The sequence below is a fragment of the Eumetopias jubatus genome, unplaced genomic scaffold, assembly GCF_037043125.1.
Source record: "Eumetopias jubatus isolate StellerSeaLion01/CBP00866 unplaced genomic scaffold, mEumJub1_p1.0 scaffold_7, whole genome shotgun sequence".
Classification (NCBI taxonomy): domain Eukaryota; kingdom Metazoa; phylum Chordata; class Mammalia; order Carnivora; family Otariidae; genus Eumetopias; species Eumetopias jubatus.
The window spans coordinates 47,405,626-47,549,804 of NW_028274813.1; the positions used below are offsets into that span (position 1 = coordinate 47,405,626).

The following is a 144,179-nucleotide window of genomic DNA, read 5'->3' on the forward strand; positions in this document are numbered from 1 at the left end:
TTAAACCACTCTACCACCTTATTTTAGAAGGGTTGTACTTTATTTGAGAGTGTCTAAAGCTCTCCAGCAGAAAGTCATTTTAAAATATAGAAAAACCAGAAAAGTGCATCAAAGAGTTACTTCATGCAAACAAAGCCCCAGAAGAACCATCTTTCACACCTTCGCATTTGTTGTTCATTTAAAGCTAATTAGCACCAAGACCTCGATCTTGTGGCTTTCATCTAGCCATTTGCTGGGATCGATGTCCAACATCAACACTGTCAGCCTTTGCTTGTTTTTCATGCCTCTGCTCCCCTAACCATCTCCTGATTGAGTCCCACTTACACCCACACCTAATAACAAAGAAAAAAAGGAGAAAGGATGGGAAGGAAGACGCGGTGGTATACCGATCCAATCGTGCTCAACTCAGCTCGAGTTTCATGATCACCTGTAAGCTTGCTTGCTTGCTTGGTCTCTCTCTTTCTTTCTTTCTTTTTTTGAGAGAGACAGTGCATGAGCAGGGAGGTGGGGGAGGGGACAGAGGGAGAGCAAGAGAGAGAATCTCGAGCTGATTCCACGCTGAGAACAGAGCCCCACATGGGGCTCCATCTCATGACCCTGAGATCCTGACCTGAGCCAAAACCAGGAGTCGGATGCTTCACCGACTGAGCCACCCAGGCGCCCTCCACCTGTACGCCTTCTAAAACCACACGTGCTTGGAACCCACCAGAGATTTAATAATGCAGAGCCTCCAACAGTCAGGTGCAGGTGTGTGTGCATTGCTAAAGCTCGCATAGATGACTGTGATGTGCAGTCAGGTTTGAGCACTACCAAATGAGGCACTTTATGTTATATCATTTCATCTTCAAACAGCCATAGAAAGTAGGTATTTTGAGCTTCATTTTATAGACAATGAAGCCAAGTCTCAGAGAAGCTAAAAACTTGTCCAAGGTCACACAGTTATGAAGGGGCAGAATGAAGTTTCAAATTCAAGCCACTCTAAGCTATACTCTATTGGCAAGTAGAGGCCTCCTCAAGTCCTAAAGCACCCTGGCAGGGGCAGGCCATGCTGATGCCCCTGGGGGAGCCCAGATGTCAGTCATTCTCAGAAATCCAGAAATGCCCCTTGGAGTCAGTGTGTCAAGGACTACCCACTGGGCCCCCACTGGGCCTGGCAATCGGCTCACCATCCCTGGGCCCTCGTACTTGGTTTTACCCTCAGTCCCCATCCCTAAGCCCTGCCTTCCAGTCCATCTCTGAATAAAGTTATGAGGTGGTCCACCTTGCGGTAGGCAGACCTTTCAGTAAAACCACATGTTTCTTTAGCTGTGTCAGCATCCCTGCCCTGGATTCCCCATCTCCTTGCTGTACCTTCTCAATGAGATTCTGATCCTTCATCTTGTAGAACCAGCTACCCCAACTCCGAGCCTGAGGCTACACATATTATGCACTTGTTTACTCATTCATTCACAAAGTATTTCTTTTTTGTTTGTTTGTTTCAAGTTTTTATTTAAATTCCAGTGAGTTGACATATAGTATAATATTAGTTTCAGGAGTAGAATTTAGCGATTCATCACTTACATGTAACACCCAGTGCTCATCACAAGAAGTGTCCTCCTTAATATCCATCATCCATCTAGCTCATCCCCCCTCCTACCTCCCCTCCATCAACCCTCAGTTTGTTTCCTATGGTTAAGAGTCTCTTATGGCTTACCTCCCTCTCTTTTTTTTTTTTCTCTTCCCCTATGTTCATCTGTTTTGTTTCTTACATTCCACATATGAGTGAAATCATATGGTATTTGCCTTTCTCTGACTGACATATTTTGCTTAGCATAATATAGCTCCATCCATGTTGTTGCAGAAGACAAGATTTCATTTTTTTGGATGGTTGAGTAATATTCCTGTGTGTGTGTGTGTGATATATATCACAACTTCATCTTTATCCATTCATCAGCTGATGGACATTTGGGTTTTTTCCATAATTTGGCTATTGTTGATAATGCTGCTATAAACACTGAGGTGCGGGCGCCTGGGTGGCTCAGTTGGTTGAGCGACTGCCTTTGGCTCGGGTCATGATCCTGGAGTCCTGGGATCGAGTCCCACATCGGGCTCCCTGCTCTGTGGGAAGCCTGCTTCTCCCTCGGCTTGTGTTCCCTCTCTTGCTGTCTCTCTCTCTCTGTCAAATAAATAAATAAAATCTAAAAAAAAAAAAAATTAAAAAAAAAACACTGAGGTGCATGTGCCCCTTCGAATCAGTATTTCTTTTTTTTTTCTTTATTAAAGGTGACTAATCTTTAATATTCTAGCCAAGATTGTCAAGAGTGACCAACTTGGCAGATGGTGACTACATTTATTGTGGTGAGCACTGGGTAATGTACAGAATTGTCAAATCACTGTATTATACACCTGAGACTAATATAACATTGTATGTCAACTGATCTTCAATTAAAAAAAAGCAAATAACAACAACAAAAAAATCTATGTCAAACGAAGTAAACAATTTGGAAAACAGACCATTTTATATCTCTAAGTGTCTTCTTAAACCTTCTATAATGATTGAGAATGATGCATATATAATATCTAAACCAACGTAAAGAATTAAAGCCAGCAGGACTGAGAGTCACTTGAGTACCCACCAAGAACTAAAAACAAGCAAGCTCAACAATCATAGTACCCTCATGAAACTTATGGCAGAGACAATGACCAAGTCAACTCACACTCATGCTTCCGTTCTTGTATCTAGTCATGTGTTGTAATGGCCATTTACTCCTGCAAGTATTCAACAAATATTTATTCACAAGTCCATACACGGTAATTGCTTTGAAGAAAAATAGGAGGATTCAACCTGGGAGATTTACCTGTGAGAGGCTGCTTCAGAAGGCTTTGCTGCAGTGGACTCCTCATCAGATGGGAAGGAGCCAGCTATGGGAACCATGACAAGAAGGGCACCAGAGGAAGAGGGGGCAAGATGGACACATTTGCAGGGCAGGAAGGAGCTCCAAGGGGCAGCAGCAAGATGGTTGGCAGGCACATGGCTGGGGTCAACGTGTAGCTTTCTGAAGGAAGAAAAAGTGAAATATACACATTTTATGAACAGATACTCAATGTAGACTAACTGACTCACACAAAACCATGAATACTAAAATGGGGCAACAGGAAAGAAAAACAGCAAGGCAGGGGGAAGGCAGAAACAAAGCCCTGGACCGTTTCAGACTCTTCATGCAAAAAGCAGACACTTAAACAGCACTTTCTAAATTGTGTTCTGCAAGTTATTTCATTCATCTTTTCAACAAATGTCTAATATGTGCCTATGTGGTGACATATGCTGTTCTAGACTCTGGGGATCCAGTGGCAAATAAGAACCCCCCACGCCCTTCTCTCTCATCACCGAACACATTCTGATTGCCTGGTTGGGATTTGTCCTTCCTTGTCTTGCCAGATGCCTCCCTGGGGGTCTTTAAATACAGAATGGGAAGCAGAGATAGAAGAGCTAGAGAGGCACTGACGAAGCTAGAAGAGGTTGCTCCCCTCCTCCTGCCCCTCAAGGATTTTTAAGAAAGAAATAATGCTGCAGTGTGTGAGGAAAACGAACAGGAGAGAAAAGCAAGTTTTAAGAATAGGAAGAAATAACATAGTTAACGCATACTGAGCTCTTACTATATGCCTGGCAATATTCCAAATAGTTACACGGATCATCTCATTTAAACCTCACGATGACACTCTGAGGTAGAAACTATAATGCCATCCATTTTACAGATGAGAAAACCGAGACACAAAGAAGCTGAGTAACTTGTCCAGGGTTACACGGCTGGTATGTGGCCAGGCTGGGATTTGGTTCCTGTTGGGGAGGCTCCAGAGCTCATGCTCTTTATCATTCCATTATACTGCATCTTGACACAAACGGCTCTTGACTATCAGAGCCCTTTATGGCATTCATATAAGGTAAATTTGAAAACTGCTATTCTGACTTTCTTCTTCTCTTTCAAACTTTCCACTAGACAATAGAACACAGACTCAAAAAAACTGCACTAAGTGTACATATAGCTTAATGAATTGGTATAAGGTGAACACCTTAGCAACCATCATCCCCAAGTCAAGAAACAGAACTTTGCCAGTTACCCCTAGAGCCCCTCAATGTGTCCTATGTGGGTCGATGCAGCTTCCTCTTCACGAATGTACCCACTACCCTGAACTTCAATAGGAATCCTATCTTTGTGTTACTTTGCAGCTTCATCGCGTAAGCATGCATCCCTAGATACTAGAGTCTAGCATTACCCATTTGTAAATCTGACATGTCTTTTAAGTCTCTTCTATTTGATAGATTCCTTCCTCCACCCCTTTCTTTTGCCTACAACTTCTCTGGAAATTTGACCCGTGGACCTCCTACCTTCAGGACTTTGCTGACTGCACATGCATGGGGTAGTTCCCCATGTCCCTCTGTCCTGCAGATGGGCAGTTGGATCCAGAGGATTGTTCAGTCCTGCGTTTGATCTTTTGCAAGATTTTGGTGTTGATTTGTTCTCTCCTCAAGAGTCATGTGATGTCTGCGTGTCTCTCTTTTGGGGGTGGGAGCAGCTATTGATGTTCTATTAAATCAGAGGGCATTGCAGAATGGTAATACTCTACTTCTAGCATTTCTTTTCTACTCATTAATCCATCTGTTGGAATACTTTTATAAATATATCCTTTCCCTCAACTACTATTTGGCTACTCGGTGAAATCATTCACCTAGGAAAAGCAGAATAAATGATTTTTTCTCTTCATCTACCAGTTTTCACAAAAATAACTGGTTTCCTATCATACTCTAAAGGAGATCAGGTTTTAAAACTATCATTATGAAGTCATGGATTTATAGTTATTTGATGAATTTGGGGAGGTCGGGTGGCTCAGTTCAGTTAAGTATCTGACTCAGTTTTGGCTCAGGTCATGATCTCAGGCTCATGAGATTGAGCCCCACATAGGGCTCCATGCTCAGCGGGAGTTTGCTTGGATATTCTCTCCATCTGCCCCTTCCCCTCCTCATGTGCATTCTCTCTCTCTTTCTCTCTAAAATAAATAAGTAAATCTTTTTTTTTTTTTTTTTGAGGGGCATTTCTTTTACTCAAGATTCAATTAAGCCTCCCTGACTGGCATGGAGCCTGATGACTGGGAGTTGGAGCTTTTCTTTTCTTTTCTTTTTTTATTATTATGTTATGTTAGTCACCATACATTACATTGTTTTTGATGTAGTGTTCCATGATTCATTGTTTGTGCATACCACCCAGTGTTCCATGCAGAACGTTCCCCCCTTAATACCCATCACCAGGCTAACCCATCCCCCCAACCCCCTCCCCTCTAGAACCCTCAGTTTGTTTTTCAGAGTCCATCGTCTCTCATGGTTCGTCTCCCCCTCTGATTTACTCCCCTTCATTCTTCCCCTCCTGCTATCTTCTTCCTTTTTTCTTTTTTAACATATAATGTATTATTTGTTTCAGAGGTACAGGTAGGTCTGTGATTCAACAGTCTTACACAATTCACAGCGCTCACCATAGCACATACCCTCCCTAATGTCTATCACCCAGGCACCCCATCCCTCCCACGCCCCACCACTCCAGCAACCCTCAGTTTGTTTCCAGAGATTAAGAATTCCTCATATCAGTGAGGTCATATGATACATGTCTTTCTCTGATTGACTTATTTCACTCAGCATAATACCCTCCAGTTCCATCCACATTGTTGCAAATGGCAAGATTTCATTCCTTTTGATGGCTGCATAATATTCCATTGTATATATATACCACTTCTTTATCCATTCATCTGTTGATGGATATCTTGGCTCTTTCCACAGTTTGGCTATTGTGGATATTGCTGCTATAAACATTGGGGTCCATGTACCCCTTCGGATCCCTACATTTATATATTTGGGGTAAATACCCAGTAGTGCAATTGCTGGGTCATATGGTAGCTCTACTTTTTGATGAACTTCCATACTGTTTTCCAGAGTAGCTGCACCAGCTCGCATTCCCACCAACAGCAGAGGAGGGTTACCCTTTCTCCGCATCCTCACCAACATCTATCGTTTCCTGACTTGTAAATTTTAGCCATTCTGACTGGTGTGAGGTGATATCTCATTGAGGTTTTGATTTGGATTTCCCTGATGCCTAGCGATGCTGAGCACTTTTTCATGTGTGTGTTGGCCATTTGGATGTCTTCTTTGGAAAAATGTCTGTTCATGTCTTCTGCCCATTTCTTGATTGGATCATTTGTTCTTTGGGTGTTGAGTTTGATAAGTTCTTTATAGATTTTGGATACTAGCCCTTTATCTGATATGTCATTTGCAAATATATTCTCTCATTCCTTCGGTTGTCTTTTGGTTTTGTAGACTGTTTCTTTTGCTGTGCAAAAGCTTTTTATCTTGATGAGGTCCCAATAGTTCATTTTTGCCCTTGCTTTCTTTGCCTTTGGCGATATTTGTGGGAAGAAGTTGCTGCGGCTGAGGTCGAAGAGGTTGCTGCCTGTGTTCTCCTTCAAGATTTTGATGGACTCCTGTCTCACATTGAGGTCTTTCAACCATTTTGAGTCTATTTTTGTGTGTGGTGTAAGGAAATGGTCCAGTTTCATTCTTCTGCATGTGGCTGTCCAAGTTTCCCAACACCATTTGTTGAAGAGACTGTCTTTTTTCCACTGGACATTCTTTCCTGCTTTGTCAAAGATTAGTTGACCATACAGTTGAGGGTCCATTTCTGGGCTCTCTATTCTGTTCCACTGATCTATGTGTCTGTTTTTGTGCAAGTATGATACTGTCTTGATGATGACAGCTTTGTAATAGAGCTGGAAGTCCGAAATTGTGATGCCACCAGCTTTGCTTTTCTTTTTCAACATTCCTCCGGCTATTCGTGGTCTTTTCTGGTTCCATACACATTTTACGATTATTTGTTCCATTTCTTTGAAAAAAGTGGGTGGTATTTTGATAGGGATTGCATTGAATGTGTAGATTGCTCTAGGTAGCATTGACATCTTCACAATATGTGTTCTTTCAATCCATGAGCATGGAACATTTTTCCATTTCTTTGTGTCTTCTTCAATTTCTTTCATGAGTATTTTACAGTTTTCTGAGTAGATTCTTTGCCTCTTTGGTTAGATTTATTCCTAGGTATCTTATGGTTCTGGGTGCAATTGTACATGGGATAGACTCCTTAATTTCTCTTTCTTCTATCTTGTTGTTGGTGTATAGGAATGCCACTGATTTCTGTGCACTGATTTTATATCCTGCCACTTTACTGAATTCCTGTATGAGTTCTAGCAGTTTTGGGGTGGAGACTTTTGGGTTTTCCACATACAGTATCATATCATCTGCAAAGAGTGAGAGTTTGACTTCTTTGTGATCTGGATTCCTTTAATTTCTTTTTGTTGTCTGATTGCTGTGGCTAGGACTTCTAATACTATGTTGAATAGCAGTGGTGACACTGGACATCCCTGCCATGTTCCTGACCTTAGGGGGAGAGCTCTCAGTTTTTCCCCATTGAGAATGATATTTGATGTGGGTTTTTCATAGATGGCTTTTATGATATTGAGGTATGTACCCTCTATCCCTATACTCTGAAGAGTTGTGATCCAGAAAGGATGCTGTACTTTGTCAAATGCTTTTTCTGCATCTATTGAGAGGATCGTATGATTCTTGTTCTTTCTTTTATTAATGTATTGTATCAGATTGATTGATTTGCGGATGTTGAACCAACCTTGCAGCCCAGGGATAAATCCCACTTGGTCATGGTGAATAATCCTTTTAATGTACTGTTGGATCCTATTGGCTAGTATTTTGGTGAGAATTTTTGCATCCATGTTCATCAAGGATATTGATAACTCTCCTTTTTCATGGAGTCTTTGTCTGGTTTTGGGATCAAGGTAATGGTGGCCTCATAAAACGAGTTTGGAAGGTTTCCTTCCATTTCTATTTTTTGGAACAGTTTCAGGAGAATAGGTATTAATTCTTCTTTAAATGTTGAGTAGAATTCCCCTGGGAAGCCATCTGGCCCTGGGCTCTTGTTTGTTGGGAGATTTTTGATGACTGCTTCAATTTCCTTAGTGGTTATAGGTCTATGCAGGTTTTCTGTTTCTTCCTGGTTCAGTTTTGGTAGTTGATACATCTCTAGGAATGCATCCATTTCTTCCAGATTATCTAATTTGCTGGCATATAGTTGCTCATAATATGTTCTTATAATTGTTTGTATTTCTTTGGTGTTGGTTGTGATCTCTCCTCTTTCATTCATGGTTTTATTTATTTGGGTCATTTCTCTTTTCTTTTTGATAAGTCTGGCCAGGGGTTTATCAATATTGTTAATTCTTTCAAAGAACCAGCTCCTAGTTTTGTTGATCTGTTCTACTGTTCTTTTGGTTTCTATTTCATTGATTTCTGCTCTGATCTTTATTATTTATCTTCTCCTGCTGGGTTTAAGCTTTATTTGCTGTTCTTTCTCCAGCTCCTTTAGGTGTAGGGTTAGGTTGTGTATTTGAGACCTTTTTTTTTTCTTGAGAAAGGCTTGTATTGCTATATACTTTCCTCTTAGGACTGCCTTTGCTGCATCCCAAAGATTTTAAACAGTTATGTTTTCATTTTCATTTGTTTCCATGAATTTTTTAAATTCTTCTTTAATTTCCTGGTTGACCCACTCATTCTTTAGTAGGATGCTCTATAGCCTCCATGTACTTGAGTCCTTTCTGACTTTCCTCTTGTGACTGAGTTCTAGTTTCAAAGCATTGTGGTCTGAAAATATGCAGGGAATGATCCTAATCTTTTGGTACCGGTTGAGACCTGATTTGTGACCTAGGTTGTGATCTATTCTGGAGAATGTTCCATGGGCACTAGAGAAGAATGTGTATTCTGTTGCTTTGGGATGGAATGTTCTGAATATGTCTGTGAAGTCCATTTGGTCCAGTGTGTCATTTAAAGTCTTTATTTCCTTGTTGATCTTTTGCTTAGATGATCTGTCCATTTCAGTCAGGGGGGTGTTAAAAGTCCCCCACTATTATTGTATTGTTGTCAATGTGTTTCTTTGCTTTTGTTATTAATTGGCTTATATAAGTGGCTGCTCCCATGTTAGGGGCATAGATATTTAAACTTGTTAGATCTTGTTGGATAGACCCTTTAAGTGGGATATAGTGTCCTTCCTCATCTCTTATTACAGTCTTTGGTTTAAAATCTAATTTGTCTGATATAAGGATTGCCACCCCAGCTTTCTTTTTGGTATCCATTAGCATGGTAAATGGTTTTCCACCCCCTCACTTTCAATCTGGAGGTGTCTTTGCATCTAAAATGAGTCTCTTGCAGACAGCGTATCGATGGGTCTTGTTTTTTTATCCAATCTGATTGCCTGTGTCTTTTGATTGGGGCATTTAGCCCATTTATGTTCAGAGTAACTATTGAAAGATATGAATTTAGTGCCACTGTATTGCCTGTAAGGTGACTGTTACTGTATATTGTCTATGTTCCTTTCTGGTCTATGTTACTTTTAGGCTGTCTCTTTGCTTAGAGGACCCCTTTCAATATTTCATGTTTGCAAATTCCTTTAGTTTTTGTTTGTCCTGGAAGCTTTTTATCTCTCCTTCTATTTTCAATGACAGCCTAGCTGGATATAGTATTCTTGGCTGCATATTTTTCTCATTTAGTGCTCTGAATATATCATGCTAGTCCTTTCTGGCCTGCCAGGTCTCTGTGGATAGGTCTGTTGCCAATCTAATGTTTCTACCATTGTAGGTTACAGATCTCTTCTCCCGAGCTGCTTTCAGAATTTCCTCTTTGTCTCTGAGACTCATAAGTTTTACTATTAGATGTCGGGGTGTTGACCTATTTTTATTAATCTTGAGAGGGGTTCTCTGTGCCTCCTGGATTTTGATGCCTGTTTCCTTCCCCATATTAGGGAAGTTCTCTGCTATAATTTGCTCCAATATACCTTCTGCCCCTCTCTCTCTTTCTTCTTCTTCTGGGATCCCAATTATTCTAACGTTGTTTCATCTTATGGTATCGCTTATCTCTCGAATTCTGCCCTCGTGATCCAGTAGTTGTTTATCTCTCTTTTTCTCAGCTTATTTTCCATCATTTGGTCTTCTATATCACTGATTCTCTCTTCTGCCTCATTTATCCTAGCAGTTAGAGCCTCCATTTTTGATTGCACCTCATTAATAGCCTTCTTGATTTCGACTTGGTTACATTTTAGTTCTTTTATTTCTCCAGAAAGGCTTTCTCTAATAATTTCCATGCTTTTTTCAAGCCCAGCTAGTATCTTTAAAATCATCATTCTGAACTCTAGTTCCAACATCTTACTAATGTCTGTATTGATTAGGTCCCTGGCAGTCGGTACAGCCTCTTGTTTTTTTTTTGTTGAGGTGATTTTTTTCTGTCTTGTCATTTTGTCCAGAGGAGAATAGATGAATGAGAGAACAAATTGCTAACAGGGTAACAACATCCCCAGAAAACATACACTAAACAAATCAGAAAAGATCTGAAACTGGGGGAAAAGAAAGGGAAAGAAAGAAAAAAAAAAGATAGATAAAAACAAACAAACAAAACAAAAAAAACAGAATATGATCAGATATGATCAGGCTGGTGCATAGATCAGTGCCACACACTAGATTTTGGGTGTATTTGTCTGTTAGAAGAAAGTGCCTCCCAAAATTTTAAAGAAAGAAAAACATATATGTACAAAAATAAGGGTTAATATGATGAAGGGATGGAATATGACTGTAAAGATGAAAATTATAAAAGATTTTATAAAAGGAATTGATGAGATAAGAAGTTGGTTGAAAACAGAAACAAGAGGATTAAAAAAAAAGGGGGGGAGAGAATGTGATCAGGCAGGAGACTAGAACAAAGCCATACACTAGTGATTTAGAGTATAGTTTGATCTGTTAGAAGAAACTGTATCCCAGAATTTTAAAGAGAGAACAACTTATATATTTATACCAAAAATAAGGGTAACTACTATGAAGGGATAGAATATAACTCTAAAAATGAAAAATAAAAAAGATTTTTTAAAAAAGGGATAAGATGTTGGCTGAAAAAGGGAAAAAGAAAAATTTAAAAAAAAGACAGTTAAAAAAATTAACTTTGAAAGACTAAAGAATCATGGGAAAAAAGCTATGAATTCTATGTGCAGTATTCCCCTAGCGCTGGAGTTCTGCCGCTCTCATTGATTGGTAAACTTGGTCTTGGCTGGCTGTTCTCGCCGATCTTCTGGGGGAGGGGCCTGTTGCCGTGGTTCCCAAATGTCTTTGCCGGAGGCGGAATTGCCCCGCCCTTGCCAGTTAGGGCTAAGTAATCTCCTCGGGTTTGCTCTCGGGAGCTTTTGTTCCCTGCAAGCTCTCAGTAGCGCTTTGGAGGATGAGAGTGAAAATGGCAGCCTCCCAATCTCTGCCCCAGAGGAGCCGAGAACTTGGGGCCCCCACTCCTCAGTGAGCCTCCAGAGAAAAGCAGTCAGTCACTCCCATCTCCCTGGTCTCCGGCCACACTCTGTGCTCACCCAGCCTGTGACTGAGCATTTCTATCTCTAGCACCTGACCCCGTGTGGAGTCTCCAAACCCAGCAGATCCTTGTAGTGCGCTACCGCGCCACTCCTCCCCGGGGGGAGGAAGGGGAGTCTCCCTGGATCTGCCGCTTGTTGGGTTCCTGCTGGAAGAGCAGTGGCCCGACTGTGCCACAGATCACAGTTTATGGCAACCCCGAGCTGAGAGCCCACGCCTTGGCTCCGTCTCTGCAGCTGGCTTCCCCACTCCGATACATGGGAGCTCTGCCGCACTCAGGCACCCCTGGTCTTCCTGTGACCCTGAGGGTCCTGAGACCACACTGTCCCACGAGGGTTCCACCCCCCGCTTAGCCACTGGAGCGACGTCCCTCAGCGGAGCCAAGTTCTAAAAATTCCAATTTTGTGCTCTGCTGCTCTATCACTCGCCCATAGGGGCTGATGGAGTCCCCCTCCCCAACATCTATCCTCCCGAATATCGCCTCGGATTCACTTCTCCGCACGTCCTACCTTCCAGAAGTGGTCGCTTTTCTGTTCAGAGAGTTGTTGCTATTCTTTTCTTTGATCTCCTGTTGAGTTCGTAGGTGTTCAGAATGGTTTGATCCCTATCCAGCTGAATTCCTGGAACCAGACGAAATCCAGGTCTCCTACTCCTCTGCCATCTTGCTCCTCCCCCAAAATAAAAAAAAAATCTTTAAAAATAAATAACTAAATAAATAGTTATTTGATGGGTTCCAAATAATTAAAATTATTATCCTTTTTAAAGCTCAAATTTTCCCCTCCTTGGCCACCAGAAGCCTCTTCAAGTTGGCTCTGGAGTGTTTTTGACATAATCCTGGTGGTCTTTGATAGCCTCCTCACCCTTTAGTATGATAAGATGTTCCAGACACATGTCCTTCATTTCCCACCCTAAATCTGGAATTAGCTATTTCTCTAGATTCCTTTAGGGGGAAATGACATTTCAAGACTACAGTCTGGGCAATAGAGATGCACGTTTACTAGATGATCATTGTTTCCAGGCCTTTTCAGTGAGCAGATCTAGGAAATATGTGTGTGTGCACACACATACACATGCACATACTTTTTGTATGTCTGTTAGACTCAATAAAAAGGGTGCTTTGGTAATATTCTACATTTTGTCCCTCATTTTCCTTGCCTACACTCCCCATGGCATAGCCCACTGAGAGTTTAGTGGTATGAAGCCCATCTCAGTATTTTGGAGGCTCTGGGGACAAAGAAAGCAATTGTTTTTCAACTCGAGTTTAGGGATCCAGCTCCACTTCAATGTTTTTTTCTCTTTCATATATTCGTTCAGAAAAATCTCTGCTCATCCATACCATTTTATGAAATGTATTTACATTTTCCAAATGTCAAAATTTCATCAAATAGTCCTTTTGGGGGACTGTTTCAAAGGCAAGCTGTTGCAGAAAAGAAGAAATATTATCCTGGAGGCCAGCTCACCTGCACTTTGCTCTAGCTCTGTGAGCTTGCTAGTTGCAAGTCAAACTAAAGAATGAGCTGCACAGATTGCTAACAACACATCTTCTTACAAAGGAAATTAACAAAAATATGGCCCTGAATCCAAATTTGGCTTAAGCACTAGGCTATAGAAGGACAAGTACAAGCAACTTTTGAGAGGCACTAGATTAAGAAAGGATTTAATCTATAATGAAAAGCATAAAAATAGGATGGCATATGCAAAAGAGTGAAGGGCAAATATTCAGTTTCTGCCATACTCCCCAAAGGGAAAAAGGAAAATATCTGCTTTAATACTTGTGTGATCACAAAGACAGGTCTAATGTTTCAGGTAGTGCATGGCATAACACGTGTGAAAGTCCTTTCCATGTTGCAATACACTCTGTAAGTGAACAAACTATATTATTAATTAAATATTATTTAATTAAATTCAAAGATTCTTTCAAAATTATCTTGACCAAGTCTATGTGTCTCTACATGCTGTTTTAAAATGAAAGGTAAAGGAACATCAGAGCATCATCAGGCTGCCTGCCTCTGAGTGCCTGCAGGGAGGCCAATAATATGACTCCGTGATCATCATTATCTTCATAAAAAGAAAGATCTAGAGGTTGAAACAGGGCCAACCTCCCAGGCTTCACAATGACAAAAAGCACCAAGTCAAAAATCTTCCTGTGGTCACAAGTCCACACATGCCTTTCATTGTTTACCAAAACTCAGGCCACAGGGCATTCAGATAGAGGTGCCATGTCTCCGGAAAAGTTCCAGAAAGTCCGCTGCCCTGAGGTGGGGTGCTGGGGGCCTGAGCACAGTGAAGGGAAGACATGTGTGTTGTTTCGGGGAAACTGAAAATGAATGAGAGTTTTTGAGAGGCAAACCAAGTGAAGGAATGTAGATCTTCCATGGGCCTCTAATTATGCAGGTTTATGTGTGGGAATCCCAGCCACACTAGAGGTAAATGAGAATTATCCTCTCAAAGAGATGATTCTTCTTGAGAGGGAACAGAATGATGAAGTACCTGCAAAATAGGTGGGGGATGCTGTAATTATGCTTATGGATTAAGTTGGAATAATATCTTTAAAGATGCTTCAAAAATTATCTTCTCTAGATCTGTATTTCTCTCATCCGTGGACCCATATGGTCTCTTTTCCAATTCACGTAGATCTACGCTTCAAGTCGGGCTAACCACTCCCACCCTTCGCGCCACACAATGAGTGTTCACTGAATTTGTTCTTGCGCTATTGAGAAAGAACTGGCAAATGTGCCACCCCAAAATAGGAAGTGTAATTATTCCAGTTATACAATTTATTTAGTTTTCCTCTGCTGTGAGAGGAATAACAAATAAGATGTCAAACTGAAATCTCTGACTCGTAAAACAGAGCCCCTTCCTTTCCCAAAAGGAATGTCATGATTGGATACGAGCACATAAACAAATGCCTAAATTTTAACATACAAATTTCAGAGATAGGTTGCCTCAACCCAACTACAGCCTTCTCTTAATCTTTCAATCTCTCTCTTCCTCCCTCCCTGTCACCCACCTTCTCTTCAATTCAATTCAATTCAGTGTTCCAGGAACATTCAAATCCCTTCTCTAGAAAAGAGCATGAATGTACTATCAGGGATGTCACCATGGGCATGCAGGGCTCCCGTGTCCGAGCTCCAGTATGATAGGACCCTTGAATCCCCAGAGAATGGGAGTCTTCCTATCACTTTAGAAGAGCTGTAGCCCTCTGAGAAAGCACCAGTGTAGATGCTTTGGGGCCTCAGAATTCTGTGTCTTTTCAGCCTGGGATCAGAACCCAAATCCAGCCTTTCCTCAGGTCTCCACATGCGTCCCTGGCACCCCAACTTCTGGCTCCCTGCCCCTCTGTCCCGCTTCCAACTTGGCCATCCTTCCCTCAGGGCCCATGTCAGTGGCCGTCAGGAGGGACTGCCTATTTCTGACTCTAGGGCCCTATCCTTGCATCTCAGAGCTCCCAGTCCATCCGCTCTTCCCTGCCTAATCCTGCCTCCTGCCTGTGAGAGCCCTGTCTGCTCAGCTCTAGCGGGATTCAACCCTTGCAATTCTAACAGGAATTAATGCCCTGGATTGAAGCAGCCACCCCTGGTTTTGAAGGGTACTATGTTTAAAGGTACGTCACAGTTATAATGCCATGAGTTCCAGGCATGATGGACTTCTGCTATGTAAGAGGGCATAAGGACACACAGAGAACAAGTATGCCTTGGCACAAAGGAAGGAATATGTTAAGTGGGCAATCGAAGTCTGCTCCAGAGAGACAAGTGTGGAAAAGGCTCTTTTGGCTTTAGGAAGATTTTTCAGTGTATTATAGCAAGAGAAGGCTGTCTGTCCTCTCAAAGTTAAGAGAGAATTTAACCAGAACTTTGAGAACTTGTAATAAGTTCATTGACGTGATATTTAAATGAAATCTGCAAAGTTGGACTTTGGTTAAAGAACAAGGTATGTGATATATCATCTTACGAACATGTCAGAAAAGAGGAGTCCATGTACTTCTTTGTATGGACAGAAAACCTCAACTCCAGAGCCCTTGGTCTTTCAGAACAGGTCAGGCCAAGAAGCTGAGAAGGAAGTGAACAAGCTCTCTGAAGGAGAAGCTACAGCCCTCAGCATGCCCAGCCTTCAGGGATGTTCACTGAGGGTCGCTGGAAAAGGGACAGGACACAGAAACGCAGCAAAACAGGGGTCATTTGTGGAAGGGCAGTGTAGGAAGAAAAGGGAATCATGACAAATATTGGACACTAGAATCGACCTCAGAAAAGAGAATCAGCCAGGCAAGTTTAAGACTGAACAGCTCTACTTTCCAGTGGGAAGGAGAGAGCCATCTGCTCTGTAATAATGTCCTTGAAGGCAGGCTTAGGGGGTCACTCTGCTGTTGAGTTTGTGGATGGAAGCAGAAGGGGAGAATCTCAAGGCCATCAGTGGGGCACCAGGAATGGCTCCCAAAAAGTGCAGTCGAACAATCTCAAGGATTATTTGCTAGGTACAATGCCCTTATGTGCACTTCAGTTTCCTCATCTGCAAAATGGGACTAATAACAGCACTTCCCTCAGTTAAGGTTGTTGGTGCACATAGTAGGCACTCAGTAAACATGAGCATCCTAACTGTAACACTTATGTCACCACCATTCAGAGCTAGACCATCGACACATAATATTGTATTTACAGAAATGACACTGTGCATTTGGTGTCTTATAGGTCTTCTCTTCCAGCATAGGATCTAGTGGAAAGCAATAGCAGAAATACACAAAATTATATAAAATGACACTACACTAGAACAGGCTCATCTCTATGTGACTTGAATAGTGCAAGTACAAGAAAATGCTGTTTGAGAATTAAAAACTGATTAACCTTGTATCATATTAGAACTCAGACATGTTTACTGTTAAAATTCTGAAGATATTCTTAAATTACACAAAGTTAGGAGCATACCACATATAATTTTAGCTGGAGAGAAAAATGCCAAAGGGATTCACATTCATAAGGGAGCCTATTTTGTTACTCAAAAGGCAGAGTCAGCTGGGCGTAAGGAGGCAGTCCGAGGGTCACTACCGGGATTTTCAGAAAGGAACGGACAGGCTAAACTCCAGGAAAAGATCAAAGCCAAATTTTGAGACCAAGACAGATTGCCAGAAGTCTTGCTTGCCATTCCAGATTGCTTTTATGAAGCAGCTCATGAGTTTGACCATGAGGCATAGTAAAGGGTCCACCCATGTATTAGTCAGGGTTCTCCAAAGAAACAGAACCAATAGGGTTGGTACATATATAGAGAGAAAGATTTATTTTTAAGAGATGTGCTCCTACAATTATGGAGGCTGGCTAGTCCAAAATCCGCAGGGTAGGCTGGCAGGCTAGAGACCCAGGAAAATGCAAATGTTGCAGAAGTCTCCCTCTTTCTGGGCAGATCAGTCTTTCCTAACTAAGGTCATCAAGTGACTGAATGAGGCCCACCCCCATTCTGGAAAGCAATCTGCTTTAGTCAAAGTCTTTTGACTTAAATGCTAATATCACCTAACAATAACTTCACAAAGACATCTAGAATAATGTTTGACCAAATATGTGGGTATCATGCGCTAGCCAAGTTGACGCATAAAATCCACCATTACAATCCACTCTCTAACAACGAGGAGGCAGCCCTCTGAATCCCAGCACCTAGACTGAGGCTCTGGAAATGATCAAAACCTCTAGAAACAATCTCAGGAATAAAAGCTAAGGAAGCTCCTGTCTCCAAACTCCTGGTAGGGCAGAAATATCTTACAAGCAATGCGGTTTCCTGAACCCTAAGTGTGTATCTCAAAGTACCGGCTCTGGTGTTTCAACCCAAGACAGCAGGCTAAAAAGGCTACAAGAGACTGGCGCAAAGCTCAGCACTGGTGATAGGGAAATATTTTTTATTTATCAAAAACTAATTTCTAAAGAGAATATTGTCCTTTAACATTTAAAACCTCCCATAAAAAAAAATCCCACGAAACTGACCTCATTTAGTTCTACTTGCCACTTCCCAGCCTCGTTAGGTTTGTGTGTGTAAGAAGGCAGACAGGTTGACTCTGGTGTGTGTTCCATCTGCAATGCCCACCAAATAAGACCTTCAATGAGTGGAAATTATCTTGGAAGAATAAGGGTATCGTATATTTACTCTCTACTGATGGAGCACGTAGATAGGCAAAGTATACACCAAAATATCTCACATGTATTCAAATATTGAGTGAACTGAACGATGCAAAATAATTTTTAGTGAATTCTTTCATTGCTCTGTACCTTAATAAACAGGTGATTTACTAATCAAGGGCCTATCTAGGAGTTGCCAAAATATTCCATTTATCTAATAGCTTTTAAGTCACTCTGTGGAAAATCAGGGTTTTATACAAAATATAACACATTAATGCCTCAGACTGTGCAAGCCTTTCATTCTCATTTTGGCAGTAAATGTTCCCAGTGCCTGAGAACAATCAGTTGAACCTTAAGGAAAGCTTGTATAGAATTGTGATCTGGTATCCTGACAGCAAATGTCAGAGCTTCTTTATGAAGATAAAACCTTTTTAATCTTCAGAGTAAGCACTCTCCAAGCCCTACTGTACATTCTTGAAATGTTGAAATGTATTCCTCTTTCTCCATGAAATAAACAGGGTGGGGTAAAGCTGATAGAAGCTGCCTTTGGATCCTGATCCTCTGGATCAGGAATGCAAAAAGCCTACTGCTCCATATCATGCTGTCAAGTCAAAGGCTGCTGAGAGAGAAAGGGAGGACTACCACCCTGGGGTAAAGAACCCAGTTTGCAGGAAGGTGACCACGTTTATGTCCAACAGGACCTCTCTCCCCACGTGAACAGCGAATGACACTGCAGCTAAACCAGGCTTCATCTGTACATAAAAGAATGAACCTGGAATCCAGAGGAAGTAACAGGGTTTTCAGTACCTGCCACGATCCTCAACGCTCTTTACATAGTTTGGACGTCTTGTTTCTCATTTGTGAGTTGTTTTAATGGTTAAAAAGTTTACCCATAAATGTTCAGGGCACCTATGCTTACTCTACATAATAGCTAACTCCTTGGGGAAACTCTCCTAGAGCAGTCATTCACAAACTTTGTTCTAGAAAGCACTGTGTCATCAGAAATCAAAGTCACTTGAGGGAAAGAGGGAGGAAGGATTCTGAGATTAATCTCAGAAAAATATGATTAAACCAAGTTCAGAAGTTCTCTATTATGGGACTTCTTAGAGCCCTTAATATGCTAATATGGGTTGCCATTTGTGTGTTTTGTGTGTGCACTGTGGGGTGATGTATGTATTGTGTGCCTGTTGCATGCACTGTGTGTGTGTGTGTGTGTGTGCGTGTGTGTACGTTGAGTGTGTATTTTATCACAGAACTTAGTTTTTCCAGGTATATGCAGAGTATACACTGGAAAATGCTATTTATTTAATCTTAACTTTTCAAATGTACTTCTTAAGCTTTGTTTTTTGTTTCCTGCACTTAAAAAAATCAGTATGCCTTTAGACTAGATGAAACAGTTTATTATGACACTGCCATTTCTTGTTTATCAGAATTTTTGGTAAACTTGCACAAAATAAACTTCTACTAAATACATACAATTTTCTAAGTCCATAATCCACTTGAAAAGTGAATTCAGCTAAAAACTGAATACATTAGGCCTTGATACTAATAATACAATGAAATGTGGGTTTTTTTAAAATATTCAAAGAGGAAATAAAGTACTAATGAAAGAATAGCAATCATACTTCAAATATTATAAGAACATTTAAATATAAATGCAGAACATCCATACAATATATTTATTCACTTTACCACAACTAATGTTGACATGGCACAATTCCTAAAACTTTAGTCATTCTAAAGCTAATTTCCAAGAATTAAGTGCCTGAAGTAATTTTAATATTGTACCCAATGTCTTTCTCTTCCTTTCTTGGCATGTTTTTCTTTCATTTGAACTTGGGCTTCTTTTCAGCCAATCTCACCCGTCCAAAATTACTTGAGTAAATATGGTGGCATATAAAGGCAAGTCATGATTACCTTGCTTAACTACAGAAAATCATTCAATGTCTACTCCCATCAATCAAATAACTTTGTGGTTCCAAATCTGGTAGTCTAATAAGGTTCAACCACTCTTTTCCAATATTGCAAAAGCTAATGGAAATTGCATTAACTATAACATCAAATATCTTTGCTTTTAGCCAAATTGTATTAATTATAATTATTCTGCTACTATTTCAAGCTGATTAGAAGCTCTGCGTAGCTAATTAATCAGAAATAGATGAGAAAATGAATTGTTACTTAATAAATTCAGTTAAAATGATAGACAAAAATCATCAAAACATGGGGTACATGGAGAAAAGATATGATGAAAATGTTTAGCATTATGGAACTAAAACTATCCTACCTCTGCTGGCAATGAAAAACATTTACCGAGAACTTACTAGTGTCATAAACCATGCTAAGTAACTTACATGCGTTATTTCATTCAATCCTCTACACCCTGAAACAGGGAGTATCTTAATAGTTAAGGTGACAGGCTCAGAGGGGTTAAAATTTGCCAAGGCTGCATAGCTAATAAATAGCAGAGCTAAGATTTAAACCCACTCTCTTATACTACCCTGATAAGGAGACCGTATTAATTCTCTGTTGCTGAGTAACAAATTACTACCAGCTTGGTAGCCTAAAGCCACATACATTTATGATCTCAGTTTCTACAGGTCAGAAGATAGGCTCGGGGTCTCTCAAAGCTTCAATCTAGGTGTCAACCCAGCTGCATTCTTTTCTGGAGTGTGGGGGCATTTCCCCTGCTGACATGGTTTTGAGCAGAATTCAGTTTCTTGCAGATGCAAAACTAGGGTCCTGGTTTTCTTGCTAGCTCTCACCTAGGGGCCACTCTCAGCCTCTAGAGGCTGTCCACAGTTCACTCCCACACGGTGGCTTATTTCTTCAAGGCCAGAAGGACCATCCCTCTCTCTGGGATCTACTACAATGGAGCCTTACATGGCAATAACATAACCACAGGGGTGACTATCCCATTACCTTTACCATATCCTATTTGCTAAAAGCAACTCAGAGGCTCCCCTGGCACTCGAGAGGATTATGCAAGAGTGTGACTCACCAGGCTCATCTTGAAATTGTGCCTACTGCAAGTACCAGTGTTCTCTTCCTAATTGTTTTATTTATTTAAGTGAGAATTATTGTCTTCTGCATAGGGGTCAATACTAATGCGACCATCAAAGCATTCAAGTTGGCCACAGCTCATATAATTGACAACAACAGAACTCAAATGATAGATTCAGGTAGGCAATCTAGATCCTCAAATTCTGTAAGTCTGAGGACTTTTGCGCCTACAGTAAAGCTGCAATTTCACTGTTAAATAATTTGAGATCAATGTTAGATAAATTCCCGGTGAATGAAGAATATTATTTGGCAAACAACACTTACAACTAATCTTCAGTTTATTAGTGTGAACTTTATTTACAGTAAGTGAGGACCATTTAAGCACTGAGTTTTTTGAAACAGTCATTAAATAAACTGACACTAAGCTACCATTTTATTGCTATTGAACTGAACCCCCAGAAAAAGGTTTTCATGATAACCTCCAGAACTGGTAAGGTTATGGTGACCCAATTGCTTACAGGCATGACTATGGGTGAGATTGTCAAGGGGTACATCCCTTCCGTAAAGCACTCTTGTTCTGGCTTTGCTAGTCAAGTTCTCTTCAGGCTTACCAGCAGGATATGTACACAAATTGCTAGCAGATATAAAGGTTGATTACAGAGAACCATGGTTTGGCAAAAGCCCCCATGGTGTGCCAAACCAAGGTTTGGCAAAAGAGGGCATTACCCATCAGCAGCACAGATGACTGCAACATCCAGCCAGCTTCATAAACAATCAGCGCCATATGCCCACTCTTGCTCCAGACAAAATAATAGCTTTAAGCTGAGTGGCCTTTTCTTTGATCATCTTATATTTGTATATTGTTTAAATAGGGGATTTGACTGGGTCATGTAGCACTGCATGGGTTGGAGGAATTTAATGGGTACAATCTCTCCCAACTTGCCAAGGGTGATTGGTTCCCTTACACCAAGCCCATACAGTGTTGCCTTCAGCTTCTGAATCCAGTACGTAGGAACCAGTTAATAGAAAACTCTACTCCCTGAGAGAATATGAACTAATTAGTGACTATACCAATGGCAAAAAGTTGGGAGGCCATTTTCATAAAAGATGGATGTGTCTATGAATGGTCTTCAAAAAGGTATGAATATACCCTTCAGCCCATGTGGTTCAAATGAAATATCAAACATTATAAAAATATTTAATCTCTTTGACTCTTTGAGGGTCTTTGACTCTTAAGAATTTGCCCTAAGGAAAAAAAAATACCAACATGAGAGGAAAAAAACATCTTCATGTTTGAAGACATATTGTTTATAATAGCTCCAAATCAGAAATAACCTAAATGCCCAATAAGAGAGGATAAAGACCCCCCAAATAATCTAATAAAATAAACACTAATCAAATAAGGAAGTAAATCTATTGTATGCTGCTACAGGCTGATTTGTGTTAAAGTCCTCACGCAGAATGTGACCTTATTTGGAAACAAGGTAATTGCACATGGATTAAATTAAATTGAGGTTGTATAGAATAGGGTGAGCCTTAATCTAGTGTGACTGGTCTCCTTTTATGAAATAGGAAAGAGACACAGAGGGAAGACAGCCATATAAAGATTGAGGCAGAGACTGAGTGATGTGTCCACATCTATGGACTAGCAAGAATTGCGGGACGTCACCAGAAGACAATGGCATGGAACAGATTCTCCCTCAGAACCCTCAGAAGGAAGCAACCCTGCCAACACCTTGATTCTAGACTTCTAGCTTCCAGAACTGGGAGAGAATACATTTATGTCATTTCCAACCTCCCAATTTGTGGTACTTTGTTATGGCAGCCCTGGGAAACGAATATACATACTCCACATATGGAGAAAAATAAAAATAAGTAAGAGTGTGGAGAGGGAGTCTTGGGTGGTGAGCTAGCTCTTCATAAAGATTACTCAGGGAGAACCACAGGTAAGATGGTATTTGAACAGAAACTTGAAGCAAGGAGGAACCAGCTATCTGCGGTGGGGAGCCTATCAGATTAGGATACAGCCAGGCAAAGCTCGAAAGGGAGAGCAATCTGGATGCCTGTGTGGCTGGAAGAGAGTGGACATGGGTCGGAGGGGTGGGCATAGAGGCAGTGATGGTGCCTGGGGGCTTTTACTAGCAGTGAGATTGGAATCCTTTTGAGGGTTTTGGACAGAGCAGTGACATTATCTGGTTACTCTGCTGAGCATAAACTGTCACGGGGCCAGAAAGGAATCAGGATGAAGACCCATTCAGTAGCTATTGAAATCATCCAACCAGGAGAGGAAGGTGGTTTGGGCCGAGGTGGTTGCAATGAAGATGAGGTGGAGAGGTGAGTTCTATTAGGTTCTAAACACAGTCGAAAGGCAGAGCTGGTAGGTTTTGCTGAAGGACTGGATGTGTGATATAAAAGAGTCAAAGAGAGGTGCCTGGGGGGCAAAATCCATTAAGAGTCTGACTCCCTGATTTCAGCTTAGGTCGTGATCTCAGGGTTGTCATCTCAGGATCATGAGATCGAGCCCCAAGTTGGGCTCCATGCTCAGCAGGGAGCCTGCTTGAGGATTCTCTCTCTCCTTCTGCCCCTCCTCCCCATTTCACACGTGTACTCTCTCAAGCTCTCTCTCTAAAATAAATAAATAAATCTTAAAAAAAAAAAAAAAAGAGGAGCACCTGGGTGTCTCAGTCGGTTAAGTGGCTGACCTCAGCTCAGGTCATGATCTCAGGGTCCTGGGATCGAGTCCCTCGTCAGGCTCCCTGCTCAACAGGGAGTCTGCTTTTCCCTCTCTCTCTGCCCCTCCCCCCTGCTCATGCTCACACACACTCTCTCTCTCAAATAAATAAATAAAATCTTTTTAAAACATTTTTTTAAAAAGTCAAAGAAAGACTCAGACAATGTTGGAGACCTGCGTAGGTCAAGGATGGAGTTGCCATTTGCTCAGATGGGAACCTGGGGTGCAGGTTAGTTAGGAGTTTAGCTTTAGACCTATTAAGTTTAATACACCCATGAGTCATAGAGATGCCACAGAGATGGCAGATATGCAGCTGTATATGTGAGTAGCACTGAAGACAGAATTGGGGAGTTGGCAGTAGCTGGATAGTATTTGAGGCCATGGTAATTGATGGAATCACTTGGCAAGTGAATAGACCTAGAGAAGACAAGCAGCCTGAGGCCTTAGGACCGAATTCTGGGGCACCTCCCACCGTTGGAAACAGGAGAGGTTCCACAAAAGAGATTTAGAAGAATCTAAGGAAGAGAACTGAGAGAGAGAGAGAGAGAGAGAGAGAGAGAGAGATGTCCCAGCAGTTAAATTAAAAAAAAAAAGTTTCAAGAAGGGAATGGTGAAATATTATGTAGTGGTTAAAAATAATGTATTTTAATCTTAATGTTACAAAAATAGGATGATGTAATGTGAAGTGAAAAAAACTAGGGCTCCAAAGTACACAGAGCAAAGTGTTAATTGTGTTCAAAGAAACCTATGTAGGCATAGAAAAATGGAATGAAAGGAAGTATAGCAATGCAAATGGCTATTTCTAATTTTTACTAGAGGATGACATTTATTTTCTGCCCTTAGAGTAATTTCCAAGTTTTCACTATGAACTTATTTTTTAATAAATGTATATATGAGATTTCTTAAAATCATAATAGCAAAGAATTCTGGATTCAATTTTTCAAAAGTAAAAATATGTAACACTTGAAAAGTCTTTGAAGCAAAACAGTAGAAACTGTTGATATATTATGTGGTTAAGTGTTTTTGGTTGATTTCAGTTTGCTCTCTTCTCCCAAAAAGAAAGCAGGAAAGTATTAAGATTTTTTTCATTTGCATTAGAATCATCTCTCCTCAGAAAGGAGCAGTATAATTAAAATAGCATCTGATTATTTTTAATTCACTTAAATAATCATTTCTACAGATACGTAGAGGCTGTGTTTCCATTTTCAAACGTTAGGGCTTCAGTAAAATAAGTCAGACAGAGAAAGACAAATACTGTATGATCTCACTTCTACATGGAATCTTAAAAAAACCTAACTCCTAGAAACAGAGAACAGATCGGTGGTTACCAATGGTGGGGATTGGAGTGGGTGGACAAAATGGATAAAGGGGGTCAAAAGGTACAAACTTCCAGTTATAAAATAATGAGTCATGAAGATATCATGCACGGCATGGTAACTAATTATTAATACTGTATTGTATTATTTGAAAGTTGCTAAGAGTGTAGATCTTAAAAGTTCTCATCCTCAACAATAAAAAAATTTGTAACTATGTGAGGTGATAGATGTTAACTAAACGCAGTGTAGGGATCATTTTTGCAGTATAGATATGTAGCAAATCATTATGTTGCATACCTTAAACTTCTACAATGTTATATGTTGATTGTATCTCAGTAAAACTGGAAAATAAAATAAAATTTAAAACCAAAAAAAAAAAAAAGCAAAAAGCAAATGTTAGGGTTTCAATGTCACCTTAAACCTTAATAAGTCTGTGTCCTGGTTTTCTCATGTTAAATGAGCTTGATGGACCCTCCACATGCCCCAGCCTGGTTGTGAGACTCTCAGAGTAAATTCAGTCAGCACAGACACTGGTCTCGCCCCTTATCAGCGGGAATACATTCTAAGACCCACCCTGGGGATGCCTGAAGCCACGGGTAGTATTGAACCCTATGGTTTTTCCTGTACATGCACATAACAAAAGTGAATTTATAAATCAGGCAAAGAGATTAACAACAATAACAATAAAGTAGAACAATTACAAGAATATACTATAATAAAAGTTATGTGAATGTGGCCTCTCTCTCTCAAATTATCTTGCGGCACTGGACTCAGCCTTCTTTCTGTGATGAGGTGAGGTGATGAAATGTCTGTGTGGTGAGACGCCGTGAGGTGAGTGACGCCGGCCTGGGGACGTCGCATGGGAGCTACTGCAGGCCTTCGGACAATACGCACTACTTCCATACTGCGGTTGACCGCGGGCAACTGAAATCGAGGAAAGCAAAACCACAGATAAGAGTGGGGGACGACCAGAGGGCTCCTGTAGGGTAGTTGTGAGACTAGAGAGAGAAGAGGGTAACTTCACCGGCCTCCTGTAGGTTCTGGCTCACCACCAGCAGCCCAACGCTCACAGCAATGGGTGACTTAAACCAGTCCGTTTGCTTTCAATGCCCAAAAGTGGCCACACTAGCTCTGCAGATAGTCCCTGAGGGCAGAGCTCCTGCTTGGCAGGGGAAGAAGCTGGTGGTTTCCAGCCAGGACCCAGAAGTGCACGTTTAATTTCTGAAGCTGGTAGTGAGACAGGAGCCATGTTACCCTGTTATTAGCCTGGTGGAGCCAGCATTCGAGCTGAGCTCTGCCCACCCAGAGGCCCTGCCTGGGCATGTGCTGAAAGCCTCTTTGAACTGCATCAAATAACAACATTTTATGTCTCCAAACACCACAAGCAATTGAGGGCAGTTCTGGACTCAGCAGGCTGAACATTTATTTAAGCAGTTTATCACTGATCCTTTTAGCAAAAAGCAGGGCAGGGGAGAAGAGAAGAGGTTGACTAAGAGAAGTGACAGATGCAGTTATAAAGTTCCAAACACACCCTTTTCCTCTGAAGTTAACTCCTCAATAAAACATGCACACAATTCAAGAGCAAACAATACACAGAGCTGGCCTCTACTCTAGGAATTAGGAATAAGGTTGGATTTACGTGCAACACACTAGAAGCAGATGGTTTTTCATCTGAAAGCAGGGTACTAAGCAGAAAGAGATAACCCTTTTCTGTCTCCTAAATACTAGATCCCCTAAAGAGGCATTCTCCCTGCCTGGGAAAGAGATGAGATTCGGCATCTGTCATACAATCAGCCTCTTGCTGATGTGCATGTGTGAGTTCACCATTCCAAGACCCAACTTACTTCCTATTTCTGGAAAACGTGGGCTAATCATAGCCACAGCCAGGGTGGCTGTGAGGACGAAACACTGGACGCCCAGTGCACTTTTTGGCTAACGTTTACTGTGTGCCTCCGTTCTGTCCTCAGGGCCACTGCCCAAGTTCTTTCCAGGACGGCATTACCTGTCAGTCGTTGTCCAAGAAGCATCGGGTTCCCTCCTCCCCACCCCGTGCCCACCTCCCACCCTCCAACTTCAGTGTTGTACCTTCAACCCCAAGAAAGTAATGGCAATCCACTTCCTCATTCATTCTACTTCTCCCTCAGTCGGCTCCTTGCCAGGCCCCTTCCCACTTGCATTTCCCAACACTTGGGAATTCTGAACCAATCTGCAATTCCTCTTCCTAGAATCCTTCCCCAAGAGTTTGGATCACATGTGAAACAAGTTTAGCCATTGTGCAAATGAGTTCAGTGGCCAAGTTCCTAACACAGTCTAATAAAAGCCAAGGGTGGGACGGGGAAAATGAAGTCACGGTGACAGCCCCACGGTGAGTAGGAGGGTTGGAAGGCTGTGTGATCCAGAGGGAAACACACCAGACTAGGAGTCGGAGGACCTCAGGCCCAGGCCTAGACGTGCTGTGGGTCACACACTTCACATCTGTGGGCTTCAGGACCCCCAAAGAGGGGGAGGTGGGGAAGTCAGAACCAAATCAGGCATGGAAAATAGATGGTACAGGTGCCACCATGTACTCACTCCTCCCACACTCATGGCAAATGTCCCTGCTTGATTAGTCCCTTCTTTCCTGAAGAACCCAGATGAGACCCAGCACTCCAGGCAGCCACCATCCCATAATTGGAGTTGGCACAGGAGACAAAATCTCTTTGGTATCCCTGAGCTACAATCTAAAATCTCCCTTAGTATTTGAACATTCTCTGCTTCTGTGACGTGGATTTCCTCAAAGTACAAGTTTGCTGACTGATGAGCATCACCAGAAAATGGGGCATTGGGGCTTCCTAGAAATCAGCCAGACACACCTATGGTCTAATGCCTTTTCACACTGCAGCCCTGGGCAGACTCCAGGATGGTCCTGCCAGCATGCCGCACAGAGGAAAACCAATCCTAACTATAACCCACAGTGGGGTGGAGTTGGCCCCAGTCCATGCCCATGCAATGTGGGATGGCCCTTTAAGGCTCAACACTGACTTTTTGTTAGGATTTCCAAAGAACATATCCCATGAGCCTCAATTCACCATGGATAACCAGACCAATTCAACAGAGTCTGCTGCTCCAAGTCTTTCCTTATTTGCTAGCTTCAGTGTCTGCGTTGGCCTTCTGCCTTGCCTATGAAGCCCTGGCCCAGTCTACTGTAGATTCCACACTCTGTGACCTCGACTCAACTCCATCTCTGGCTCCAGCCATCTTGGACTGACATGGCACCCCTCTCCCCACCAGACCCAGAACTGCCCTGGGTTGCCTCATCTGCCCTGGCACATATCTGAAATGCAGACTCTAAACAGAGTCTCCCCAGATGGAGCTGACTTCTCACCAAGTGACACCCAGCTCTGGGAACCATAGAAACAGTAACAACTCTCCTGGCCCTGCTAGGCCCAAGACATAGTGTTACATTTGCCCCTCAAGAGCCTTCCATAGCTTCAGTAGCTCCATTTTCTTATCTACATTCCTTTACTTGGCTTCTCAGGACCTCTGTGACCAGCCCACATACTTCTCAACACATCCCTTCCTTGAAGCCACCCTGATCTTCCTACTGGGCCATTGGCCCCCAAGCCCTCTTTCCACTCTGGGCCTCCAGGCATCATGTTCCCCTTGCCAGGAACTTCCTGTCTTCCTTTACAGGCCCCAAATCTACCAGTTTCTCACAATCCAGTTTACATCCCATCTCCTCTGTGAGGCTTCCCCAGCTTATGTCAGCCTGTTTTTATCTAACATTTAACTGTTTACACCAGGCAATCTAGTACTAAATTATATATTACTTCACAGGATTCACAAATGTTTCATCAGTGTTGGCCTTAACATCTCAAGCACAGTAAAAGTTTTTTGAGGGCAAGAAGCTGCCATATGACCTGAGTAGGTCTCACTGGTAACATCACAACAAATCAACAAACACAATAAACAATGAACACCCCTTCTATGACAGAATCCTTAGTATACCCTTGCTAACTCCTTGTTCTAACCACTGGATGAGTCTACTGAGATGCATCAATTTCTTGCCCAATTATGCCCAATCCGGACCATAACAGATCCTCCTCGTCCTAAATTAAAGAAAAGGTTAAATTAGGCCAGAGCCCAGGAAAGTATCTGCCTATTGGGCTTCATCAGTGGTTTTCAAACTTTTAAGTATGAGGCGACATCTGGAATAGTTTCTAGAAGAGCAGATTCCCCAGCTGTACTGACACAATCTCTGAATCACGGGGTCTGGGGTGAGACCTGAAATGTGCATTTTATTTTATTTTATTTTTAAAGATTTATTTATTTATCTGAGAGAGTGAGAATGAGAGAGAGCACATGAGAGGGGGTTGGGTCAGAGGGAGAAGCAGGTTCCCTGCTGAGCAGGGAGCCCGATGCGGGACTCGATCCCAGGACTCCGGGATCATGACCTGAGCCGAAGGCAGTCGCTTAACCAACTGAGCCACCCAGGCGCCCTGAAATGGGCATTTTAATAAGTGTCCTAGGTAATTTGGAAGTAGACAGTTCATCACCCGGAGAAAAATTGGGCTATGGGGTGTTTTCCAGAGACAATCTGCAGTGTGTGGGCAAAGGCAGACAAGAGGCCACCACCCCTGAAAAGTCTATCCAGGTGGCCTGTGGCTGAGAATTTCCTCAGCCTTTTCCTTGGTTATAGTCCAGCTGTAGTTACCAAATCTCTGAGACGTTCTGCCAGAAGATCATTTGGCCTCGAAGGATCATTTTTATCTGCAGTGATCTCCCTCCCAAAGGGCCTCTGCCTTTGGCTTGTCCTCATCGGAGGAAGCAAATCAACAGACCAGCACTCTCCCCTAAGCAGCTGCGGTGTGGGACTTCCAGGCCTTTTTAACTCCTGCTCTGAATCAGAATGGAATTATGAATAATTTGTAGGAGGCCTGTTACATCTTGTTTCAGTCTTTCTTCAGCTCATAGTTTTCGTTGTTTGGCCTTCCAAGTACCGATACGTCTGATGACTTTACAGGCTTCAAGTCTGGAGTCCTACATATGCAGCATTACACAGAACCTCACTTCTCAGAGCCGACATCTCAGTAAGCTCTCATATTAATTGCCCAACATGTCAACAGGAAGGAAACAGAGGAGCCTTTGGAACAGGCAGGGCAGAGGCCAGTAGGGTTCCTCAACTCCCCTACATCCTGCCGGCACCTTGGCTGAGTAACTCTACTGTGTGTCCTAACATGTTATATACAGATGCCTGAGGCCAAATAGTTTTCCACAATAACTTCTGAAGCATTATTAACACCCATCCTGTTAATACATGGGGATTTTGCATGGTAAACAACTGTTCACAGAAATAAGTAAAGTTTAAAAACAAAAAACAAACAAACAAAAGACCTCTTGCCCCAAAGCAGATTTAGTTAAACCATCAGGTTCCAAAGAGAAAGAACCTTGTATAAATGATCCTCTAAGCCTAATTTAGAATCACTACTTCAAGAAGGGCTAGAATCAAATGGGAGAAATAGTCTCTTTAGGTTTCCCGAGGCAGTGAATGCCCGCCCTGGAGCCCCCAGGCACAAGAGACAGCCCGGAGCACCGCTGGTGTTTCCTCTGAGACAAGCAGATGGAGTCCAGGATGCTCTGAAGAATAATAAAAGTCACATGTCCCCTTGCTTCCTCCAAAGCTTGATTCCACCCTAGGGTTCACAATAAGCATGCACAATGTTTTAACTGAAAAACTAGTTCTTGCTTTCTTGCAGGTGGTGGTCGGGGTGCGGGGGGTTTTGCAGAGCCAGGGGCAGGGTCACAGGGTGGGAAGAGCATCTGAGAAGACGGAGAGTAAGGACATCCCATTTGATGGGAGAAAGCAAATGTGTACCTACCCATTTTTGCAGCTGGCCCTTTTCGTTGGCCTTCACACTGGGCTCTTGCTGCAGACCCCAAGCCAAGGCACCACATCAATCTGTGTGGCTTGTGTTCGATTCTCTTTCAACTTACCCCAAGCCTTAGGAGAATGACCTACCTGACAAGTGAATTCATTAAACTTCACTAAGCCTCTTTTAAATCACGATTCCCCCTTGGAAATGATAGCCACATTAAAGGCTATTGTTTGGCATTAAAGTTCAAAAATGCATTACCTTTTATCACCATTCAATAGAGGGTCAGACATTGAGTCAATAAACCAAAGAGAAGAGCACCCATGTGGGAAAGGGCAGCCAGGTGGGTGTCTGTAGACTCGTGCCAATTCCTAGGGTACAGACATCAGGACTGGGGAGAGGCAGTAGGGCCAGGGGTGAAGAGCATGGGGTCCAGGGTGAACCAGCCTGGGTGCACACCCTGTCTCTACCACCCCTACCCATCTCACCTTAGGCAGCTGACTTGACTGCCCCGTGCATTAGTTTCCTCCTTTGTGAGGCAGGGATGCTCATAGGAACTACTTTAGGGGATTGCCATGAGTATTAAATGAATTGCTTATGTAAAAATACTCAGTAGATGCATCATAAGTGCTTAACAAATGTTATTATTGACTCGTGAAAGAAAATGGATGTAGGATTTAGTCCTCATGATGGGTAGCTTCTGAAAATGTTAAAGGCGACAGTGGCAGCCTCCTGATGTGGTGAAACAGGCAGCAGTGTGATCGGGCTGGGGCATAGGATTCACCACCCACCATACCCCTGTCCCCCAGTCATGCTCAGACAGTTTAAGGGAAACATCCTAAGGAAACATCTCTTGCTCTCCACCTTGGGCAACACGAGCAGAACCTTTCTCTACTCTTCCTCAGTTTTCATTTCCTGAAAGAATAAGACCTTCATTGAAGGCCATAAGTGTGGAGTTCTTACCTAGCAGAACTAATCTGCTAGGGGAACAATAACAGTTCATGCTAATTAAGTACCTACCTTAAGTTCCTAAGTATGTGTTATATTCATTATCTTATTTTTTCCTCACAACAATTCATTGAAGTGGGTCCTATTATCATCCCCATTTTACAGAGGAAACTGAGGCACAGAATGGTAACTTGCCCAAGGTTAGTGGTTAGCCAGGAGTTGAACTCAGTGTTTCCAAATCTAGCACCTGTGCTACAAAGCTATGTCTCCCCTTAACCTACCCTCTCTCCTTCTGACTCACTGAAGTTTTTCATTTTTTTATGGATGCTTGCTAAGAAAGCCAATGATGATGAAAACTGTTAATGAACATTCATTTTAGCAAAGTTGTATCCAGGGCTTAACCATGTACCATGTTATAAATCATTCTACTAGGGTCAGAGATGAAGTGGGGGGCAGGGGAGACATGCAGCCCATGTCCCTAATGAACATTCAGTCTGATGGAAGGGGGTGTGAGAGAGAAAGGCCACGTGAAATAAAAGTAACAGAATATAAGGGAGGGAGGGGGGCACCTGGGTGGCTCGGTCAGTGAAGCGTCTGACTCTTGACTTTGGCTCAGGTCATGATCTCAGGGTGGTGAGATTGAGCCCCACCATGAGCTCTGTACTAGGCATGGAGCCTGCTTAAGATTCTCTCCCACTCCCTCTGCCCCCCTCTTTCCCTCTCCTTCTCTCTCTAAAAAAAAAAATAATAATACCTTCCGTGTGTGTGTGTGTGTGTGTGTGTGTATGGAAGGGAGAGAGGAAAAGGAAGGATACAGCAGGTATGGAAGGATGGTGGGATAATTTGACCTCACAAGGAAGGTCAGTGTGACTTCTTTGCTTTCATAGCACACTGAGGGAACTGACACTAAGAGACCTTAAAGAGTTAATCCTGGAACACTCAGCAAGCCAGCAGAAGAGGTAAGAGTCTAGCATCTAACTCTGAAGCCCATACCCTCCCCATTGCACCATACATCTCCCTAAGCCCGAGGAAGTGTTGAAGGCCACGTCCTGAAGAGCCATAATGCTGCCCTAAGGAGTTTGGGCTTTACTCTCTAATGGGTGGAAGGACCCACAATGCCCCCTCAGCTTGAAATTTAAAAGCATCATCCAGGAATTTCTGAACAGGAAGCAAATCCCACTGGTTTCCCTCCGGGCATCCATATACCCCCCCCACCCCGGGGGTGGGGGTCCAGTGAGCCAATCAACCATTTCTTTCTTTTATGCAAAGACAGCAGCTGGATTAGCTGCACCTGCAGCTCCTGCTGTATCACGCGTGATAAAAGGATCAAAGCCTGGAATATGACTTCAGACTATAATTTAAGTTAATTAAGATTTTTTTAACCTAAATTACATTTTAACATTTCATAACAGAGCTGTCAAGATTCTATCTATCAAAACTCTATCAAGCAAACAAAAGAGGATAATTATATTTTCAGACACATGCAGTCATCACTCTGCTTAGTTTCTCATAAAGACTCCTGTCTTCCTTCACATTCTCATTTTCAAATGCTCTTCCTCTTCCCCACCCACCCTCAGAGTCTGAGACTATACACTCTTAAACAAGTGGAAAATATACCAAAGGAATGTGTAACTCAGGGAATGAAAAAGCGTTTCTCAGAAGCAGCAACTCTAAATAGAACTGCATCTAAAGGAAATATCTCTTGGTTGGTAGGAGCATCCTGTCTCACTAAATAGACTCTGATTGGGGATGGAGCAAAGGCAGGATATTAAACTCCTCAAATCAAAGAGAACAATGAAGAAATGGCAAGCTTCCTACTAGAAGCCGAATTTGCTTTTATCTTATCCCATTAAGGTAGGGAGTTTGTTCTAAGGTCTTCTTTGAGATACCAAGGGAAGAATACTGTCTATATTGGGTATTGTTGGATACTCCTCATCCACTTCACTCCTCCCCTGAACATTATGAAACGGTCATGCTGTTGGGGCAAAAATGACCTTACTAATAATCTCACTCTCTTCGGGTTGGGATTGATTCAGGACTGGATAGGAACAGTCCTCAGCCAATCAGTGCATGCCATTCCCCCACCCCACCCCGCCTCCAGCCCCAGGAACCAATGGGGACAGGGGCACGTGACCTCAGTGGGTCCAATCGGAGTGAAGCCCACAAACGTCGTTGGATGGTGGAGAGGAGAGAAACGCCCATTTTGGACAAGTGTGGAACAACACCGGTTCTGGAGCTACTACACGCTTTTTGCTACCAATGAAGGAAGCCCGAGGACAACGCCAACACACTAAGGAGGGTGAAGCCTAGAGTGTTGCCAGAGAAACGTAATAGAAATCCTGATGAAACTGTGAATGAAAACTCTCAGCCAGTATGAGGTGGGTTTTCTTTTGTTTGCAACCAAGAGCATCCTAAGTGATCTTACCAATTCAAATAATTTAGTGCTTTGTGTGACCGCAGCCCTTTGTTAATCTAACATAGACCACGATCCTTCTTCCTAGAAAAAGAAAGCCACCTGCACAAAAGCTCAGATAGAATTTAGGGGAGACAGGGGCACAGACTGAGAGTTCCCAGCAGAGTGGTTAGACGTTTAGGCTTTAGGGTAGGACAGACTTCAGTTCAAATTCTGACTTGAGTTCAAATCCTAAACTGCATTACTTGGGGTTGCCTGACGTAACTCTTCTGATTTCATTTTATTCCTCTATAAAATGAGATTAATGATAATGCCTACTTCATAGGGATGTAAAAATTGAATAAAAGTATGGAGGTCTGGCGATTAGCGTGCTGCATAGTCACAGCCCAAACACTCTGGCATCAAGCAAGCAGGGATAGTCCTTCAGGGGCTCCAGAGGGAGAGCCCTTTAGATAAACATCAATGTCAAATGTTCAGGCATGCACAAAAGTGAAGCCATGCCTACTTTAAAAATATGAAGCAGTTGATCAGGGATTGGTCCTAAATTTGGGGAAAAGCTGACCTTTGAGGTAAGATTTGGGGCAATACACAGCTTCCTCATCTAAAAACTACCTCGACAGTGCTCAGGATTATTGTAGGCCCAGTGAGAAAAAAAAAGATTTGATCCTCCTGAGGGAGAATAGGGAAGTTGTTAACTGTTAAGTTTAAAAAAAAAAAAGTAAAAAGGAAATAAGAAAGATCTATGACTTCACATCTCCTATAGACTTTTGGAATCCTAAGAGAACAAAAAGTAGCAATTTCCCACCTTAGTTGGGCAGAAGTGACTCATTGGGGCTGTCCTTTACCAGCTAAACTCCAAAGTTTCTTCTAGAAAGGAGAGACCTTGGGCTCCGAGGCATGGCTACTCTATTCAACACCCCTCTCTGCTGTTCCCCTCATGCCCTGCCCAACTCCATCACCGACATGCCCTACTTCACCCAGAGGGTTTCCCCAACATTCACATTCCAACATAGTCATAAAGCTCTTCAAATAGGTTCCCCTGACTTATGACTTAGAAATATCAGCAGAAATGGGAAATTCAGGGCAGAACCAGGAGGAGCACCATCCTGGGACATTTTAGAGCTGACATGGCCCATCTACTTAATCTTTCACTGTGGTCCTCTATTTCTACTTTCTATTACCTGATTTTTCTTTCTGCATCAAAACTTTCCTTCTTTTTCCACTACATTTTCCTAAGTAGGCCAGTCGCAAATCAGTAGTTTTTGGAGAATGAATGCAAACCCATTGTTGCATTTCCTGCATTTTTCGCAGTTACGTAGACCCTTCAGAGCAAGTCCCGGTGAGATGGCCCAGTGAATGGACCCCTCCCCACCACCAGGGGGGTGGAAAGACTGGACTGGGAGGAGTTATGTCCCATCCCAGGCAATTATCCCCATGAAATCAAGTCCTTCCTATGAATCTTTTCCCTCAAGACACCCTCAGAGCTCTGGGTGGGGAGGTGTGTAAAGTAGGGATCACAAATGAACAAGAAAAAGTTCAAAGCTGTTCTGACTTCCCACATCACAGCCAGTGATGACTCAGCGACAAAGTTCTGCTCCCTCCTAGGAACAACTGAGACCAAGAAGGCAACAGGGAAGAAATGCTGACAGAGACCCACAAAGCCCACTGCAGTTTGGTAAAGCACCAAACCAGCCACTATGCCTTATGGAAAAGGGGAGCCGATGCGACCACAGTTGGCACTGACAATGGCCAAGCCACAGCGCCGCGGAGGACAATCACCACTTTAGGCAAACACCCCCAAGGCTGCTGCAGAGGCAGCAGCTGGCTCACCAAAGAAAATATAAGTCCTGGCTGGCTGACAGGAGTGGGGGTTGGGCCGCCCTCAGCTGCATTCTCGGCTGCACACCAAGAGCTCAATCCAAAAGCAGACATTCCAGGAATTATGGGCAAGCACTTGAAGAAGCAGGATTCAAAGCCTATGAAGGTTTTAGACAAAACCCTTGGAGATTTTTGTAAATTGATGAGCGCCCAATATGGATCTTTTCTTAAAATGCAGGATAAATGGATGGGAGAATGGAAAATATTAATGCATCAAAATATTAATGCACTATAGCTCAGTCCTGGGGTGGGGTGGGACTGTTGCTTTCTTGCCACCACTGCTTTTGGCAACCTTGAAAGGAAAGAAAATAAACAGGTGACAGAGTTTCCACAAGACCCAACTAGCACTAAGGAAAACCCTCTTCCCTTTGGGCCACAGGCCCTGATGACCCAGATTGAGGAGAGGGTGTCACGTCTCGTCTGGGCCAGTGATTAAGAAGCCCAATCACATTCCAGTTTGTGTAGCATGGGTTGTCATGACCATAGATGAGAACATCAAACAAAGACCTTCAGGTTTAGCCTCCTTGAAGAGATGGCCCTTGATCTGTCTCCCAGCCAAACACAGGCTTATGAAGAAGGGGGCTCTGAGAACACTCAACTAACTGAAGGATCCAATGCCCTCTGGTCCCTCATGCCCTTCCTGCAGCAGGTAACCTGACAAGAAGCTGAGGTAGAACATCCCCAGGCCCTGTCTTCCCATCCCTACAGCCATATGCTCCTCCCCATGGCTCAGTCTTCACTCCTGAAGGAGCTGATGTTCCCAGAGCCTGGGCATAGTAGAAAACGTAATAAAGAGATTGTGATGCCAAAAAGTAAAAATCATAAAACAAAATGTATGATAATACTTCTGCAAGGCTGGTTATTTCCACTTTTTAGAGAAGGAATTGAGGGGCACCTGGGTGGCTCAGTGGGTTAAGTTTCTGACTCTTGATCTCAGCTCAGGTCTTGATCTCAGGGTCGTGGAGCCTACTTGGAAAAAAAAAAAAAAACGAAGAAGGAGAAGGAGAATTGAAATAGAGAAACTGCTATGCTGAAGCTCAGAGCAACTAACTTTTCCTCCAGATAGCAAGGATGTGGTAAATAACCAATCCACAAAATATTATTGATATGCTCAGCACTGGGCACTATTCTATCACCAAGGTACTCAAGTTGAAAAATCCCTTTTTCTGACCTAAACCTCCTTTATTTCTCACCCTACAGTTCTCTAATTCCTACTAAAACTGTCCTCACCTCCTCTGGGCCTCCATTCTCTCGATCCTTCTCCTGCGTCTTCATCCATCAGTGTCCTTCCGGCTTCATCTGCCCCCTTCCCAGCCTGGACCTATCAGAAAGGACTTAAGCAGGGTTTTCCCCTGAACCTCAGAACTACTCTCTCGCAAGCTACCTCCTGAGTGGCCAGATTTCCACTCATCAAATCTGGGATACTCTCATTCTTCCTCCTCCCCATTCTATAGCTGCCATGTGACGTGGGACAAAACACCAAAGCACACAGGTTGTATCCCATGTGCCCATTCTCTCTAAATCCTGGCTGGGTCTTCACTCCTTACTGGCAACCTTTTTCATTAACTTTTCCTGTCTCCATTGGTCTCCTCAGACACATGTGACTGCCTTTACTTGAAAGACAAACATTCATTATTATGAGAAGATTAGTAGGTCATTGCTTTACTCAAAATTCCCCTGTATTTCTTACTACAGTTTTGCCTTCTCTCCTATTCCAAAGAAAGAGGTATTCCTCTTCCTTTTTATAAAGTTATGCCTAGGCTCCTCATCTTCCAGCTTCTCACCTTGTCCAGGATACGACTCTATCAATTCTGTCCTCTCTCACTTGGGACTTGTCCTTCTGCTGCTACTATGTCCTCCATTGCAAAAAATACATAACTTTCCTGAAACCATACTTCAGCTATTTCTTGTAGGGGTGCTTAAACCAAGTGGGGACACAGAAGTCCCACAAGAAAAAACAAAAACCCTGCTGATAGAGAGCTCAAAATAAAGTACTAAAATCCACAAAACAAATGAATAAATCACTAAAAGGGAATGCCAGTGGATGTAATATGTGGGGGAATTATCATTCCAAGTTTCTGACACAGACTACAAAATTAGTATATTTAAAATGATTAAGATACTTTTTATAAGAATGGAAATCATAAATAAGAGTATGAAAAAGGATAGATTTTTAAAAAAGATTTTATTCGTTTGTTAGAGAGAGAGAGAGAGTGGGCACAAGCAGGGGAGAGGGGCAGAGGGAGAGGGAGAAGCAGGCTTCCCGCTGAGCAGGGAGCCTGATGTGGGATTCAAGCCCAGGACCCTGGGATCATGACCTGAGCCAAAGGCAGACGCTTAACGACTGAGCCACCCAGGCAACCAAAGGACAGATTTTTTTAAGAGAAATTTTAGGAATGAAAAATACAGTGTTAAAAATGAAAATCTCAAGAGATACGGCAAATTTAATAGTGTTGAAGAGAGCATAAGATAAATGGGAAATAAATCTAAAGAAATCATGCAGAATATACTACAGAGAGGATAAAAAGATAGGAAATGTGAAATCAGTTCAGCGATATGAACACTAGAATGTGAAAGTCCAAAATACATCTCCAGAAAGAGAGAAAAGCCAGAATAAAGGTAAAGCAGGATTTGAAAAGACTATGGTTAAGATTTTTTTTTTCAGAACTGAATGTTTAATTCCTTAGAATGAAAAACTACCCAAATGCTGAAGAGGATAAATAAAAATAAATCTACCAGGAGACACATTGTGGTAAAACTGCAGAACATCAAAATCGGTAGAAAACCTTCTGAGCAGAGAAGAGACAAATTACCTAGAAGAGAATGACAGCCAGGTTGGCAGCCAGCTTCCCACTAGCAACAGCATATTCCGCACGAAAATGAAAAAATATTTTCATACCATTGTGAGAAAATAACTGTCAACCTAGAATCCTACACCTGACCAACCCAAAACTCAAGAAAGAGTGAGCAGAATAAAAACATGTGTGGACAAAGACAAGGAAGCATTTACCACTCAGAGACCCTCACTGAAATACCTGCTAAAACGATAGCTCATGAAGAAAGAAATGCAGTCCAAAGCAAAGGAGAAAATGCCGGATGCAATAATGAGTACCAACGTCAGTATCTAGAGTAATCAATCTAAGTAAATTTGCCTATAAAGAAAACAATAATAATATGAAGAAACAGGAAGTTGGAAACAAGACAAAAGAAAATAGTAGGCACCACGAACATGAAAATGGGAGAAGAGCAGAGTTTGAAAAGTGGGAGCTCCCCACTCTGCTAAGTGAAATAAGCCAGCCACAGAATGACAAATACGTTGTCATTCCACTTCCACGGGGTCCTGAGAGTAGGGAAAATCATCGAGACAGAAAGTAGCAAGCTGGCTGCCGGGGGAGGGGGGGTGGGGGGGTGGCAAGGCTGGGAGAGTTGTTTAATGAATACAGACTTCCAGTTCAACAAGATGTGTCCATCGTGGACACGGATGGTGGTGATGGCAGCACGTTATGAATGTATTTAATACCACTGAACTGTACACTTAAAAATAGTTAGGAGGAAAAAAATAAAATAAGACAAAACCGAGAGGGAGACAAACCATAAGAGACTCTTAATCATAGGAAAAAAACTGAGGGTTGCTGGAGGGGAGGGGGTGGGGATGAGATCACTGGGTGATGGACGTTAAGGAGGGCACGTGATGTAATGAGCACTGGGTGTTATATAAGACTGATGAATCACTGACCTCTACCTCTGAAACCAATAATACATTATATGTTAATTAATTGAATTTAAATAAAATAAAATAAACAAAACAAAGGATCATAGGGAAGAATTAAACAAGATCAAATCAGAAAGGGAGACAAACCATAAGAGACTCTTAATCACAGGAAACAAACTGAGGGTTGCTGGAGAGGAAGAGGTGGAGGGGATGGGGTAACTGGGTGATGACCATTAAGGAGAGCACATGATGTAATGAGCGCTGGGTATTGTATAAGACTGATGACTCACAGTCCTGTACCCTGAAACTAATAATACATTATATGTTAATTAATTGAATTTAAATTAAAAAATGTTAAAAAAAGAATAAAAAATAAAACATTCTATGGAGGAAAAAAATAGTTAAGATGGTAAATTTTACATTATGTGTATCTTACCCCCAATAAAAAAATGGGGGAAAAAAGTGGAAGTCCTTACACTGTTTGGGAAATATTCACTTTATACTTAGGTATTGATGGCAAATATTTAAAGATTACCACCAACAGAAACAAAAAGTATAGCTTCCAAGTTAGAAAAGGGGGAGAGAAAATAAATAAAAAATCAAATGTAAGGACAAAAAGAGCGAAAAGAATAGCAAAGAGAAAGAGTAACACAAAAACAGAAAATTGGATGGAAGAAAAAATTCCAAATACATCAGTAATAAATGGAAAAAACATTAAAACCACTGGTTATAGTCTCAGCCTGGCACTTTTAAAATTCCAACTGTATGATATTTGTAATAGATGAAAAAAAAAACATATATCAGGCGACTAGTAGCTGCAAAAAGCCAATGAAGCCCTATTAGTATCAGGCAAAATAGAATTTAAGGCAAATAGAGTTATTCATAAACAAACTAAATGAAAAGGAATTTGGGGGATGGGGGGAGATAGAATGAGCCTGATTCTGTTGTGCTGAACAATATGGTCTCAAAATATATAAAGCCAAAAGCTACAAAATTCCAGGAATATAAAGAAAAATCATAGGGGGCAATTCCAATATGCCTTCCCAGAAAGTGATAAATCACCCAGACCAAAAATTGATAAGACACAGAAGATTCAAATTATAATTATCAACATTGACCTAAAGGCAATACAGAATCCTGAATCCCCAAAATGCAGCAGAAAGACATACTTTTGAAACAGTGGAACAAAATGTATCCAAATAGTTTGAGTTAACAAAGAAGTCACAGTAGAAATCATTAGCATAACTTGCTAATGTATATATATATAACATATCTTATGTATATTAGCTAATATATATAACAACTTGAATATATATATATATATGATGAGCTAAGTATTCAAGAAGTCAGAAAAAGGAAATATAAAAAAGAAAGATGAATGGATACAATAAAGACAACAGGAAGAAACAATAGAAAGGAATGAAAAATTAAGTGTTTTCTAAAATGGCAAATCAAATAGACTATTTTCTGATAAGACTGGTCTGGAAAAAGACGGCACAAGTTAATCAAGGTTAGAAGTAGAAAGGACAATTATTTCAGGTGTAATAGAAATTGAAGAAATGACCTAAGTGAATGCTATAAATCCAAATTTTGAGAACTAAATTTACAATTTTTAGACAAATTTGTCAATATTGACTCAACAAGAAATAAGAAGTTTAAAAATACCTATGTATTTTTTAAACAGCAAAAAATATATCCATATACATTACCAGGCCAGATGATTTTTATTTTAATTTTATTTATGATTTTTATCACCAAAGTTTCAGTGAACATATATCCTAATCCTATATAAACTATATTGGAAAGTAAAATAAATTTCTCAGTCTCCCTTTAGATACTATCATAATCTTGATACTGAAACTACACAAAGAGCACCTAAGGAATAATAACAATGGGAAGCTAAATAGCAGTTGACATACAGTGAATGTTCACAAAGCACTGGGAACTATTCTAAAAGCTTTACTTGAGGGTTGCCTGGAGGGCTCAGTCAGCTGAACGTGGGACTCTGGATCTTGGCTCAGAGCCCGTTCTCAGGATCTTGAGACTGAGCCCAGCATTGGGCTCTCCACTGCACTCAGTGTGGAGCCTGCTTGTCCCTCTCCCTCCCCCTCTGCCCTTCCACTCACTCATGCTCTCTCTCTCTCTCTCTCTAAAATAAATAAATAAAATCTGTAAAAGCTTTACTTGATTATTTCGTTTAATATCTATGTAGTAGGTGTTACTGTTAACTCCATTTGGAGAAGAGGCAGAACAGAGAGTTTGCCTAACTTGCCTAAGTTAAGGGTCAGGAAGTGATAGAAAAAGAGCTCAAACCTAGCACACTCTCAATGCACAGCCTGCAGTCTTAACCATCATGCTGTATTCCCTCCTGTTTGTATCTGTGTTCCAATAAGCAAATACTAAAGAATGAACACCAAATGAACATAGGTGCAGAAAATAAGTATTAGCAAATCTAGTCAAGCAATTTTTATTATTTTTTTAAGATTTTATTTATTTATTAGAGATAGAGAGAGCACAAGCAGGGAGAGTGGCAGGCAGAGGGGGAAGCAGGCTCCCTGCTGAGCAAGGAGCCCAATGTGGGGCTTGATCCCAGGACCCTGGGATCATGACCTGGGCAGAAGGCAGACGTTTACTGACTGAGCCACCCAGGCATCCCATGCAATTTTTATTCTTTAAACACACTTAATAAAACTGGAAACCCACCCATGATTTTAAGAATAAGAAAACATTTAGAAAACTAGGAATGGGGCGCCTGGGTGGCTCAGTCGGTCAAGCATCTGCCTTTGGTTCAGGTCATGATCTCAGGGTCCTGGGATCAAGCCCAGCATGGGGCTCCCTGCTCAGCCGCGAGTCTACTTCTCCCTCTCATTCTCCCTCTGTGCCACTCCTCCCTTCCTCTTTCTCTCTCTCTCTTTCTCTCAAATAAATAAATAAAATCTTGGAAAAAAAAAGAAAAGAAAATGAGGAATAGAAGGGGAACTTCCTGAATTCGATAAAGGGCATCCATTAAAAGCATATATTTTATGGTGAGACTTTGATTTCCCATTATATTCCTGAAAAGGCACAGACTTCCTCCATCTCTGTTTCTATTCAATATTGTACTGGAAACCATATCAAGTAAAATAGGTCATTAAAACAAATGAAATGCATAAGGATTGGAAAGAAAAAAACTGATTTTCAGACTATATTATTATATACATAGAAAATCCAAGAAAATCTCCAATATTAGAATTAAAAAAGATGCTTCAGAAAGACTCCTAAATAAAAGATGAATAAAAAAAATTGAACTCTTATTCTATTCATAATATCCACAAAAATATATTCACTCAATAAAAGTTTGAGTATCCAGGCACTGAATCATGTACTGGAATAACATGTACAAGACTTTTATTGGAGAACTTAAACTTTCCTGAAAGATATGAAAGAAGACCAAATAAATGGAGAGATATGTCATTGTGACAGGACTTAACCTATAGGGATAACTCTCTCCAAATTAATCGATACCTTCAGTAAAAATGCAGTCAAACCCTAAAATAATTTTGATTGGAATATGACAATATGATTCTAAAATTAATATAAAAAATCACAGGAACAAGAATACCTAAAACAATTTTAAAGAAGAAGAACGAGGCACAAGCATTAGCCCTATAGGATATCAAAATTTATTTCCAAGTTACACAAAGTGAGAGAGCAAGTTCTTGGCACTAAGAGTCACCGAGAGGTGGGGTTGGGGTGACCACCTGGGGACACAGTTTTACAGGCCCTGCAAAACACACCTACCATCAGCTTGATCTTGCCAAATCATAAAGTTGAATTCTCTGCTACCCCCCATGAAGAGCTCCTAGAGAAAACAGAGAACGCATTCATTTCCACGTCTGGACAATGTAAATGGCTTTTTGGCAATAGTCTGTAAAACGGAATATGAAATAGAAGAGTCTTTCAGATTCCCATGCAGAACAGGCAGCCTTATCAGAAGACAAAACAGAATTTGAGACCTGCCCCGGCTGGGCAGGGAGAGACACTCGGGAAATGAAGGCCAATCACAGTGACCTTAAATGGCCTTCGTTAATAAGAGGGAGTGTGCTTCAGAAAACCAAGATGAGCCATTGGCCACAAAGTAATCCTGGGATAAAGGGTAGTGACATTAATTCCACTCTTTGCAAGGCAGAATTGGTCTTTTCATTTTCTCTGCTCTCACCCTCTTCTCTTCAAATATCTGGAAGAGATGACATGGGGATGATCCCTTCCCGGAGGCTGAAAAATAAGTCAGTGAGCCAAATTAGGGCAAGAACTCAGTTTATTTGGGGCATGAATATTAAATGGGATCTATGACAGATGAGCGTTCTTATTTCTTTCTATTAGTAGAGTGATTCATAAACAGCAAAGACAGGGCTATCCCCAAAAACACACAGGGATGCCTTTAGTCCTTTCTCTTGGAAAAGACCAATACTCAGCATTTCTCAATCTCAACCTCTCTCTCTCTGTCTCTCTCTGTCTCTCTCTCTCTGCAACACACATACACACCATATACTCTATACTCTTCATCTAAGGAAACCAAACTGCCCGCTATGAATCCACAGTTCCCACTGATTCCAGCAGGAACTGTGGGCAGGGCTTTGGGAGCCAGAATGTGACCCATGTCCTATTAATCAGTCCTACACCATAGGAATGGAATTTGAAGTTAACAGAAAGAGGCCTGTGCTCTAACCATCTGCTCATTGACTTCAATTCCTTCACATGACAACGAAAGCAGCCAGAGGGCTGGTTGCTTATTAGCAAGACTTCTGCTTCCAGCCCAGACCCCCATCTTTTTGTGCGGCCGCATAAAAAAAGCACACTGGTCAATAGTCCCTCTCCCCAGTGTCTTTACTATATGACTGCTCTTTGATTAGGCTTTTGAGGTCAGAGGACCCCAGCAGCCTCCCCCAGCCCACTTGGAAAAGATAGTTCAGTGTGTGGACATGGACCACTCTACTGACGAACTCAACACCAAACAATGCAGGAAGTTGACCCACAAAGCAGACAGCCTCCTTTCTGATGAATAGTTCTCACTTCCGAAATGTGAAGGCTAATATAGTTAATGCAAGAGCCTGGGAGAGCAAGATAAGGGGAAGGAATGAAAATTATTCACTGAGGTTGTAATGACACAGTCCATCCCATAACCTGACTTGAGTTGCTCCTCTTGAGTAAAGCTGATATCACTCCATCAAGTCCCACATACTGGCTCTGGGTTTCACACAATGAGTGGGCAATACTGGCATTTGATGAGTCATTCATTTCTTCATTCTACATTTTACTGAGTGTTATAAACAAGATACCATGCTAGGCTCTGAACAACCCTGGAGGGAAAAGAAACATAGTTGCAATGCAGTGTGGTCAGTGGCTAGACTAGATGTATTTGGGGTGCTTGGGTAGGGTGCAGACAAAGTGCCCCAGGAGAGTGGCTTTTAAGGGGGGTCTTGAATGATTAGTGTATAGGGTATATTGGTGATGCCTCCCCTGGTTCTTTGGTGTATTTCCCTTTCATCAAAAACACTCCCAGAGCTTTCTGGCATCACCATAAAGATGAATCTTCCATCTGTTTTTGAAGCATTTCATTGTACCAAAATGAAACAATTCCAGTAAAAGATGCTCCGTTTCTCTGAAATGAATAAACTATCCCGAATATTTTTAACTGCTTAAAACATTTTTAACCACAAAAGTAATATGTGTTTTCCATAGATACTCTGGAAAATACAGAGAATGATAGGGGAAAAGTAAAAATTACCAAGAATCCAGGTATTAGAGAAAATACTATCACTGTTTTGGTATTGTTTTATTTTCTCTGAACAGATTTTTGTTTTGTTTTGTTTTGTTTTGTTTTGTTTTGTGTAAAACTGGGATCATATACTGTACACATAATTTTTTAACTCTTTTTTTAAAAACATTCTTTTCTAAGCAATTGCCACATCCTTAAATACTATGTGAAAATAGTACTTTTAATGGCTGGAAAATGTTCTATCATATGGATGGGCCACAATTATTTTAACAATTTCTCCACTGGTGGAAATTTATGTCACATGCATTCTTTTGCTCTCCATGCTGCAATGAACATAAATCTATCTGTGCATCTATATTTCCTCACAACAAATTTCTAAAAGAACAATAACTGGAACAAAGGTCATGCAAATTTTAGGATTCTTGCTATATGCTACTGAATTTCTCCCCAGAAATATAGACATAGTACCTACTACCCAGTGGGTATTTAATAAATATATATTAGGGGCGCCTGGGTGGCTCAGTCAGTTAAGCGTCTGCCTTCAGCTCAGGTCATGATCCCAGGGTCCTGGGATCGAGCCCCACATTGTGCTCCCTGCTCCGCGGGAAGCCTGCTTCTCCCTCTCCAGCTCCCCCTGCTTGTGTGCTCACTCTCCCTCTCTCTGTCAAATAAATAAATAAAATATCTTTTTTCAAAAAATAAATATATATTAATGAATGAATAAATAATTTTTACAATTCTCCATAATATTCTTGCTAGAAACTGCCATACTTGAACCACGGGAAACTACATAACCTTTGTGGAAGTGAAAAAACTATTGGATTAGAGGAACTAATAAACTAATAAAATTGTAATTACCTCTGAAAAGAATAGACCATGAAGTATTTCTAAAGTTGTCATGTATTTATCTGATAGAAAATTGGGTAGCCAAAATAACATTGCAGAAGAATAATTATTGCCATAGGAAAATGTGAACTATGTATCAAAAGTAGTCTCCAAAGTCATAAGTATATGATCGCATTTTTGTGGAATATCTATATGTATGTATACATAATATATATGTATACGATGTTGTATATATCATTAGAAACCAAACACTAAAATATTAACGGTGATTCTGCGTGCTACATTATGGGTCATTTTTTCCGTTTGTGTGTGTGTGTGTTCTAATTCTTGTGCATTAAGAATGTATTACTTTTTTTGAGAGAGAGAGAGAGAGAGCACGTGCGTGCATGTGCGAGCAGGGAGGGGCCGAGAAAGAGAGAGAGAGGGAGAGAGAATCTTAAGCAGGCTTTACACCCATTACAGAGCCCGACATGGGGCTCAAGCTTACAACCCTGAGATCGTGATCTGAGCCAAAATCAAGAGTTGGACACTTAACCAACTAAACCACCCACACACCCCTACTTTTTTTAATTAAGGAAAAACAAATGTTTTTAAATGCTGAGTTACCATGGAACTAAAAGAAATGTTTTTTACAGCTAGAAATCTGACTTAGAGACAGTAAACAAAATGATAAATAGGCAGTTCTTCCTCTGAGGGTCTATGAGTGCCCTTGGCTGCCATAACAAAATACCACAGACTAGGTGGTTTAAACAACAGAAAGTAATTTTCTCACAGTTTTGGAGGCTGAGGTCTGAGATCAGGGTGTTAGCATGGCAACTTCTCATGAGGACCCTGTCCCTGAATGCTCACATGGCCCTTCCTTGGCACATGTTCTTGGAGAGAGAGCAAGCTCTCTGATGTCTTTTCTTATAAAAGTACCAATCCCATCATGCAGGCCAAACCCTTACAGCCTGTTCTAACCCTGATTACCTCCCAAAGACCTCATCTCCAAATACCATCACACTGTGGTTTAGGGCTGCAGTGTATGAATTGTGGAGGGACACAAACACTCATCTGAAGAGAGGGTATCCTCCAGAGATTAGTAGTATGATACATTCAAGTTCACATTTTTTTAAATGAAATATTTAGAAGAGTGCTAGATGATATAATACAAGGAAAGAAAAAAAAAACCATGAACAGAACAAAATCCTGTTCATCAAAGAGACACATTCTTATAGGGGAAGACAAAATATTACAACCAGTGCAACAGAATTCTAACAAAAATATATACTAGCACATATTTGAGTGAAGAAGGGGAACATAAAAAGCTCTTAGTCTGGGAACAATCAGGAAATGTTTCTAAAAAGAAGTGAAACTTAAGCTGAGTTTTTGGGGAAAAAAAAGAAGTAGGACAAGTCAAGTGTGTGGAAGGCTGTGCCAGAAAGAGGGAACAGCTCGTAGCAAGGTGCGGAGGCGCTGGAAAACATCACCGCACACATGCGGAGGGATGAGGCAGGAGGGGCTCGAGGAAGAGCTCCCATCTCTAACGCACATCTCCTAAGAGACTCGATGAGCTCAACTGGAAGGAACTAGTGTGCCATGCCAAGTTCAAAGTTTACCTCAAGAACCATGCAAAGCACTAAATTTTAAGGAGAGAGAAGCAAGAAATGACTAAGGATTTAGAACTATCCCTCTGGTAACAAAGTGGAAGAGAACGGCTTAGACGCCATTTTATAGAATGGAGACAGAAAGCCGGTTCAGAGGTTCTCTTAATAATTCAGAAGAAAAATAATGAAGACCCTGACCCAAGGCACACGTATTTATTAGGAAAATAAATTAGGTAGTTGTCGTCAAACAGCCAATGTGATTCTAGAAAATCTCTGTGGTAAAGCTACAAATTGTGTATGGTTGAGGTACTTAATGACAAAAGAGGTGGCCATCTGGTTTGTGTGGGACAGTCCTGGATTTCACTGTACAATTATTCATAGCACCCCTTCTCTTTTCAAGAGTATCCCAATTCGGGTAATAAATTACTGGGCACCCTACAGTGACTCCCCTCTCCTGGCTCCCTGAGTATCTAGTCTGAAGGCCCTTCTGTAGACACCATTCCCTGGATTCCTCTTTGTTTTCACCATCTTGCCACCTTCCAGGCCATACTTTTGGCCACCAAAGAAAAAAGCTGCCTTTTCTCTCTGGACTCCAGAATCAGCCTTTTTATAAACTGTTTGTCTTACACTTATCTAAACCCCCCTGTTTCTGACCACACAAATTCTATGGAGGAAACACTTCTGTTATGGATCCCAAGCCTGCTTCCAAATCAGCTGCTTCTGCCCAAACTCCTCATTCTTCCTTTATCACTGGCTGAGTGCCCTGGGCTTTAAAGTCCCAGGCATTTCACTGACTATACTGCCCTTCATTATACATCTTGGGCCCATGGATCATCTAAACTAAAATGTTAAATTTCTTCCCAACTTTGCCTCACATTACCTGGTCCTCTATTTGGCCAGAGTCTCAAACTCCTATCACAAACACCTCACTTTTTTCTCCACCACGGCCAAAACTTTATTGAGCATGTTAGTCTGCCACATCACCTCCACACCCTCATTCAGAACTAACCAAAATGTAAAAATATTTATCTCTTTATTCCTCCACTTCTTTGTATATTCCAAATTTTCTACAGTGTATAATGAAAAACATTTATTTAAAACAAAAAAACAATTCTACCTTTATTCCCTTCAAAATTGAACCACGCTTTCCTCTCACCTTCCAAGTCCCACTGAGGCTACTTACCTCACCACCTGGAGCTTTCCATTTAGGATGAGATTTGGCTAGGATCAAGGGCTAGCCATTGTGCCAAGCTCTCTGCTAGAGTCTTCTCACAAACTGGAGAAGAGCTAGCAAAATTTGAACATAACAGCAAAAGAACCCTATTTCTGACAGTAAATGCTTTTGACTCCCTACAAAAGTTTAAAAAGTTTTAAGAAGTTTAAAAGAATGGGTATAAAAAGGGCAAAGATCAAAGAAATAAGAGTAGGTTACAGCAGAATATTACTAACGATCCAGAGACGAAAGCGTCATCGTTGTTATGCTCTCCAAAACATCAATCCTCAGAGCAGAATTCACACACCAAGTAGACTGAATGAGGTGGAAGGCCTAGATTAGAAGGGGTGGGGGGAGCAAATACATTAGAGATAAGATTACTTAAGCAACACACCAATCAACCAGTGGATTACAATGTGTATTGAATCATCTTTGTGTAAATGGATCACAGTCGTAATAATTCAACGTTGGAAGATAAAGTTTTGTAGATCTACGGAGCTGAACCATGGCCTTTCAGTTTATGCTCTGAGGATACTGCATGAAGAGACGGGACAGCAGAAAGAGGCAAATGGGTAAGTCTCTTACCTCCCACTCACATCAGTCAGTCTTTGCTACCTTAGAAGATAAAATGTATTTAAAAGCCACTGATCTAAATAAACGTGCATGAAAAATAAATCAATAGATAGATAGATAGATAGACAGATAGATAGATAGATAGATAGTGTGTGTTATGGAATGCATAGCGTAATACTTTTCATAGGACCAAAATCTAACTACCATGCATCACCTTGGCATATTAACCACCGGCGTATGTTTTTTTGTTCTTGTTCACAGGAAGTAGAAACATTTCATTGGGAGGCTTAAAAATGCCTCTTTTTAATAATCTCACATTCGCACTTCTAATCCACATATGAACTCATCTAATTTCACTAAATAAATTCCTTGAAGAGAGGGGTCCCTTCCCTCTCACTTCCTCGTATAGACCTCACAAATAGGATGTCCAATAAATATTTGCTAGTTAAAAAGAACACTGAAGGCAGAAAAATTTTTAAAATACATAAGCAAAGGGGTGTCTGGGTGGCTCAGTTCGTTAAGTGTCTGCCTTAGGGTCAGGTCATGATCCCAGGGTCCTGGGATCGAGTCCTGCATCGGGCTCCCTGCTCAGTGGGGAGTCTGCTTGTCCCTCTGCTCCTCCCCCTGCTTGCGCTCTCTCTCTCTCTGTTTCTCTCTCAAATAAATAAATAAAATCTTTAAAAATAAAATGAAATAAAATAAAATACATAAGCAAAGAAATTCTTTCGTAGACCCAAAAGCAACTTGAGAAATATGTCCAGGACTAAAATTGTTATCCACAAGCAGAGAGAGAGAATGCTAATGATCAGGATCATGATTTTGCTACAAGGGTAGAACAGCAATAATGAAGTCCACATACCATGACCCCAGTTTACAACACAACCATCTTAGGATGTGGTAAAAACAGAGCACATCAGAATAGTTTGCCCTTATGTTAAGTTAAGGAATCATACCAGCTCATTACCTTCTAAACGACTGTGGTAAAAAATTCTTCCCATGCTATGTTTTCTCTTTATGTTAAAACACACCCACCCCCCTACCCCCCCACCACACACTCATCCTCTGAATCAAAGGGGCAGGTTAAGCAAACCTTATTGTCTCTATGATGCCTTTATAAAGAATGATAAATACAAATAAGATGAGAGACTTATCTTTGTACAGTCCATAGAAATTAAAAACCAACCAACAAACAAGCATCATGGTTGTGTTGACTGCCTCAGACACTGGACCTAATAGCTCACTTAAAATTTCAGAGTACCAGAGAAAACATCACCTGCAGTGATTCTGTGGGTTCAATGAAAAGGTCAGATAGAGTGTGAACTTGTCTTAAGTGCTTGAGAAGTACATAGGGAAGACAGATAAAACTCACACAGGAAATAAAAGGGCCGTGTTGGTGTTAGCTGTTTATGTCAGGCATCTGGCTGATGCTGTGAGGGAAAAAGTTATATAAACCAAACAACAACCTGGTGACTTGCCCCAGCATAATGAAATTCATGACTGTAAATTATGCATGGTATTATTTTATAAAACCTTTCAAAAGCAAGTGGAGTAGAGGAAAAACAGCTTGGTTGCCCATGGATAATTTTTCTTTGACACCAGTTTGAATAAAACAAGAACCTTTTGCTGGATTTATAAAGTGATCATGCAATTCAGGCAGGGATGGATTAAAGGTGACAAGACAGGTGGCGTGTCGTCCATGTGCAGAGAGCGTCATGCCGACAGGGCAGCCTACAGGAAAAGGCAGCAGATGTGGAAAGCGACTGCGCAGGAAGGCGGAGATAATGGAGCTCGGCGACGCACTGAGTATTTGTGAAGGAGAATTTCTTCATGGGTGATATAAATCCAATCTGTAACTTTCTGTTTTTCATAATAAGTCCATAAATTTAAAACACTATTATTTGAAAAGCAGAGTCACAACAGGTGTGAGATCACATTCTATCTTGTTCAGCAAGATCTATTAGCCCAGCAGGAGCAGCTGTGGCTAGCAGACAGGGGGCCAGTGATGCAGCCCCCCAACACCAGGTCTGTGGACGGGTCTGCCACGGAGCCCACCCACCGTCCTGTTCTACAGCTTCTCTCACACTGAGTGATACTGCTGAGTTACTTCATCCACGTCATCCTCACCATGCTGAGTTTTCACACCTAACGCTTGTAAATCTCTCCTTTCTTTTTATGCCCACAAATTATTTTGCAATCCTCTCTCAACTTCTTGCCCTTCCAGTTACCTCTTTTGAAAGTCGGTTTCCATTCAACAACCAAGTGTCCTCTTCATCCTAATCGTGGGAAATGGTAAGGAGATAGTCACCTGGCCTCAACACCAACAGCATGAGAAAAGGATGTGAATCCAGGAAAGAATGAGTACCAAGAGAGAAGGAAGTAAGCAATCGCTTGAAGGAGGGGAAAAAAATCCACCTTTATCCTGTGAGACAACTTCGGATGCAAACCTGGAAAAAGGCAGCCACATTCCCATGAGTGTTTCAACATGGCTGGAATAGTGCAAAATAAAATAAAGCTAGTTATTGTTGACGAATGCACGCTATTTACCTTTAGTGCCTTTTTCTGAACTGGAGTAATGGGTTTCCAATATTTACCATTAGGTTGATTTATTAAACGTTCAGAGAGATTCTGGATCAAAAGTGCAGTGCCCACTGAAAATATTCATAGTCCTGACTTTTTGCAAATCAATGTGAAGGGCTGCACAAGGTAAGCCCAGAATTCTGTGCTTAGTTTGATTTTCCAGAATGCTATTTGTGAGAATGCAACAGATTGGTGAAGCTGTGAGCACAGCTGCAGATTGTAGTAACAAATGCATCCCATCTCTCCCCCATAAGGCCTTTCGGGGGATGCATTACTGTCCTTCTACATTTATTACTCATATTATGTTCCCTGCTAGAGTTTCAGAGGCTCTGTGGTCGAGTACACAGAGCACTGCTACAAGGAGGCTGATCTCAGACAGTTGTGTGTGCCTCTCTCACATGGATGACAACTAAATGAGTGGGATGTCCAACACTGTATGCACTGTTATTGGCTTTATTTATCATGAACCACAAGACTTTTTTTTTCCTGGCCCTATAACAAGTCTATCACCAACAACTACAGTGAACAGTCAACAGCACAGGTGTAATCAGAGAGAATGATTTCTGTTTGAGAGGCAGTCAGGTGTATATCCAAGGAAAATTCCCAGAAGGCATGATTCTAAACCAAAGTAGGAGGGAGCATGTGGTGGAGTGGGTTTGAACGAGCAGCCAGCCCCCCACTGCCATCCTCTCAGTCAGAACTTTTTAAATTGCCACTTCCTTGAAGCCACATCAAGAGTCTTCCCATGATGCTCTCACCTCCCTAGATTTCTATTCTTGGGATTGGATGCAAAGCCAGAAAACTGAAGGGATTCCTTCTCTTCTCTATAAATCACCAACTAGATGAAAAATAGAGCCTATTCACCAGTTACTCTTCTCTTCTCAAAGGGCTTTATTTGCATGGCTTTATCAAGTGAGTTATAAGAGAAAAGGCTTAGGAAAGTTGGCCAAACTCAGTAACTCTCTTATGGTTTTATTGAAGTTAAACAGTTGGAACAGGCAGGTAGCACATCATCAGGAAGGATGCCAGGCTAAAACTACAAAACCTCTTTGTAAAAGTCTTGGTCCTAATATACAAACATTGAACCTCAAAGAATAAACAAAACTCCAAGGTTGCAGTTTGATTTACTCAATTTATTCCCGAATCACAAATACAATAAGTGATTAAAAGAAAAGAATAAAGTTTCTACCAGGATGCATTGAACACAAACAGCTCTCGCATTGTGCATTATCCAAGTGAAATTTCATTATGATGAGACTTCTTAACTTCCTATACCACTGTTCACCTCCTTAATGCTTTATTTAAGAATAACAGCAATTCAAACTATCAAAAAATTAGCCATTGTCGTTTCTTAAGAAAGGTGCAGCTCTTGGTTTCTAAAATGCTCATTTATGCACTGAATGACTTTAGACTTGCAGGGAAATGTTCACCTCATTATGTGATACATGAATCCAGCAGCAGTAATTAAATCTTAAACACAAATGTGGAACAATTGCTCAAAGAGCATGCAAAGTCCTTTGTGATTAAATTAAGCAGGGATTGGAAAAATAGTGTATAAGAATAATTGCTTTGCCTGAACATTTTCTGGGACAATCAACATATCACAGAATCTCTAAATTGGAAGAGACCTTGGATGACATTAAAGGCAATCCTCTTTGGTAGGGTGACCACTTTATCCAGGTTTGCCTGGGATTTTTCTGATTTTAGCATGCAACATCCCAAGCCTTAGAAAACTCCTCAGTCTTGGGGCACCTGGGTGGCGCAGTTGCTTAAGTGTCGACTCTTGCTTTCAGCTCAGGTCATGATCTCAGGGTCATGAGAGCGAGCCCTGCATTGGAGGTTATGCACGGAGTCTGCTAGAGGTTTTCTCTTCCTCTCCCTCTGCCCCTCCTGCTCATGCACTCTCTCACTCTCTCTCAAATAAATAAATATTTAAAAACAAACAAACAAACAAACTCCTCAGCCTTGAGCAAACTGGGTAGTTGGTCACTCTACTCTTTGGATTCATAAATCCCCTTGATGACAAAACCTACAAGAGACTTAACTTTCACAGGGTTCTGTTCCTGATCATGAGTCAAAATCAGTGTCTTTAGCAATCTGTCTTCTTTAGCAAAATGAATTCCCTCTTCTAAAACTGGTAGCCTTCTGATTATCTGAAGACTACCCCTCACCATCCCGTACTTCCCCAATCCAGTCTCTCCATTCTCCAGGTTGAACTGACCTAGTTCCTTCATCGACTCCTCAAGTGTTCTTGTTCCATTGGTGATCCAATGACTCTCCTCTGGGTAAGCTCATCTGTCAAGGTCCCTCAAATGGCGACATCCCAAACCGAGTTTAAGCTTCCATACACTGTCTGAGTCCTTTAGCCCTTCCCTCGTCCTGAGCATCATGCTCCCATGATGCCCAGGGCATCATTTGGTAGCTCATTTGGCTACCACATCCCACTACTAAATAACAGTACAATTTATGTCAACAGAAATTCCTGGAGATTTTTCACACATGCTGTTGTTCAAAGATCTGCCATCCTGTAGTTATGCAATTGGTCTTTAGACCCAAATATTACACATTGATCTCTTAGAGTGAACCCATTATTTAGCCAGATTCAGCCCAGAATTCCAGCTTTAAATCATAATTCCATCACCCAAATCACTCACTCCCCTCCCAGGTTTATGTAGTCCACAAATGTCTTCTGAGTGTCAACATCTGCTCTGCCTTCACTGAAATCATTGGCAGGAATGTTTACTAGGTCAGGGTATAGGGCCAGATCATTAGTGTATGAATAGCTATCTGCTGCATAAAGGCAGGTATTCACTTGGTCCTTTATTTTGAAATATTCTCTAGAGCTTTCCCTATTTCCAGATTTTAAAGGGAACCTGAAACCAGGAGAATGCAAACATACTATAGCAATACTTTTTCATTTTCAACCAGCAACTGCCTTCTCCTTTACCTTTAGCCCACATATAGTCCTTCGGATGTCTCCAAATTTCAGTAAGCGAGTAGGATGGAGTTCCCACCATGAGCCCTGGAACTGAGCAGGGCTCTGCAGGCACCAAGTGTGAATCATTAGTGCAGTTCATCCAGTGTCCCTGACTATCCTTTTCTGGGGACATTTTAGGGTTTCACTTGCCCACCTCTTCTGAAGTCAGGCATAGTCACGTGACTTGTCTTAGCAAACAACACACATATGGAATGATAAGTGTTATGTCCTGGCAGAAGCTTTAAAAGCCGGCTGTGTGGTTTTCCCTGTTTCCTTCCCACTGTTGTTTTCATCAGGGATGTGGGTGAAGATGAAAAGCCTTCCATTAGCCTAGGTCCCTGACAGGACTCACGATCAGAGCCCCCTGCTGGCCCACAGTAGACGTGCAGGTGGAGTAGGAAAGAAAGCTCCTGAGATTTTGGACATGTTGTGACTGCGACATGACTTAGCCTGACCTGATTGTTACACTGAGGATGCTGGAGAAAAAGAAACCAACTCTTATTTACAAGAAGCTTAGAATATAGTTGAGGGGATAAGTCATATCCACAAAATAAATGTAGAGACTCAATGAGCAGGTAGTAAAAAGCTAAATTGGAAAGTAGAGATAATTGGCAAACAGGACATGGTGCTAAAGGTGAGCCACTAAGGCAATGCATTAAAAGGGAATAAGAAAAGGGAGAGCTCAGCATGGGCTTACAGTTCTCAGAAAACATTTCATTTCCATTAAAAAAAAAAAAAGTAAAATTACATAATTTATTGAAAAGTATTATAGGAAATGTCTCTACAAATATGTTGACTCTTCTCTTTTCAAACTGTAATAAAAATTTGAGCTTAAATTATGGGGCCATTTTAAGTCTATTTGATTTTAGCCTTTCCAATAACCAGCGCTAATAAGGCACTTAGTTTTTTAAAATGGGTGTATTATAGGTCCTTCAGAAATGGACAGATTTAGCATTTATTAAAAGACAGGTCATCCTTTACAGGAGTTTTACTTTATTTCACAGAAAGGTCCATTATTATTAGTGTAGAGGTAAATACTGACCTGAATACTGAAGGCTGAATGTCAGTTCAGCTAATCTGGCAAAAATATAGCCTTTTTTCTTTCTAAAATATATTCAACCTCTCCTTTCTGTTTCTTTTATAGAGATGGAAGAATATTGATGTTAATTGGAATAGTCGTTTACTCATTCAACATAGATTTACCAAGCACCGACTCTCTGCCTAGGACTGTGCTAGATGTTGGCTGTTCATTAAAGAGAGGGACAGTCAAGGGTCTGTCCTCTGGAAGCTTACAGTCTGGTGGGGGAACAGGCAGAGAGTGGGAATGGTGGGGAGAACTTTCTAAGCAGAAGAAACACCATGCGTTCCTCACCCTGAAGTAGGACAGGGCTTTCAGTGTTCAAGAAAATCAAAGTGCACAATGTGTCAATCACACGTGGTACATGAAAAGGAAAATAACTTGAGGTCGGGTTAGGGCTGGGTAATGCGCTGACCGTACAAACCCTGGAGGCCCTGTTAGGGATTTTTTTTTTCATTCTGTCCCAAATGTCCTCAGAGTTTTGAACAGGGGGTGCAACATGGCCCAATCTCCATCTTGAGAAAGTCTTTCTGCTGCCTACTGTGTGAAGAACAGATTGATGGGATTAGAGATGGGGATTAAGAGGAACTGTTGCAATAACCCAGGGATGAGGGAAACGTGACCAAGACAGGGGCAGTAGCAGTGGTCATGGAATGAAGTAAACAGACTAGAAATATGTTTTGCAGTCATCACTTCAGGAATAGGTAATGTGTGAATGTGAGGAGTGACGGATGTGTCAGGGAGAACTCCCAGGTTCTGGCATGAGCAACGTTTCTATTTTGTGCAGTGGGGAAGCAAGGAGGAGGAGGCAGATTGGGACAAGGACGCTCATGTGAGGCTGCTGAATGGCAACTGAATCTGCTGGTCTGAAGCTCAGCAGAGCAGGGTCGGTTACAAATGTGCAGGGTCATGGGCTTCGTGTTGGTGTTTGGCTGTGGGAGAGGTTCAGGGGGGTATAGAATGGCCGTCGCCTCACACAACACATGGCAAGTGTGGGGCACTGGACAAGGATGGAGACGTAGGGTTGGAAAACAGGAGCAAGACCAAAGGGAGTTCTTGGGAACCAAGAAGAGGTTTCATCAGGAGTCTAATGACTTAAGAAAATAATTAATTCTTGAAATCCCTTGATCCAATCCCAGGTCCCTAGGAAAATATGGAAAAGTTTATACCTGGCTCCTGACAGGTCCCTAAATCACAATTCAAACAGGTGGCACCTCTCTCCTGTACCTATCCCCACCTCACAAGTGAACTTCGTTTTCAGCTTTTACTCAAGTTTCATCTCCCACTCAATGACTACTTTTCAAGAAAGAATGACATTTTTATCACTTTGCAAGTTTTTACTATTCAAGCAATCTTGAGTAAAGAGATGCTTCCCAAATGTCAAACTGTGACAGAGTGCTCACCAGTCCATGGCAAAATGGGAAAACTGAAACCACGGAACATATATACGTCAGCATAAAGTGGCCAACTATCACTTCCTGGGGAAGGTGCCCATTTATTCTGGAACAATGTCAGTCCTCTCCTTTTAACATCAAAATGTCCTTCTTTGAGGTGCCTGAGTGGCTCAGTTGGTTGAACGTCCAACTCTTGGTTTCAGCTCAGGTCATGATCTCATGGGTCATGGGACTGAGCCCTGAGTTGGGCTCTTCACTTAGCGGGTAGTCTGCTTGAAGATTCTCTCCCTTTGCCCCCATCCCCACCCACAGGCACTCTCTCTAATAAATAAATAAATCTTCTTAAAATGTTTTTTAAGATTTTATTTATTTATTTGACAGAGAGAGAGCACAAGCAGGGGGAGCAGCAGAGGGAGAGGGAAAAGCAGGCTCCCCGCTGAGCAAGGAGCCCAATGCAGGGCTCGATCCCAGGATCATGACCTGAGCCGAAGGCAGATGCCTAACCGACTGAGCCACCCAGGTACCCCTGCATAAATAAATTTTTAAAAATAAAATAAAATAAAATGTCCTTCCTTTTATGAAATAATGGTGATAAGAGGTATTTTTAATGTCCTTACTTGGTAAAATAAAAAAAAATCCTATGTATGACTCCAATTAAAAAAAAAAAAAAATTGTCCCAATCTGTGAAATACCAAATCAGAAAAGAACAAGAAGAGAGAACAACAGAACATCACTGAAAAGCCAAGTGCCAGCTCTTGGCAAGGTGCACACTCTAGCTGAACTCCCCCCCCCAGACACAACCCCGGAAATACCCAGGATTCACAACTGTGCCTTGGCAGACTTTGCTAAATGCCATGGACATCTGGAGTTGTTTCCAGACAGTCAAAACCACAAATGTTAGGGTGCACTTTATCGGCAAAGCTGAGTCATTATGCAAAAGGCAAAGAAATTCCAGAACTCTTAAGAACTGTAAACAGGGCCCTTTGTAGCTGCTTTCTCTCCCTTTGTAGCTCCTCACCATGTTGGGATCTTGATTAGATCAAACCAACTACGAAAAGACTGTGTTGGCATTGAACATAGTTAAATATGATCTGGGTAGAACTTGCTAGTAAGAAGTTACTATTAGTTTTGCTAGGTGTATCAGTGTCATCGTGTTAAAAAATATTCTTATAATTTAGAAATGCATACTCAAGTATTCAAGGTGAAACTGATGACATTCAGTATTGTTTTAAAATATTTTAGCAAAAATAAAATAGAGAAACTGAATATGGCAAGCTGAACATTGTTGAATCCTGATGATGATGAAGGCACATTTCACTGTCCTTTACTTTTATGTATGTTTGAAATTTTCCACAATAAAGTTGCAAGAAAGGAAGGGAGGAAGAAAAGGAGAAGGAAGGGAGGGAGAAAAACTACCCTCCAACATGCCTATTATCATTTCATAATGACTTTAAATGGAAGGAAGTGTTAATTAATTAAATAAGGAGCCTTTAGTCTTGAGGTGGCTCTAATGCCATGCTGGCCCTAAGCCTATAAATGCCTCAAGGTTACAAAATTGAAACCTAAGGACAACCAATCACAAACAGCAAACAAGGCTTTAAAGCTAAAGCCAATAATGGGGTGCCTGCGTGGCTCAGTCGGTTGAGTGGCCAACTGTTGGTTTCGGCTCAGATCATGGTCTCGGGGTCGTGAGATCAAGCCCTACATCAGGCTCCGCACGCAGCGGGGAGTCGGCTTGAAGATTCTCGCTCTCCTTCTCCGTCTGCCCTTCCCCCTGCTCACACACGCTCTCTCCTCAAATAAATAAATAAATAAATACATCTTAGAAAAAAAAATAAGCTACAGCCAATCAATAATGTCTTTAGTCCCTCCCCCAGATCCTGCTGGTAGAGCACTGCTAACAACTCTGGCTTGGTGCTGCCCCCCTGGAACCAATTTTTGCTCATATAAACTCTTAAAATTTTCAATATGCCTCAGTTTATCTTTTGATAGAAAAAAGGTAAATTAAGAGAAAAGAGAAATTCCACTAATATTTGGGAACACCTACTTTAGGTTAGTCTCTGTGCTGTGTGCCCTCCTACGTATGCACATTATATGTCAGGTAGCTTTTATTACCACCAGTTTATAAAAATTAGACTTGGGTTCAATCTGTTTTCACATGGAAAATAGAGAACAAATCGGGCCATTGGAACTATCTTGGCTGCTAAAGAAATTCACCAGTGAGCGGATTAAAAACAAAAATAATTATGCTGACTCCTCATGCGCTCTCTTTCAATCCACAACGATGCAGATGTGCAGGCTCTGCCAGGGGTGGGGGCATCTCCTCCTCCAGACCTTTCCATAATGGTCTCTGGCAACACATGCAGCTCCCAGCGTCCCGACCCAGGCCCCTTCCGTTTCCCTGCCACTGGGGGAACTGAACATGAATTCTGACCTGGGACTATGAAAAGGAAAGACAGAACTTCTGTCATTACGTCCAGAAAAGGGCAGAAGGAAAACCTTGAATCCAGGGGGTGGACTCCCACCTGTGACCCAGAGCTACGCTAAGCTGAAGGCTCCGTGAAGGGCACATGAGATTCCTCTGCTCTTCCCCACGTGTTTTCTACCCTGCACATCTGGGCCCTACTCTCTTAATACCGCTCTCTTCAGATTTCATCCTGCCTCCAAAACAGTCAATGGAAATCTGTGCATCCGCACTGCATAGTGGTTTCTGAGGGCAAGCTCAGAGCCAGACCACAAAGAGTCAAACCCTGGCCACTTAGTTACTGGGTGACCTGGGACAAGTTTATAACTTCTCTGTGCCTTAGTTTCTTCCTCCCCTCTAAAAAGGAGGATGACCCCGGGGCTGCCGAGGATGAAATGAGTTAGTTCCAGTAAAGCACTGAGAACATGATGACACATAGCACTTAATAATGCTAGCACTGTTACTATAACCTGTCCTTATTTGGTTTCACCCCAGGCCACTCACTTTCCAATTGATCCCCAAATACAGGTAGATCTCCGTACCCCTTCCATCTTTGACTTTGCTTGATGCTCTTCCCAAATATTTTCTCTCCATTGTCCGTAAATTCTCTAGCTGAAGCCCTGCCTCCTCCCCAAGTTCTGACTGTTGGAGCCCCCCAGCCCAGATCTCCAGCCAACTTCTGTACTGCTTACTGCTATCTGCTGCTACCTGAAAACTGAAGAAATGAGTGCGTGAGTCATGGCCTCGTGAGAAAACAGGAAGCACCTCAAAAAGGCAACCACGGGGGCTATTTATGGAGGCATAGGCAGGGTTAAGGGAAACATCAAGTGACCCAGACAACTGGCAACAGGGGAAGTAGTTATCCCCCAGGCCTGAGGAAACAAGGGAAGGGAGTAGTTACTGAAAACCAGTGAGAGGCCTTGAAGAGGCCACCCAAGTCATGGTCTTGAAGTAAAGGAACCATGGGGACAGGGAGTGAACCAATGTCCCACCTCTGTCTCTTCCTCTCAAGCAGTCTCTTGCAGGTGGTTCCCACTGGGCGGACACAACTGGAGGCCAGAGCCCAGGCAGACGTCAGTCTCCCTGTGATGGAGAGAAGGGTGAAGGGACCTGGAAGGGCAAACAGAGGCTAGTCACCATGGACAGGACTGAACTAAGCTAATCATCATTCAACTGGGGGCATCTTGTATTCGCCCTTAGTGTCTCTCACATGCGGACCTCTGCAAGAGTCAGTATGGAGAAATGGAAAAAGCATGGACTCGGAAATCAGAGGCCTGGTATATCAGTGGACCCTGTCAACTACCAGCTGTATGACCTTAGGAAAGTAATTTAACAGTAAAATCACACTGGCCCCACGGGGTTGCTGTGAGAATTAAATTAGAAAAGTCCTTTCCTCTTCCCTATTCTCTTTCTAACTAGGACTGAGGGTCTAGCTCTTACCGCCTCTAGATCTAGAAATGCCGAAAAATCAGTAAGAATGTGCACACTTGTTGATAAAAGAAACATTTCTTTGAATCTAAAATCATTCTAGGCAACTTAAGAAATTTGTAGGTCCTCCTTCCTGACTAAATTTTAATAAACACATATGGAATCAAGAAGTGCTAAGGGACGCCTGTGTGGCTCAGTCAGTTAAGCTTCTGACTCTTGATCTGGGCTCAGGTAATGATCCCAGCGTCGTGGGACCGAGCCCCACATCAGGCTCCATGCTCAGAGGGGAGTCTCCTTGAGATTGTCCCTTTCTCTCTCTCTCTCTCTCTTCCCCTCCTCCTTCTGTCCCTCCCACTCGTGCTTTCTCTTTCTCTAAAATAAATAAATCTTTATTTTTTAATTTTTTTCTAAGATTTTATTTATTTATTTGAGACAGAGAGAGAGCATGGAGGGAGAGTAAGAGGGAGAAGCAGACTCCCTGCTGAGCAGAGAGCCCGATGTGGGGCTCGATCCCAGGACCCTGGGACCATGACCTGAGCTTCCCAAGGCAGACGCTTAACCGCCTGAGCCACCCAGGTGTCCCAAATAAATACATCTTTAAAAAAAAAGAAGTGCTAATGTGGGGATGCGCCCATCCATGGGAAAAGAAGTGTTATAACAACTCTTTTGAAGTTGACAGTAACAGATCTTAAGGGCGAACAATCAGGTTTAATCTAGGCCTTTTGCACGTGTGTATTCTCTTGACTTTAAAAAAGGAGACAAGGACAAGAGGAATAAAGAGTAGACAGACCGGGCGCCTGGGTGGCTCAGTCAGTTTGGTGGCCACCTTCGGCTCAGGTCATGATCCTGGAGTCCCGGGATCGAGTCCCGCGTCGGGCTCCCCACTCGGCGGGGAGTCTGCTTCTCCCTCTGACCCTCTTCCCTCTCGCGCACTCTCTCTCTCTCAAATAAATAAATAAAATCTTAAAAAAAAAAAAAGAGTAGACAGACCTTCATTTCACCAAAGACTCTGCCCTGACCATTTGTGTGCCTTGTGAAACTTCATAAATAAAACCGAAATAAGTGCAAGGTATACTTCCTGTTCAGTGACACCACTGCCAAATGTCATGGTGATTCATCAAGGTCTACAAATTCCATTAATATGCAGTATGGATCTACTGAGACATGAAAAATTAATGTCTAACCACAGGTTGCTGTTCTCAAACTTACTTTTAAAAAAATCAACAAAATACAAGGGCTAGAATTCATTAAGCCAGAGAAACCATAAAGGTAAATGAAAGTGATGGCACACCCAGAAACTGAGAAACTTCCAGAAGCCAGACAGCCCACTGAAGGAAATGCAGGCTCTGGATGGGCCCAGGGGAGAGTCTGAAGAGACACGGCCATCAGAGCCAGGGTTTATGGAACAGGTCAGATTTGCTTCCTTCCCTACACAGAAAGGCTTTTGAAGAGCTAAGGAGGGTCCCATTTGGGCTCTTGCCAAAACCAGTCTGCCATTTTTAAGGGAGGAAAATGAGTTGTTAGACACTGAGCAGTCATAATCATTTTGTTTTGGTAAGATTACATATGATAAAGCAACGTTTCATCCTTGCTGTGGCCCTGTCAGGTTGGCTCTGTCCCCCCGTTTTACAGTTGAGACGTTAAGAAACTTACTCAAGATCACATATCAACAAGTATAATGAACAAAACCTCCATAAGGCCCTGTAGGCTCACCCTGCTTCTCTCTGACTTCACTGGGACATTCTTCCCCATGTTTCCTCAGCTACAGCCACCCTGGTTGGGCCCTGACTCACCACTCATTCTACACCCATTCTTACCTCTTATTTCTGGTCTCAGCTTCAAAGTTGCCTCTTATTTAAGAAATCTTTCCCTCATGCCCTACCCTAGACTAATTATCTTTTTTGTGAGCTCCCACAAGGCCATATACTTCTTTGCACTATGGCTGTCATTAACTAATCACTTGACTGATTGATTGACTGAGTAAATGAGTTAGATAATGATTTGTTTACTCTCAGATGTTGGCACTGAAAGGTGGTTTTGTGTTATGTTGGAATCGAGGTATCTTTGATCACTTGACAATCTCCATCAGCTCTTCTTCACCATCTATCCCAAACAAACAGATAATGTGAGAGAAGTCATTTTGCAGTGCAAAATCACCTTCAGGATGAACCTCTATGCCACTCCCTTTCTCTCTGAAAACCCCCATTCCCTCCTATATAGAACTTTAGAACCATTTTTTAACGTCTTCCACTCTGACTAGAGTAAGAGCCCCATGAAGGCACAGACTATTTCTCTCTCTCACTCTTGAATCCCAGCACCTAACCCATGTGCTTAGCACATGGCAAGTGCCGCAGCATTTGTTCAGCGAATGGATAAATGAATGGATGTATGACTTAGTCCTCCCAGATAGGTGATTTCCCACTATACCACTCCACCTCCTGCTAGGAAGAAGGCTACAGCAACTGCTACTTTGGACACTGTCTTCTGCAGATCTCCAATGCACAGCCTTGGTGGGGGCAGGGGCTTGGAAACACAAAGCCCGCAACAGACAATTTTTGGTTGAATTGGCCAAGATGTTTCACCCACACTCAGGGCCCTTTCAGGGGATTCTTCCCTTGGCTGGGGAGAAATCCTGAAGTGCTGGAGGTAGCAGGGCTGAGCGGAAGCTTCCCACCTGCCAAGACTGAGGGAGCCAAGGCACCAAGATCTAAGTCATCCCTGCCTTGCTTCACATCTGTAAGGAATCAAAACAGACCCAGGGCTTCCCTCTTAGGCCATTCTCTGAAGATAAGGAGAGCACCCAGACCCAACAGAATGAACTCACGGAGGGCAGAATGTTTGATGGCCCAGATGGCCTTCTCTTCATCCAAGCTCTTGACATTTGGAAAAGCAAAACTCTTTATGGCCCCTTCCTCAAAATCACTTGGAGATACTGATCTAAAAAACAAACAGAACAACTCCAGGACTCTATCCCAGACCTACTGAATCAGAATCTCTAGGGATGATCTAAGAAATCTGTTTTGAACAAGCTCTCCAACAAATTTCTGATGCTTGCTAAAGTCTAAGATGCTCTTAGCACTCAAGTCCCTTCTTAGCCAAGGACTTTAAGAGGCTGAGCATCAATTTAAGCCAAGCCAGGTCTTCGAGGTAGAGGAATTCCATGGGACTAAATGAGACTCCATCCAACCTGATTTCCTTGCCACCAGTGGCAAGTGGCCTGGATCACTGCCTCTTCAGCCCTCCCCCAAACTTATCCTTATCACAGTCAGAGTATCTTGGACCTGCCAGAGTGAGAGGAAAACTAAAGGATTAGGACCTGGTTTTTGTCACTTAAAAACACAGTTCAAAGTACCAGATTGAGCCTGGAAGGCACAGGAATGTGATGGCTTTTCTTTGTTTATTTGGAGGACAAGCAGGGATATTTTGGCAGCCAAATCCCAAAACCAGGACAGAATCACAAAGCCCATTTCATTTCCCAGTTACCCACTCAGGTGCTGCTGGGTCTAGCCCCTCCTCCTGCTACAGCCAAATATCTGCCAAAAGTTCCCACTGCTGGGAGGGGCAAGGTCAAAACTGATCCAAAATTCTTAATGGTAGTTCATGGACTCTTTTGTTCTTTAAAAAATGGACACTTTTGAGAAACTGATGACCACCAGACTCCCTCTCCTCACCACCACCAAAAAGCATATAATCCCCAAGATTTTTCATATAATTTCAGGGGTGCACAGGCTCCTTTGAGCCCATCCATGAACCTCTGCCCATGAGCCCCAGGTTAAGAATTACCATAAACATGACGGAGAATTAAGAACCAGAAATGGCTAAAAATTTTTATACACACATGAGGAAAGTCAAGGTGGGGATGGGGTGGGATGCATAAGGAAACAAGTTATATGTATTCTTTTTATTCATGTTCTGTTAATAGAAATTTGGCAAAAATGTAGATATATGCAATATTTAACTTTCTAGTGTTTTTATTAATCTGAAGTAATTTGTTATTTTAGGGACATTAATAATTGACTATATAGAATTTAATCTGCTCATAAAATAATCATGCTTGGCAAACTTAAAGATATAATCTTCAAGACAATTAAATATTTACTAATCGAATTTACTTGAAAATGTCTTATATTTGCTGTGGGGTATGAAAACTGATAAGCTTTTTAAGAATTCAGGTTTAATTTTTTGCTATTGTATAAGAAGCATCCCAAAACTAAATATTTTCTTTTAAGTAAAAAACTACTTTTTAAAAAATCCTTTGTCCATCTCAAGTCCATACATCTAAGAGGACAGGTTCTTTCCCCCTCCCACTCACACAGTGCCTGGTCAACAATCAGCCAACCTTATGCTGAATCTCATAATTGTGGGCCCACCAGCAGAGGCGGCACTGGATCTGTCTTTTCCTGTAAAATGGTAGTGGTTCCCTGAACTTTTTAAGCCTGCATTTTGTACCACGCTCCATTAATTGTAAGACACACCTTTTCTTATGCACCACAGGAGAAAATACTGTCCATTTCATGACAACACGTCTTAACCATAGTCTTCGGCAGTGGTGCAAGCCTCTCATGGCTTTGACGTCTCTTTCATCCCCCCGACATGAGTTAGCAGTTTCTCCTGTCACTTGGCTGGGCTTGTGAGGATGGCTAACTCTTTTGTGGACCTCAGCTAGAGTTTCTTCTACTTGAGGCATGGCTCTTCTGCTCTTAGGTTCCAGAAAGCAGTCGGTTGTGACTGCAAAAACTAGGCAATTGTTCATTCCTCCAACCATGCCTATCTGCTTCACCAATATTAAATTCAAGTCCTGCTGCTCTGTTTCTGCCCTTTTTGCAACAGCATTTTTCGTTTCCGTGCCAAATCACAGTGTGATCTTCTGAGGACCTTTTAAATGGCAGTTCAACTCAACACCTACAGTAACAACAATACACTTCCCTCAATCCAAGTGATGACAATATGAGCAGCAATGACCAAGTTTTGGCAATATTAATAACTGCATCTCTGCTGAATTTAGCAGACACCATTTGATTCCCAGAGATGTTGGAAGGTGGAAAATGGGTGCTCTAGAATCAGTGAAATATAGTTCCCACTCCTTACCCCTACCCCCCATATCTCAGTGTCTCCAACAGACCAACAGTCATAACTAAAATGAAAAGGAAAAACTAAGAAGAGGATAATGGTAAAAATAATAAGTGTTTTCACTTCCCATAATGTTTTGACTCATTTCCATTTCTCTGTCTTAACGTGAAGGACTCAAAGCTATCTTTCTTCCCCGCTCACATATACTAGGTCATAATACTTTACTATGATCTCAATAACTATCTCATTACAGCTCTTCTTCCTCCCTCAATTTGTCTCCTTTCTATCCCTCCAACAACCTGGAAGTGAAAGCAAGTGATCAACTCCTATTTCACTTATCAATACTAGTACCACGATTGAGTTTATGATAAAATTCCTTCCTCTCATTTTTATCATGAATCCCCATAATAACCTCGAGTGGTAGAGACAGGAAGAGACTATGATGTTTCAGATGATGAAATTGGAAAGAAAGCCTACAGTGCTGGCGGGGGAAACAACACTGGCATGCGGCCCCCTAAACAAGTGTTTACTCTTCTCTGATTTCAAGACCCCTATACAAAGAGCCACCCTGCAAAAAAAAGCAACTCTCACTGAGATCCCCGAAAGGGTCACCCATCACAAGCCCACTTTCTATACTGCGGATTCCTAGAAGCTCAAGTCTGCTTACAAATGTTCGATTTAGTAAATACTCAAAGACTGTGCACAAAGCACGCCAAACAGGATGCTGCTGGAGACTCAGGATGAAAGTTACGGTACTGCCCTCCGGGGACTCATAGTCTAGAGCTGTTCTCAGTTTGGGGATGGAGAGGCAGAGAGGGGGCATGGACCCTTTCATGAATCAGACAACATTTATAGGTCGTAGAAAATTGTTCCAGATCCCCATGTACCCACACAATTCGGCAAATAATTTCTCAGGGCTTATAGAGCTCCTGGACATTGGACAAGTAGCTCAGGTGCATATTCTGGAACATCGGGCCACAAAGCTCATGGGGGTGAGCTTTCTGTCATAGCTAGTCCTACCCAAATACAAAGAGACCAAGTCAGTCAAACAGTTTAAGAAGGGAGTAATATCCTGTCCTTGGAGCTCAGGGTTTTCTTGATTAATAGCTACTACAGAAAATGCCTTACTCTCACTCAGGCTTGTGTTTTGAGTCCTTCTTTCCTGGCAGGGATTGACCGTATTCTCCAGAGTGCATGGCCAACCAAGGCACTATTCAGAAAAGCCAAGGCCCTCCTCGCTGGACTTGCCCACAATACTTCCTGCCCCAGCCCCCCCGCCCCCCGCCTTTCACCTTTAAAGCCCCTGGGCAAGACCCACTGGGGCCTCATTCTAAAATCTGACCTCCTCAGAGAGGAGGGCTCCTCTTAAAGAGGCTGGGGGACCCACTCTGCCAGGGACATCTCTAGCCAGGGCTATGGCTACAAGGAATTTCTGGCATTTGTAAGTTGGCTGGCGGTTGGGATTTTCCAGTCTTTTCCGACTCTGTAAAAGCAACCAGATTTTTCATCTGACGTTATTAGGATGCTGAGGTGTCAATGAATTGCTGGGGGCTGACATGTGGGATTGGAGTCTCATCTTGACCAGAGCCAGAGTCTCTGTATCATGTAAGGAGACAGACACCCTGGCTTCTTCCCCATGTTAACTTGTGAACGTCAATATGGGCTTTTGTTATATTCCCCACACCCTCTCAGGAAAGGGGACAGTTCCCATTTGGCTTCTCTTTCTGATACTCAGGCCCAGAGCCACGGGGTTTGTTGAAACTCTGAGGTTGCATGCATTTTCTTGTGTCTGTCATTCCTCTTCTCTGGATGTTAGTGCTTCAAGCGACACACAAAGGAAGCTTAGATATGGCCTCATGTGGAATATTACTACTACTACTCCTAGTAATAATATATAGTGCTTTCGGTTTTAAAAGGGCTTTCACCTTTATTGTTATTTTAACAATTGTTATTCCTCTCCAGATAGAGTATCAGTTGGGAATGCACAGGAATCAAGGGGCACCTTCAAAGAGTTTAACTGAAAATTATTTAAAGAAGGAACAACTTACAGAGATATACCAGAGTCCAATCGGGAAAACAGAAAACTATGCCAACTATTTTAATAAAAAAGAATTAGTTTAAAAGAGTTGGAGATCTTTACATCAAGTATCGAAAGTAGTCAAATTCATAAGGACAGAAAACAGAATGGGGGGAGGGGAGATGTTCAATGGGTAGTTTCAGCTGTGCAAGATGAGAAAGTTCTGGAGCTCTGTTTCACAGCAATGTAAGCACACTTAACACTCCTGAACTGTACACTTACAAATGGTTAAGATGGTAAATTTTATCTGATGTGTTTTTTTACCACAGAAAGAAAAAAGAACAAAAGCATTGGAGAGCTGAATATGTGAAAGGGCGCCCTGAGGTAACACAGAAAAGTTAACTGTAGAGAAGCCGCACAGGGGCGTCTGGCTGGCTCAGTTGCAGGGTAGCGTGAGACTCCATCTCAGGGTCCTGAGTTTGAGCCCCACACTGAGTGTAGAGATTACTTACTAAATAAGTAAGTGGGTAGACAGACAGACAGGCAAATTAGTGTGGAAAGAGGCTAGTTCTACTCTGGCCAGGGAAGCAAGGGATGAGCCCGGGGCTCTTATAACCCGAATCCATTCTCCGAGGCACTGCCAGGCTGATACAGGTTACCCAGCTGTGCTAATGGTTCAGGAAATCCTAGCTGTTGTGAGGGCACTAGAACAGGAAAAGCAAGCCAAGGGAGGACCAGGTCCTTCTTCCTCCTCGGCCGTGCAGGCTCCCTGTGGTGCCCAGTGTTGGCAGAATTGACAGGGAGCTACTAGCACAGAGGGGTGTCATTTGCAAAGTCCCGGCCCAGCACCAAAAAGTAGGGCACAGAAGGGTTAGGAGCTCAGCCATATTAGTTTAATTAATGGGCACAAAAGGCGTGGGGCAAGGTCAAGGGAATGGTAAAACCACCACCAACTGGGAACAGCAGGAGGCAGTCACCACCCCAAGCCTAAGGGGCCAGAGGAAGGAATGACCTTATAGGGACCTCCTGAGGGTCAAGGCTGTGGGAAAGGGGAGACCTGTGGGAGTGGTGATCCCCTGCCTAGACTAGAGCCAAGCAAAGAGGGAGCAGGCCAGAGTCAGGGGATAACTCCTTGACCTCTCTCCTCCCACCTGCTCATCTCTGGAAAACCAGCCTCAGCTTAGCCAAACCAAACTGGAAGCCAGAGATCAATATGTTTAATGTTCATTTAATGAAAACAGAACCTACTATATACATATATTTGCATCTTTATTTCCCCACCTAAGGACAACATTAACAACAAAACAGAAATCCCTCCAAATGAATACAGATCAACACGTTCTTTCGTAGCAACAACTTGGCATGAAGAAAATTTGTTTTTAAGGGTGAAAAATTAGAAAAAAAAATTGTGAAAAATTGGGAATATTTTCCAAATCTGTCAAATGCCTCATATATGTCACTAAAACGCTTGTTGATTTTCACAACCCCTTACTGTAAAGAGTGGACCAAATGTTTATCACCCGCTTCTCTTGCCAACAATGGTTGAGTTGCCCTTAGGTTCCTCCTCTAAAATGGGAATGATAATACACACCTCGAAGGATTGTTATGAAGCTGAAATGAGAAAAAATAGGTGAAAGCACTGTAAAAAGATGAGGTTTTATTTCCAGTTCCCTTCAGTCCCCCCTGGATCTCAGCGGGATTCTTTAGAGCGCCACCATCACCATCATCACTGTCACCACCATGGCCAGCACCTTCGCCATTGCTACCATCCTTCTCCACACCTCCATGGCTGCTAACGTCATCACCATCCCCATTATCATCACTAACTTCATCATCTTTGCTCCAGGTCCTAAATTTCCTTACATTTCATTGCCTTTGGGGCCTTCCAAAATTTTATTGAGCAACAAAACAAAACAACAAAAAGACCTCTTGCAGGGAAATGAGATGTGGGATTTGGAGTCAGAAGAGCTGCACCGAGGGCTGCCCCGGCCAGTGACCATTTGTAGGTGCCTTCTGAGTTTCCCAGTTTTCTCATCGGTTAAGCAGGAATACCTTCCTACCTCTGTTGATTGTTGTCCTTTTGCCTTTCCAAATCCATTCTCAGCCCTTTGCTGTTCTAGTCTGTGTTCACGGAGGATGACCTTTTACAAACCGAATCATCTGGGCTCTCTTGTATGTGGACATGGTTGTATGAATATTGATAGAAGGGCTAGAAAATATACATACTAAGCCTAAGCTACCTGGTTTCAAGGGGCAGGAGGGTGAGCATTTGCCTTCAGCTCAGGTCATGACCCCAGAGAGTGTGCTTCTCCCTCTCCCTCTGCCCCTCCCCCAGCTCATTCTCTCACAAGGGCACACACTCTGTAATAAATAAATTCGAAATAAATAAAAATAAAATAAATAAAAAATAAAAACATGCTGAGTAAAAGAAATGAGACACAAAATCATGTCTATGGAGGGTATCATCTGTGTGAAATTCTAGAAAATGCAAAATCTGTAGTGATGGAAAGGAGATCAGTGGTTGCCTGGGGCCAAAAGTGGAGGGAGAGACTGACCGTAGCAGGGTATGAGGGAACATTTTGGGGTGAAAGAGATATTTGTTGTCCTGATTGTGGTAGTGGTTACAGGGTACATACATTTGTCAAAATTCAACTATCTGTATTTAAATTGGTATAATTTATATGTAAATTCTACTTCAATAAATTTTCAAAATAGCCATAGCATAATACAAATGGGAGATATCTACCACAGGATCCCAGATGTGACATGACTGTAAATCTTACAGCCCGAATGTACATGGAGGACCAGAGCTGACAAGGGCCAATGCATGCATCGGTCTGGTTCGCAGATGCCTGCAACAACAACACCAAACTGGTTGATGAAGTAGCCTTTTATGGAAATCCGTGACCACTGAAGGGAACAAGAGAAAACTCTACAGGGACCAGGTGGGTGTCACATTTTAAAAAAGTTTTACGCAATTGGCTGTTGAGTTATAGTATAACTTAGTAGGAGAAGGAGAGTGGCCTCAGGGCCACAGTGGCCGAAGAAGTCTGCTAACCTTTCCAGATTTCACTTTCTTAAAAATAATACCAGCCTTCAAATGACAAGTTTTCAAGACCCCTATTGCCACTGAGAAATAATTCCGAAGACATGAGAGGAAACATCGGTGGACTCAAACACAAAATGGACTTGGCTCATCAGCCAGCCTTGTGCTAATGGTTCAGGAAGTTTAAAACAACATAATTAGATCCTCGAATTCACAGAGCTAAGCAAAGCCCCTCTTCTTTATGCCAGTCCAGTGGCTCTCACCTGGCCCGTATCCGAGAAACACCTGTGCAACTTTTAAAAAGTAGAGATTCCTGAGCCCATCCCTTGGAACGTATGACTCTGTGGTCCTGGGGTACAGACCAGAGAGCTGGGTAAGTTCCATGGGGGACTCTGACAATCAGCTAATGTTGAGCATGCCTCCACCAGGCACTTGCCCTGCTCTCCTTATGCAGCCCAGGTGTCCCAAAACTGTCCTCTCAGAAAGAAGTTCTGAGGTACTCTTTCAGCACCATCCCCAGACTCCAAAGAAACACAAAGCAGCTTCCATATGCAGCTGAGACCGGACACACCTAAACTGGGTAAAAGAGACAGAGGTATTAGACAGTCACAGTGACCCTTCCATATTTTCACTCAAAGGGCTTATTCTGTATCTTCTTTCCTACTTCCTGAGTATTGGTGACTGAGTCAGCTGGCAAATAGTACTATACGATACTATACGTCTGCTTCTGGCGATGAGATGGTTTCCCTCAAGGACTATTTGCACCAGAATGAAGGAAAACCAGAAACACATCTATTACATCACAGGTGAGACCAAGGATCAGGTAGCGAACTTGGCCTTCGTGGAGTGTCTTCAGAAGCATGGCTTGGAAGTGATCTACATGATCGAGCCCATCGATGAGTACTGTGTCCAACAGCTGAAGGAATTTGAGGGGAAGACGTTAGTGTTAGTGTCTGTTACCAAAGAGGGCTTGGAACTTCCAGAAGACGAAGAAGAGAAAAAGAAACAGGAAGAGAAAAAAACAAAGTTTGAAAACCTGGGCAAGATCATGAAGGACAACTTGGAGAAAAAAGTAGAAAAGGTGGTCGTGTCAAACCGATTGGTGACCTCCCCGTGCTGCATTGTCACAAGCACATACGGCTGGACGGCAAATATGGAGAGGATCATGAAGGCCCAGGCCTTGAGAGACAACTCCACCATGGGCTACATGGCCGCAAAGAAGCACCTGCAGATAAACCCCAACCACTCCATCATTGAAACCTTACGGCAGAAGGCAGAGGCCGACAAGAACGACAAGCCTGTGAAAGATCTGGTCATCCTGCTTTACGAAACTGCTCTCCTGTCCTCTGGCTTCAGTCTGGAAGACCCCCAGGCACATGCTAACTGGATCTACAGGATGATCAAGCTCAGTCTCGGTATTGACGAAGACGACCCCACAGCTGACGATAGCAGTGCCGTGGTGAGCGAAGAGATGCCACCCCTCAAGGGTGACGATGACACGTCCCGCGTGGAGGAAGTCGATTAAGCGCCTCTGAGCATTACTTGTACATGTATTCGAAACTTTATCTTCATTCCCTCTGATAATATATTTTCAAGGGTGTTTTTCTTTATTTTTGTTAACATTTTAAGAATCCGTATGGCATGACAGTAACTACTTAAGGGGAAGATAAGATTTCTTTCTTTTCGGAGTGTGCTACTGGGACGTGTAGGACCTAAAGCCCAGCTAGTTTTTCTTCCCCGGTTCCATGCTGGCTTCTTGTAATGGACAAGGTAACATTTGTTGTGAGGTGTATGTAACCTAACGTGAACCGTGTGCTCTAAAGTGTTTAGCTACCAAGCAGATTCCTTAGTAAGACCAAATTTTTTCTGTCACTGAAGTGTTCTGAGCTATACCTTGATGTTTAAAAGAGAACTGTTGGTTAAAACGACTCTCACCGTCTAGGATCTACTTTTTAAATCTAACCCCTGTAGTTATCAACTGCAAGTACCAGGCCTCTAGAAACCAGTAGTTAAACTGAACCAACTGGATGGGAGTAACTATGTATAGGGCTTGTTTTCCAAAGAAGAGCATTGTTTAGAGTAGCGAAATTCTAAGCCTATTTAGGCATGTTGTAAAGCTGTGAGCATCTTATGCAATAAAGGTACAAGGAAAAGAGACAACTTCCTGACCTGCCTCTGACACCCTCACATACACCCAGCCTTGAAATCCAGGCTTCTCAAGAGCAAGAAAAATCAGCTCTTCCTTCATGTCCTCAAAAAACATGCACTGGCTGCCTGCTTACGTGCAAGCTCTATTCTAGGTACTGGGGACACAAGAGGGAGTTACGGACAAGCTTCTTGCTCTTCTTGGCTACAGTCCTAATCAAAGAGACCAGTACAAAACAACAAAACAAAACAAAAACATAGATAACATCAGATTTTGATCCCTGTAATGCAAGAAATTAAATATATGTGGTGATAAAGAGTGAAGGACGAGAGGCAGGCCACAGGAGTGGGCAGTGAGATGGGGAGGCAGTCAGGGAAGGTCTCCCTGAGGCAGTGACATCTGAGCAGAGACTCAAGAAGAAACGAGAATGCAGAGAGCCCAGAAGGGAGCGTGCAGAAGAGTGTGACAGCTGAGGTCTGGCAGGAAGCAGGTGACACCGAAAAGGAGACTCTGGACAAAAGCACAGAGTTTAATGAAACTAGAGAGAGCGTGGGAACTCCCAAAGGTGGGGGGAACCAGGGCACTCCTGGAACACAGCCAATCCCCAGTGACCTAGCCGGAAAGAAGCAGGGAGAATAAATATCCTGAATAAGTATCTTTTCCCTCCCCCTATCTGATACCCTGCTAGTGCTTCCCGTTGGCCAATTTCAATAGGAAGCCAGAACACTAACATGTCCACTGATGTAATTCATAGGTCAGCCTACGGGGTCACAGAACAAAGTGAGAAAGGACAGACATTGGGTCTGAAAGGGCAAAGGGAAGGCATCAGCATAAACAGCAAGTATGAAGGCTCGAGATGGGAAAGAGCAGAGCTTGTTCATGGAACAGAAGGGCCACTGAGCTGGAGCTCAGAGGACAAGGTTTAGGATGAGGACAGAGAGGAGACAGGCCCTGATCATATGGGGCCCTGTATGCTGAGGTGAGTTACTTCATTCTGTGCCCAACGGGAAGACTTTGGAAGATGTAGAAAGGTGTTATGATCCTGCTCTGCTTCCTGTGTGGAGTAGGCACTGTAGGGGCGGTAAGAGTGATGCAGAAGCAACCGGTGCAGCAGGGTTACAATGAACTCAGTCCAGAACCCACATGTGTGGAGAAATTAGACCTCCACTTGGTCTATAGTCGATCTGTTCTTGCTCACTAGCTCCTATCAACTATAGGAAAATAAAAGGAGCAGGGAGAGAACCCTTAGGCCAACACAGTGATGTAAATAGTCTTTTTAGGTAAAACTCAGCCTCTTTGGTTAGACATGTTAAATCTCTAGATCTTGGCACCACCCCTGCCCTCCAGGATGGTGTATGGAGGGAGAGAAGCATGCATGACCTTATGGATTTGGTGGGAAAAGAGTCCTCAAAACCATGCAGGGTCCTCTGGCTCCCCAGCAATGTCCCTTGTCCCCCGTGTCATTAGCCTACAATAGTGTCTGTAGGGGCTGCAGCTGAGGCTGAGCTGGTCTACATCTTGGTCTGTACAAGCTCTCGGCCAGGTGGGGCTAGTAGTCACCTCTGCTCTCACTGGCATTACAGGCCCCTCTGAATGCCTCGAAGCCCCCACCACAGTGGGCCCATGCCAGCCCTGGTGGCTCGAAATTCCATGTTCATGCCTTGGAAGAACAAAGGCTTGGGGACACAAATGAGATCCTCACTCTCTCTGACCACATCTCTGAACTTACTTACATGTGGTCACCCTCTGGGTTGGCCAGGAAGGCCCCTCACAGCGCCTCCAGGTGACTTCTCCCAGTTTCCCAGAAGAGAAGCCAACGAGGAGCCCCTCTGCCCTCTGTATTCCTCCAGGTATTTAGTTCACTTCTCTTTCCCTCTGGGCTGCAGCCCCAAGGGAAGAGTAGAATCCTTAACTGACCATCATCTCCTGTCTTCTCTCCCTCTGTCTTCCTCCTCCAAAAATCGATGTGGCCAAGTGTGCAGGCGTCATTACCCTAGCCCCATCATCTGAATAGCCTTCTCACTCACTCAGCATGAATGGTGAATAGTACAGACCATCTAAGTATTATGGAAGAAATTTATAATCTAGTCTTTTAGTCTTGATCTCTGCTATGTAAATGGGCACTAAAAACATTCATAAAATCCTTTCTCTCCCTACAAAGACTAGCTTTAAAGTCTACTATCTTTCTGTACAGCCCTATTTTTTAATGTCAGAAGCCAAATCTTAGCTTTTTCAGTTTTTTTTTTTTTAAGAGATTTATTTGTTTGAGAGAGAGAGTGAGCACAAGTGGTGGGAGGGGCAGAGGAGAGGGAGAAGCAGGTTCCCCACTGAGCAGGGAGCCCAATGCGGGGCTTGATCCCAGGACCCTGAGATCATGACCTGAGCCAAAGGCAGATGCTTAATCAACTGAACCACCCAGGTGCCCCTCGGTTTGTATTCTTTTTTCCCCTCTCTGAGCAGGTATATTTGGGAAAAAGAGAAAAGCACATTAAATTTTTCCAAGTCACTGCCATCATTACACCTGTTAGGAATCTATCTTAATAGTCTGGATGACAGAGAAACGTAGCAAGCTCAAGTGAAGTAGAGAGCATGAGAGAGAGAGAGCAAAGTAGGCAGATGTAGGAAATATTTTGGAATTAAAATAGAATTGGCTGAAGGATGAGATCGTAGGGGGTGAAGAAAACGGGGAAACAAGAATGACTCCTAAGTGAGTAATAGAGAGACGGTTCATTTGGGAATACTAGGGAAGAAACAGGGGCAAGAAAAGTCAAGGATTCTGTTTTACACCCAGTAAATCTGAAATTTCAATTAAACGTCTTAAGGGATCATGTCAAACAGGCCCCTTAGAAGGGGGCCCAGAGATGATGATAAAACCTTTGGAGTCAGTAGCATACAGATGGTGCCTAAAACCTTATGAAGAAAGGTAGGTCCATGCACAGACTATACCAGAGGTGGAAGCTTCTGTAGGTCAAGCTACGCTAGGACAAGGGGGACAAAAAGAACAATCCTGACCCAATCCAAATCTACCTCAAGGCAAGCTCTCAAGATTCAGTGTAACATTTAAGGCCCAGACTCAGTCATCACAAACCCATCTAGATTTTAGCTACAACCACAGAGGAGAGAGAAAATATGTATGTGGGAACTAGGTAATCATTTTTGTACAGAATTTTATCTGAGAGAAAATAAACACTTGGGATCCTTCATCGCAGAGATCATGGACAAACAAAGCACTCCCTAATAACTGACCTTTCTATCAACAAAGGACCTTGGGATGGACCAGTTTTTCAGCCCAGAAGCCACCTAGAGGGTGGGCTCTCTGACTACCCAAAATGGACCTATGGTTTAGAGTTTCACCATACACTCTAACATTTCTGTTGCTGGGTAGGAATAAGGAAAAAAGAATGTGTAGGCCCCTCTGAGTAGGGGGAGGGGCAGAGTGCAGCGATGGGGGTGAAAGGACCAATACTATTTCCAGAGAAATACCCCAATTGCGGAAACAAATTTCTGTCTGGGTTCCTTGAGAATCACTCTTTTGAAACAGAAGTTACCCCCTCCACCACAGGGGAATGGAAGGCTGACAACTAGAAAACAGATATGCTTAATAAGGGTTTAGGGAAACCTATGTGGATGTCACACAAAAGAAGCAGGAAAATAGAAAATGATAAGGAAGACATGATTCTTCAAAATCAACATGTTTACGTAGGTAGGGTAAAAAAGAATGGGAAGACAAGGGAGTGGAGGGGCGAGAACAGGAGAGTAGATAAAGTTCTTTTTCAGGAACAATTCCTATTTAACTATAACCCTCTTGCTCCCTCTGGAGGTCAAGGCTGTGAATAACATGTCTGTAAAAAAAATCACTACGCGACACCTGGGCTTCTTTCTTCACTTTAAAATAAGTCAGAAAAAAATAATAATAAAATAAAATCAGTATTAAAATAAAAGGACTAAATAAGGGCAAGAAATAAAAATTCCTCTGGCTTTTGGGCACTTTCCATATATTCTGAAATTTGAGGCCCACAAATTTGAGGTGCTTTGTAAGCAAAGCCACAGTACAGCACTAATCAAATACTTAAGACAGGCCTTATAGGATGGGGAAAAGGTACGATACTGCATTATCTATTTCCCCAAACAGCTCATTGTTTCTTTTGTAAACAGATTTTTTTAGGATGGTGGGTTTTTTTTTTTAAGGTTTTATTTTTTTTAAAGATTTTATTTATTTATTTGACAGAGAGAGAGAGAGAGAGAGAGAGAGACAGCAAGAGAGGGAACACAAGCAGGGGGAGTGGGAGAGGGAGAAGCAGGCTTCCTGCAGAGCAGGGAGCCCGATGCGGGGCTTGATCCCAAGACCCTGGGATCATGACCTGAGCCGAAGGCAGACGCTTAACGACTGAGCCATCCAGGCGCCCCAGGTTTTATTTTTAAGTAATCTCTACACCCAGTATGGGGCTTGAACTCACAACCCCAAGATCAAGAGTCACATGCTCCATGGACTGAGCCAGCCAGGCGCCCCTAGGATAGCGTTTCTCCTCACATCAAGGTAAAGTCACCTTGGAAGGACAATGTCTGGACTTTGTTTCAGATTTTTTGTATTTTAACAAGGATGTCATTGTTGCCAGGCAACTCTGTACTCTAGATGTAGGTGTAATGCAAAAGTTGAATTACCTCATATTTCTAATGACTAGTCTGGCAATAATCACAGTATTACAATTTGTGTCCCAAGATCTAGCAGCTGAATTAAGAAAACAAGTCAAGGAGCCAAAGACAACCTTCAAAAAAGCTAGTGCTCAGGAGGCCATTCTTCAAGGTCTCAATACAATAGTTCCAAACCAACAGCCCTGAAATTCATTTTAGGAAGCTTCATTTCAGCCTAACAATTTTACAATACAACAGAAACTGACTCAGATAACATTTGGGCAGAAAGAGCAATGCAATGCCTCATAGCTGTGGGTTCAATTTAGGTTAACAGTGTTTAATAAGTACATAGCCAGAAGGTAAATTTCTCTGGTTTAATTATTCTTTCAGAAGAACAAACACCAATCTGGAGCATTATCTGTGGCCACAGGAAATGAATAGATAACACCAACCACACCATGACAAAGTGCAAAAAAGAGCAAAAATGAATTTTTAAAGGTGATTTGATACAATTTAGTATATGCTAAAAGTGACATCTCAAATCACTTTTGCATGGTGTCAGGACAAGGGGAGAGCCATTTGGAACAAAAGGTAAAATTAGATCTGTATTGCATTCCATACAAAAGAATGAACTCTAAATGTATCAGATATCTGACAAATAAAACTATCCAGGTACTAGAAGAAAATAGAGTAAATTTCTCTTCAATTTTGGTGTAGAGACAGACTTAAAGAGGCAATAAAAGACTGATAATCTGACCACATAAAAATAAATACAATATATAACAACAACAACAACAAAAACCCACCCACAATACACAAAGATAAAACACAACTGACAGACTGGGAGAAAATATTTGCAAGGCATATCTGTAATATGTAAAGAGTTCTTGAAATCTAGAAAGGACCAAAAACCCAGGATAAAAAAGGGAAAAAAGATACATGGGGGGGGGCCTGGGTGGCTCAGTCGTTAAGCGTCTGCCTTTGGCTCAGGTCATGGTCCCAGGGTCCTAGGCTCGAGCCCTGGATCAGGCTCCCTGCTCTGCGGGAAGCCTGCTTCTCCCTCTCCCACTACCCCCTGCTTGCGTTCCCTCTCTTGCTGCATCTCTCTCTGTCAAATAAATAAATCTTAAAAAAAAAAAGAAAATTCACCCCCGAAATATAAAATAGTCCTTAAAAATGTGAAAAAAAAATCTTAGAGAAATATAAATTAAAAAAAAAAAAAACACTGAGATACCATTTTTATCTATCAGACTGGCAAAAATTATAAAGTATGATAATACATGGCAAAACTGTGGGGAAATATTCTTGTAAATTGCCGGTGGGAATGAAGATTGATACAACCCTTTCTGGAATGAAATTTGACAACACTTAACAAAAGCTATAGATGCACATACAACAATCCCACTTTTAGGAGTCTACTCTGAAGATAAACCTCCAGCAATACAAAATGAATAAGCACAAGGTGATTCACTGCAGCACTGTTTGTAACTACAAAATATTAGAAGCAACCCAGATGCTCAGTGCCATCAGCAGGGGAGTCGTTGAAAAAACTGAGCCATCCACACAGTGAAATGCTATGCAACTATAAAAAAAAAAAAATGAAGATCTCTTTGAATTTATATGGAGTGATTTCCAGAACATATTAAATTTAAAAAGCAAAATGAAGAGTATCTATAGTATGCTACCTTTCATGTCAGACAGTGGGGATACAACACTATGTATGTATTCATTATATATATATATATATTCATTCATTTGTTCAAAAGAAATGTCTAAAGGATAAACCATAAATTAATTAGTTTTGCCTATAGAAAGTGAGTTGGGGGGCGGGGTGCCTGGGTGGCTCAGTCAGTTAAGCATCTGCCTCTGGCTCAGGTCATGATCCCAGGGCCCTGGGATCGAGCCCCCGCATCGGGCTCCCTGCTCAGCGGGGAGCCTGCTTCTCCCTCTCCCTCGCCTGCTGCTGCCCGTTTGTGCTCTGTTTCTGTCAAATAAATAAAATCTTTAAAAAACTTAGCATTCCAATTAATAAATGTGGAAGGAATGAAGGAAACAAAGTCACCATTAGGCAAATACCATACGTATAACTATTGCATAGAAGATCCATCAATGGATGATAAAATCAGGAGGCAAAAGTATTATGAGAAAAAGGATATTTGCATAGTCTCAAAGTATCTCCCTACAAGATACTAATTACAAAGGCAAAAACAGTTACCTATCAGGGCAGAAACCTGGCATACATCTTAAGTAATCAAAGTGAACACCAGTAATAAGGCATAGCAAGATCATGTGCCCCTGACAGGATACACTGAGAAAGGTACAACATAACTTCTGTGGTGTTCTTGTAAAACAAACAAACAAACAAACAAACAAAAATCATCTTGCATCCAGTCATCAGAAAACATCAGACAAACCCAAATTGGGGGATATTCTAGAAAATAACTGACCAGTATTCTCCAGAAGTGTCAAGGTCAAGGTCATGAAAGACAATGGAGACAGAAATGTGACAAATACATGCAGTGTGTGTGTGATCCTGGATTAGATCTGGGACCAGAGGATTACTCCAACATTAGGGGGAAAATTGTTGAAATTCGAATAAGGTTTACAGATTATCTGTAAATAGTCGAGTGTCGATGTTAATTTCCCTATTATTCTGTTGAATCAAGTATCAACATGAGAGAAAGCTCAGTAAAGGTTATATGGGAACTCTCTAGTATTTTTACCAGTCTTTTCTGTAAGTCTACACTTATTTCAAAATAAGGAAGTTTTTAAAGGATTTTTTTTTAAAGTGGTTCTGTTAAGTGAACACATGTCCACGTGGCACATTTCTGAAGGGTATTACATGAGCAATGCCTTATTATGACTGCTGGAGGTAAGCTCTATAGATATTGATTTGTAAATTCTATAGGAAGAATGTCGGACCCCAGAAAAAACATCAGCAGAATAATATCTTGTTTAAAACACTGTAAAATGAAATACAGCTTATTTGTTTAGATTTGGGGAAAAAGGAGTATGAATATGCTACTGTGCTATTTCTATTGGCAGATAGAACCATAACTTTCAAGTCAGTAAGTAGTCACTAGATGCGCAGTTTGTGCTCAGAATTAAGTTCACAACATTTTACTGGACACCTCATTCACACAACTGCAAATTCAGCCTTACCAAACAGGAAGCAGAAACCAATGGATAAAAGCTTCCCCTTCATGTCCCCCAAGCAAACAGTTCTGAGACACATTTAAAAGAATGCCCTAGCAAGACTGCACAAGTCACCTATAGGAATGGACCACTCAATAATGTATCACCAGATTAGTTTCCCCTCTCTCCCTATTCAATTCCCCTGACCCCTCATTCTTGCTCAGTGGGATCACTTCCAAAGGGACTTCTTACTTACCAGTCTTTGCCATGGGCTCTGCTTTGAGGTAGTGTAGGGGAAGGGATGGTGGAGACCCAAGCTAAGAGAGATACATGCTTGCCCTGAAGTATGAGTTGCTGACACAAACATGAAGTAGGTACCAATCAGTGGGAGTCTATTACTAAGTGCATAAAATAGCCTTAAAGATGTTCACAAATGAGAATTTTACCCCTTAAATGATCTGTTCCAAATGGAGGTAGACTGTGAGGTGATCCCTGAGGAGTATTAATTCTTTGAGTCATTGAATAAGCAAAGAGGGTACCCCACATCCACGGACAGACAACACAGGACTCAAATCAAGCTGGGTTTTCTTTTAGCCAACATGGAAAGAAGACTGTCATAAAACTGCAGTCGGCACAGCTCAAGGACTTATGTACATGAGCTCTTAAAGAAGTCTATCACTAGCCAGCAAAAAGATGAAAAATGAAAGCATTTTACCTGGGAAAGAGAAAGGTGTATTTCAAGCTTGTTGATAGGAAATATTAAGTCCTACATTTTTTAAGGGAGAAAGGAAATATATGATTAATACAAAGAACAATAAAGCAGAGGAGCCTAAAAGAAATATAATTTAGCAAAATTTCCATTTAATTTGTTAATAAAAATGAATTTGGCCCTACTGATACTTGAAATAATTTTTAACCAGCTGCCTAACAATTTATGCCAATCATATCATTTTATATTTGGCACACAAAACTTTTGTTGCTCTTTTCCCCATGTTTGCTTTCTTTTGGTAATGTTTGTTTTCTTTAAAAGATCTATTAGCTACTTCCCTTAAAAAGAAAAAATAGAATTGTTAACTAAAACTATGGTTAACCAGTGCCCAAGTTCCTTGCCAGTCTGAAATGTCAGCTGAAAAACAGTGAGCCACTAAGCATGGCACAGTTTAAGCCCAGTCTTCAAGAAATCCAGGAAGTTTTTATTTATTTTTTAAGATTTTATTTGTCAGAGAGAGAGAGAGAAAGCATAAGCATGGGGAGAGGCAGAGGGAGAGGGAGAAGCAGGCTCCCTGCTGAACAAGGACTCGGTGACCTGAGCCAAAGGCAGACACTTAATGACTGTGCCACCCTCATGTCCCTCCAGCAAGTTTTTTTAAAGATCTGCAAGACAGCCACTTCTCCAGGGATGAATAGCCCCTCCCAGGTGTGGTAAACACAAAAGGATGTTAGAATAAACAAAAAAGAAATGTTAACGTCTGAGAGACTTCACTCTTATCACCTCCACACTTAATACACCTGATAAAGATGACTTTTAAGTTTTTAAATCCCAAGCCCATAAGACAAGTTTTACTCAGTAAGTGAAATCATATTGCTTTCATTTATCTTTTTCAGTTTCTCAAACTATGGGATGCAAGCTTTTGGGAAATCTAACTGCCATATACAGTTACACAGTTTGTGCACTGTACAAATGTACCTTATGCCAAACGGGATGTGAAGGCCAAGGAGGGTTGGGCCCAGGAAAATCCATGAATATAAATATATATGTAAAACTGTACATAATTTCAGGGGATCCCAAACCCTATGAAGCCCAGATCACAAGTTCAAACCCTTCTGTTCTGTTCGTTTCTACCCAAATAAATCAGGTTTGCATTTTACCATATTGAGAATTTGTTGCTGAGTCAATCCTACCTCAGGCAAAAAACTATTTACAAATGTACCCTTTCCAAGGTAAAAGAAAATTTATCTTTACCAAGTTAATTAACTATTTTGTCCTTTGTTACAAAACATAGTAACTGAGTAAGTTACTATAAGAGCTGAATAAGATTTGAATAAGATCTTAAGACAGTAACTCTCAAGTATTTTCATTTCTCTTCTGACCCATGAAAAGGTCACTCTCTGGCCTTTAAAATTTAATAAAGAGCTAACATTATGGACAGCATATCTAGGAGTAAAAGTCTCAACATTTATAACTTTGATATCTACTTTATATTATTTTAAAGTTTCATGAAAATGAGCAGAATTTATCAATTGAATGTATCAGTTTTAATAGCTTAACTGAATGAAATGACACAAGAACTTACCTTTAGATACACACATTCATCTGCCAAACCCACCTGATTTAATAAAAATATTTGACAATAAAAGGAACAAAAGCATCACACTTAATTTCAGGATGCAGCTATATATAAATTTAAATTCAATTCTGTGTCTGTGACATCACCACCCCATGCTTCAGTACAAAAAAGTCCCCAATGTAATAGCTAAAAGAACTTCCACAATAAAAAGCTTTTGTTAATCTCTGATTTTCTCAAAACTCTACTAAAGTAATGGTAAAGAGATTTTTTTTAAAAATGTAAACCCACAATACCAAAAAGAACAGGAGAGTACTTCTGTTTCAAGCAAAATGATTTAGTGGAATGGGTAACTTAAGAAAAACTCCTGGGACAGACACCTAAAAGTTCTGGATAAAATATTTTTTTTAAATCTCTTTATATTCATGGCTGGGCATTATGAAGAAATACTCCATTGGCCAAAAATGAAGCAAGAACTTAAAGCAAGTGAGACAGCTAAGTGTAAGAGCTAACAGCACTGATGCTTCTGCTGATCAATGCTAGTGGATTCCAGCTTTTTGGTCTTTATACAAACAAGGGCACTAGAGAAAAAAACCTAGGACCTAGGATGACAGGTCAGATGAGATGAGACCCACCAACAACTCCCTCAGAAATAAGATAAACACAGAAAGAAAAAGGAAGGAAATGTGCCTATTTTACCTTAGCTCTGGGAGCAGCGAAGATTCCCCTGGGAGTTTCTCCACAATCTGACCCTGCACACACACACAAAATCTACAGTACCTTTGGGGGTGAAAAACTCCAAGCTGCAAATTTAATTTAAAACACTCCCAAGTGACTGGCAGAAATAAATACAAATCCTAGTGGAACGTACCTTAAAGCCAGGCCCCCAAAAATTTACAGATAAAGTAAATTATGAAATTAAGATAAAAAATCCTAAAGCATTAAGAGAAAACAAATCAGCATACATGACTGACACTCAAACAGAACACAACCATATCAGACTCACAATGACTGGAAATAATTACACTGACTATATTTAAATATAAAAAGATAGTACTTAAGAGTATGAACAGGCGTATTTCATAAGTAGAGTGTCTAGAAATTTAAAACACATAACTGGATTTAGAAACTCAACAGAGATGAAACAAAGATTAGACATTGTTTTAGAATTACTATTAAAGATAATTTTGAAGAAATTATTCAGAATGAAGGAAAGAGTAATAAGAGATAAAAAAAGGAATTTAACAGATATTGAGAACAGAGGGAGAATGTTTAACACACCTCTAATAAGACTATCAGAAGGAGCTAATAAATAATATAAGGATGAGGCAATATTCAAAACATAACCGCTGAAAATTTTCCAAAACTGGTAAAAGGAACAAATCCTCAGATTCATGAATCTCGATGAATCCTAAAATGCTTAAAGAGATTCACAACTAGACATTACAGAACAACAAAGGGTAGATCTTAAGGCAGGCAGAGAAAAAGATTACATCAGAGAAATCAGTCTAACAACTGGCTTCTAAAAATCAGAAGACCTACTCCAGAAAGAAATAAAATGGACCCTCCCAAAAATGGTCTGTGATGCAAAAATCAATGGTGAGCAAGATAAGTCAAAAATGCATAAGAAAGTCTAAACTACTACTGTATGAGGCAGTGACAATCATACCAAAATTGTGGGGTTAAATACAGAGAAGTAAAATAAAAAATAATAGTATATAACTTGGGCAATTGGCAAAAATAGCAATTAAATTTTGAATCTGTTAAGTTAAACATGCTTTTTAGAATTTCTGGGAGCACAAAAAAATTAAAATAGAGAGCATCACTTTCAATGGAGAAGAAAGATGGAATTTAAAACAAAATTTTTAAAAATCTGTATCCAAAAGAAAGGGAAAAATACGTATATAAGAATGCCTATAAAGCAATAAAATAAGATGGTGGAAAGAACTCCGAATTTATTAGTAACCACAATAAATAGTAAAGACTAAATTCTTCAGTAAAAGAAAATGTCCATATCCAGTCACCTGTTTTATAAATAAAGTATTACTGGAACACACCAACACTCACTCATTTACAGATTACCCTAGGCTGTCTTTGTACTACAGCAGCAAAGCTGAACTCTTCAACAATGTCTCACTATGGGTTTTCCTAATTATCATAACCTTTCTATTTGTACAAGAGGAATCTGAGCAAGCTTTTAATGTTCTGATTCAATTTCATGGGAATCACTAGAGGCCAAGTGCTTACTACAGTCTTCCTCTTAACCTAGTACCAAAATCTACGGACCTGGTGAGGACAGCAGCTACAGCAGCTAACCTAGTGGAGGCTTCTGCAGACTTGGTTTTAGGGTCTCCTTTAAACTTGAGGGTGTCTCATGCTGTACAATCTTTGTTGCCTGCTAGAAATATACATTTCTCAGCAGGCGATCCTGTTTTCTATGAAATCCTGTTATTTTTCTCTTGCATGCATTTACACCCGCTGTTGCGGTACTTTGAATACTGCTGCCCTTCTATTTCCTGAAGACACTCGTAACCGTTAAAGTTTAACCTGTGCAGGAACGACCTATGCTCCAAACTGATTTATTAGAAAACACAGACTTAAACTTTCTTCTTGATGGACCTACACGAGAAAAATATTAGGGGAGACACACTATAACAAGTCTCATACTTCACCTCTAGGATATGACACCCGGCAAGAGGTAACATTTGCCTCATTATACTCACCAGACCTTGTTGGCTACTTACGCATAAGAGAATCAATATATAAACTGATTAACAGGTATGAGTCGTGATCTCAACAGAAAATCTAACTAAGATCAGTTAGCAGATTAAAGAACTTTTAAGTACTCTAATACTTCCTAAAGTACTGGTTATTATAATGGTTGGAACTCATCTCAAGAGGGATAACACAACACTAAACAAAATACCCTGGTTAATCACAATGCGAGACAGGCATCTTTATTAAAATCCTAGCATCCGTGAAATCCCAAAAGACCAAACTTTTAAAGAGGTGAGGCTATTTTACAAGATGCCAGCAATTAGATATAGAGTTAGAAGAAAGCTACTGGAAGAAATCTGGATGGAAATTCATATGGATAATCTCTTAACCTCTCTCAGCATGGCATGTTGTCCAAAGTTTACATGAAACTACTCACTACAGTAAGGAAAAATTGGCCACTGTACTGAAACAACATTGGTGTATTAGTGTTATCCAGAGAAACAGAAGCAAATAAACACACACACACGCACACACACACACACACACACACACACACATACACACAGAAACTGGATCATGTGGTTATGAAGGCCAAGAAGTCCTGTGATCTGTTCTCTGCTCTGCAAGCTGGAGAAACAGGAAAGCCCGTGAAATAATTCAGTCCAAGGTCAAAGGCCCCCAGAAAGGAACTTCAATGTCCAAGGGGAAAAGGAGAGAAAATCGCTCTCCTTTAGCCTTTTTGTTCTATTTGGGCCCTGAACTGACTTGATGTTGCCCACCCACATTAATAGGGCAGATCTTTTTTACTCAGTCCAATGATTCAAATGCTAATCTCTTCCAGAAACAACCTGACAGACACACCTAGAAATAATGTTTTACCAGCTATCTGGGCATCCCTTAGCTCAGTCAAGTGACAAATTTAACCAACAGTGGGGAAACTTAGACTGCTGGTGGTACCTCTGACGTTATGTTTCATGTCACCAACATAATCTTGGTAAAACTATAAAGGTTGAGCTTGGACAAGAGCCCCAAATTCAGGTCCTCTTTGAACGTCTCCAAACGGATTTCATACAACTACACCCTGGTATGAGTATTAAATATGCTCTGGCCATTGTTCTAGCCTTATTCACAGAATATACTGAAATCCTTTCGTGCCAGACTTCTAGCTCTACAGTCTAAAAAATATTACCTGATTTCATGCCCTAACCTGAGGAATCCCAATCTCTCTCTATAGTGAACAGGGTACCAATTTTTCTGGGACTGTTATTAAAGAGTTACTACCACTTACTCAGTCTGCTATGCATTGTCCCCACTTCCAGGAAAAGTAGAAAGAACACATGGAATTCTGAAACTCAGTTTAGCAAAGCTCTCAGAGACTCTCCAAGTTCTACAGTTTGAAGATACTCTCATTGGCTTTACTGACTCCTCTGGGGTTCACCAACTCTTGCCTCACGAGTGACAGGCCTGTCCAGGTATCTAGGAGTATTACATCTGATTCTAGACTCTACATGCTACTAGCAAGGAGACAACCAAGTATTTCAAGGGGTTCGTGCAATACATCCAATCTCACCATCAACAGGTAGGAGACTTGCCTCGGAACCCCCCTGAACTGTGCACAACCTAAAGACCCAAAGATGCGGCCTTCCGGAAGGCCAGATTACTCATGAACTGGTAAACCATACAACCGAACTGTTGGAATCACGCGTTCTCCTTTGGGAGGAACTATGCTGCTTCCCTTGATTCCATTTCCTTGCATGAAATCTGGTAACTTTCCGGGGAACTAAACTCAATCCTTTCGTTAGGCAACTTTTTAGATGGCAAACAACACATGGATAGCCAGAAATCTAAAATCCTCTATGATATTATATGTAGAAAAAAAGGTTCTGGTATGCACCAACACTAGTATTTGGGACCTTTTGTAGGAGCTAGCTTCGGTATCTGAACTTTCAGGTATAGACCCTGGAAGAGAACTAGGGAACACAGGGCAGAGATTTGGAAGCTGTCTCACTTTACCTAGTTTTACAGGTAAAACACACTATTTTTTTTTTTACTTTAGATAGGCCTAACTGATGATCTTGACACTATAAATTTCAACACCTGGAGCCAGACTCCTCTTAAGTGGCCCCAAATAATAAAAAAACATTTGACAACCCCATAAGGGTATTCTAACCAAAAACAGATGACTGGGGGGCCACCAATAACTCCATTTGTAACATAAAATTGAATTTGTAGTACAATTAGATCTGTAACATGAAAGTCTATTGGCTACTAACTGCAAACTGGACAAGGGATTGTTACCATGGTAAATGGACACCTGCCCTCAGAATAGGCTGGTATCAGCCACTCTGACTCATCAATTTGCCTCTTAGAAAAAGTAATTAGGTAAATTAGTGAAAGGAGAAAAATTGGGCCTTGTTTTGAAAACTGAAACCTTAGCCACTCAGAGTGGATTCTAGATTGCTTTCTTTTCTTTGCTAGACTTTTTATTTTACTTTGCAAGAGGCCTAGAAATAGGGAGACATCTTACATGCTATAGTTCAGAGAAAAAAGCAGGAGAGCTAGACAAAGCTGCTAAGGCTATAAAGTTCCAGCAAGGTAATTCTCATGTAAGAGGTTCAGGAAATTGAACTGAGTAAGAGCCCATTAGATACAATACTGGTGTCTTGAGAGGAAGCACGTGCTGTTTTAGGGGAAAATGGTGTGATTATATCCCTGCAGACCTCTCTGGCATCTTTAATACTTCTAAAAGAGATCTGATAAGCTAACATAGAAAACACAAAATTAGGTAATTTGGCTAATAATCTCATGTCCAGTACTGCAGACTCATCACAATGGAAATGAAAACTGTTCTTCCATCTTAATTTGTGTACTCCTGGCTCAGGGTTTAAAAGGGACTCTACAAACTCTGATCATAGCCCTTCTCCCAGAAGTTGTCTGTTTCACAGGGTCTCAGATGGGTGATGGCAAGTTTTAAATGCTGCTCAGCACCGGGTGTCCCATCACATAAGTAAACAAATGATAAATGAAAAGAACAACAACAAAAAAAACCCTAACACTGTTGAAACAACAATCTGGGAACCGTGATACATGATCATGATGCCACAAACAGCAGTGAAGATCTGTAGTAAAGATTGTGGGACCACATCCCATTACGAATCTTTCAGCTCAGACCAAAGAATGGCAATAAGGGGGTGATACTGAGAACTGAAACTATTTGCAATCACACAGCTGATGGTCAACATTAACAACTTTTCTGTTCTACTGTCTTCATTCACATGGCATTAATATTCTAGGAAACTAGCCCAGAAAGCTAAAGTTGCAAACAACTTTATTGTTCATTTCAAGAACTTTCTCAAAGTCCTTTATCTGAACACTGTTCAACTTCCCCTCAACAAAGTATATACTCCCTTCTCAGAACAGGTAGCACTGAATGACTATTTACTTTTCAAGATTTACTTTAAAATCCTAGTCCCAAATTTGTCCAATCATAAAGACCTCAAATCAAGAAACCCACCTTAAACCAGACCTCAAAGGAACTCAAATAATCTGCCTTTTCTCTCCCTCTCTCCAGAACACAGTATACTAAGACTCTGTCAATGAAGTGATTGTCCTAACCATAGTAAAGAATAAACTCAGCTTTGCTTAATCAATAGGATTATTTTGGTATATTTTCAGGAAGCCAGCATTCAACAATTGAGTAAGAAGCTTAAATTATGAGGTACCATAAAGAAAAGCCCCATATAAGATGAGGGTAGCATGGTATAAAAGTTCTATACTAACACTCCCCCAAAGCGTACTTTAAGGAAACCAAGGAAAACTAATACCTTGAGATGTTTAAAGAATGTTAATTTAAAAAGAGGTTCTATAGGGAAGCATCAGGTTAAACAAAGGTAAACTGGTCTTATTGGTACAGGGATTTTGTCTGTACTACGAACATCCAGAAGGAACAGCGTATACAAACTTTCCCTAATTCATTTTACCATGAGACTCTTCTTCATGAAACATCATGTGGGACTAGTGAGCTAAAGATAATGAGAAACACTGAACTCTACCAGTTAAGTGAACCTAGGTTCAAGCCTTCAATCCACCCCCTTAATGGTTGTATAACCTCAAGCAGGTCTTTTGGCCTGAGTTTCAATTTCCTTATCAGTAAAATAATAATAATAATAGTTGCCCTGTCCACTCGTTAAGGATGTGGTGAGTCAAATGAGACAAAGCTTGTGAAAGCACTTTAACTCTACAGCAGTACACATGAGTAAAATGTGCTTTTTTTTCTTAAAGATTTTATTTATTTACTTGATAGAGACAGCAAGAGAGAGCATGAGCAGGGGAAATGTCAGAGGGAGAGGGACTAGCAGACTCCCCGCTCTGGGGACGCAGGCTCATACCAGGACCCTGGGATCGTGACCTGAGCCAAAGGTAGATGCTCAACCAACTGAGCCACCGAGGCACCCCATGAGTAAAGTGTTCTTAACAATACCTCACAGGAGAGATAAGGTAAATTCATGGGGATCATAGGACAGAGTATTATTAGTGAAATAAAATGGAAAATATTCTAATAAAAACTGTTTTGTGCAAAGTCAGAGCTTTGACTGTCTACCTCAAGATCAGTGGTAAACAGCTAAGTAAATATACTGAGCAAACATTTATTGAGCTCTTCTACAAGGTGCCAGGACATGAATGTGACTGATATGAACTTAACTTGGGTACTTCTCCTTGTTACTATATATAATAATGATGCTTCAACCAGAAAAAAATAAGGTTACAGACCCTGAGTGTACCCAACTCGTGCACTTTCTATTCCTTAGCACCAATATCAGATTTAATTTGATCTCCCTATACAAACTGGTGGAAATGTTACTGATGAAGCTAAAATTCAGTTATTCTCCTTGATGATTCCAACATAACACAGAGACACAGAAAAATGAGGTTACTACAGGCTTACGTTGCACAGTAAATACAAACTGTGACCGGACAGATCTCCTATAAGCCAACAGCCCTGCTTGATCAGACTTGGGTTCTATTTAACAATGTGAACAGAACATTTAAGCTTACCATTGTATAACATGGCATAGCTTCCAAAAACTCCACTCAGAGAAAATTTTATGATGAAAGAAGAAATCAATTGTGAGAATATTGGAATTCTTACTATTTGCCCTTCATGAGTTGTCTAGGGAAGAAACTTCAGTTTACTCATCTTGGAAAAGATGAGTGGACTTCAAAATTTTATGGTCCAGTAGAATTCTCCAAACTTAAGATACTCCCAAGAGACTGTCAATTCTTAACTTTACTAAAGTATAAGGCCATTTTTAAAAATCTGACATTTTTCATTTTAAAACATTAAGAAGGCTATAATCACAGAATAAAAGATAGCCCTTTAATGAAAAACTCATCACAGTGTCTCGTCTTTGTATACTATAATTTCCCTGGAAGTTCATATCCAAGGGTGAGAATAAGTAACACATCATTTTACACAATTTGCATATCCTCAGATTAAAAATCAGCCTGAAGGCTGGAGCCATTTAATGACTTGGATTCATACCTAAACAGTGAACATAACTAAAAAGTTTTACATACAGCACAGAACTCAAAGTTAGCAAGGAGTCTGGCTCCCCCAACAATGAGGCATCAAGGCATGCATTGATAAGAAGCTCGGGCATCAAAAAAAGTAACCGCATTCTTGACAGGTTTGCAAAATAAACAATTCAAACTACAACGCAAGTTACAGTCTATTAAGCAGTACGGTTATTTGCTGGAATTCCCTTTTATAAACATCAGACTAGAAACATTCCATATCAAGCTGTTTGCACGTGCTAAGTTATGACTGGCATTTTCACATTTTCATTTAATCTTGGTAATAAACAATAAACTTAGAAAAGAAACATTCCAGAAGACATAAACAAACTTCACCCTTTACTACCTCATCCTTCATTTGCTCCTCCTCAAATGAGACAGAATGGCAAAAAAATTCCTTCTTTACCATCTTCAAACTTATATTGTTCACATTCTCAGTGGAAAACTCAAGTTACTGTCAAAAATGATAAATAGAAATTTGCTCACTAAACACAAAATCTAAATAAGAGTATTTTACAAGCCAAACAAGGCTATTTTAGGCTCAAAGCCTGAGTTAACACTAAATAGCTAGCTATACTTATACTCAACACACTATTCTTAGCTTCCAGGATTTCACATCTAATGCTTACAGATCCTAATGCTGACGTAATAAAATGTGAGCAAAATTAAGGAAAAAAATATAGCTCCCAAAAAGGAAAACTATACTCACTTAACCTTTCACTACCAAGTCTTAGAGTATGTCTGACTTATCCCATTAGTTTCAACCACATATATAAAGATAACTTTTTCCTGACCTTGGAATGTCACAGGAAGAAAAGTAAACCATAGCTTGAGGTGAGCAATCTGAAAATGACATGGAATTAAGCCGAGTTAAGCCAAATCAAGATACCATTGTTCACAAAGTCCAGAAAGGTGACAACCATGGTGATACTTTAGTTACAAATACCTGAAAAGCCTTATTCAACACCGTTAGGTAATAAGGAAAATTATCTCTAATAACAAGATGTCTGGAGGTAGGATGTGCTCTTGGCAAAGCTCTAGCTTTGCTTTTCTGATTCTCTTGGCTCTGCCATCCTGTTCATTTCATCCTCAGGCTCTGAGATGGTCACAAAATTCTAAGAAAATGGCCAACTCCAAAAGAAAAAGACATTTCCTTTGAGTCCTCATTTTTAAGCAGAGACCTTATGAGAAGCCCCTACCTCCTCACTGGCTCAAGCTGGACCACATGTGTCTTAATAATCCAAACTCAACCCTAGTAGGTGAGGTGGGAGTCAGCTTATCTTGAAGCACATGGCTGAAGAGAAAAAGATGGAAAATGGAAAATCTGGGTTCTGCTGTGAAGGACGTGATTGTTAAGAGAATAGAGTAGGCTTCAATGTTTACAATGATAGTGAAGGCAGAATAGCCTTTTTCTTTTCCTGTTCCCCTCAGTAGACGGGAGGACCCAAGTTGGTGCCTAGTGACACCCACAGTTTACTGTCAACATGAACAACTTGACTATTCAACTGTCTTCACTCCCATGGCAATAATATTCTAGGAAACCTGCCCAGGAAACTAAAGTTGCAAGTAACTTCACTGTTCAAGAACTTCCTCAAAGTAATTTATCCAACAACTATACTACTCGACTTACACTGATTTCACAAAAATGAAAAATCAGTGTACAGAGAGGTGGTAGTTACCTTCCTAGTCAGGGACAGAGAAAAGACTTGAGGCCAGGTCTCCTGACTTCTGCCAAGTCTCCACACAACAGTATACTTTGTCTCAAACTATTTTCAGGGCTCAAGGTGATGACAATCAGGCTTTAGACAATTTATGAATACAGTGACTATCTTGTTAAAGGCAGAGAACCCCAGAAATCACTTAACTCATAAATTGAGGCCACAGGATGTACTGTGATTTGCTCTGTGTCACTCAATTAATTGGTATAATAAATGTGAGAAGAAATATTACAAGACAGAATGTGATTTAACTGCCAGGGAATGATGAAAACCTACATTTTAATTTAGTTAAAAAAAAAACCCACAATTGTGGGCCAGAAAGGACTTAAGGGATTTGAGCTGACTCTTAAACCAACAGATGGAATGTGAAACATGTTCAGAGAACAACAGAGGATTTGTTAAAATAGTTTCAGGAGTATCAGTTACGTTGGGGTGGGGAGATAAAGTTGATTACATTTAAATTTTCCAACCATGTATATAGTATGTATGCTTCTGTGGAAGCAGAAACATCTGAAGTTTAGAGAAATTTTCTTCAGAATGCCCAGGTAGCAATAAGCTGAATCTTCCTAAGTACTGAACTTGATATATTCCAATCTACTAGCAACCTTATTTCTGTGACATGCTGTATTAAAAACACTGAACCTAGGAAAGTTTTTAAAAAGTACTTAAGTTATTCTTCAAAATTAAGTACACTTTCACTCAGTTCAAAACTGATTCTTAATTTAGATTTGAAAGAAATTTCAGAGAATCTAACCTCTATTTGGTTAATTGACTTCTTATATTTTCATTTTTCATATTTTCATTTTCAGGATACAACCAGTCTGAGTTATCAAAACACAACCAAAATAGCTGTAAAAATAATGTCACACACAGCCAGATAGGTAGAGAGATAGATTTCATTAATGGCCACAATACTGACATTACCACCATTTGTAATTAAGGACTCGAAAGAAACAATCATTAAAAGGATATATGGGCTGCCGGGGTCGGTGAAGGATCTCAAGATGGCTACGTGAAAACTTGCTCTAAAAACCATTGACTGGGTAGCTTTTGGGGAGATCATACCCCGAAACCAGAAGGCCATTGCTAACTCCCTGAAATCCTGGAATGAGACACTTATCTCCAGGTTGGCTACTCTCCCTGAGAAACCACCTGCTATCAACTGGGCTTACTACAAGGTCAATGTGGCAAAGGCTGGTTTGGTAGATGACTCTGAGAAGTTTAATGCCCTGAAGGTTCCTGTGCCAGAGGATAAATATACTCTTCAGGTGGATGCTGAAGAAAAAGATGTGAAAAGTTGTGCCGAGTTGATGTCTCTCTCAAAGGCCAGGATTGAGGAATATGAAAATGAGCTGAAGATGAGGAACATAATTCCATTTGATTAGATGACCACTGAGGACCTGAATGAAGTCTTCCCAGAAACCAAATTAGACAAGAAGTATCCCTACTGGCCTCACAAGCCAATTGAGAATTTATAAACTTGAGTTGGGGAGAAAGCTCTGGCCCTCGTATTGTAAATGCTGGACATTAAAAATAATGATATGGAAAAAAAAGGATATATTTTAGATCTGTTCAAGTACATAATTTGACCTTACTACTTATATATTATCAAAGTTCCAATTTCAATTTATTGTTCTTGTTTTAATGGTTTTAAAACAAATGCAGAAGTTGCTAGGTATACAATACAAATCTAAATCTGCAAGTAAGATACTTAAAATTTTACTTTGACAATTGTAAACTTACTGTTAGGACCACTCATTTAAATTCCACCCCAGGTCAATTATTTTACTAATAAAGGAGCCCTAACAAAAGTAATTTGTTTGGTCAATCATACCTCAATAAAACTGGAAAAAATAACTTTTTGAAAGACTTCTACCTTTAACTGTTGTGATGGATCAGAATATCCTGGATAACCCTAAAATGAGTCAAAATGTTTATTTTAATGTTAATCTCATAATGTAATTGCATCCAGAACTGCCTTTGATGCACTGGGCTGAATAAGGACACAACTTGACAGAAAATTGCTTTCAAAAGCATCATTTACAAATGAAACTGGATGACTTTCTCACACCATACATAAAAATAAACTCAAAATGGATTAAAGACCTAAATGTAAGACCTGAAAACATAAAACTTCTAGAAGAAAACATAGGCAGTAATTTCTCTGACACTGGCATTAGCAACACTTTCTAGATATGTTTCCTCAAACAAAAGCAAAAATAAACTGTTGGGACTACCTCAAAATAAAAAGCTTTTGCACAGTGAAGGAAACCATCGACAAAATGAAAAGGCATCCTACTGAATGGGAGAAGATATCTGCAAATGATCTATCCAGTAATGGGCTAATATCCAAAATATATTAAAGACTTTACACAAGTTGACACCAAAAACACCCAAATAATCCGATTAAAATGGGCAGAGGACCTATTTTCCAAAGACAACATCCAAAAGGACAAGACACATGAAAAGATGCTCAATGTCACTCATCCTCAGGGAAATGCAAATCAAAACCACAATGAGGTATCACCTTACACCTGTCAGAATGACTAGACTTAGAGATGAGATAAATGTTGGCAAGAATGTGGAGAAAAAAGAACCCTCATGAATGGAAGCTACTATTATATACACAGGACTCTTCATTACAACTCTTGTTATTCTTGCTTATTAAGTATCTATGCAGTATTGGTAGAACTGCATTTTCCATTGGAGTGATCAGATTTTACACCTCCATGGAAGCACTGAATAAGTACTGGGGTGGGGGGAGCAGTGGGGAGCAAAGTTCTCCAGGACGCTGATATTGCACCTCAATCTCTCCTAACTGCCATAGAGTACCCTTAACCCAATAATGGAAACAAAAGGGGTCTATTAAAGGTAAAACGATCCCTACAGTTTCTGTGCGCCGCTGGTGTGACAGAAAATTGTTTATTCAGATGTCTAGAGTGACTGGAGAGTCACTGGAGAGACGCAAGAGTCCTTATGAAATGCAAGATTATCTGTTTTCTGAAATATCATGTCTCTACCTATTCGGACTACTTTTAATTTTTTACATATATAGTATTTTCTAATCACTTAGAAACTTAAAATCTATGCCGTGTATACTAGAACACTAGAAAACAGCATGAGTGATTAATAAATACTATTCCTCTATCATCTCAAGTATCAGGAAAAGATGCGTATGACTCTAGCCTTTTGGCTATACAGATCAAGAACACACACAGTGACACAACTATGCATCTGAACATCGTTAAATACAAAGTAATTAAGCTTTTCTTAATGTGCAACCAGAAATCACACTTGTCTCCAGCTTGACTGAAGTGCTTAGAAAAGTTTATTTTGTTCTTAGACTATTTTTCTAAAGCATCACAGAATTATTATACATCCAAAACTCTTCAATGGTAGAATATTTAATATTCTAAAGGCAAGGCCTTTCAAGAAAACAGTTGTACATTATGATACTGTATAAGTCTAATGGATTCACACAGCAGCAGAATCTAGACAAAAGGGGACATTACAGAAATTGTCTATTACATAAATGGACAAGGGATTCACTCTGAGTTATGGTTTTTCCCCTTCTTGTAGGTAATACAGTTCTTACTGCCACCCAGCACCCCTCCCTACTTTCACTGCAAGGTGAAAACTCTGTGCTCTAACTCTCTGAGGAGTAAAAATATCTTAAATGTCCCATCCTGCTGATGCCCACCTATGAAATACTACACAATAAAAAAGTACAGCAGAATACAGATTTTGTGCGTGTACACAAACATAAGAATGCTGTGATTTTTTAAACACCAAGCATATACAGACTTTGTAAAATTAATCAGGAACTTTCTGTGTGATGAATATACATTGAAAACATACACTATAAGATACTTTTTCCTGAGTAGAATGCTAACTTTATTTTATATCAAATTAAGTTTCTATGAGTTTTGAAAATGTAAAATACCAAGGCTTTTCCACATCAAATAAAAATCAGGAATGTTCACCTTCATATCCAAAACAAACAAACAAATAAAAAAACACGGTTCAAGTAGAGGTTCAACAGAATGATACAAAATCTGAAATGAATGGCCAAAATTTTAAATGATCAGTAGACAGCTCTTCAATTTTAAGGATCCCTCAGTAAACTTCGGTTTGAAACAACAAAAAAGGACTAATTATTAAAGAATGAAAAACATTTCCAAAAATTATCCAATTTGGAAAATGAAAAATGTAACCCATGGTTAAGAAAAATACAGATCATACACTGAACAGAGGGGAACAAAAAAGGTAATCAACCTTTATAGGAATCAAGACAACACCATGGACTTATATAAAAACTTTCTAAATCAGTAGCATATCCTGTATTATCACATGTAGAAAACTCTAATTAAGCAAGGTAGTTTTTATTAGTTGCATAATCTAAAAATATGAAGAAATCTTGAACTATCTCTCTAAAATGACCAGAGTTGTCGCTCAAATACGCATTTCTTGAGACAATGGGCAAAGTTCCCATTTATGGGAAATATGTTCGTTTTTTCACACAGTGAAACTGAGAAAAATTATATCAAATGAGAAATCTTTTTCTCCAAAGTAATCTCTTTAAATACCTCAATAATGCAATATTCGGGAAATGTAAATTTTCAACTCAGAAAACTTGAAACAGATTAAACAAACATACTCAAATCTTATTGCTTGGCACCAGATTTTTCAAAAATTAAAGAATTGTTTAAACCACATACTGCCATTCTTAAATCCTCTTTCAAACGTTTTTATGTAGTGCTACTTTTATTTTCTGAAGGTAGTCTGTTCAATCTAATGATAATCTAGAAAGAACCCTGCAATGTACAAGCATGTCACAGTTCACTTCAAACCAAAAGAAATGATCAATCTTCTCTTTCTGCCAAAATAATATTATGATATTAAGAAAAATTAACTAGGATTTATCTGTGGCCAATGAAGGACCCAAAGCACGTTGTCTTATGGCATTCTGTGCAAAGTCTTTGTTTGCTCCTTCTTTACTTCCTGCTTCCTCTTCTGAAACATCTTCTTCATCAGCCTCTTGTTCCTCCTCCACTTTTTGCAAAGGTTGAGAAGATTCAGGTAATAATTTTTCTTAAAGATAAAGACCAGAGGGAATTAAGAGGTACAAACTTCCAGTTATAAAATAAATAAGTCACTGAGATGAAAAGTACAGCATCAGGAATATAGTCAGTAATATCTTAATAACATTGTATGGCAAGAGAAAACATTCATGGTGAGCATTAAAAAAAATAAATAAAAGATCAAGACCAGAAATGGGTTTTTTGTTGTTGTTGTTGCTGTAACAGATTTGCATTGGAGTAAAATCAAGACACGATTCTATGCCCATAAAATGCTTTGCCACTTATCAATGGTAAGTTTAGATTTCCAAAAAGAAAAAGTTATCTTTAAGAGTGACACCATAAAAATAAAAATTGGTTTGAAAGATCCATTTTACTTAGCAAATTCATTATAATTACCTGCCTGTTTATAAAATGAACTGAAATTAATAAACCAAAATTAATGCTATGAATGTGGATGCTGTAAGAAAATACACGGCATTCAACAGAACCATCTTAATTTGCTATTAAATCTTCCAGTGAACAAGTACACTGAAACAAACTCCAACACTACCCTTGTTTCAGTTCCCACATGAACAGGAATCAGACTTACAACTGAAGGTTATATTCTTACCCAGGTTTTTTCCAAGGAGTTTCACAAATGTTCTTCTTTACAGATATAATTTTAAGACATAATTACAAATGAAATGTACAAATCTTAAGTGTACAGCTCAATGACTTTTTAACTCTGTCCACACACACATACCCTTTCCATTTTTTTAACAAGGCCTATTGATAGTTAACGTAAACTCAGACACACCATGTAACAGAGAGATACAGAAATAGAGTTGGGCCAATGAGCTTCAGTCTGTTCAGTGATTCTAGACTGCCCCTAATCTTAGGCAATTCAGAAGAGTAGGGAGACACGAGGGTGCAAGGCAGAAGAAAACACCAGAAGCAATTACCACACGGTAGACAATCTGTTGTTTGGTCGGGCCTCCCTCTTTCTGTTGGGTTAATAGCCCCTTCCCTGTACCACATCCCATGTAGCTATGGTGAGCACTACAGTTCACAGCAGTGGTTCTCCACCAGGAGTGATTTTGCTGCACACACGTGCCTCCCTCCCACCCGCCCCACCCAAAAGAACACTCAGCAACATCTGGAGATATTTTTGGTTGTCACAACTAAGAGGAGCGGTGCTACCACCAACCAGTGGGATGCTGCCGAACATCCAACAATGCACAAAAGAGAGTCTGTTACAATTAAGAATTAACCAGCCCAAATGTGAGAAGTGTCCAGGTTGAGAAACCCTGGTTTACAGTGACTGTTCCAAACAAGTGAGCTCTTTACGCTAGTGGAGTGCATCAGAATTTTTCTAAAAGATAGGTGGATGTAGGGAAAAAGTGTATTTCCTTCTTACTCTGGATTGTGAGCTATGGCTTTCTTAATCATTTTATGCTAAGGACTGGAAAGAGCCAAAAACGGAGCAAGCTAAGGCATGGACAACTAAGCAATTCAGAAACACAGTATCTCAACATTTAAGCCCTAGGATCCAGCCATCACTGCCCTCAGACTTGCTTGCTACCTGAAGCAATATAAACTTCTATTTTGCTTAAAGCTGGACTGAGTTGGGTCTTTCCCTAGCAACTCAAAATCTAAGCTAAACACATCCTGGAAAACAACTCAAATCATGTGGCCTGCTATAGAAAGGGTGGTATCAGATTCAAGTATGGGTTACTATCTATCAGTTGTGCCACAGATTACTTAAAGAGACAAATTTTTTAAAAGCGTTTCAAGTGATATAAATATTAAAAGTACATTTGCCAACTTTTGTCTTTTAAGTGATCTGTGCTTGCATTTCTTTCCCTACATGTCAGTGGCTCTTGCTGGATAAAATGATTCTTTCCCCTGTATATGCCTTTTCAGTATTGATGTAATGATCTAAGAAAAGATAACCTGTCAGTTATCAGCAATCTCCACTGATACCATTTCACGAGTTCTGACCTCAATAAATCCTAAGTCATGAAAGGCAGCACAATGAAAATGTCATGCCGACAGTCTAATGTAGGCTCTATTCTCCACTCTGTCACTTCTGTGTGACCCTGGAAAAATAATTCATCTCTCTGAGCCTTATTTTCCTCAACCACGGAATGGAAAGAGTATCACTTATGAAATCTAGAGAGTTATGAAAAAGTGGGATCGCACAAAGCGAAAGTTCTTTATAAAGAGCAAATAGGAAGGCTTCCATAACACCGTTAATTTTCAAGATTAAATGCATGTTTGAGAGGCAATTATACTAAGACAGATATCAGTGAATATTTCTAATTATATAAACTCATCTTGTAGTCCAGCGTCAATGCCACTCCTAAATCAGCTACAGGAATTACTGTTCCCAATATCCTACCATAAAAACTTAGACTTGGCTAGCATACAAAGAAAAATCTTCAAATGTGGTCACTATAATAAAGAATGACTTCAAGAGTAGAATATATTCAACTTCTTCTGATTCAAGTATACTCAAATGGATCCAGGAATGATGGTTCAAATAAAATGACATCAGATCAATGTCATTAAATATCGACAAGTTACATGCAATGTTAAAATTCTCTACATTATAAAGTCCAAGAAAATAACTATGTTCCAAAATCCACCAGGCTGTCATTCTTACATGAAATAAATATCCCCCTGCCATTTCCAATATAACCTACCATTCCACATTTAGAAAGCTAAGCTGGAAGGGCAACCTGTTACAGGTGTGACTGTGTTCACAGAAATGAACAGAATTACAGTGAACAAAAAAATAAAAAATAAATACTAAAAAATATACTTACTGGAAGGGTATGGCTGTGGTCTGCACCTTTTTGAAGGAAAAAGGCAATCTGCCACAAATATCATACACTGCAAAAATAAACACAAGAAAACTGAATGTATATGATTGAGCTCATGTAACTATATTAAATTATCAGACATAAAAGGTTTTCTCCTAGTACTCTGAAAAATGAAATACTTACGAGTCCTAGTAATAGTCCTGAAAGCAGAGTTGCTAAAGCAAAAACTGCATATGATCCCCAAACTGGTAATCCAAGGTCTTCAATAAAATAGTTATGGCAAGTCTAAAATCAAAAGAAAAAAATAAATTAAAAACCTGGTTGTTTAAAATAAAAGGGTAGCGTCAAAAATGTTTAAAATAGAAATACAACTTTAGTCCATACCCGGATCCACATAGACAGCTGAAAGAGTGCAGACATACTACTCATCCTGAAAGAAAGGAGAGAGGACTGAGAAACTGAGTAAGACACACAGCTTTGAAGTAGAATGTGCATACATCTATACCTTCTAGTTTTCAGTCTACAATCTCCCCAACGTGACAGATTTTATTGCTGGTGTTCATCAAGATTAGTGATACCTCACTGATTTCAAGCCTATATTAAGAAGTCTCATTAATGAAAATTAACAGTTCTTGAATTGCTGTCACTATGTGATGTCCTCATAAATAAAATACTTGGTAACTTTTTTCCTCATCCCTACTGCTTTGACATTAGCCTTTCACCTTTCACCTGATGATTTCTCCAATATACTCTGAATAACAGCTTATAAGCTCTATGGAACCAGTTAAAGTCAAGTGTACTGTAAGCAAATGGCAACTCTTATTGACACTTAAAATAATGAGCAGAGAAGGGAGCCTGAAGGAAGAACTGGGAGCACTTGTTGAACTGATCCTTCCCACCTAAGAATTACCCACCTTTTGTATTAAAATTAAATAAAACTTATCATAGCATTAGCTTGATATAGTTTAATGATATACAAAGAAATTACATTGAAAATAAATACTAAGTAATAATATAAATAAAAATAATTATTATTTTCACATAAACTGAAGTAGTTTAGATGGACAGTTAGAAAAAGGCATGCTCCAGAACTAAAAACAGTTTGTGGGTTCCTGTTTCCCCTCTAGTGCAAGTGTTGCCACCAACACATAAAACTAATTCACACCTAAGCCGAAGTTCCTCTAGGCAGGATGACCTATCTGTTGCCCATCATCGGGTGGGTGAACATACTGACACTGGAAGTACCTCTTATTCAGTCCACAACACAAAAGGCATGGACTGCTGAATCCCCAAGGATTCAACAAAGTCTTACAAGCAACCCCTTCTTCTACTGGAGAGGGGAGAAGTCATTTATGAGATTTCAAATTAACAAAAATCAGCTGCATTTTCAGTTCAAAAGAGAAAGGTGTTTCAATCATGTTGTTTCTGTTGTTTAAACTGCAAAATGGGAATAGGAACAAGAACTGAAACATAAAGCACTGTATAACCTCACTATAGTCAGCACTAATTAGGCTCTACCAGGAAGATTAGGTGCCTTAACTGGGTTGGCATGGTGGTTCAGTAGGGGAAATTCTGACAGCTACAGGATAATTCAATTCAGAGATTTTCACAGGAAGAGAGGTGTAAGGGAAAGGTGCTGAAGACAAAATCCTATTTCAAAATATCGCTTATGGCTGATCTTTCCTCTACTCCCAGAATTCAGAGCATTTTTATCTCTTATACCATTGGTGTGTATATACTATTGGTATATCTTTTTATATTTTTATATCTCTTTATATTTTTTATCTCTTATACCATTGATAGATCTTGGTGTGTATATCAAGAGCAAGTGTGAAGAGACAGGAAGAGATAGCTTAGCCACACCAGGATGAGTCCATGGGGACCTCAGCAAAACTCAGTATTTCTAGATGTCTCTCAAATGACCTGTGAGGCCTTACACCCCAACAGCTAGCAGGAAATATGCTATCTCCAATCCTTACTACTCCACATATCTAGCTATATATAAAGTCTAGTGGTTACTCATGCCATTAAGGTCACTGTTCATCCATACTATTTGACCAAAATATTACCAGATGGGTAGAATAATTTAATCACATTAAGAACTGAAATCTAAAGTAGCAAGAGGAGGTATGTTTGAGGCTTCTCATTCAAATATTAAGCTCAAATGATAACTTTACCCATCATATTGCTCATTTTGATTAGTTTTTGATATGAAATGACCATGATCTACGGAGCTAAAATATTCCTGAAAAGGCTTTCAATTCTAGTGAATGCCTCCTAGCTTAACAAGGATCAAAGCATCTGACTTAGAAGAAAAAGTCAACCTAAAAATATCACACTAAATATGAATGTACCTTAAGGGTCTAAGAATTAAAACCCAATATAAATGCTTTATTTCCACAAAATATAATTGGTCCAGTTAATTCTGAAATAAATAAAAGAAAAATCCTCATACTTACAGAACAGAACCTGGACCAAACCATGATGAAACAGGTTCCATACTCTTCCACTCTTTCTCACTTATAAAGTTTATGAAGTCCTTCTTAGTCCTTGGGCCCTGATAGCGCCTAAATTCACCATCTTTACAACTAAAGAGGATCAGAATCACATTATTAAACAGAACCAAATAAATAAATTTGTATTTGTTTTGCTATTTCTTTAACCTCATTTTACAATCAATCCTCATATTCAAAATCATTAGTAATGCACAAGTAACAAATTATGCTAATTGCCTACCATAACATCTTAGCTCCAAATTTATTTAAACAATGGGGTTATAAATAATCATAAGCCTTAAGACTATTATCTTTCCAAATAATAAAACAATGAAACACAGGGTTATATGTCAATTATATCTCAATAAATGTGTAATGAACATATTAAAAGAATGACTATATGTAAAGTTGTTAGAATAGTGTCTGGCACTTAATTATTAGCTACTTTTAAGCTATCTAGGTTAAAAATTTAAGGCATTTTTCTGGAATTTTCAGCCCTAATCACATCATCTTAGCCATACTACTTTAAATTGCTGGAGGTATCTGGTCGTATTTCCTTTCCTCCTATTTCAGTGATTGTATTTTACAGTCTACTTTGCATTCTTCCTGATAGGCCCCTCCCTGCCTCCCATTCCCAATGTAGGGAGTTCTCATAGGTTCAAAAATTCTCTCTCCTCCCACATCTTCACTATTTTCAAACTGCCCTCAATAATACTGCCAGTCTAATCCTATACAATACTTCTATTTTTATCTCTTAAGTGCAAACTTTCAAGAGCTCCCTACTACCTACAGGAGGGTTAGAGGATCCTTTAGCCATCCAGAGCCAAAGACCACAAGGAAGCCCCCACTCAAAAAAAACGTTTTGTAAAGGCAATGGCATTTGAGCTGTTTTTGAAGAATAGGTAGAAGTTCAACAGGCAAAAGAATGGGCATAAACAATGTGAGTTAAAAAAGCACAGGAAATTCCAGATAAGTTTAAGGGATGTTAAGAAGTGAGAAGGAAGATGAGAGACACAATCAGAACCAGTTAAGGGACTTGTGGAGAAAAGGACTGAGTGAAAAGGGACAGTAGTACTTATGGTGACATGAAAAGACACAAAGGGAGTAGGGATGAATACAGAGGTAGAGGGAAACAGACATAAACATGAAAAAAAAATGACAAAGAAAAGTGAGATATAGACACACTAAAAATTGACAGCTTGCTTTTATACTTTAAATGAGAAGTACCTCCTGGCATTCAACCCACCAACTGGATGAACTTTAAGGTGTTGGGCAGGTACCGGCAATACCTCGGAGATATCACAGTACCACCCCAGTAAAACAATTATCACAATAAAGTCACAAGACTTCTTGGTTTCCAAGTACATATAAATTTTACTATACTGTAGTCTATTAGTATTATGTCTAAAAAAAAACGTACATACCTTCATTTAAAAATATCTTATTGCTGAAAAATGTAAACCATCATCTGAGCTTTCAGCAAGTTGTAATCACTTATTATGGGCCACCATAAGAAACAGAGTAATGAAAAAGTTTGAAATACTGCAAGAATTACCAAAATGTGACACAGAGACAGAGTGAGCAAATGCTGTTGGAAAAATGGTGGATAGATTCACTTGACACAAAGTTGCCACAAGCCTTTAATCTGTAAAAAGCTGCAATATCTGGGAAGCACAATAAAATGAAGTATGCCTGTACAGATTTGATATTTCCTATCCCCAATTTAGAAGATAAATTCAAACTCAAAGACCTGATACTGAAGACTACATAATCTTGCTCATTCTGACTTAGCACTCAATCATTTCACCTACTACTGTCCGAAAACTGAGCTATAGCCCTTTCTTAGCTCATTTTTGAACATTCAATTTCCCTATTTATGACTGTTCATGAGATTACTCAAAGGATGGAATGCTTACTTCTACACTCTTTTGAAAATTCAGGGTTGCATTTACATCCCCATATTCTCCAGGAACCACCCACTAGCCCAGTGATTTTTCCCTTACCAAACTTTCTACAGGACCTAACACAACTCGGGGCTCATAATCATTTACTATGCTATATGGTTTCACATGATTTCATGTGAACACCACCCTCCAAAATAATTACAAAGCACTGAGACCAGGGACTGTTTTATTTTTTATTTTATTTTTTTTAAAGATTTTATTTATTTATTTGACAGAGACACAGCGAGAGAGGGAACACAAGCAGAGGGAGTGGGAGAGGGAGAAGCAGGCCTCCCGCGGAGCAGGGAGCCTGATGCGGGGCTGGATCCCAGGACCCTGCTATCATGACCAGACGCTTAACGACTGAGTCACCCAGGGGCCCCGACCAGGGACTGTTTTATACCTCGTCCATCTACCTAAAGACACCCAGGATAGCGCTAAGAGCAAAATGAGCCTTACTGAATATAATGCTCTTTAAACATGATCCAGGCCAGAGGCCTACTATTCTGATTATACCATGTTGCATCCTTCTCCATAATTACAGAACCTTCAAATACTTACTGATAAATAGTAGGAAGAGCAGTTATGATAAATCGTCCACTCAGCCCTAAAAATGATAAAGATTAGAAATAAATACAAGAACACACAACAGGTTTTATATAAGCCAACAATCACTACTTAAAAGTTGATTCTGAATTATTTAAATACTAACTCGGAAAGCACATGAAATTATACCTAAAAATAGTTGAGCTTTGTAACAAACAATGAAAAAAATCCCAATTACATACTGAAAACAACTTTAAAAAATCAACACTTAGTAGGAAGGGAAAAATGAAGGGGGGGGAATTGGAGGGGGAGATGAACCATGAGAGACTATGGACTCTGAGAAACAAACTGAGGGTTCTAGAGGGGAGGGGGGTGGGGGGATGGGTTAGCCTGGTGATGGGTGTTAAAGAGGGCACGTACTGAATGGAGCACTGGGTGTTACATGCAAACAATGAATCATGCAACACTACATCAAAAACTAATGATGTAATGTATGGTGACTAACATAACATAATAAAATAAAATTGGGGCGCCTGGGTGGCTCAGTCGTTAAGCGTTTGCTTTCTGCTCGGGTCATGGTCCCGGGGTCCTGGGATCAGGCCCCGCATCGGGCTCCCTGCTCTGCGGGAAGCCTGCTTCTCCCTCTCCTGCTCCCCCTGCTTTTGTTACCTCCCTCGCTGTGTCTCTATCGAATGAATAAATAAAATCTTTAAAAATAAATTAAATAAATAAATAAATAAACACTACTGCACATTATCTCAACTAAAAGTATGTAAAAGCTTGAATACTGAAGATATCTGTGAATATATATATATATATTAACATTTGATCAATTATACCACTGTATGGTAAGACTACTAGGGATGAGTAATGGGGCAACACAATAAAACAGTAGTCTTAGAAAGGTCTAAAATCAAATGAAATTGCATTTGACATTCAAAAAACAAAGGCAGAGTCTAACATGTTGTTAAAATGGAAAATATTTTGAACCTTTCATAAGATGAGCAATAACAATAACATTATTAACCATGTGTTAGGCAATAATATAACTAAGGATTAATCTCTCTGTGCCTCAGTTTTCTTATCTGTAAAATGGGGATATTACCTCACAAGGTTGTATAGGATAAATGCAAAACACTTGGAGCAATATCTGTACTAGGTAAGCACTCAATAAATATTAGCTATTATTACCATCTAGGGTGGGAATGGAGTCAACAAATCCAGGTTCATTGTGACCAAGAACAAGTAAGATGAGGCTGGTCTAAGAATGGAGCATCCTTAAGAACAGGGCCTACCACTTATTCAGGGGGCCAAGTCAGGAGTATATTTGACCCCACAACCTTGCGGTCTTTGTATTAAAAGCATGTCCTCAAATCACAGGTATTAAATTTGAAACCCAATTAAGAGATTCGGATCGCTGGTCAGAGAATGTGCCCTTGGCTCTACAAAGAACTTCAACCACATGCTCCTTATTCTGAAGCTTGGTATGGATGCAAAGGATGGCTTTTCCAATGTCCACCTGAACCACAATATTCTAGGACTTCTAAAAGGCATCTTATGTGCTATTCTGGGGCCTGGGATACAAAGGAAGAAAAGATCAGAGGCAGTTAAATGGGCAAGAGTGGGGAGAGGGCAATGTCTCCAAGGTCCCCTAGAGCCACACATAAAAGGAATGAGCTGCATATACAACCACGGAATCTGCTTTCTGCAGCCACTGCACAAGGATCCCTCATCAGAGAGGTGGGTGAGTCAGCTTAAGTACTACAGACAGTTATGTTTTCAAAACCTAATAAAAGGTGGCTGAGACCAAGTGATGTGGCAAACAGGATGAACATATGAACCCAATCTGCAAAGACTAACCACAGACTTACAGTACCTGGCTGCTCTGTGACATCTACTTTTGCAACATTAACCTCAAGATCTTCTCCCCATTCAGCAAAACTTTCCCATTCTGGTTGAAGATTCTGACAAGCAGGACACCATGGAGCATAACTAAGAAACAGAGTATAAAAAAAGTTAAGCAATCTAATATGACCATATGGAGATAAAAATTCTAAGTGTATAATTTATGAAAATATTTTATACTAAAAACAAAACAGCAAAATGATTAATTTTGTGAAGATGGAAAAGTTTTTAACTGTGGGTCTAACATTCTGGAAATAAAAAACTGGTAACACTGATCACAGAAAAGTAATTCTGAGGTAAGTTCTTAAGACACAAAAATAAGTTCATTAAGTTCACATGCAAAACAGCTCTTTTAAAACCTTTGAATTTCTCGGGGTGCCTGGGTGGCTCAGTCAGTTAAGCATCTGTCTTCAGCTCAGGTCATGATCCCAGGGTCCTGAGATGGAGCCCCGAGAGTCAGCCTCCCTGCTTAGCAGCGGGGAGTCGGCTTCTCCCTCTGCCGCTTCCCCCACATGTGCTTTCTCTCAAAAAATGAAGTCTTAAAAAAAAAAAAAAAACCTTTGAATTTCTCCACAAATATGTGGCCACCAGAAACCTCAAAACCAAATTTGGAATTCACCAGTTTTAATACTTTGCACTACAGGAGTCGCAAATGAGAAAAATAGGAAGTGCCCAGGGCTGAGGTGAACAAGGAAATGCATGCCCCTGCTTAAGAGGGGCACCATCAATCACTCAGCAGGACCATCAGGAAGGGATTTACAGCTAGGAAGCAGGCTCTATCTTATTTAAAAGCTGAAAATCTACATTTTTATGTAAAAATGTTACCTCAAAACTTAACCCAGACACAAACACTAGGCAAGCCAAACAAAATTCCTCTGGCCAGCCCTTGGTCAGCCAGTTTCTAAGACCTCAGGTTTACAAATCTATGGGTAAGTTTATTAGCTTTTTAATTACTCCTCTGATATTCTGCATCTTTCAAGGCCCTGACTTCTCCCTAGGATTTTATTCTTCGCTTTATTGTATATCATCTTTTAATTTGCCTCAGTTTTTTTTAATGAAACCAGGAAGAATAAAGCGTGTACTTGAACACAAGAGTACAGTTTCTACATTTCATTATATTTGAACTTATTTTATGAAATAGAACTCCTAAAAGTAAGTGGCACTGTGGAACAAGACTAGTACCATACATAAAAGGGAAAAGTCCTTAACAAGAGATTGTATTTCAATGAAAATATCTCTGTAACAAAACTGATCAGGATGAATGTAATGCAGATAACAGACTTGTAATAAGAGCAGACTATCATTAAGACTAGTACTAGATCCCCCTTTCAAGTTCCTTTTGTTTCTTAGGTGCTTTTTAAGTCTTAACCTCAAACTCAGTAAGCTAAAGGAAAAAGTACTACAGTATACTTTAATTTCACAGAGAAGTTCTAATTCAAATTCCCTAATAAATTTTTGACCACTGTATTTATACAGTTTGATCAAACGAGTTTAAAAAAAAAAACTCCTTAAGGCGCGCCTGGGTGGCTCAGTTGTTAAGCGTCTGCCTTCAGCTCAGGTCATGATCCCAGAGTCCTGGGATCGAGCCCCGCATCGGGCTCCCTGCTCGGCGGGAAGCCTGCTTCTCCCTCTCCCACTCTCCTTGCTTGTGCTCCCTCTCTCGCTGTGTCTCTCTCTGTCAAATAAATAAATAAAATCTTAAAAAAAAAAACTCCTTAAGTATTACTTGACTGTATTTTGCATATAAATTCATAATCACTATTGTTTAATACTCATGAAACTGTGAATATTTTATTGGCACAATCTAAAACAAGTTATTCATGACAATAAAAACCAAATGTTGTCTCTGGTTATATTTCCTCTCCCCTGCAAAGCTTCAATAATGCCTGAAAATTCATTTCACTAAGTTACAGATTATATGTATACTACATAAACATTTTCCCCTATCTTTTCCTCCATATAAATATTCTATGCCTTTTTTGATTTTATGACTCAAGAGTTATTGATTTGGCCTTTTGAGCTCTCCTTCTGGGAGAGCTTCCACCCATTTGAGCTCTCCTTTAGGGAGAGCTTCCACCCACTAACTGGCAACCCAAGCATACAGGAAAACACTCACTTGAACTCTGTTAAAGAAGGGGGCTGTTCTAACAATTATTGCATACCTACTCTTAGGCTTCAAAAACAGAAAGGAACCCAGTATAGCAATACCAGGTCAGATTAATTAAAGCCTTCAGGTATTTCTCTCACTTGTAAAATGCGGGAAGTAATACCTATCTTACAGAATTTGTAGAGAATTAAATAGGATAGTGTAGATAAAGTGCTTAGCAGTGTTTAGTACAGTTAACACTCAATAGTGGTGTTTGTTACTAATACCATTAACACTACTATTATCAATAGTACTACAACCATCATCACCACCACCACCAATTTAGCAACTAAAGCAAAGGCTGGCAGTTTATTTTCTACCCATGCAGAAGAGATATTATAATAGAATCACCACAGACATATGATTTCCTCTGACCAGTAAAAGATGACCCGGTGGTCTTCAGAGTTTATAATCACACTCATACATTAATTTTATTTTTTAATGCAATAACACTTGAATGTAAGAGTAACAATCCAAGATATTCAGTACTTTGCAAAAACATACATCCAAAGGAAAACTGAGATGCAGAAAAAGAAAAAAAAAGATAAAGAAAATTTAACAATAACCCAACTTGAATTTACTAAGCACCTAAAATAAAAATATACCCAGTCCATAAAATAAGAGTCTCAAATTCCAACACTGTAAATGGACTGTTAAAGGATAATTAGACCAAAGGAGAAGGGAGGTTCTGCTCAGTTTCATTTTCTAAAGTTTGGTGAAAAGTCTAGAAGTTTGTGAAAGATCATTCTAAAATAAATAACGTATAGAAACTAGTCAGACGAACCACCTCCACCCCCAAAGTCATGAAAAGTTGAGAGAATTCCAAGCTGAACGCCGTCTCTTAGGAGCACCAGAGCGCTAGAAACCAAACTGGGGTGCACACTTTAGAAGAAACTTAGTATTTCCCAGTAAGAAACGAGGAGGGGGTGGGACCAAGCTGATCCGAAGAGGAGTTCAGGGATCCCGAGGAGTCAGGGGCGCCGGCTCCACGGCTCGGAGTGGAGTACCGGCGAACCTGGGACCCGCAGAAGGTGGTGAATGAAGGTGAAGTCGGGTGTCCAGACTTGGATCTAGGACACGGACTTTCCGGCCCACCGAGGGGACCCGAGACAACCGCCCCACACTCACAATTCTATCATCCACTCTCCTTCCAGCAACTCTTTCCAATTCTCGTCCGTGATGATGCGCACGTCGCTCCGCCGCCCCTGGGTCCAGGGAGTGCCCCAAAGCAAAAGCAGCAACACTGCCACTGGAACCACGCGACTCCCGGAGAGCGTCATTTCTGCAGCTTGCCCACCCCACAGCAAGCGCGGGGGCCCCAACCTCCGCGCAGCCGCGGCTCACTTCCGCCCTCGCGAGCTTATCTGCTCATGCGCCTCACCTCGCGCTCCTGGGAACTCTCAATGCGCATGACGAGGCCGGGTCCTAGTGAGTTGGTTTGTGGAAAAGAGGAAAGTGCGCCTATCCCTAGTGCGCATGACAGAAAAGCGGTCTCTTCCCACCGCCTGGTGAGCCCCAGTACTTTTGAGAAGGCGAAGAGCAAACAGGGGGCGTGGCGTAGGAAGTGGGGCGGGGCTTCGGAGATGACTGGCTTCAAAATTGCTTCAGCATTTTGGCGCCAAATAATTGGTATTCATACTTACTCAGAACAATTGGTAAGTTTACACAAAAGCAGCTTCCAGTTAATTGCCCTTTAGAGTTTTCATTTGTTTGTTTTGAAAATTTTTGCAGTAAAGTTAATGAATGTTTATGTAAATCAGAATATTGGTTTACTAATGGAGGATTATAGACTGGAAAGATGCACAAGGGAACCTTAAGGGATGCTTTTCACATTCTTTATCTTGGTCTCAACAGTTGGTTACACGAGCGTACACATATAAAAAAACCATCAAGGGACGCCTGAGTGGATCAGTCTGTTAAGCGGCTGCCTTCGGCCCGGCTCATGATCCCAGGGTCCTGGGATCCAGTCCCACATCGGGCTCCTTGCTCAGCAGGGAGCCTGCTTCTCCCTCTCTCTCTGCTTGTGCTCTCTCTGTCAAATAAATTAAATCTTAAGAAAAAGAAACCATCAAGCTGTACATGTTGAGATTAGTGCACTTTATGCACTTTAGGATGTATGTTGTCCCTCAGTTTGTTTTTAAATGTAGTAGTTACAGAGATGCGAGATCTAAAATTCAACATGGGAACAAAACACATAGGCTTATAACAAATATTTGAGGTTTTTTTCTCTCAAGCATTTGTACATGCAAATGCAAACCAAAATGTGCACTGTCTCTAGAAAGTATTCCTCAAACAACAGTGGTTGCCATTACATCTCCTCACCTCACGTTCTCTCCTAAACTCACTCCAGTTGCCTGACTTGCTCAACCCTCCCTCCTCTGAAAGGCTCTTTCTAGGACACTAGTGATCTGCATGTTAACAAAGCTAATTGTTCTCAGTATTCATCTTACTCCACTGGCCAGCAGCATTCTACCTCCATGAAGCTGCTTTACTGTCTTGCCTTCAGTTGAGCCTCACTTGATTGTTTTTTCTCCTTCCTTACTAGGTGCTGCTTCTTGGCTCGTCCTCCTCTAGGTGATTTCTAGACATCGGCTTGCCCCAGGTTGCTGTACTGGCCCTTCGGTCTCTTTGTATCCACACACTCCTCCAGGTAACCTCAATCTGGCTGTATACCTGTCATTCCCATTCTAACCCTTCTGGGAACTTTGAACATATGTATTCAACTCTTTGCTGGACATCTCTTGGATATCAAATAGGCAGTTTAAACATAACGTGGCCAAAAAATAAAATTCTTGATTCTACCCCGCCTAGTCTTTCCTCTCAGGAAAGAGCCCCAAGGTCTATCAGGTTGCTCAAGACAAAAATTTTCATTTTAATTCTTTGTTGCTTTCTCTCTTCACCCTCCCTCATGTACTCTATCAGCAAGTCCCAAAAACTCAACCTCCAAAACATAGCCTGAATCTGACCACTAATTTCCATCTCCACAGCCAACACCGTAGTCCCAAGTTCTATCATCTCTTGCCTCTACTACGATAATGGATTCGTAACCGATCTCCCTGTGTCCTCTCTTACTTCTCTAAATAAGATCAAGCCATTTCTCTTTAAAGCCTTCCAAATGCTTCCCACTTTACTGAAAATTAAATCCAAACTTCTTAAACTCCTATCACTTAAGAAGTCCTACATGATCTGAAACCTGCCTAACTACTCCCTCATGTAGTACTTGCCCTCTTCTTCCTTACCCCAGTGGTTCCCTGAAGATGCCAAACTCATTCCTGCTCTAGAGAATTGGCATTGACATTCCCTCTGCCTAGACTGCTTATCCACTCCATTTTGTTATTGATCTCAAATGTTACCTCTTAAAAGTCATATTATCCATCTTAGTCCACTCTAAAGCTGTGCATAATATTAAACTGATGTCCTTGTTTCTGATCTGATTTCTTTCCTCACTCAATAAAAATATAAGTTTTGGGGTGCCTGGGTGGCTCAGTCAGTTGAGCAACTGACTCTTGAGCTTGGGTCATGATCTCAGCGTTGTGGGATGGAGTCCCACATCCAGCTCTACACTCAGCACGGAGTCTGCTTGTCCTGCTCCCTCTGCTGTTCCCCTCTCCCCCCCGCTCATGCTCCCTCTCTCTCAAATAAATAAAAAAATAAAATCTTAAAAAAATAAGAATATAAGTTTCATGACAGTGGAAAACTTCTCTATTTTGTTCACTACTATAATCTCTAAGGTATGGTGCCTAGCCACTATTAGAACTTAGTACATAATAAATGCTCAATAAATATTTGTTGAATGAATGAGGAAAACCATAATTATAGATAGGCCATGCTTTTATTATAATGTATGAGCTGTATTAAGAAAGAATGTAACTATATTCTTATGTGTAATATAGAGATAATACCTGCTGTTTATATCCACAGGGTTGATAAGAGGATAAAATGAGTATTCTTTTTTTTAGAGGGTAATAATCTTTTTTTTAATTTTATTTTATTATGTTAGTCACCATACAGTACATCATTAGTTTTTGATGTAGTGTTCCATGATTCATTGTTTGCATATAACACCCATTCAATACGTGCCCTCCTTAATACCCATCACCCACTGGGCTAACCTATCCCCCTACCCCCTTCCCCTCTAAAACCTTCAGTTTGTTTCTCAGAGTCCATAGTCTCTCCGATTCCCCCCCCTTCATTTTTCCCTTCCTATTTTTTTTAAAAAAAATATATAATGTATTATTTGTTTCGGGTTCAGCTCTGTGATTCATCAGTCTTATACAATTCGCAGGTCTCACCATAGCACATACCCTCCCAAAGTGTATCACCCAGCCGCCCCATCCCTCCCACCCCCTACCACTCCAGCAACCCTCAGTTTGTTTCCTGAGATTAAGAATTCAAAATGAATATTCTTTTTAAGCTGTAAGTCATTCAAGATAATTTATTAAAATTTCATTTTAAGGGAATTTTTCATATTACAAAAAAATGCACTTATGACTAAAATGTGCAAAGTACCAAAGACTGTAAAGTGAAAAGAAATAGCCTCTAAAATCTTTCCCCATCTCCTGTAAGAATTTGCACCCTGTAGGCAACTGCTATTAACATTTTCTTTTGTATGCTTTCAGACTTTTTCTATGCACATAAACTATTCCTAAAAAAAAAAAAAAAAAAAAACATGGGGGCGCCTGGGTGGCTCTGTCAAGCATCTACCATGATCGGGTCATGATCTCAGGGTCCTGGGATCAAGCCCCGGTGATGGAGCCTTCCGATGGGCTCCAGGCAGCAGCTATTTACTGACCAAGTATTTCAATATTTTAACAACTGGTGCAGCTTTACTGTCACAATGTAGCTGAAGACTTATCCAAGGCTAGAGCAGTTCCTCTTCCTCTGAGAGCTAGTTTTGCACTGTTTTGGTTTATTTCATTAGGCTTAGGGGGAGGAGCCACTGATGATCTAACTTCACTGCTATGGCTTACCACAAAAGCTCTCAAAGAAATACTCTTAAATTTGAGTTACTAAAATCAAATTAACCCTCCTAACCAATCAACCAAATCATCAAGTCCTGTTCATTTTAACAACTAAACTCCTCTCAAATCTATCTTTTCATCCCACTGTCACAGCCCTGATACATGCCATCATCTTTTTTCTTCTGGAATCTTGAAGGGTTTCTTTTTTCCCTTTTTTTTTTATAATAATCTCATTATTGATATATAATTCATGTATCATAGAGCACAGCCATTTAAAATGTGCAATTTAATGGTTTTTAGTGTATTCACAGAATTGTGCAACCATTACCACAGTCAAACTTAGAAAATATTTATCACCTCAAACAGAAACCCCATATTCATTAGCAGTCATTCTCCATTTCCACCCAACTACCCCTTTCCCCAGCTCTAAGCAACCACCAGTCTCCTTTCTGCCTCTATGGTTTTGTGTACTCTGGATAGTTCATAGAAATGCAGTAATATAATATGGGGTCTTTTGTGACTAACTTCTTTCGTTTAGCATAATGTATTCAAAGTTCACCTGTGTTGTAACATGTATCAGTACTTCATTTCTATTTATTGCTGAAGAACATTCCATTGTATGAATAGAACATATTTAGTTTCCATTCATCAGTTGATGAACATTTGATTTGTTTTTCTCTTTAGCTATTAGGAATAATGCTGCTATGAACATTCATGTACAAGTTTTTGTGGGGACATAATGTTCTCATTTCTCATGGGCACCCACCTTGAAATGAAAGTGTTTATGATACAATATCTAAGAAACTATTGCCTAATCCAGGGTTACCTAGATTTCATATAAGAATTTTATAGTTTGGGGCTCCTGGGTGCCTTAGTTGGTTAAGTGTCAGACTCTTGATTTCAGCTCAGGTCATGATCTCAGGGTTGTGGGATTGAGCTCCATGACAGGTTCCACATGGAGCCTACTTTAGATTCTCTCTCTCCCTCTCCCTCTGCTCCTCCCCCACCTCTCTCTCTCCCCCTCTCTTAAAAAAAGAAAGAATTTTATATTTTAGCTCATTCATTTAGATTTTTTGTTCATTTTGAGTTAATTTTTATATATGGTGTGGGATAAGGGGTCCAACTTCATTCTGTAGCATGTGGATATCCAGTTGTCCCAACACCATTTGTTGAAAAGACTATTCTTTCTTTCTTTCTTTTTAAGATTTTATTTATTTAAGAGAGAGCAAGAGTGAGAGAAATCACAGAAGGAGAGGGAGAAACAGACTCCCCGCTGAGCAGGAAGGAAAGACTATTCTTTCACCATTGAATGGTCTTGGCATCTTTGTCAGAAATCAGTTGGTCATAAATATATGAGGTTTTTTTTTTAATTTTTCCCCTGAATTTTCAGTTCTGTTTTAGTGATATATATGTCTCCCTTGATGCCATTACCACCCTGTCTTCATTACTATAGTTTTGAAATCAGGAAGTGTGAGTCTTCCAACTATGTTCTTTTTTAAGATTGTTTTAGCTATTCTGGGACCCTTGAATTTCCATATAAATTTTTAAATCAGTTTGTTGATTTCTATAAAAAAGCAAGCTGGAATTTTGTAAGAAACTACCTGAAATCTGTAGATCAATTTGGGGAGTATTGCCCTTTTAACAATATTAAGCCTTCTAGTCTATGAATATGGGATGTCTTTCCACTGATTTATGTCTTAATTTTTTTCAGCAAAATTTTATAGTTTTCAAATTACAAACTTTGCACTTTTATTAAATTTATTCTTAAGTATTTATTCTTTTTGATGCTAATATTAATGTACTTGTTTTCTTAATTTCATTTTTGATTTGTTCATTGCAGCTGTATAGAAATGCAATAGAATTTTTATTTATCTTGTATCATGCAATTTTGCTGGATATGTTTATTAATTCTAATACTTTTTAGTGGATTTCTTAGGATTTTTTTGTATATAAGATTATGTGATCTAAAGGTAGAGATGGTTTTACTTTTTTTTTTTCCAATCTAGTTGCCTTTTATTTAATTTTCCTATCTAATTTCCCTGGCTAGACCTCTGGTACAACGTTGAACAGAAGTGGCAAGTCTAGAGAACTCTGTCTTGTTACTCTTCTTAGGAGGAAAGCATTCATTTTTCATCATTAAGTATAATGAGAATTTGGGTTTTTCACAAATGCCCTTTATTAGCTTGAAGAGATTTCCTTCTATTCCTAGGTGGTTGTGTATTTTTACCATGAAGGAAGTCACGTGGTTTTTCTGCATTTATTGAGATGATCAATGGTTTCTGTCTTTTATTCTATTGATGTAGTGTATTGTATTAATTGATTTAAGCCAACCTTGCATTCCTGATATAAGCCCCACTTGGTTATGGTGTTTATTTCTTTTTCTATATTGCTAGTTTCATTTGTTAGTATTTTATTGAGGACTTCTGCATCTATATTCATAAGAGATATTGATCTGTAGTTTTCTTTTCTTATGATGTCTTTGTCTGGTTTTGATATCAGAATAATACTAGCCTCGTGAAATGAGGTAGAAAGTGTTCCATCCTTTTCTGTGTTTTGGAAGAGTATATGAAGAATTCTACTAATTCTTTAAATGTTTGGTGGAATTCAACAGTGGAGTCATCTAGGCCTGGGCTTTGCTTTGTGGGTAGTTTTTAAATTACTAATCCAATCTTTTGTTATAGATCTATTCAGATTTTCTACTTTTTCTTATGTCAGTTGGGTAGTTTATATCTTTCTAGGAATATGTCTATTTCATGTAAATCATCTAATTTGTTGGCCTACAGTAGTTCATAGTATCCCATTATAATCCTTTTTATATCTGTAAGGTCAATATTAATGTCTCTTCTTTCATTCCTAATTTTACTAATTAATAATTTAATAATGTGAGTTTTTTCTCCTTTTTCTTGGTCAGTTTAGCTAAAGGTTTATCAATTTTATTGATCTTTTCAAAGAGCCATCTTTTAGTTTCATTGGTTTTCTCTATTTTTAAAAAATTCCCTCTCTTTCATTATTTCCTTCCTTTTGCATCTTTGGATTTAGTTTTCTTCCCCCCTCCCTCTACAGTATTTTAAGGGGAAAGATTTGGTTATTGATTTGAGGTATTTCTGCTTTTTCTAATGTTGGTATTGAACCTCTAAGTTACCCTCTATTGTTGGTATTGAACCCCTAAGTTACCCTCTAATGTTGGTATTGAACCCCTAAGTTACCCTCTAAACACTGCTTTAGCTGCATCCCCTCACTTTTGTCATGTTGTGTCATCATTTCATTGATGTCAAGGTATTTACTAATTATCCTGACATCTTCTTTGTCCATTGGTTACTTAAAAGTATGTTGTTTATTTCCACATATTTTTGAATTTCCCGAATTCCTTTCTGTTATTAATTTCTAATTTCATTCTATTATCATCAAAGAGCATTTGGTTTATAACCTAGCATATGGTCTAGTCCACAGAATATTCCCGCCCTTGAGAAGAATTTGCATTCTTCTGTTGTTAGGTGAGTGCTCTATAGATGTCTATTAGGTCTAGGTGGTGTATAGTGTTTAAGTCTTTTAATTCCTTGCTGATCTTCTGCCTAAGTGTTCTATCCATTATTGAAAAAGGGGTATTGAAGTCCCCAACTCTTATTGTTGAACTATTTCTTTCTTCAATTCTGACAGTTTGTGTTTCATGTATTTTAGAGCTCTGTTGTATATATTTTTACAATTGTTACATATTTCTGATGGATTGGCTCTTTTATTATTATAAAATTTCCCTCTATATCTCATAACTTTGTTTTATAGTCTATTTTGTCTGATTTTAGTATAGCCACTTATTGTGACTTTGTTAAATTAATACTTGTTAGAGCTCTGGGTTATCAGATGGCAAGTTGCAGTTTAATAAAAGACCACAAGGGAAATTGAAATAGAGAAGTTTATTACTCACAAGTCCTGGAAGAAGAACACAGTATGCCTTGAGAGTCAGTGGGTAGAGTGCTTTGGGGTTCCTGGTCAACTCACACCAGAAAAAGCAGGGTTTTGGTAAATTTCACAGGGTTTTTATCTGAGGGGGTGCACATAGTGGAAGTGCTGGGAAGAGGGTGGGGGACTGTTTATCACAAGGGCCATTGAGGGAGTCCTATCAGGAACTCACGTTTACTTATGACTCAGTGAGCTATTATCTAGGGCATACGCTCACAGGAGGCCTAGTGTCAGCTCAAGGCCCCTGTAGGCTGCCTCACCACCCCAAAAGATGCCCAAGCAGCAATATTATAGAGTAGCTTAGCTAAACTCTCTGACAACTACACTGTGAGATAACATCCTTAGATGGTCTCACAGCTCTCTAAGCCAAGATTAGGAAGATTAATTATTCTCCTTTCCCATCGAAAGGCAAAAGTGGGGACCATTCTAAATTTATGAGGTTGACTTTAAAATTTAACTTTAAAGAAGCATATTAAATATTTTATAATGTCCTCATTCATGCATAAAATGTTTAAATGAAACTAGAGGAAATTCCAAATGTTCAAAGGGAAATCCTAAGTTAGAGTTAAATGAAGATTTGGCCATCTGAAGGATTATAATCACTGACATAATAACTTGGCAAGTTAGAGGGCATTTGTAGCTCGAGATTAGCTTTAAGATATATATTATTGCAGATGTTCACAAGGCACAAGGAAAGCTAAAGCCACAGACACCAGACTTAAATTTTGAAGTCTGGTAAATTTGAAAAGAAGAAAGAGAAGTGTGTTCACTTAGCATTGAAATCTTTGACACAGTAGCAGCTCTTCCTGCACAGATGGCCGAAGGCAGAGAAAGGATCATAAATGATAGCGTCAGGACAACAAGAAATGCTTGAACTGGACCTGGACAGAGATGGTTATCTGAGCACACCACGGATGTCACAGTTTCCCTGCCCAGGAGAATTGGCAGTTAATACAGAGCAACATTGCATACTAACTTATATTTACCTATTACATTAATTATAGTAGGTTAAGTATCAAATTTTATATATGTATGCTGATATACCACAGTTACACTAAAGTATCTCTCTGAAATTCAGCAATTATAGAAAATGACCTCTTGATTTTTGTTATGGACTAAGTGCTTGTATCTCTCCAAAGTTCATATGTTGAAGCCCTAGCCCCCATGCAATGGTATTAAGAGGTAGGGTGATTGGGAGATCATTTGGTTTAGGTAAGTTCATGAGAGTGGAATCCTGATGATGAGATGAGTGCTTTTATAAGAAGAGGAAGAGACACCAGAGCTGCTTTCCTCTGCCATGTGAGGACATAGCAAGAAGGCAGGCATCTGTAAATGAGGAAGAGGGTCCTCACCAAGAACCAAAAGTTTCTACAACTTGATCTTAGACTCTCCAGCCTTCAAAACTGTGAGAAATAAATGTCTGTTGTTTAAGCCACCAAGGCTATGGTATTTTCTTGTAGTAGCAGCCTAAGCAGACTAGGGCAGTCATTTTAAAAAATTAAAAGGAGCAAGTCAATATGCTTTTGGTTTTTGTTTTGTTTTGTTTAAATTCTATTTATTTATTTTAGTGAGAGAGAGAAAGCCTGAGTGCACAGCAGGGGTGAGGAGAGGGAGAGAGAGAATCTCAAGCAGACTTCATGCTAAGCATGGAACTCAACCCAGGGCTTGATCCTATGACCCTCTCTCACAGTTTCTATGTGTCAGGACTTCAGGAATGACTTAATTCCTGGTGGTTCTGGCTTAGAGTCTTTCATGAGGTTGCTTAGAAGATGTTGATCGAGGGACATTCATCTGAAGGTTTAAATGGTGCTGAAGGATATACTCCCAAAGTGGCTTTCATGTGGCTGACATGTGGGAGGTGCTGGCTGGTGGGAGGCTTCAGCACCTTTCCATAAAGCCCTCTCCATAAGCCACTTGAGGTTTTCATGACCAGCTACCTCCAGAGTGAGCCATCCAAGAAAGCAAGGCAGAAGCAGTGATGTCTTTTATGACCTCAGAGGCCGCTCACTGTTGGTCACTTGCACAGCATCCTATTGGTCCTAAAGGTCAGACCTGTTCATTGTGGGAGAGGACCACACGAGAGTATGATGCAAACAGGCAAGGATTACTGGGGGACATCTTGGAGGCTGGCCACTACACCTAACAGCTCCATTTTAATGGTCATGATAGCTTAGGTCTGGTGGCTAAGAACCTGGTTCTGGAGTCAGACAGACCAGTATTCCAATTTTAATTGCACTACATACTTACACTTTCCAATCCTCTGTTTCCTCATCTGTTGTGTGGAAATGATAGATCCACCTCATAGGTTTGCTGTAAGCATTAAATGAGGTAATGTCCACAGAATAATCCTTTCTATCAGGTCATGTCATTTCCCAACTCAAAATCTTCAGACTTAGAAATTCAACTGGTCTACCAGATCCTGACCTACCTGCAACTAACTTAGCTACTACCACTATTGCTGCTACTACTACTAGCACCACCACCAACTGATCTCATTTCTTCTTGCTGTCTCCCTTCCTCACTCCGCTCTATCCACTGGTCTCCTTAGTCTTCAGACACGCTAAGCTCTCTGCTACCTAAGGGCCTTTGCACTTTGCTGTCCCTCTGCCTGGAACACTGTTCCCTTATGTTTTCATGGATCATTTGCCCACTTCATTCAGATCTCTACTTAATTGTTACCTCCTCAAAGACCTTCTCTGACTATTCCTTTTATCCCTTAATCCTTCTCTACTTTTCTATTTATAGCATTTACCACTACTTGATATTATATATTTGCCTATTTTGATTATCTTGGCTTTCCTTCATTAGTATGTCACTACCATGCAGACTGTGTCTCATTCACCATCTTATCTTTAGTGTTTAGAAGTATGCCCAGCTTACTACAGTAGGTGTTCCAAAAATATTTGTTTAAAAATTAAATAATGCATATGAATGACTCAGCACATTGCTTGACCCATGGCATTATGAGAATTCAATAAATCTTAGCAGACTTCAACTTCATCATCATCAACATCTCATCATCAGCATCCTTCCCATCATCCCCTGACCATCCTAGTCTCTCACATATATATGTACTTTACACTTTTCAAATTCCTTTGTTATTTATAGAGAACATGTTATAATACTTTTAAGGCAAAGCTGTAATTGTGTGGGTATAGTTGAAATGATTTGACAAGTAATGAAACTGGGAAGTGCAAGGGGAGGATTTGTCTCCTATATGTGACTTTTTTTCAGATGGCCTTGCCTGAGAATTGGTCTTCCCCCTCCCCTCTCCCCCCACCCCTCGCAAATAAGCAGGCTTTCCTTAGAACAAATGAGTCTGTTATGAACAGATAATTTTAAGTTCATTTAAGATTTGACTCTTAAAAGAGTCTTTAGTGATTGGGTAATGCCCTGGATCTTTCTTGGCCAAACTCTGAAGCAGAGAATCATGTTTTATGACTCTTTGACCTTGGAGTTGTCCTAGAAGCTTAGTGATTTCTTTCGCACACTCACTATCCCCTTCATCTACCCTTGCTGTCCCTAGCAAATCAGATCACCATGCAGAGCTGTTTGCCTATATTGTGCATTCATGTTAATTAGGAAAAGGCAGACTTTTGTCCTGGGAAAGGAACCCTGCAGGGGACCTGATTTGGTGTGGACAATAGCCAGGGCACATGGCTTTGCCAACAAAGCACAGGCTGAATTTGAGGCCCACTCAGCCCTTGGCTGGAGGCCCTAGAGCACAGTGGCAGGCCAGGGCCGTCTCTTGTTCCCTCTGTGCAGCTTGCAGGCTGCACATATCTCCACTGTCATCCTAGGAGGTGACCACCCTGCTAAATCATACTGAGTACAGCCGTCTTCACTGAGAGGCAGTCTAGCACAGTGGGGACTGCAGAGCGAAACACTTAAGAGTGAGGGTTCTAAAGTCAGATGCCCTGGTCTTGAATCCTGCCTCTACCAATTAATAACCTGAGACCTTAGGCAAGTGATGTAATCTTTCTTGCCTCATTCTTGGGTCATTGTGAGGCTTACATGAGCTAATATATAAAATCCATGCTCAATACATGTTTTTTATTACTATAGGGTAGACTAGAAAACCTAGGAAGATTTTTCAAAATGCTTCCTCAAGCATTTAGGAAAATGCAGTTCCATCTAAGAATGCTTCACTTCAGTGTCTTCCACCCACCCTTTCTGGCCTCAGCGTTGAGTCATTCAGCAAGCATGTGAATACTCACTGTGCCCGGTGCTAGACAAAAACATTTGAAGAGACAGTCCCCAGCCCCAAAGTATGGTCCCTAATTCTCAAAAAGTCAATCAAAAGAAGCGAATGCCATGTAATGTCCTAAAACAAATGTGACCATGTCAGGAAGCATGGCATTGGCCTTCTAGTTTACCAGCATGGAGTCATGCTTTAGAGATAGATCGTCTCTGAACTCAGGCTCCTTCACTTATTGGCTGTGTGACCTCAACGAAGTGACTTAACTTCTAGGAACATCGGTTTTCCAGTAGGTAAAATAAGGGGGGAGAGTTTCAAGGGTTATTGTAAAGACTGAGATAATTTTAGAACAAAAGGTGTCTGGCACATAGGAGGTGATTATTTAGTGGTAGCTTTTATCCTTACAATATTTTCTGCTGTAAAGTTCTATGATGGCTCCTAATATCCCACAGGTTAAAGTCAAGCCCACAGTCCAGGCTTTTGGGTATCAGGCCCCACCCACTTTTTTACCCATACCTTTCACCTTGAACCTTGTAGCCCACATATGTAGAATGACTTGCGGTTTCCAAAATCTGGTATTACATATACCTGGCCTTTGCATCCAGTGTCCCCTCTGTCTAGATGACCCTTTTTGCCTCTTGCCCAATGAACTATCATTTTTATGTAACACATATATATTTAGTTTAAAGAATAATAAATAATAAAATAAACATTTTCTTACCCCCAAGTTAAGAAACAGAAATAGAAGGCCCCTGAGCATCCCACATTTTTTTTAAATCAGCATTTGTGATATTTATATTTAAAAGCATAGCAGAGGGGCGCCTGGATGGCTCAGTCGGTTAAGCATCTGCCTTCTTCTCAGGACCCTGGGATCAAGTTCCACGTCGGGCTCCCTGCTCAGCAGGGAGCCTGCTTCTCCCTCTCCCCCATCTCATGCTTTCTCTTGCTACCTCTCTCTCAAATAAATAAAATCTTTAAAATAAAATAAAATAAAAGGATGGCAGATAAAATCCTATGTTTATGTACCACCCATGCCATGAAGAAACCAAGGAATTTAAATGTGCCATAAAAGCCATAAGGGCTACTAGTCATTCTGCAGAAATGCTGTTAGAATTAAATATTCAAATGCAATTTCATAAAATATTTTAAATTTAAGCAGTTTTTTTCCTACTAGATATTGTTTCTCTTGAAAATCTACAGCATGATTCCTTAGTTTAAAATAAGTATGGTGAGGTTTTTGGCTTGCATTGGGGTGGGGGGGTATTTGGTGTCTTTTATGTTTTTCTTGACTGGTCATAAGGAGCCACTAGGTGGCAGAGAATGCTTTTTTTGATATACAATGAGAAAACATTAAAAAAAAAATTCAGTGGGAAACAGGTTTTGGAAAACATAAAAAGCATCACACTATAGACTTCATAGGTTAACACGTTGCACTAGAACCCCATGGCCTTGCAATTAGCAATTTTGGCTTATTGGCTATATTTTAGTAACAACCACAATAATACCAAAACCACAAAGCTTTATTTGAATGATTACTGTACACCAAACTAAGAGGTGCCCACACATTTTGCTGTGTCATCCTCACAGCAGCTGGAGGAGGTCAGATTCAAACCAGGCTTGTTGGATTCCAGAGGCTGAGGGATTAACAACAGACTCTCAGCACAGGGAGAATATTTAAATCTTTTTGGAAGGATTAACTATGCTATCATTAGTTTTAGACATGTGTTGACTTTAGAAATTTTCTAATATTTTAGATGTCACATGAATATCTGTGAGCTTAATCCTTAAAGACCTTACAAAATAAAAAGTTTATTAAGGATTTTACAAGTAGGTAGGCCCAACCTCTTCTCTCTTTTCCCATTTAGTGACCATTTGAACCCAATTCCTATTCATCACATTTAATCTATTCCCTCAGATCCTCCTTTCCATTATACCTGTATGCCAGGAAAAGGCAATTTATGAATGAAAGACAATTTTTCCATTGTTTTATAGATCTTTCTCTAACCTATCAGGTTTGGCCAGCAAACCCTGAGATGGCAAATGAAAAGATTACTCCAGGCACCTTAGTAGGAGAAAGGAGAGGCCTGGGGACCAGATACTCTAGTGGTGAAAGGCCTCAAGACAAGCTTTGTCTCCACTTTTACTGGGGTCTTATCAACGCACCAGGCACAACCACAAAGCAGGGAGGAAAGTGTAACCTTAATGGTCAGGACAATAATATATGGGGCAGCGTGTGAAAAGGGCAAGGAGGCAAGGAGTTCGTGAGGTACATGACCACCACAGGGGCCTGTTTTTCTTCAAAACTTAAACATTGACTCCCTAGATGAGAACCTTGAGCCGCAGTAAGAATCTGACCGCTTTCAGCCAAGAAACTTCAAAGGAGGCCCAGCGTTCGGGGCACTCGTCCTTTGCTTTTCAATTAGTCCCATCCAGGGTGGCATATACAAGTTAGATTTTGTCTATCCAGGCACAGTGAATTCCCACACTAACCAAAAATTTTTAAGTTCCCTGCAACAGCGTAATTGACAAGAATAATATTATAGTGGTGTTGATGACCACATCTAGAAAATAAAATGAAATCAAATGACACAGTCATTAATAGATTTTGCAATCCATTCTGTTTATCTTCAGAAAACTACACCATGTTCTAAAGCCTCTAGCTGACATAAGGCATCAAAGAAGCATTTTTTAAAATTTCCTAAATAACACTTAATAACAGTCTTAAAGATATACACTGTAATGGGAAAAGGGAGAGACTTTAGACACAATATTGGTTAATGTTAAGCTTTGTGGCAATATGTGACTGTTACATCAATCTGAAATGGGGCGTAGAAATTTCACAGGGCTATGGCTGGTCCTCCTTCTAATTGTAAAGTTTTACTGAGTGTCTTTATCCTTGTGTTTCTTTTATATGTTTTCTTCTTTGGAAAAAGAAAAGATTGGGGGGGATGTGTGAAGGTGATATTCCATACCTACACAGCTGTTATTTGAATCAAAGAAGGAGCATCTTCAAATCTTCATGTTCTTGGATGTGAAGGTGGGAGTGCAGGCCAACAGAAGGAAGCTTGAATCTCATATGTCTTTATTACTTGTTAAATTATGATATTATCCTCAAATCATCTAGATTGAATGATGATATTTTATATTACATTCATAAAATGCTTTATAGTTTAGAAGATGCTTTCAAAACCATCAGCTTATCCTTTGAAATAGGAAAGGGAGAGAAGCAAACAGATCAGAATGGCAATTAGTAGTTCATTGGATGTTGGTAGTTTTTTGGATGTTAAATATGATACTTACTTGTATTATTATTTAAACTAGATTTTAGTGTTTTTTATTTTTCATTTTGAAGATCTTCCAATTATAATAGGCAAAATGAAAATTCAAAAATAGTACTCCTCTTTTGGTTTCCTTTTAAATATTCAAACTTTATGTTGGTCAAATTTAAATGTCTGCTATGGCAGTACATTTTAAATGTGCCAATAAGTTGCAAATGTATATAATGCGGAACTTTTCTAAAAGCAAAACAAAATAAATTAATAAAACTTTTAAGAATCCAACTATTGTAGGAATTTGGGAGAAAAAATTGCTATCACACTGATTATAAATTTTACTGACAACTTTTTAATATTACTATTTCCTTAAGCTAAAGAAATAAGCAGAAGTATGTTAGGAATTAGCGGTTTATGGCTATTTACTGTCGCTTACTTGATTAATTGATTTTTCATAAGTGGTACAAGCTCCTTTTTTCCTTTTTTTCTAAGAGGTCATGATTACCTACAGCAATTTTGAGAGACTTCTTATGTCAAAAGAAATCTCTCTTCAAATTTTACAATTTAAAATACCATGCATTTAGAATGTAATCACCCTGCGTAACATTATTTTAGCCTACTTATTTCCTCTAGCTGTTAGATAATATTCTACTCTATCCATTAATTGTTTAGGAAGAGATTACTGCCTGCTTTTTTATGTCTTGCATGATTTGTGTGTGTGTATGGTTATGCAGTAAATCACTAAGAGTCAGACATTTTATATATTCGTACCTTTCTCCCTTTCTCTGAACCTCTGTAATGCCTTTTGTCTTCCTACTAAAATAGCTATTTTTAGTTACCTAATACGCATCAGGCAGCCATGGCAAAAGCATCGAAGATAAAAAATTTCATGTTGTATTAGACTGCTTCCCCTTTCCCAATATTCTAGAGTAAGTAAAGCTAGCTGCTATGACAATCAAATCTCAAAATGTCAGTGGCTTAACACAATAGAAGTTTATTTTTTGCTCTCGAGTAAAGTCTAATGAGGATATTCTGGGTTGGAGGACAACCTTCAGTGTAGCCACTCAGGGAAGCCGTCTCCTTCCCATGTAGGACTCCACCATCTGCTAGGATCTCAGACTTCTCTGCTGAATTCTCTGCATCCAGCAGGCAAACAGGAACTGAGGATGTGGAGAATCACACAGGAAGTTTGTGGGACAAGCCTGGAAATGGTCTACATGGTTTGGCCCTTGTCCATTGGCTGTAACTTGAGTCATGTGCAAGGGAGGCTGGGAAATGTTTTCTAGCCCTGTGATGGAGGTAAAGGAAAGGTTTTGTTGAACGTGTGGCAGACCTTGCCAAGTCCATGGTAGTAATCCTATGAAAAAGGTTACTTTCAGCAACTCTCACATCTATCTTGTGCAGAAGCAATTTGAGTTTGGGACTGCAGGATTTTCAAGCCACAGCCTTGCCCTGCTACCATGCCTAATCTTTGAACCTTTAGAGTAGACTCTAGTGAAATCTGTCCCTGGGAGGCCTCACATGTTATATGGCTCCCAGAGGCTTTAGAGCAGACAGTGGTTGGGTAGAGGCATGAGAGAGGGAAAATGGACATCCAGTAGCTGAAGCAAAGGCTCAGATTTACCTGACTCCACTGAGGGCAGTGCCCAATGCCATAATGAGAATTCTACTGCCATCTTTCCAGCTCTCCTCTGAATCCATTTTCCAGTGCCTCTAGTGTGACCTGGCCTCCACCTCTGACAGCCAGAGAGTTCATGATCGATGTGGCCAATATTCATTAGTAGAATGAAAACTGAAAAACTGGACAAGAAAATTAGTAAGGTTATGGGTTCATTAAGCAAATGTACTAATGCATAGTTTAGTGATATTTGCAATAGATTAAAACATTGTTTTTAGCCTTATGCCATGAAGGACACTTGTGCCTAGCACTGAATTTGGTAATTGGGTTGCTGGTTGTTGAAAATTACATTCAAGTGTATTGATCACCTTTTTAATCTTTGAAGCTGACTGAATATAAATTTGATTTAATGGCTTAAATTTGAATATGTCATAAAAGGGCCTTAACCTCTTTTATGGGGATTAAGAGAACCTCTTCTGGTAACTTGTTTTATTGTTGTTGCCATGGAGACCACAGGAGACACATAAATGTATAAATTCGTAACCCAAATGAATTAGCCTCCAAGCAATTAATGTTCTTGTACTTTATTTGCTTCAAATAGTTTTTGAAATGATTTACATTTTTGTCAAAAATGAATATGGATTTTTTTTTACTTGCCTGAGTTTCATAAATATGCAGTCCAAGATCATAGGTTATAAATATAAAATTAATTCACTGAAATATTCATTTTATGAGCCTAAAGTTATGAATTAGTTCATCACAAAATGTCATAACAAAAAAGCAATTTAATGGTGTCACTGCTTTTATCAGTTGCAGATCATTAAATTGTGCAGTTATAATGAAAAATCTTATACATAACTTCAAGATTAATATTAATATTCTGTTCGAAATTATCCAGTATTCTATAGGACATATATAATTCTGTTCTAAATCTCAGAATAATAATTATTATCTCAAAACATCTACATAAAATGAGAAACACTAAAACTCATGCCAGAAAGTAATTGACTGTTGTCAGTTGTAGTGTTAGTAATGGTTATGACCAGCAATATTTAATTAATTCTCATAACAAACTCTTTGCTTGAATGGTAACATTTCCTTCCCCTAAATATTGTGTCTTTCTCATTTGGAATTACGACTGACTCAGAAATGTCTATGAGGATTCTAGAGAAAATATGGATTTAGCCTAAATGACTATTATGAGTCTATAAATTCATTCATTTAGCCGGAAATGACTTCTATAAATTTAAGAAGAGTAACTTTGTTGCTATTCTCCCCAAAGAATATTCCACAAGATTCTGCATATTAGCCTGAGTTCAGACACAGCCTCATGCTGGGGTGCAGAGGAGAGAAGCAGCAATCCTTTTTAGCTTCTTGGGGTGTCCCTCTAACCAGTCTTCTACCTATCTAGGCTGGAGAATCATCCATTTGTCCCTAAAATTATCCTCCCCACTAAAGATCTACAAAATAGTTTTGCCACAACCAGTAATTAGAATGTAAATAGAGGTGAATTTGGGGCCCCTGGGGACTGTTGTAAGTCTATACTTCCCCATCAGAGAAGCAGGAAAACTTTGGAGCCTAAATTTGCTATCCCAGCTGAGCCCTTCACAAATCATGGAACCTTGGGCAAACCACTAAACTTTCGCTAAACTCTGTCCCTCAGTTTCCTGTTAATGTAAAGTAGGGATAATAAGAGTACTTACTTCACAAACAATGACTTGAGGGTTTATGTCTGTTTGCAAAAGCCAGTTGTTAAATTTTCGGAAATTTTGCATGTCACTATTAAACACAGTCCCTATTAAAAATTAAATTATATAATTTAATAAATGAGTCATGTTAAATCAAAGGTAATACTCAAAACTTAGCACTTACTAGTTATTTTACTACATTTTACCATTATCTGTGTTTTTGAAGCTACTTCTATCTGTTGTATCTGTATGACACTGAAGCATAGAATGGTGGCGGCCGCAGCTCTACCCAGCTCCTGTGTTCAGTGACATCAGATTTGTTGCTTGAAATTGGCCTTGGTGGTGGAGTATTTACACGTGGAAATTGACAGATGCTACAAATCAGGCTTTTTTTTTTTTTTGTAGAGAGCTGGTTGTTAAACATTTATCAGTACACCAGGACGTCACTCTTCATAGTGTTTTTAGAGTTTGTCATCCTAAAAAACATTTGTTAAGTATATGTTATTAAATATATAATATATAGTGAAATGTAAATATATTAGATTTGTGGTGTATATATAAAAAAACAGCATGGCAGGCACTGTAAGTTTTCAAAATGGGTTAGCCATTATTATTTCTGAGTTGTGAATATCTTATTATTGGCATCTATAGTCTTTCCTCCCTTACTCCTTCAGTTCTACTTCTTTCCTCCTTCCCACTCTCCCTTCCCTCACCCCAAACCTGAAGCACAGGGTGTGGGGAGATATGACAATGACTGGCAATCCTTCTAGTTCCGTTTCTTTCCTCCTAATCTCTACTAACTTGACTTTCACTCCAACCTCATCAGATCAGAGACTACATATCTGATTTAGCACTGGATCCCCAGCACCAAACGATGAGCCTGCCAAATAGCAGCCCCCAGATAATCCCAGCTTTGTAGATCCACCTGGGGGCTGGCCAGGAGACCATAGTTCTAGACAGTCAAAGCTGATGTTAGAACTGCTGCATGTCAACACTGTTGTCCTTCCCAGACTACTCCCAAGATTCACTAGAAAGGTTTTAGAAAATGTCCTCGAGAGTAGATTTGTTTAAAATGACCTCAGGCAGCTGTAAACAGCTGTAGACTCTGGGAAGAAGTATGCAAATATAATGACTTACTGAGATTTTCATTTGTCCTCAATTCTGGCAGTCCTTCATCTTTGCCCTTCATCCTCCATTTTATATGTCTAGTCAAGAGCTTTTTGATGTGGTGATTGTTGTCAAACTGGCTATGGTTTTGAGAATCAGATAGTCATCCTGTTTGTCAATCTAACGACCTTCTTTAGTGCATTTTTCAATTAGAATTCCTTCTGCCCCGTGGCCTAATTCAGTTTTCATTAATTTGCCTTTTAATGAAGAACTTTGAGTTTTGGTGTTTACTATGTCTTGGCTGCGTTCTATTTTAAATTATAGGTTACCATTTTGTCCTAGTTCAAACTAACAATAAGACCTGAATTCTGAGTTGCAGTTGAATATGTAAAAATACTGATTGGCTATGGTATAGCTAACTGTAATTATACTTTTAGTAAACAGAGTCATTTATAGATTCTAAAATTTAGAGAGAACTATCCAAAGGATTTTTATGCATGATTTTTGCCACAATTCCCAGTGATCTTCCTAGTGTTCTTTATGATCAAAATAGTTCAGGCATCCATAACTGGCTCCTTTATTTGTGTCACTGGGGCTAATTTAGCTAAATATGTAAACCTGTGTCTTAAAAAAATGAAATTCTAAGATAAGAGCTTTTTTTTAATGACCTAGTCCCTTAAAAGTTTTTTAAAAATCAAATCCTTTTATCTCAATTTTGCTGCCCAAATCATCTTAAATAGGCTATGGATTGGCATTAACCCACCATCTGGGGCTATTTGGTTGCTTTTTAGGTTAAAGGTGGCCCTCCACAGGGCTGTTATTTGTCTAACGCAGCCGCTGCTATTGTCCCAGCTGCAAAGCAGATGGTGCAGTGAACAGAGGGCAGCTCCAGGGAGCCTGCCCTCCATTTCATCTGCTTACAAGCCACAACACACACTTTCTCACTCTACTGGGGGCTCAAAAACATTCTCTTCCACTCTACCTCCCCAACACCCAACAGATACATGAAATACTAATTTGTATGTATGTGTAATAAAAGATCATAGAATGACTTGCACACAAAGTTGAAAAAAAAATTCCTTGAGTTTAGGGAGAAGGCCTGGGTTAGAAGTCCCCTAAAGAACAGGTGTTGCAGTGTGTTTCAATGGTGGACCATCTGCTAGGCTATGGGAACCTGCTGGGTACATCTGGCTGCCTGACACATAAGAATGTCACTGATTAATACATAACATAAAATACGTTAACACCACGGTTGTAGGAAATGGTGCCCAATGTGGTATGAAGCTGAAATTAGATAGATCTGTAACTTGTTGGTTCTGCTTGATGTGGCCTAATGTGAGATTTAGGGTGTCATATTTGGGAGTATAAGTAATGCCCATTCCATTCACTTATTACTTTTTCTTACATACCATGAAGATCAAATGACATTAATCTTTCAAAATGTAAAATATCCTCCTCTGTAAAATACAGTGCAAACAATATTCTACCTGAAAGCACATCTCCCAAAGATCAGATTTTCTCTTTAGTAAAAAGATTCTTCCATCTTAACCTGGATTTTTTTTTTATAGTATCACCAGAATTCAATATTATATTTCATGAATGTAGTATATTCAAAATTTACTACGAAATACACCATTACTTTGTCTTGGCTTCCTTTGAATGACATTTCTGTCTCATAGAAGTTACTCATATTTTTGAGGAAAGTAGGTGTAGAACCATTTGCAGCCATTATATTGCTTTTTGAAGTATGTTATGTGTTATCCGAGTGATCTGTCTACTGCTCTTACATCTTTCAAACAGGCTGGCAAAATACTGGTAGTGCTCTCCATCTTGAAATACGGTTGACAGAAACTGAAGGAAACACTTTACAACTACTGGGGAAAATGTTATAATTGGATTATAATTTCCCTTTCTGAAGGGAAAATGCCATTGAGACATAGGAAATAGGCTGGGAGATATAAACTGAGCTCAGGAGTAATGGGATCTGTAATACGTTGACAGCTCTTGGTAATCTTCAGTGAAATTAGAAAATCTCTTCTCCATGAAGGAAGTCATATGAAAACAGAGCCATGTTTTCTGTTTTTCCTTTGTTGGATCTCTCCAGTTCTCATAGGAATTATACAAGTGAATCGTAATGGTGTGCTAATAGTCCTAGAAACCAGAGGCATCATCGGTAATATTGTTGGTTTATGCACATTTATTGCAAGTTCCTTCTCAAAACTCAAATTATTATCTGGGGCTTTGCTTCTTCTTGCAAAGGACACAGGAGCTGAGATCAGACCCCTGGGGTTCTGGCAAGTTGAAGGGTATTTTGCCTGTCTATTCAAATGCTTTGTAGGCTCCTGCCTCATCATTCTGAGCCTCAAGGCACAGTTGGTCTAGGCCTTTGGGAAGCAGCAGTTGGGATGGAGAGAGAGGATGGAGAAAGAGAAGGAGACAGGCAGCATGGGCCCAGCAGCCACTGTCCATGGGAAGAGCTCATCCTGATCCTAGACAGGAGAGATGGAGAGTTCTTGTAGTCAGACCAGAGAGGAGACCCTATTTATATGTACACAGAGTCTATAGAACAGATATTGGCAGATTAGCAACTCCCTGCATAAATTGAAATCCAAACTCCCAAACAAAAGACCTGCTCCCCTTCACAGAGGACTACAGTCTGCCAGCGAATCAGTGGGCTTCCCCTTGCAGCATCAGCCTGTGATGGCAGTCTGCGTTCAAGATAATTGTCATTCCTAAGAAGTAAAAGAACAGTTTAAGGATTTGTTAGATGCTCCTTTGTGAGATGATGTGATTCCTCAGAAATTCTGATTCACCCTGATGAGATGCAACGTTTATTAAAATTAGATAAACTAAAAATAGTTCTAAAAACAAACAAAAAAAAGTTTAAGGTATTGCATGCATCTTGCTAAGAACAGAAGTCTGAGCTGTGTTCATAGGAGGTATTCTTTACGAAATTAAGGAGAGATATATAAAAATAGAAACTTGAGCAATGGCTCACAGCCAATTTTATGTCATTTGGACTGAGAACAAATTGTGCCACATCTATCATTAGAGAAGAACATATCCTGCCCAAATGGGAGAATGGGTAAAAGTGATTTATGAGGTATTTTTGAAGAAAACACACATTCTGGAAAACAAATGAGAGACAATCAATGAAACTGCTGTAAAAGGTGACTATTAGAATTCAGGAATAGACCCTGTAAATGACACATGAGCATAAGATGAATAGGTGAGAGAATTTACGGTCGATACTCATCTTAGGCTCTTTGTATTCAAATGACCTTAACTAAGTAAGTCTCTGCTCTTTCATTTTCCCAACATATGTTAACTGTGCCAGTGACCTACACTTGAAAATATTTCATCTTTGTATCTGTTCAAGAGACAATAAAATTCTCAAAGAAAAACCACCCACTAAAAGGAGGTCTCTTGGCCACCTAGAACCTTCAAGTTTAGAAACACTGAGTTATCTGAATTGATGTCTAAGGAGATGGTAATGTTTATTAATCTGGAAGCTAGTGCCATCTGCTAGCACTGACTTCTGGGATAACACAAGATGTGTGCCTGATATTACATTAGGTACTGAATGTAGGAAATGCAGAGTACATCTCCATTTTTCAAGCTGGGCCACAGTGATACATTCCCTGGGCAGAGTAGATGTGATCCCTCATCACATCCCTTCTCTCCTGCCACCTCCAGCCCATGTGGCCACTGGTGCAGCCTCTGTTAATATGGAATTAAAAGCAGCAAAGAGTAAGAAGGAACGAGCTCCAGCAGGGAATGGAGACCATGCTGCTCTTCACCATATGATTTGCCCCTACTTTTGACCTGCTTTTGGTATGGTTCCTCCTGGAGGAGACTGGCTGGACCAGAGCAGCAGGTGGGTCTGGGCTTCCCAGCCCTCTGCCATGTTATGTGCTGGATGCTGGGAGGCATTCATTCCATGCAGAGGTGCATGTTGTTCCCACCATCGCTTTAAGAGATCTCCACTCTTCCTCACTTCTAGTGAGAGGGGACTGCTGTGCTCAAATACTACTGAAACCAGGGAACACACACAGGTAGCTATAAGTGGACCAACAGTATGCTTGCCATGCCCGAGAGTCTACCATTTCTGTTTTAATAATAATTTTAAAAAGCTCTATGCAAAAATTGTTTAGCTAAGAAAAATGGGCATTTCTTTCTCATTATGGAAAAAAAAGTGCTGGACTTCAAATGTGATAAATGAATGAACTGGCTCAATCATTAATTTTTCTTAAGTGACAAAGGAGGGACGCCTGGGTGGCACAGTCGGTTGAACGACCAACTTCTGGTTTTGGCTCAGGTCCTGATCTCACGGTTGTGAGATCAAGCCTCATGTCAGGCTCTGCACTCAGCTTGGAGTCCGCTGCAGATTCTCTCTCCCTCTGCCCTTACTGCTTGTGCTCTCTCTCTCTCTCTCTCTCTCTCTCTCTCTCTCTCAAATAAATAAATAAATAAATAAATAAATAAATAAATAAATAACAAAGGAAATTTACACAGATTGAATTTAGTTTTCATTGACACTTCTTTCTGTTTGGAATTTTCACAAAGAAGTGAAACATATTTGGGCGCCTGGGTGGCTCATATGGTTAAGCGTCTGCCTTCGGCTCAGGTCATGATCCCAGGGTCCTGGGATCGAGTCCCGCATTGGGCTCCCTGCTCCTTGGGAGCCTGCTTCTCCCTCTGCCTCTCTCTCTCTCTCTCTCTCTCTGTCTCTCATGAATAAATAAATAAAATCTTTAAAAAAAAGAAAAAAGTGAAACATATTTTATAGTATATTTAAAATGCATTTTATTAAAGTTTGTAAAAGTTCCTAATACAGATTGTGCTGTTTTCTATAAATATAATAAGTGTAATAAAAATAATATGCAATCATTTATATTTAGTTAATATGAAATAACAGTGACAAACAGCAATTAAATTAATCAAGAGAAATATTAAGTATAGTAATCATCCTTCAATGAGATACTATATAAGATATTTATATACTGCATTCAATCCAAGTTTGTAGGGAGAAATCTGGACTCATTTAAAGGTTTAATTTTCAAAAACAAAAATAAAGCAAACAAAAAAAGGAATAAAAATAGAGATTAACTGTGATTTTACATATCAAAATTGAGGAAGATTAGTTAGGAATTCCAGAGTCCCTGGTCTCCAAAAATCAACCTTTCTACTACATTTAATATTTGAACCTATGTATTTTTTCTTAAAGTATATGGGGGTAAATCCCACATAAATTTCATTTGTAGAGCCTCATATAACAATTAACTGATGACAATTACCAACAATTTTTTACGTCTTAGATTTCAATATCTTTAAGAGGAGAAAGAAAATTATACAATAGTTTATTGTGTCATTTAATGCCAAATTAGAATATTTTATTAAGGTTCTCTAAATGAAAGAGCTCTAACTTAGTTAATGGGAAGAAAGGATCCTGTATTTTATGTTCAGTAGATCATGCTGCATACTTTTAAAAACATTTTCTTAAAATTCCATAAGTTATGGTAAATGAAAATATTATACTACCTACATGTTGACAGAGTCTGTGGAGATCTATCAGCCATTTGAAATTTAATTCTGAAAAGCTTTTTTCAGCTCACCCACACTTTACCTCTCCAGGGATAATTAACAAGTGAGCTGGTAAGTTCTACATTCACCCACCTGCCATTTTTACAGGTCTTTTTTTGATATAACATGGTGTTTATTGTTAAGAGCAATGTTCCCTCTGGAAACAATACATGAAAAACTGTCAAAAATCGTTAGCTACAGGGGAGTATTGGATTATGGACAGGAAACCTTAGAGATTTAAAGCCTCCCGTGGGGTCTAAACTCTCAGGAGACACAGCCACCTCCACCATCTTTATTTCCTTTTGTCTCTTCCCCCAAGTTCTGCTTTGCATCTTCCATCAGGAGAGTCCTGCTTTGCCTCTTGTGTTGTATAGATGGGTAAGAAAAGTCCAGCAAGTTTCAAGTTCAATCAGAAAACTATCAAGTAGTTGTGAATATGGGTCCCATACATTGTCCTACAGCCACATGGCATACCAAAGTCATTCTTGAAAGAAGGTATAGAGGGTGCCTGGGTGGCTCAGTCTGTTGAGCCACTGGCTCTTGGTTTCTGCTGAGGTCATGATCTCAGGGTCCTGGGATGGAGCCCCCAATCGGGCTCCCTGCCCAGTGGGGAGTTGGGCTCCCTGCTCCCTCTCCCTTTGCCCCTCCCCCCTCTCAAGCGCATGTGCACGCTCTCTCCCTTTCTCAAATAAATAAATCTTTAAAAATAAAAAAAAGAGAAGTTATATAAAGGGATTAGATGATTACCTGAAAAATTCAAGCTAGGCATACAAAGAATTTCATGGAGGCCAGATTGATTATACACTGAAACTAGCTGTTGAACAAGGTCATGAGATACCTATCTAATAGAAATCATTTTTAATATAACTTTTATTAAAAATATGACAGTGTTTTATGACGTAGTAGCAACTTGACTATAGGCAGAACACTGGATAATGAGTTATCAGATCAAAAGTGGTTTTTTGCAGTAAATATGATTATGTAAAAAATATCTCTGATCTCTCTTTTTCAAAAAGCCAGTAAAACCTGCCTCTGTTCATTAAAGACATTCTAATCATAAAACATTTGGGCCCTGATGGACCTCCATTTTTTTAGCCCAGTTGACTGCTGAATGATTGGAGCGATGGATTTCTTAGGCTGTTTTTTAAACATAATAGATTCAAAAAGGAAAAAAGTTCTCCTTTTTACCATAGGCAAGAATATCTAGCATTCCTCAGACTTAAATTTATTCCGATCTATTTTTTATTCATCTGGTCCATTCATTTGCCAAAGGATTATTTCCTAATACACCATAACATATGAAATGGATGGATGAATAATGAAGTGAAGATGGCTAATAATTATACCCTGTAATATCTATCATAGAAATTATAAAAGTCACAGATTTAAAATCCCCTATGTGATAAACATTCCTACCTTCTCCACTGTGTTCTACTACAGAGAAAATAACATTGTGGGGCTAAGTTGCTGCTTGAATCATGACTGGTGGCATTTTTGAAAAGGAAATGCCAAACTGTTTTAAGAAGATTTCAGACAACAAAAGAACCAAGGGAGAATCAGGACTAAAATTGGGGTAGAAAGAAATCCCTGTCACTAAGACATTGATGCTTTCATTCATCTAATTATTTGCATCAGAAATATCTTCCATTATACACTGCCTTAGTCATCTCGGTTATCACTGCTCTGGAATTAACACTGAATCCCTCCCACTCTTTTCTGCACATTATCATCCATATAGTACTAATTTTATTCTTGGCATCCTTCCAATTACCCAGATTCTGCCCGATGAAAGAAGTCAAGGTGAGCACTCTTCCCAAGGAATTATCTGGTTCCAATCTATTGCCTTCAGGTAAACAAATAATGAAACCAGCTGTCCAAACATTCACATCTTGATCTTCTTCATACTAATAAGCTCTACACTGAGAGAACCATATTAAGTTTGTTCCAGGATAGGGTCTGATGTTCAAAATTGTGCTAACATAACATGTTATGTTCTGATATAATCAGCTTCAGTGACTTCTAGTCCATTCTTAAGCCCAGCCATTTGGTACGTTTTTAGATTCACAAATTTATTCACCATCTTGTTTAATCAAGAGACTTTCGTGTGTATCTTGTATTTCTTTTTTTTTAAAGATTTTATTTATTTATTTGACAGAGGGAGAGAGAGCACAAGCAGACAGAGCTGCAGGCTGAGGGAGAGGGAGAAACAGGCTTTTGCTGAGCAGGGAGCCCGACGCGGGGCTCTATCCCAGGACCCTGGGATCATGACCCGAGCCGGAGGCAGACACCCAACAAACTGAGCCAACCAGGCGACCCTGTATCTTGTATTTCAATGGGAAACATAAACTAATTTTCTCAAAGTATCTGGAGTAAAGAATAATTTTAAAAAATTTTCACATTGTGGGGCACCTGGGTGGTTCAGTTGGGTAAGTGGTTAAGCATCTGACTTCTGCTCGGGTCATGATCTCAGGGTCCTGGGATCAAACCCTGCAACAGGCTTCCTGCTCAGTGGGGAGTGTGTTCTCCCTCTCCCTCTGCCCCTCCCCCCTGCTCCTGATCTCTCTCTCTCAAATAAATAAAATCTTTTTTTAAGATTTTAAGATTTTTTTAAAGATTTTTATATTTATTTATTTGAGAGAGAGAGTACAAGCTAGGGGAGCAGCAGAGAGAGAGAGGGAGAAGTGGGGAGCCCAATGCAGGGCCCCATCCCAGGACCCCAGGATCATGACCTGAGTCAAGGCAGATACCTAATTTACTGAACCACCCAGACACCCCAATAAATAAAATCTTTAAAAAAAATTTTTCGCATTGTTACAGACCAGTAGTTCTGTGAAATACAAAGAAGATTAATTACTAGAAGATAATACTGGATATCAGCAAAATCAAATTGCTATAAGAAACAGCTAAGATCTTACTCTCAATTTCTGTACTTACCTTGTCATAAGCCAGCAACATAACATAGGCCATGTCTTGCATAGCACTAATTCTCTGCCGTGTCTTGCATAGCACTATTCTCGAACATTCTTGTGACTTTATCTCAGTCTTTTGTCATGTGTGTGCATCACTGTCATGCCAAGAGCAGAGAGGTGGGAGCAGAACACCTGGGCATGTGCAATAGAAGTTGTATTGTCTGTAGAGAATTTTTAAACAATCATAAAACTCATTAAAAATGAGTCCGATTTTGGTTATTATTATTCACCATTTGATCACTGACAATTCTAAACAGTGTCGGTGATAAAATCTCCCTGAAAAAGATACTTCTCTCCCCCCAAAAATCTTTTCCACACACACAGAACCTACTGTTTGTACTTCAGTCAATTTGGAGACTGTATCATACATGGTCTCCAGTTTCTCCACACTCTGTGTTAACCAAATAGGGTATACTATTTTATTAAGAATCTGACCAATTCAGAAAGTACTGGAAGACTTATTCTTGACTGTTCAGACATCAAATTTCTTCAACATATCTCTGTTTTTAACAATATTTTAAACAATAGCACTGTCATTGCTAATTAATATTTGGTTTTTGAGATCAACAGTTAGTTCTTTTTTTTCTCCAGTGTTTAGGCTTAACCTATATTTCTGTAGGTTTAATATCTGTTTGGAGAGGAGGTATTTTTTTTTTAACTCTTGTAATTATACCATGGGATGGTCTTCTCTTCTAAAATCCACCCATTCCTGAATTAGTCTTGCAGTTGGTCTAAGTCAACTTAAAAATAGTTTCTGTCTCCTGGAGTCAGAAATGACACAGTATCAGGTTAGGTTCCCTAACAGCAGAGCCTGCAATAGGAGCTTGGGTAAGTGTTTTGCTGAGGGAATGCTCTTCAGGAAAATGTCTATAAGGGAGGAGGGAGGCAGGATAGGGAGGGGGAAGGAGTTGAGCAAGGATGTGGTCTCAGGTAGTCTCACTTGGCCTGATGTGTGTGTGTGTGTGTGTGTGTGTGTGTGTGTGTGTGTGTGTGTGTGTGTGTGAAGATAGAGGTGGGGAGGGGGTGCTCTGGAGTAAAATCACATAGAGTTGTCCTGCCTATGACAGACTGTCATTGTCCCCAGGAAGGGAGTATATAACCTCCCAAGCATCCTAGCATGGGACTTGATGAATGCAGAATATATGTGCGTAAGTCTAGTATAGGTTATCTGAGTGGAGCACCAGCAGCATCTACCACAGTTCATCCTATGCAGTGCTCAGATCCACTGGCTGCCCACATTAAGTTCATTCCATCTAGATACAACTTCTCCAGGATTCTAGTTGGTCACAATTCCTTTGGAAGCTTCTACAAGGAAGGTTAGAAAAAGAAAGCAGATTTCTGCTGTGGCATTTGGTCCCAAGCTATAACTGATGGTCATTACCACCCTCCTTTACCACCAATTCTAGATTCCCCTCATCCTTGGCTAGTACTTTTACTAAGTGTCTTGCTTGGTGGAATGCCCTAGATCTACATCCTGAAGGGTCTGGGCTCCACCTTACTGTCTTATGCTTGGCCATTTTCAGTTAAAATTGGATGTGGGAGAACCACAGGATGCCTCGGTAGATCACCTGAGTACCAACTATATTCCTTCTACCCCCATTTTGTATCAGGCTTACCTCCTCATAATGAGTAGAGTTGATTATATCTGGCAGTGTGAGAACTCTTGTGTATGTCTGCTGGTCTACTGGCACAAGGAGCCTAAGTGACCAGATGGCAGCCATAGCAATAAGTTTAGTGGGTATCTTGATATACTCTCTATTAGAAACATCCTCTGTATGTGAAGGACTTCTAGACCCACAGGGCCAAAAGTTGTGAGAATGGGAAGCACAAAGTCCCCAAGTGGGTTGTTGGTAATAATGGAGAGCAGTGCTGTTCCTACTGCTGGCCCTTGGCTTCCTACCCCATGTGGTCTGCCTATTTGGGACATAGTACTATAAAATGGCTTTTGATTTACAACCTGAAGGATAGCACCCCCTCATCACAGAGCGTCTACCTCCAACTGGCATCAGCTATGCCTCCTAATGTCTTTTCATGACAGAGGGAGAGGGAGAGAAGCAGACTCCTCACTGAGCACAGTGCCCGACACAGGGCTTGATCCCACTACCCTGAGATCATGACCTGAGCCCAAATCAAGAGTTGGATGCTCAAATGACTGAGCTACCAAGGCACCTCATATTAAATTACCTGTATTCTAACAGACAATATACAAAATTCCTTGAGTATAAAAGATCACACACAAAGTAATCACAAAGGCCATATGTGATGGATGAGAATTGCCTTTAATAATAGCTTTTTAATTTCCATTTCACAACTTGACACCATAATAATTTCACTTTTCATTTTATTATTCCACATAATCCTGGAAATACTTCAGTTTCAAAAAAAAAAGGCGAGGGAAAACTTTTTCAGATGAAGTACATCTGTAATAATTGCATTTTTACCATAAATTATGAGATTATGCCCATATCTCTTTGGCCTTAATAGCTGGAAATGGAAATTGAACTGCAGTTATTGCTGGTAGGCCAGTGACATAATAAAAGCAAAAGCAGATTTTAAAGTGGGTTAAGACTAGGGCCACCAGATAAAATATAGACCAGTTAATTCTGAATTTCAGATAAGCAATGAATACTTTTACACAAGTATGTCCCAGATACCACACAAGACATACTTATACTAAAAAATTATTTGCTGTTTATCTGAAATTCAGACTTCACAATGTGCCCTATATTTTTGTCTGCTAAATCTGGCAACCCTAGATAATAAGAGAAACCAAAAAAGTTCTTGTCTATTTGTTTTTCTAAAGCCTCAGAACAATCCCAACCACTTTACCCAAGAAAGAAAATGTAACCCAGATAAAAATAACTGGCACTAGAGGCCCCTTGGGTGGCTCAGTCAGTTGGGCATCTGACTCTTGATTTTGCCTCGGGTCCTATCTCAGGGTTGTGGGACTGAGCCCTGCATTGCCTCCAGCTCCACACTCAGTGGGGAGTCTGCTTCTCTCCCTCTCCCCTTATCCCCCCCAAATAAATAAATAAATCTTAAAAAAAAAAAAAAAACCTGGCACTAAGCTGGGAGTTTTTCCAGATGTTACCAGGACTGAAATTAATTGGTAAAAATGGAAGAAACAGATTAGGGGAGTATCCCAACCCTAGGAGAGGTAGAGGAAGAAAAAGAGGGAGAAGCCAAGAAGACAGACGATAGAAGGAAATACAAGGAAGAGAAAAGAGAATAAGAAAGGAAGAGTACAGAAGAGGACCGACAGAAACTAAAAGGGGGAGGAGGGTGGAGCCGCCAGATGGTTGGTGAGGATGCAGCCATTTCACTGGCTCAGCAGGAGGAGAATGGAGCCTGTGCCCACCAGAAGGGAACCATATGGCCATTCCACCTCTGGCTCCAAAGCAAAGATATCCCCCATCTCAAAAATCATGATCCGATGTTCATCAGAGGAAGAATCTGATAAACTTAATGATCCAGCCCCTGAAAGGAGCACCTGGACAAGCATTTACATCTGTGCTCTCTGGTCAACCTGTAGGCCCAGAATGATTTCTTATTATGAAAAAATGTTTTTGTAACATCTCCCAGTATCCACTTTCTCCAAAATGAGCCTCTATAAATATGTAACAAACATCTTTTCTTACCCATGGTTTAGGAAATTATTGCAATAAAATGTACTGGGATAGAGTCATAATAACATCCCAAAAGATCCCACTAAGAAATCAGATATTTTGGGGCGCCTGGGTGGCTCAGTCATTAAGCGTCTGCCTTTGGCTCAAGTCATGATCCCAGGGTCCTGGGATCGAGCCCTGCATCGGGCTCCCTGCTCTGCAGGAAGCCTGCTTCTCCCTCTCCCACTCCCCCTACTTGTGTTCCCTCTCTTGCTGTGTCTGTCTCTGTCAAATAAATAAAATCTTTAAAAAAAAAAAGAAATCAGATATTTTGATACCATGTACTACAAATAATATCCTAGAACTTGAGTTTTCCTTCATAGAAGAAGCATTAGGCATTCCATTTATATTGTAATAGCAAGCAAGCATTAACTCTGGCCGCAGAGTTTAAGCAAATGAAAAAACTGAAGAATATCACGGAAACTTTAGAAAACATTTGGCCGAAACATATTTCTCCTAACAGATAAAGAGATTAACTACTAGGTCAACATCTTATGTAAGTGGAGTTATAAGAGTTCAGTTAGGAATCATGGTAGCAGACACTCTTGGTGTCCTGCCCACAGTCCCCGTACTCACCAAGTTACTC

The 144,179-nt window shown here is 40.3% G+C and overlaps 1 protein-coding gene, 1 non-coding gene and 1 pseudogene across 3 annotated transcripts; 1 reads left to right on the forward strand and 2 right to left on the reverse strand.

The window, feature by feature from the left end:
* Window positions 1–2,797: 2,797 nt before the first annotated feature.
* On the reverse strand, window positions 2,798–111,939 carry TMX1 (thioredoxin related transmembrane protein 1). 2 transcript variants are annotated; one of them, XM_088024589.1, is made up of 9 exons: window positions 111,704–111,939; window positions 108,401–108,516; window positions 106,540–106,585; window positions 104,000–104,128; window positions 101,925–101,970; window positions 101,724–101,825; window positions 101,544–101,610; window positions 11,985–12,143; window positions 2,798–3,035 (listed from the first exon to the last, which is right to left on the reverse strand). In XM_088024589.1, exons 1-8 carry the CDS (start codon window positions 111,853–111,855, stop codon window positions 12,010–12,012), a joined length of 792 nt encoding a protein of 263 aa, XP_087880715.1. In that variant the 5' UTR covers window positions 111,856–111,939; the 3' UTR covers window positions 2,798–3,035; window positions 11,985–12,009. The 2 variants fall into 2 exon arrangements, with proteins under 2 accessions (XP_087880715.1, XP_027957924.1); XM_028102123.2 differs by lacking the exons at window positions 2,798–3,035; window positions 11,985–12,143 and adding an exon at window positions 96,961–98,746 and having other exon boundaries at window positions 111,704–111,937.
* LOC114206924 (heat shock protein HSP 90-alpha pseudogene) lies at window positions 36,241–72,972 on the forward strand (annotated as a pseudogene).
* Window positions 108,158–108,291, reverse strand: LOC114209061 (small nucleolar RNA SNORA70). Its single transcript, XR_003609227.1, has one exon. It is a non-coding gene; the product is annotated as a small nucleolar RNA SNORA70 (small nucleolar RNA).
* Window positions 111,940–144,179: the final 32,240 nt, after the last annotated feature.

Coding starts and splice junctions, on each gene's coding strand:
- TMX1 (XM_028102123.2), bottom strand. CDS start 111,855: ATGACGCTCTCCGGGAGTCGCGTGGTTCCAGTGGCAGTGTTGCTGCTT. Junction 101,971..103,999: donor TTTGGTCCAGGTTCTGTTCT/GTAAGTATGAGG, acceptor CCTTTCTTTCAG/GATGAGTAGTATGTCTGCAC. Junction 101,611..101,723: donor CAGGACTATTACTAGGACTC/GTAAGTATTTCA, acceptor TTATTTTTGCAG/TGTATGATATTTGTGGCAGA.